The 144,179-nt window shown below is 35.9% G+C and overlaps 1 long non-coding RNA gene and 1 other non-coding gene across 3 annotated transcripts; both read left to right on the top strand.

Moving 5' to 3' along the window:
- Positions 1 to 21,557: 21,557 nt before the first annotated feature.
- On the top strand, positions 21,558 to 68,465 carry LOC112654554 (uncharacterized). Of its 2 annotated transcripts, none has more exons than XR_003133110.3 (3): positions 21,558 to 21,619; positions 21,790 to 21,832; positions 22,349 to 22,769. It is a non-coding gene; the product is annotated as an uncharacterized LOC112654554 (long non-coding RNA). The 2 variants fall into 2 exon arrangements; XR_003133104.3 differs by lacking the exons at positions 21,558 to 21,619; positions 22,349 to 22,769 and adding exons at positions 63,567 to 63,628; positions 68,194 to 68,465 and having other exon boundaries at positions 21,686 to 21,832.
- On the top strand, positions 22,337 to 22,440 carry LOC112656095 (small nucleolar RNA U13). The gene has a single exon (XR_003134111.1). It is a non-coding gene; the product is annotated as a small nucleolar RNA U13 (small nucleolar RNA).
- Positions 68,466 to 144,179: the final 75,714 nt, after the last annotated feature.

The raw sequence follows: 144,179 nt of genomic DNA on the forward strand, positions 1-144,179 counted from the left end.
TTGCTTTGTCAACTCTCAGATAATTGATAAAAGCAGCATAAGTGAGTAGGTATGAAAAATGGATTGCTGAATGTTGAAGATAAATAAGAATTTGAGGATGTTTAAATAGGGATAGAGAGAGGCCTTTTTAAAACTTTGCTCTTAATAAGAGCAGAGACATAAAGCAATAGCTGGATGGGACATGTGGATCAGTGTGACTATGTCAGGGAAAACATTATGTGTCCACAACATTTCCTCTTCCTGAGTGTTGGAAGAGTACATTTCTCAGTCTCCCTTGCATTTTGGTTTCTACCATGAAACTACATCTGGACAGTGAGATGTTGGTAGAAATTATGTATGCCATCTCCTGGCATTGATCTTTAAAAACATCTCATCAGTCTTCCACTTAGTTTTCCCCTTCATTGTCAAGCTCAAAAGTCCTGTGCTCCAGATGGAGCAACAAGAGAGTAGAAGCAACCTAGTTTTCTGTGTTAGTCTTGAGGAGAGCCTGCAAGAAGAGCCAAACTACTCATCTTGGACTCCAATATGTTTTTTTGTTTTGTGTTGTTTTTTAAAAGGTTTTATTTATTTATTCATGAGAGAGAGACAGAGACAGAGACAGAGACACAGGCAGAGGGAGGAGAAGCAAGCTCCATGCAAGGAGCCCGATGCAGGACTTGATCCCAGGAATCTGGAATCAGTCCCTGAGCCAAAGGCTTGCGCTCAACTGCTGAGCCACCCAGGCATCCCTTGGACTCCAATATGAAGAAAAGAACTCTTTATTGTGTTTGGGCACTGAGTTATATAAGTAACCTCAGCAGAGCTAAGCTTATCCTATTATCCCAGCAATGTTTTTAAGATGATTGATAAAATATCATTTTGCTTTTTTTAAAAAAACTGCACTAGTAGGTAGATAGATTGATATTGCAGGAGAGACTATATAACTGCAAGAATATTATGTCTGAGAAGATAAGAAAATCTGAGTTCAAGAGTAGCAATTATTGAGGTTGGCTTTAGAAGCAGAGTTACTACAACAAAAGAAAGGCAGGGTATGGTACGTGAGTACAAAAGAAATCTCAATGATAAACTTGAGCTAAGGAAGTTTCTTCATTACTGCTTCCATTTGGTCAGGAGAAAGCGAGATAAGAAAAGAATATCAATTGACAAAGTGGGAGTAGATGGGAAAATACTGGTTCTTTGAGAAGAGAGGACAACTTATAAAAAATAATTTGAAGAATAGGAAATCAGTTATTAAGAAAGTAAAAGATTGTCTGGCAATATTGTGTATATTTTAAATGTGTAATCATGAAAATAAATATCTAAGTAGAATATTCATGTGTATTTTTATGCTGACTTCAGCTTCCTGGCTGAAGGCACAAAGTATTTGGATGGATATCTTTAACCAGCCATGTATAATGGAGAAAGAGGGGAGCAATAATATTGCAGGTAATTGCAAAGGAGTGACTTTATTGATGGATCAAGGAATGTTACCCAGGTAAAAGGTGAATACAGACATCCACAGGCAATGGACAGTGGATAATCTATAGATGAGAAGCCTCCAAAAAAGACAAATAGTTGCTGAACTAAGAGTACTGGTATAAATGATCTACAAGGATAAAACATGGTAGTCAGAATGTAGAATGCTTCAAACTGAGATTTTAAAATTAGTTTACTTATTTATTGATAATTAAGAAGTCACATGTATTGCACAATAAAGGACAAAAAGACATTTTCCTTATGAGATCTCTTGGGGAAAATCTCATTCTAACAGTCAGAAAAACTGACTTCTGAAGCAACACATTTGCTTTTGTTTTATTGATGGTGGGAAATGTGTTACACACATGCCAGAAACATGAAAGTTATTTCTGCTAAATGTGGTACAGGTGACAATAAATCTTAGAAAGAGACCAAGAAATAACTTGCAGCTTATCTTATAGAGTATGGATCTGTGGAAATTAAAAAGAGAAGCTAAAAGCAAGAAAGAGGGCAAAAGGAAAAAGCAGGGTGTTAGACGGAGAAGGCACCATTCAATGCCTTTACTATATTTGATTAGCAACACTTGGGTTATATAAATGTTAGACCCAGGATATAGGCTGCAATAGGAAACAGAAAAATCATCTACAGGTATAGCAAGGATAATTCACCTCAAATAATACGTTTCTTACCCGATTAAGAGAGCAACATTTAGAAGGAGTCCAGGCAAGTCACACCACAGATCAAATACAGAGAAGGGACAGATAAAAGTGCTCCCTGATTAGATATGCTACTAATAAACCTCGCAGATACTATCTTCCCCATAACTGCTGCATAAATGAATTGCCAAGCCACTCTAGAGCGTAGTAAATCATAAGAAGCTAGTAACGGCAATAAAGTAGAAAGCAAAAGGATGAAAGTAGTCCCTCCCTATTTACCATACTGGAGAAACAAATACCACACCTGTGATACCCATTGTTCAAATAAGCAGAAATCAAAAGACATGTAGAGCTTGTAAAATAAGTTTTATATAATAAAAATATAGGAAACACGAAGAAACAAATATTTGCAAAATATGCAAATAAAGAGTGATCAATATATGTTGTCATGTCATCTAATTCATGAAAATATGGATTCTTAAAAAAGATTTTATTTATTTATTCATGAGAGACACACACAGAGAGAGAGAGGCAGAGACATAGGCAGAGAAGAAGTAGGCTCCATGCAGGGACCCCAATGTGGGACTCGATCTTGGGACTCCAGGATCACACCCTGGGCTGAAGGCAGGCGCTCAACCACTAAGCCACCTAGGCGTCCCAAAAATATGGATTTTTGAAGCAAGATTAGACCATGAGATAGTGACAAAACAGTTACCCAGAAAGGCGCTGAATAAGGTACAGAAGTAAAGATTAGGTAGCTGTGGTTCATAAGGAAAGTAATGAAAATATAATTCTGATGATAAAAAGTAAATAATGTAAGAATCAGAAAAGGTCAAAATCAGAATTCCAAAATTATGGAAATAATATGGAAGACAAATCTAAGATTTGCTCTAAAAATGAACAGAGAAAGAATGAGAATATACAAAGAAAGAGAAAGTAATAAATGTATAAGAAAGAAAATTAAAATTGAATATACATAAGATTTGTGACCAAGGAAAGAACTAAAAGTATTAGAAAAAATGCTACAAAGATGTGATAGTAAACCCAGTTCTGAATAAAGACACAAAACTACAGGTGTAAAGTCAGGGATCTTGAGTCCCAGACCAAGTTGTCAAAGAGGAGATACCTCTAGATATAGGCTTGAAATGTACAGCTATTATCAATATAATGAAATTAAATACAACAATCCAGGGGAAAGAGAGGAAAAACAATCACCTCATACCTATTTGGATGGTTATCATAAAAAATATAAGAGATAAGCACTAGAGAACAGGGAACCCTTGTGTACTTTCGGGGGAAATGTAAATTGGTGCAACCACTATGGAAAACAGTATGAAAGTTCCTCAAAAAATAAAAATAAAACTACCAAATGATCTGGCAATCCCACTTCTAGAAGAAAAGAAATCTGGATCTCAAGGAGATATTGCACTCCCATATTCATTGCAACATGTTTACATGTTTTTTTAATTTCAAATAGAATATTTTATTAACATGGTAGTTGTCTCTGTAACATGTGCACACACTCGCACACTCAGAATGATCTGCCTGGGGGGAAAAAAGACTAAGTATGCCTAAGGGGAAAATGAAAAATAAAAAAATTCCTGTAAGTTTTCATTATCGTAGGCAATTGTGTCCACATCACTTACAAAGCTATTGCCAAATATGTCCAAGGAAGCAGAATTTGGGAGGGGAAGGAAAAAATTCTGGGGGAAAATTCAACAGTGGCATAGCAGAGCTCTCAATATGAGAAATCTGACATAATGTGGACTTCTGCTGTAGATTTTTGTCTTTGCAAAATATGGGGAGAAGTTTGTCAATGGGCAGAAAATAAGAGAAGGAAGTGTGAAGTATATGGAAACAACCTAAGTGTCAACAGACAAATAAATAAAGAAAATATGGTGTATAGCATGCACTGGAATATTATTCAGCCATAAATAAGAAGGAAATCTTGTCACTTGCAACAACATGGTTGATCTTGGAGATAATACTAAGTAAAATAAGACAGACACAGAAAGACAAATCCTGCATAATATCATTTATCTGTGAAATCTAAAATAGTCAGACTCATTGAACCTGAGAGTAGAAAGGTGGTTGCCAGGAGCAAGACAGAGGAAGAAATAGGGAAATGTTGGTCAGAGGGTACAAAGTTTCAGTTAGTCAAGATAAATAAGTTCTGGATATCTGATGTACAGCATTGTGTGGTGACTGTAGTTAACAATACTGTATTGTATACTTGAAATTTGCTAAGAGGGTAGATGTTAAGTTTTCTCAACACAATCATACACAAAGAAAAAGAAGGAAAATAGTAACCACATGTGGTGACAGATAACTAAATAGCTTGACTGTTGTGATCATTTCACAGTGTATAAATGTATCAAGACATCATGTTTTATACCTTAAGTATATGTAATTTCTATTTGTCAGTTATATCTCTATAAAGCTGAACAAATTTTAAAATAACTTAAAGAAAGAAAAATCTAACTGATTTGTCTGCTGTTTTAAATTCAAGGGCAGAAATCAATGAAACAATAGGTATGGTTTGGGGTGAAAAAGAATCCTAACCTTAGAAGAGGTTTTGTTTACATATGAAGTGTCACATGTGCAGGATTTAGAAAATAGATCAGTCAACCTTGAAGGAATATTTGAAGAATAATCAAAAAACTCTCAAGAACAGGGAGACATGAACTGGAAGAAATTATTAAAACCAATTAGTGAAAATTTAATTTTAAATAATTGTTATAAATGTTATCACAAAGAGAAATCCAAAAAATCTTAAGTCTCAAGTTAGTGAGAAAAACAGAAACCAAAATAATGTTTAAAATTAAGATAAAATACTGAGTTTGAAACTCTGGATTATACCAACATCTAGAGACAAAGTGTCAATTTCTTTTCATATGTGGGCACGGAAAATATCAGAAGGTCTAATTTAACTCTTAACACTGTCAAATAAGAAAATACTAATTAAATATTTGTTGAAGTTTATCTGTTACTACCAGTATATTTTTCTTATTTGAGGAATTACTTAAATTACAAAAGGAAATCTTAATTTCTATGGATTTTTACAAATATTCACATATGTAACCACCACCATAAGTTATAGAACATCTCCAGGATCCCAGAAGTCTTTCTTGTGTCTCTGTCCAGCCAGTAGTGTCCACCCTACAGTGATAAATGCTATTTTGATCTATATCGCTGGAGATTAATTTTGTGTTTTTAACTTCATATGAATGGAATCACATTCTGTGTACTCTTTCGTGTCTGATTTCTTCCTCTTAACATTATGTCTTTGCAATTAAGCCATGTTGTTGCACCTATTAGTGTTCTCTTTTTCATTGCTATGAAGTGTTCCATTGCATATAGCACATTTTGTTTACCTATTCAACTTCTGATGGACATTTACATTGCTTCCAGCTATTTTGAATAAAAGTTCTATGATCATTCTCATACAGGCCTTGTACCTGGATAAACACTTATTTCTGCTGGGTATTATATACCCAGGAGCAAAATAAGTTACTTAAGTTGCTGTGTAGCTGAAGTTAATATAATACTTTAACATATGTCCCCAAAACAGCTATGCAAAGTTAATTCATCACAAGCAGTGCAAGTGTTCTAAAATTCCATATCCTTGATAATACTTGATAACGTCAAACATTTCAGTTATCCTATCTCCAACAGAATTTTTAAAGAATTTGCCTTCTATGAGACAAAGATAAACATGTAAAGTAACTTAGTCTAGAAAAATAATAAAAAGGAAAAATAAAAATAACAAAGTAAACTACATAAAAATATTAAGCATAGCATTTATTTCAATTATTATAATACCTTGTTAAAACCTGTGTTGGGGTGCCTGGGTGGTGCAGTTGGTCAAGCGTCTGACTCTTGATTTTGGCTCAGGTATGATCTCAGGGTTGTGATACTGAGCCCCACATCAAGCTCCAAGCTCAGTGGGAAGCCTGCTCAATATTCTCTCTCTCCCTCTCTCTCTGCCTCTCCTCTTTCTCTCTCTCTCTAAAATAAATAAGTAAATCTTATTAAAAAAAAACCTGTATTGAATACATCAGACACCTCAACTCCTGTTTTAGAATGCCTCTAAAAAATATGTATGGATAGCTCATCTATCTTTATACAGTTAACTACCCATTAGGTATGACCTTATTGTCTAAACTTCTAAGAAACATACTTTTAATTGCCACACTAGTAAAGAAACAAACCAGAAACTAGCAAAAGGAGATTCTCTGAAAGTGGACTTTGGAGTAAAGCATAAATACCCAAAAACAGGAGTAGTTAGGGAGACCAAACCCTGCTGCTGCATGCACACAGCCAAAGTAGAACAGCTGCTGCATGAAACCATACAGTACCCACTGGGAATTCTGGAGCTCTTGATTTTAGTTGTTCTTTCTGCTTGGTGTCATCAATTGTGGCAACTGATTAATGTTATAGAAAGTCACTCACTTTCTCCTCAGTTAGCAAATTGTTAAGTTACCATAAACTCAAAGCCTTTAATATTTGTATAGGTATAGCTAAGATAATGTAACAGTGTAATAGAAAAACTGGGTAGCTGCATGCTGGGGTTATGAATAGGAGATTACAATTCCAAATCCAAATTTAAATGAAATCACTATTCCCTTGGTTCCTGTCCCTTATTGAATATTTGAACATTTATATCCAGTAATGTAAATAGTATTTCTGTATGTCATCTGTTTCAAACTTAAATAACGTTAAAATCAGATTTTAAAACATCATAGAAAGTCATCCCAATTTATAGAACTTAGACAAAATCACATACATCTCTATTCTCTGCTAAAAACACAATATTTGTTTTTGCTTCTTCTAATACTAAAAATATTTTAAAGTATTTGTGCTTCCATTTAGATTTTGTTTTTTGGAAAAACAGGTCATGTACCCAACAATATGGCCATATGATTAAGCATATTTTTACAACACTGGAGATGGTTCAGAAAGATTTCATCTGCTTAGTTACTTCCCCTAATGCATTTAATATCAGTGATTTCATGCTTGTTGCTTTTTTCTATAAAAAGAAACTTCCGAAACAGGAAAACACTTACCAATTGCATGAATATGTAAGTCATGTTCAATGCCAAAATCTTCATTACTTTGGATAATGCCATGAACTCTTTCGTTTCCTATTGTGGCATCTTATAAATAACGCAGCTAATTTGTAATGTATTCCTTTTGTATCTACAATGCATTACCTTTATTTAATCTTCAGCAGTAATATCTAATATACACACAGTAAAACTGAATGTGATTTCCTCTTGTCACTGACAGTAACAAATAGTTCTTGATAATTATGATCCATGTGCAGCTCCTTCTTTCATTAGAGGAGAAGCGCATACAATGCCAGATCAACTGCTGGAGCAGTTCTGTGTCATCAATCTCAAACCACTTGCCAATATTGGGAACGCACATATCTCCACAGAGTAATATATCTGTGTCATCTCATTGTCATATATCCTGAATTGTTTAGAAAAGCAAACTAGAAAGGAAAAAACAAATATGAGCATTTTTCTGCTCTGTATAAAATGTGAGATAAATGGATATTTACTGAGTCTGTGTTTTCCTGTGTGTATATTAGTGTGTATATAGGCACGTATTATGGATGGGAGGGGAGGTATATTTTCTAGTGTGTACTTTTAATGTGTTTATTATATGCCCTAATATTCCATCCATAATTTAACCACCAAAAGCTGTATGGGGAAAATAATAGCAGAATTTATTTTTCTTCTTCCCTTAGTCTATGCTAAAAGAGCCACTTTTCCTGAAAATTAGCAAATGGTCACAGTGACATTTTTTAAGATGTAGAGTCAAGCTGATGAAATATAGGCCTCATTGCTATAGCTATGATCCTGAGATCTTGTCATCACTGGACTCCATTTTTCCTAGTTAAATTCTGTAAGAGGGACTATTTGGGATTCAAACCATCTTTTTTTTGATGGACATAACAAATAACTGTATGGAACACACTGTAAAATTATAGGCAACCTCCCTATATTATTTGAATATAAGAAATTAACACCATTAAAAATGGATGAACTAAAGAATTTCTAAGGATTCAAATACATCAAACCATACTTCGTTCTTCCTTTTGTCATAAGATTTATTATGATTTGGATATTTCACATGACAAACAAGAGTATATTTATAAACACTAGTAAAAGCAAGAAAAATCATTTATACTCCATCTTTTTCTAAGCACTGGACAAAGTCACTTAAATTCTCTATGCCTCAGTTTCCTAAGTCAAATTTTATAAAGACTGAGAATCAAGTGGCATAATATCTTTGGAATCATTTTATGAAACTGTAATCAGTGATATATATGGAATGTCATTGTTAGCTACTTAGTTTTAAATCTTACCAGACATTCAAAATAGAGCAAGAATACCAAATGGCCAAAACTATTTTAAAACAAAAGCTGATGGAATTATATATCTTATAATATGTGTTAAACAGGATAGACTAGTTAGTTGTTACACACAACCTCCAATATCAGCTGCTTAACACAACATGCAAATTTCTTTGTAGGTCTGTGCAACTCTTCAGGTAAGCAATATTCCATGTACTAACATACCAGTCCAGGCTAATAAAAGCTCTACCATCCTCTTCTCGTACTGTCTGGAACATACAGTTGCCTACGTTAAGAATGGAAGAAAAGCACTAAAGAGTTTTCCTGTAGGAATTATACACTTCAGTCTAGAAGTGGACCAAGACCTAATTAACTTTCACTCACAATCCATCAGCAAGAACTAGTCACAACAGTCCCACATAACTGCAGAAGAGTAAGGGAGCATGGTTCTCTTGTGTTTCTTGAAGGAAGAGAATTGAAGATAGGAGAGCACCAGAAGTCTACTACAAGCTTCATTAATTATGGTAAGGATTTAAATAGCCCGTAAATTCAATAGGCTATTAGACGATTTGATATAACCTTTTGTATCTTTCTATTCTGTACAGGTGATTCAATCAGAAAAAATGAACTACCTGTAAAAATAAATATACTTGTAAAATAAAGGGTACATATTAACTTAGAAGTATATGTCAAGGTTTTATATTTGTTCTCTACCAAGTTATTCTATATCTTAGTCTAGGCATGGGAATCCCAGGTACCTCAGGCAATTTTATTGCCATAAGTAACAACACAAAACCTTTCCATTTCCTTCTTTTTTAAAAATTTGTTTACCACAATTTTTTTTTGTTTACCGCAATTTTTAAAAAGATTTTATTTACTTATTCATGAGAGAGAGAGAGAGAGAGAGAGGCAGAGACACAGGCAGAGGGAGAAGCAGGCTCCCTGTAGGGAGCCCCATGTGGGACGCGATCCCGGAACTCCAGGTTCACATCCTGGGCAGAAGGCAGACGCTAAGCCACTGAGCCACCCAGGGATCCCCCAACCCTTCCATTTCCCAAAATGCCAAAATCAACCCTCATGCATGCCCATACACACATGCACACAGTTTCAGACAACACGCATGTCCATTTTAATGGAATAATGCAAAACGTCTTCTGAAGACACTAGGATGCCATTACAGAGAGAACTGAGAGACTAGCAACAGTGGGAGAGCATGTCCATGCTATAAATTTAAAGCAACTTTCCAACATTTCTTTCCCAATGTGGATAGGCAGAATACCAGAGGGATGTGAAGATGAAGTCATACCTTGGATGAAGAAGATTATTATCACTACTAAATAGTATATATAATAGTGTGGATAGATTGATAGATGATAGATAAATAGAATATATATATATATATATATAATGTGTTTGCTTAGCAGGATCTGTGAATGAGAACTAGCAGGGCCAGTTTCAAAATTATATAAATAATACTTCACAACATAGGAAATTCTATATGGCTCATTTTTGATGTCTTGGTATAAAGGCAGAATGTGATTGCTGTAGATCCTTGATGCTAGCAGTCAAGATCTTAAGTTAATGTTAATCTTAAAATCACATAATTTTAGAGAGGAAATCTGAAGGAAGCCTTTCCAAGGGCCCAGGCAAAACTGAGGACCTTATTTGTTTCTGCTTCCCAGCAAATATTATTCATAGTGCCTCTAATACCTCCCTGATGGTGTATTTTAATAGTTGACTTCCCCTAATACCAAACTGCATTTCTAAAGTCTTAAATAATCCCTCAAATGTAGTGGATTCTCAGTAAACATTTGTTGAATAACTTAATGTGCTGAGAAACTAAAGGTATGTGACAGACTACAAGGAAAACAATAATTTAGGCTAGATATTCTGCTCCCAGATTTAATTTGAGCTCCACTCAATACTAAAGATTTCCGGATTGGACAAAGTCGACTTATGAAGGACTACCCATTTCCTTACAGTTATGAGGCATATAAATCATAAAAACAGGGACTCTAGAGTCAGACTGCCTGGGTTTAAATCTTGTCACCACCAATTCATTCTTATGTGACACTAGGTAAGATACTTAACTTTTTTTTTTTTTGTCCCAATTACCTCATCCTTTAAATGACAATAATACAATCCACATCAGAGATTTATTGAGAATATCAACAGTTAACATATGTAGAGTACTTAGAAAAGTGCATGGCAAACCGAAGCACTTAGTGTTTGCTTTTATTGTTTTCTGTTCACACTGAGGGGGGCACTTGATGGGATGAGCACTGGGTGTAATGCTATATGTTGGCAAATTGAACTCCAATTAAAAAAAAAGTGATTCCTCTGACATACCTACAGCATTTTTAGTTCTCAGGTTTGGAATTGTCAAGATAAGACACAGTGGGAACAATGCTACTACTGGAAGACAAGGTATTTTCTATTGTTAAGAAGAGATTGGGAAGGGAGATCCCAAATTAATTACAATTACCCACTGCAATTTCAAAGAGTTAACTATTTAGGGAACCGTTTTTCCTTAAGCAGGCTCAGCCTCCTATTTCACATTAGTTCCTTCATAAAGGTGTCTATACTTTGGAAGAGGAAAGAAGTTGAGGACCACAGTCTAGTGATAAAACAACATAGTATCTCTACCAAAATTTTATACATTTGTTAGGTAATAATCTCTTGATAATTGGAGAATCAGTTTAGACCTTTATTTAAAAAACACTTAAAACTCTGGAAAACAAAATAAGTTCAAACATATCTCCTCAATGACTTAGAATTACCAAAGGTAGGTTGTATCATTTTCCTTTACTCTATGAAAGCAAAGTGTACTCACTTACTTAATATTAGACATGTTCAATCTAAAATGTTGGCATATTTTATCTAAAAAGGCCAAAGAATTATTGTCCTTTTAATTATCAGCTAAGAACAACTGAAAATTCCTTAGCAGTATTTGCTGAACTGTATTAAGTTCTAATTAATTTGATCTGATGAATAAAGACCAACTAAAAATGAAATCATCAAGTTGATGTAAATGATAATAAATAAGACTTCTAGGAGGTGTCTGGGTGCTTCAGTCGGTTAAGTGATTTTGGCTCAGGTCATGATCTCAGGGTCATGAGAATGAGCCCTGCTTTGGACTCCACGCTGGGCATGGAGTCTGCTTGAGATTTTTCTCTTTCTTCTTCTCCCTCTGCCCCTCCCCTCTGCTCACTCTCACTTTCTCTAAAAACAAATAAATAAATAAGGCTGCCATTTTTAAAGTACTAAGTAAATCTAGACTTATTTATATAACTATCTAACATGAAGTTTTTTTAAAAAGATTTTATTTATTTATTCATGAGAGACAGAGAGAGAGAGAGAGGCAGAGACACAGGCAGAGGGAGAAGCAGGCTCCATGCAGGGAGCCTGACGTGGGACTCAATCCCGGGACTCCAGGATCATGCCCTGAGTTGAAGGCAGATGCTCAACCACTGAGCAACCCAGGGGTCCCTAACATGAAGTTTAAAGTTAAAGTATACATATTTGTTTTTTCTCTTTGTATATGAATTTTCATGGCAAAAAAGTCATAATTTAGACTGAAACATCATTTTTATTTATAAAGAAGTGAAGTGGTACAGAAACAGGCTTACTTTTGGCTTCTTTCAACATTTCTGGATTATAAAAAGAGTTATGTAATTTCATGAGGTTTTTCTGAAATTTTTAAGATATACCCAAAGGAAATTACTTTCTCTGTACTATACCTCATATCTAATCTATATCTTTCATGTCAATAAGGATTTTTCATTGTTATTATATATATTTATTAACGTGTTCCAGAGCTTAAACAAAATACTGTTTAGTTCATCTTTTTTGTGTGCACCTAAATTTTTCAAGGTTGAATATAGGAACTGACATATAGCTTAGTCATGAAAATTAATAACAATTTAGCCCTAAAAGTTGTATTTAGTCAAATGAGAAAAGTTTAAGACCAGTAGATCTCTCCTTATGTGAGCTTCTACCTATGCAGAGTTCCCAAACTGGAAATGAACTTAAGGATAAGAAATAGGAAAACACATACAGTATTTATCAAGCATTAATTTATGCATATTGCATGTGCCCACTCATTTAATTGTTCCAAAAATCCTTAGACCTATGCAATTTTATCCTAAACTAAGGTTGTGAGATTTAGTAGAGTTGCCCAGTTAAATGTAGGTAGTTGCCCAGTTAGAATTTAAGATAAACAACAAACCAATGTTTCTATGTACATCTTTAAATTAGGTCCAAGCCTTGAAGGTTAGCTTTTAGATATTAGATGAGAAAATCCTGTGTATAAGTGCATGCACAAACACAGATGCTCTGAGGTGGAGGGGGATGGTGAGGAAGGCCAAACGCCTGAAATCATGGCACAGATGGACCTGCCTGCTCTGTTTCTGTTGAGGCTGGCCTGGGTTTAGGCTATTTACAAAAGTTAATAGTCTTCCCTAACTTTTTTTTAAGATTTTATTTATTTATTCATGAGAGACACACACACACAGAGGCAGAGACACAGGGAGAGGGAGAAGCAGGCTCCGTGCAGAGAGCCTGACGTGGGACTCGATCCCAGGTCATGCCCTGGGCTAAAGGCAGGGCTAAACCGCTGAGCCACCCCGGCTGCCCAGTCTTCCATAACTTTTGAAGAAAATGTTCTTCTCTATCTAATCTGGTAGGCATCAGCCATATGTAGCTATCAACCATTTGAATGTGGTTAGTGTGATTGGAGAACTGAATTTTGAATTTTACTTAATTTTAATTAATAGCCACATGTACCTTAATGTTTACTGTACTAGACAGTGAACATCTAGTTCCAAAGGTCAGCTAAAAAATAAGCTGGAGATGCAGCCTTTTAAAGATAGTTATGTTTACATATTTACAATATTTTCTTGAATACAAAGGATTCTAAGTGATTGTAGATGATCAATTAAGAATCTGTATTTGCAAATCCAAAATCTTACATATATCTTAGACCAATGATTCTTGAAATGTGGTCCCCAGACCACATCAGCATCACCTAGGAACTTGTTAGAAATGTGAATTATCAAGCCCTGCCCTAAACTTAAGTCACCAGACTTGAAGGTTGGGGTCCAGCAATATGCTTTTAATAAGCTCCCCCCACTCAGGTGAATCTAATGCACTTTTGAAAACCTCTGTTGTAGAGCAATAATAGTACTAAATAATTGATAAAATAATTACTTAACACAAATTACTTTCTTTACTAAATAGTTAAGTAAATAATCACATAATACCTTTAAAAATTCTTTCAGATGTCAATGGCAGTGACACACATTTATTTTATGATTTTGCTTAAAATAAAATGAAAAGGCCAAGGTAGCACATCTTCCTAGGGCTGATGGATCACTTATCCTATTGGCATATTTCCTGGGCTTCTAATGGCTGTCCCAGTGAAAGGAGTTTCTGTCAGATATTTTGTCATATAAAACGCTGCAGCAGCTTTGAGACTCCTGCCAACAAGGGTTTCTTAAGGTGCATTGCTGCTTTGGGGATAGAAAAAAGGTCTCAAAGGAATCATTTGGTTTTAGGCCAAATGTGTCTAAGACTGTTCAGTATCAAAGCAACTATGTGAAAAGTGAAAATTTTCTATTAATCAGCCATTTTGATGCCTAGCACATTATTAGATAAAAACAGTATTCCTTGTATTCTTTCTTTTCATTTTTAATCTTTGTTTCCTTCAGTAAACTGAAATGAACCATGATTTAAAGATCAACAGCTTCTAATTTGTAAAGGGCTAGGGCTAGCATTTCATTAAAAAGCAAAGTTCCAAATCCATTTTGCCACTAAGAATAATCCTTTCTCATTTTTCACTGAAAGTTGGTCTTGGCTATTCCAGTTTTTTTTATATTTTAATGAATCACTAAATGCCAGAGTAAGGTTAAGGTCTAAAAAGTATGGGATTAAAATCAAGCTGATATGGGTGTGAAATCCAAGAAGCTTAATGCCTCTGTGCCCTTAAGCAAGTAATTTAATTTCTCTGAGCCTCAGTTTCCTCATCTACAAAAACAGAAACAATAACACTGAACTCAGAGAATAATTATGTGAATTAAAGTAAATAAATGGAAAGTCCCTAGGTTATATTCATCAAAAAAGTTACCAAAGAAGATCCACAAGAAAGGAAAGATTCTTATCACTAAAATGGATATTTCCTATTTAAAAAGCCAACATATTTTAATATTATTATTAGCTGGAATATATTATTTTATTCTCTTGATACTTTTTTCATTAAAAAACAATTAAACTAATATACCCCACTTCTCTATTTAACTGAAGGTTTTTATTACTCTCAAACATTTCTTCTCAGATAATTATATTTCTAATGAAGATACTTAGTTTCAATTTCATTTGATCCTTAGTGCCTGCTTTAGAGCTTGATGGTTTATGAATCTGTATTCCTTTAAGCTTATGAATTAAATACTTGATATTTCCTTCTATTCCATTCTTTTAGTGTGTTTCATTTTTCTTGTATTTTTCAACTTTACCAAATCATAACTGACAAATAGGAACTATGTGTATTTAGGGTGCACAACTTGATGCTTTTGAAATGATCACCACAATCAAGCTAATTAACATAACCATAACCACACATAAATTCCATTTTCTTTCTTTTTTTCCTTTTGTGGTGAGAATGCTCACGATCTACTCTCTTAACAAATTTCAAGGATACAATATAGTATTGTTAACTATAGCTGCTGTTCTGTACATTAGATTCCCAGAACTCACTCATCTTACATAACTGAAACTTTGTACTCTGACCAACATTTCCCAATTTCCCTCCCCACTGTCCCTAGTAACCACAATTCTACTCTGATTCGGAGTCTTAATATGTTAGATTCCATATATAAATGAGATCATGCAACATTTGTCTTTCTGCGTCTGGCTTATTTCACTTCACATAATGTCCTCTATGATTTCAAACTTAAAACTTGCAAAAAAAAAAAAAAGCTTTCTTACAGCCTTACTGCATTAATTGTTAATATTTGCATTTCATCCCACTTTCTTTATTGTTATCTCCTTTCATATACCTACATACACACAAACACACACACACACAGAGCAAACACACACAAATGGTTCTTAAAATAAAGGTGATCAGGAAGGACTGTGCCATAGTTTAGCTAGGAGAATTCATCTTCTTCCTTGACACTACACAAAATAATACATCTTACAATAGATGACATCTTAGATTTGGTGAAATGCAGTAAATCTTTCTACGTTGAGGCAATGAGCTTGTGGGGGTTTTGTTATAGCATGGAGCATTAATTACTCTATTAAAAGTGGAGTGTGATTCCCAGATAAAAAGAACAGTATCAGCAAGTACCTAAGACTTAAAATTGTTTGTTTTAGAAGCTGCAAGCAGTTAGGTCTGAGTGGAGTGTAAATTATGGAATGGCAAATGGCAGTAACTACTACCCAGTAGAATGTGAGTGGAACTAGCAAAACCTTTGATATTTAATAATGCATTTCCTCTTGGTGGTAAACTGCATAATCAGGAATATTTATTTGACTGATGTTTGTGGCTTTTTTACTATGGTTTTAATAATGGAAGCATATTTTAAGAAATATTCTGAGGGAGATAAGCCAAACAATTAACATCAATGGGCTGTTATTTTACTTGATCACTTATTAAGACTAGTTATACATATGATATAAAAGTATTGTACTAAAATTAAGCTTATGACATATACATATTTTATGTTAACATAGTTGTTTTTTTTTATTTATTTATTTGTGATAGTCACACACACACAGAGAGAGAGAGAGAGGCAGAGACATAGGCAGAAGGTGAAGCAGGCTCCATGTACCGGGAGCCCGACGTGGGATTTGATCCCGGGTCTCCAGAATCACGCCCTGGGCCAAAGGCAGGCGCTAAACCTCTGCGCCATCCAGGGATCCCAACATAGTTGTTTTCATGTAACATATTTTCACATTGTAAAGAGTCTTTGTTAACTATATTTTTATCCTTAGCTTTGCCTGGAAGAAATGCAATCTTAACAGATTTGTTGATCATCCCTATAAAACAGTGTAGAACCTTAGTTATATGCAAACTTCAATATATAAACATCAGTGATCACATATGCAATTCAAACTTTATCCCTCCAGGCCTTAAAAGAACTTCTCAGTGAAAGAAACGGCATATTTACACTTTTTTTTAACGTGAGGCAAATAACCCTAACATGGGGTTCATAATAATGTGGTAGAAATATTGATTTTCTTTCAGCATTCTCTGAAAAATTTTTTTTTCAATGGAATTAACCTGTACCTAACAGTTTGAGGAGTCATGCTTGTTTTATCACATCTGCATTTCCCAAATGATTTTTTGTATAAATAAAAACATGGTAAAGTGAAACTTAGAGAAGCCACTGAAACAAGAAGCTAAAATATTCCCAGGTTGTTGGATTTGGGATTGATTCTATCAGTATCTCCCAGACTTTCAAACAATGACTTCCTTTTGTTCTATCTAGTTTTGGTCCACAAAATGATATTTTACTTTTTGTACTCTGATTATATACATACATATTTTGGTGATGTTATCAAGTGAACAAAATGAAGCTTATCTGGACTCTAATAATTATGCCAATCTCCAGGATAATCTAATCTAGAGGGCTTCAAGCTATTTCTAGGAATGGAGAATAAGGCATATGGGACTGATGGAGTGTAATGTCAAATTCTGTGCTTCCTCAAATCAAACCAAACACATCCACTTTTATTTTTTTTTATGTATTGGAATATACACGAGATTTCATTTAAAAGATTATCGTGTAAAAAGTTCAAAAGCCTTTTATATACCAAATGTCAAAATAGCACAGTAATTAAACTGGAGGAAAAAAGAGTCAGTCTGCCTTGAAAATCCTCAACTAGAACTTGCTAACTGCAAACATTTCAGTGAACTGCACTAATTCTGGATCTCAATTCCTTGTAAAATGAGGTTAATTATTGCTCACAGCACAGATTTAAGGATTAAATTAAATGATACCTGCAAAACCATGCTACACCAAGTTCATGACTGCCTGTCCATGCCCAGGCTACAACGAGGTAAGGAGCTTATGCCAAAGTGTAAATCAACTATATCACTAAGAACATGGTTTTATTTGGCTAACTTCTCATTTTTCACAGTATAACTTTCTTAAAGAAGTAGCATATTGAGCTTTGTTCTAGCACAAGTCCTTATCTAATTGAAGACTGGCCTTTTGGGAAGCAAAGAATTTTAGTCATTTGTTTTCCAGCATTACTGAGATATCATTAACATATAACATGGTGTAAGTTTAAGATGTACAATGTGATGATTTGATACTTATGTACTTCAAAATGATTACCACAGTAGGGTTGGTTAACACCTCCATCACAGAACCACCATTTAATTTTCTGGTGAACACATTTAAAATCTAGTCTTATGGCAACTTCCAAGAACATAATACAGTATTGCTAACTAAGTCACAATGTTGTACATTAGATACCCCAAATTTATTAATCTTATAGCTGGAAGTTTGTATCCTTTGATTAACATCTCCCTACTTCTTCCATCCCCCAACCCCCAGCAATATCCATTCTACTCTGTTTCTTTGACTTCAGCTTTTTTAGATTCCACACATAAGTGAGATCATATAGTACTTGTCTTTCCCTAACTTATTTTTTTAAAGATGTTATTTATCTATTCATGAGAGACACAGAGAGAGAGAGAGAGAGGCAGAGACATAGGCAGAGGGAGAAGCAGGCTCCATGCAGGGAGCCCGACATAGGACTCGATCCCAGGCCTCAGGGATCATGCCCTGAGCCAAAGGCAGATGCTCAACCACTGAGCCACCCAGGCATCCAATGTCTTTCTCTAACTTATTTAGCATAATGCCCTAAAGGTCTATCCATATTGTTACAAATAGCAAGATTTCCTTTTTCTCATGGCTAAATACACTACTTCTTTATCATTTCATCTATAGATGAATAGTTAGGTTGTTTCCATATCTTGGCTATTGTGAATAATACTTAAATAGACATTCATTTAAGGAGGTACATATATCTTTTTGAGGTCCTTATTTCATTTCTTTTGGATATAAACCAGAAGTGAGACTACTGGGTCATATGGTAATTCTATTTTCAATTTTTTGAGGAACTAAAATTGAGTGGGTGGCTGAGCAGTGGAGAGTCTTCCTTCAGCTCAGGGTGTGGTCCCGGGGTCCCAGAATTGAGTCCCATATCGGGCTCTCTGCATGGTGCCTGCTTCTCCCTCTGCCTATGTCTCTGCCTCTCTCTCTCAGTGTCTTTCATAAATAAATAAATAAAATTAAAAAAAATTTTTTTTGAGGAACTTAGGTATTGTTTTCAATAGTGGCTACACCAATTTACATTCCCACCAACTAATGCGTAAGTGTTCACTTTCCTTTATATCCTTTCCAACACTTGTTATCTTTTATATTTTTGATAATAGCCATTCTAGCAGATGTGAGGTGATACTTCTTTGTGATTTTGATTCACATTTCCCTGATGATTAAACGATGTTGAGCACCTTTTCACATATCTGTTGGTGGCCATTTGTATGTCTTCTTAGAAAAAAATCTATTCAGGGCAGCCCTGGTGGCTGAGCGGTTTAGTGCTGCCTTTGGCCTGGAGACTTGGAATCGAGTCTCACGTCAGGCTCCCTGCATGGAGCCTGCTTCTCCCTCCGCCTATGTCTCTGCCTCTCTCTCATAAATAAATAAATAAACAAATAAATAAATAAATAAATAACTTAAAAAAACCTCATAAGGGAACTTGGCCTTTAATAAAAAAAAAAATATTCAGGTGCTTTGCCTCCCCTCCCCCCCTCCCGTTTTTAGAATGTTTGTTTTGGTTATTGAGTTGTTAAGCCCCTTACATATTTTAGACATTAACCCTTTACTCGGTAGATGTTTTGGAAATATTTTCCTCTCATTCCAAAAGCCACTTTTACATTTTGTTAATTGTTTCTTTTGCTATTCAGAAGCTTTTAGTTTGATGTAGTTCTACTTATTTATTTTTTCTTGCTTGTGCTTTTGGTTCATATCCAAAGATTCATTGCCAAAATAGTTGTCAATGTGCTTTTCCTCTGTGTTTTCTTCTAGGAGTTTTACAGTTCCAGGTATTATGTTTAAGTCCTTAATCCAATTTGAGTTAGTTTTTGTGAGAGGTGTAAAAGAGAGGTCTAATTTCACTATTATGCAGGTGATTGTCCAGTTTTCCCAGCACTGTTTATTGAAGAAACTATCATTTCCCCATTGGGTATCCTTGCCTCCCTTGTCAAATATTTGTTGACTATAGTTTATTTTGGGGCTCTCAATTCTGTTCCATTGGAATGTGTGTCTTTTTTTTAATGCCAGTACCATACTGTTTTGATTATTATACATTTGTAATATAGTTTGAGATCAGAAATTGTGATGTCAAAAAAAAATTGTGATGTCTCCAGCTTTGTTTTTTGCAGGATTACTTTGGTCATTTACAGTCTTTTGTTGTTCCATACGAATTAAAAAAAAAAAAAAACCTTTCCATTTTGGACAAAAATGCCATTGGAATCAAATTGTAAGGAAATCTTTCTACTGTGAAAAATGCCATTGAAATTTTGATAGGAACTGCAACTGAATCTATAGATGACTTTGTGTAGAATAGCCATTTTAACAATATCAATTCTTCTGATCCATGAACATGAGATATCTTCCCATTTACTTGTGTCTTCTTTAATTGTTTTCATCAAAGTGTTACTTCTACAAATCTCTCACTTTCTTGGTTAAATTTATTCCTAAGTATTTTATTGTTTTGGATGCTATTGTGAAAAGGATTGTTTTATTTCTTTTCTAGATATTTTGTTGTTGGTACTTTGAAATAACAGCTGATTTCTGCTTGTGATTTTATATCCTGCAACTTTACTGAACTCATTGATTAGTTTTAATTCTTTTTGGTGAATTCTTTATGATTTTCTATATGTAAGATCATATCATCTACAAACAGATAATTTTACTTCTTCCTTTGATTTGGATGCCTTTTATTTATTTTTCCTGTCTAATGCTTCAGCTAGGACTACCAGTAAGAGTGATGAGAGTGGGCACCCTGTTATGATCATAGCAGGAAAGCTTTCAACCTTTCACCACTGGATATTATGTTAGTGTGGGCTTCTCACATATGGCCCATATTATGCTGAAGTTTATTCCCTCTATACCCAATTTGTTGAGAGTTTTATCATGAAAGGATACTGAATTTTGTCAAATGCTTTAATCTACATTTATTGAGGTGATCATATAATTTTATCTTACATTCCATTAATGTGATGTATTTGATTTATGTATGTGGAACCAACCTAGTGTTTAGCAGAAACAATTAATTACCATTCAGCTCAGTTTGAGTTTCTTGGTATGTTAGCTGGTAATGTCCTTGGGCAGGTAAAGCTTGCTATCAGAGTCTACTTTGGGGTGAAGCCATTGCTCAAACTCTGGGGTAAGGAGGCGCCACTGGCTTGGAACAGTTGGACAGGACTACTGGCTTGGTTCCCTGCCCAAGTGAGACAATAGGATGGGCTCCATGGTTGCCTGGATTCTCTGGTCAGGCTTCCTAAATGATAGGCCTGGATACCATACTCAGATTTAGGTGGGGCTGTGAATTAGCTTCCTGCCTCTAGCAGGAAAACAGGCCCCCAAGGCTAGCACAGCTCATTGTTTGGGGACCTGAATCAGGCAAGACTATATACTGAATTCCCTGGCAAAACAGGGCCACTGCTTTTGGGCTGCTGATAGAGAAAACCACCAGCCGTGCTCTCTGTTCAACTGCCACTATAAGCAGGACTGTTGGATGGCATACTCTGCTTCTTGTGTGTTGTGGTTAGGTTCTCTGGTCATACATGGCTAAAGGCTGTGTACAGCAAAGGGTGGGGCTATGAATTAGTTTCCCTGTCTGGACAGTGGGAGAACAAGCTCCAAGGACAGCAAGAGTATTTGTGGTTTTGATTCAAACCAACTCAAACCCTAAGTTCTCTGGCTCAACAAGGCCACTGGCTTTGCTCTATGGATAATCAGCTCTGCCTGCCAGGCTCTCTGCTCAAGTGTTGCTAGGCTACAGAGCTTCCAGGTGTTCTGCATGCACTTTGTTGTGGGGCATGGCCAAGGAACTATACTCAGTAGTAGGTGGACTTATAACTAAACTGCTCTGCCTGGGTGGGTGGTGCGGGTGGGAGTCCTGGGGACCAGCCTCCAAGGCTTTCAAGCTGCTTTTCCTCGGGACCAGAATCAGGCAGATTTGTATTCCACTAAGTTCCCCAGTCAAACTGTACCACTATCTTGGCTCCTGCAGGTGAACAAAGGCACTGGCTGAGACTACTACTTGTGTGTGGCAGGTAGGAACTTGGCTGGCTCAAATCCAAGTACTGATTGTTTCAAGCTCCTCCCCCTTCTCTATCACAATCAGATTCTCAATGGTCAATCCCTGTAGATTCCCTTTTGATCCCCATGAGGTGAGACCAGAGTAGGGACTCCCAACAAGTGACTCACAATGATGGGGAAGCTAGATGTCCACCCTAGGCCCTCTTTTTTCACTGTAGGAATTGTCAGGGGCGATCTCGCAGTATGGTGCTGCATCAGCCTGGGGGAGGGGCAATGTGTTTACTGAATAGCTGCTTTTCTTACCCTTCTAATTCAGTCTGCCTTGGTTTCTGTGGTACAGAGGTTTGCTCTGACCTCACAAAAGGATTTTATCAGTGTTGCCTTGTCCATGAATAGTTCTTAGTCGTTGTTCTAAGGGGTGGGGGGAGCATAATTGGGAACAACCTATGTCACTCCAAGAATTCTTGTTTAAAATTAAACTTGTTTAAAATTAAACTTATTAACTTAAAATTAAACTTATCCCTTTGTAGTTCGTAAGTGTGATGACTGGATGTTCAGGCCACGGTGTGACATGTATCTCCCTCAAACCTTGTTACGACCTCAGCACATTACCCGTTTGACAGAAAAATAAATAAATGATTCATCTTATTATGGCAGCCAAGTCTCAAAGAAATAAATTCTAATTTAACTCTAAAATATCTTGAAGACACACTGACAAAAGATTTTGAAGAAAAGATCATATCACGATCAGAGGCTAAAACTGTCTGAAAACCTGGTCCCATAACCTGGGGGAAATTTCTAGTAATTCATTGTGATGAAGTTGGGATCTCTGATCCCATGACCTAGAGGCTGATGCTGTTCTCTTCTACCACTAAACTGCTAAGAATAACACTTTTGGAAGCATTCTAAAATAGCCAACCCCGACATGCTTCATATTATTGAAATCCTTCATCACAGGCCAAAATAAAAGCTATTCCTGTTATCTGTCTGCTTCAAAATTTGTATGCCGATGATACATTGTGCATTTTTTCAGTTGGGTCTCCTTTTCACTTTCTCTGTACCTTCAAGGCTCTTTTCTGAGCCCTTGGTTATTGAGGTATGTCCCTAGATCATCACTCCCTTCACTGAATATTCCAAGTACTTCACCCACACAAATGAACTACTTCAAAATCCCAGCTATTCTCCACCATCTTCTCATGGTGTACTGCTTATGCTCCTCTATCTGGTTCATCTAAGAAAACAAAGTTTATTTGTTTGAAGACTGCCTAATGTGTACATATAACATTCTATCTTGTGATATTTCTGATTTATTCTATTTTGGATACTAGCATTGGATAGTTAGGTAACTTCTCATTTTAAACAGTTCACCTGTGCTTCTAAATCAAAATAAGTGAATTATGTAGTAAGAAATTATATTTCATATGATACATAAGAATACTTATTAGATGTTCATGAAAATTCTAGATCTACTTATCCATCTATCCAGATTAAATATAAATGTTAATAATTAAATGAAATCCATGCAATTAACCTACTTATAAAATTATATAAAAAATTAAAAGGTCTAGAACTTAATATAACAATTGTCGCCTACAGCATATGCTGAAGTAAAATCTTCATGGCATTAAAAATGTCAAAATATCTTGAATAAACTATAAATTATAGCAAAGTTCACTCATACCAAAGTTCTAAATAAAATATCTCATGGGATTTAGATTAAAAAAAGATTGGGGTTAAAGTCTTATTTCACTTTATAGTGGAGATGTAAATTAAAAAGCTTATGCACTCCATTTTGACATCAGTTTCTTCACAGTAACTGAAAATGACACAAAATTTACCAAGTTATTACAAAAATTAAGTGATACGAAATATGCAAGACATCTTGTAGGTTCTCTGACCAAAATATAGTGGAGCAAATTCCAGTAGAAAAACAGCACAGTTGAATTGTAACAAAAAGGAAGAGTAGAACTTTTGAGATCTCTTCGAAATATGAAAGACAATATGTTTCATAATAACATATACTGTTAAATACTTACAGATGATTTGGTGATTATGGTAGACACTAAAGTGCCACCCAGATCTCCTCAGAAAGGATGGGTTGATTATTACCCCAGGTAATAATATACTGCTGCTGGTTGACAGCTCCCAACTGTCTGTCAGGCCTACTTTAGTAATTACCTCAGTTTAAGAGAATAGCCCTGGGCAAGGTTATTCCTCAATTCCAGAAGGCCTCCATCTAATGACTGATCTAGGAAGGTATATAAAGACCCATTCCTCTCATCCAAAATCAAGACTCTCCTGAAGATTCATCCTATCCACAGAACTCTCCATGGATTGGCTAAGGTTTCCATTGATAGGCTTATTGGCTAAGGCTGCATTTCTGCTCAACTTCCTCTGAATAATCACAATTTTGTGAATTCCCTTCCATACTGTTTATCCTACGAATACTCCCTAATGAACTTAATCTTCAAATCAGAGTTAGCTTCCTGGGGAACCCAATCTGCTAGAGCAACACACACAATTTATAGCTATTATCTCATCAAATCATGAAAAGCACCATTACCACCATCTCCAGAAGTAAACTGACATGTGAACAAGTTATTTGCCTGCTGTCATGAAATTACTACCCAGGATTTAAACCTTACATTTCACAACAAATGTAATGAATTTTGCCAGTATCAAATTCATTCTGTATTTCCACGTGAAAAACTGCCATAGAAAAATTATTGGATTGAGTCCTCTGTTTGGCATAAACTAAATCAAAAAACAAAAAAAAATAATCTTTCTGTAAGAAGAAATTATTATTGGATGTGTTACTCAGTTTATGAACTCGATCAATATCTGTATTCTACTGTACTAGACCCTTCCCAGTTAGTATCAAAGTGGATCTTCAACATTTTGAAGTTGAATTTGTTTTTAATAAACCCTTTCTCCAACTATGGGTTCCAGCCAAAACAAAATCCTTGAATGTTAGACTATTACAATACAAGTTGGATTTATAGTAATTACCAGAGGCATTAACAGCTGGGTAAAAAAATTTTTGTCCTCATGAGTTTTGTGAGGACAGGGTTCAACTTATTTTTTAAGTCTAAACTTCTGAGCTATTTGTAAAGTGACACATAAACTGTGCAACTTATTTTCTCAGATGTTTTCTATATTCATTCTCCATTAGGCATTACAATGGTCTGACCTGCTCATAATATTTTTTAAAGTAGTGTAGTAATTTTAAGCTGTTCTCCTAAGTGATATAGCTAGGAGTAGTCCTGGAAGGTTTATTAGCAAAAGATAATCAAGTCAAAATGTTAGTTAATATTGTAACATGTGCTTAATCAAAGAGAGAGATGTATAGTGGTTGAACCTAAAGAGGAATAGGTCCTGGCCACACAAACATGGTGAATTTAGCTCTTTAAATATTTGAGGTCAATGCCCACCATCAAAGCTTTCCTCAGTGACCTTATGGCAGGAGTATGCATTTGGGAAATAGAATTCTCAGTCCAGAAAGTTTTACTATTTCTAGTCATTATATTAAAAAATGAGTAGGTTAACAGGCACTTACCCCTTTTTCCCTTTAAAGATTTCTGTTCTGAGAGAGCTTATAATCTCATTGGGAGTAAAATCTGTGTTTTGTGTTTAACATTCCTTACTGCAGTTAACTCCCTGATGTGCACAAAGTAGCTCCAATGTGCTGAGTGCTTAGTGTGACTTACAGAAAAATAACCTCTCAGATACAACCCTATAAGTAGGTATTATTTTTTTTAAGATGAGAAATCTGAGGCTCGAAAAGGTTAGATAACTTATATGGCCTATACTGTAAGAAACATTTGATGATGCTTGCTAACTTGAATTTAATACACTTTATCTTTATTTACCAAAAAAATGATGATACAGGGACACTTGGGTGGCTCAGTGGTTGAACATCTGCCTTCAGCTCAGGTTGTGATTCCGGGGTCCCACATTGGGCTTCCCATGGGGAGCCTGCTTCTCCCTCTGCCTATGTCTCTGCCTCTCTTTCTGTGTCTCTCATGAATAAATAAAATCTTTTAAAAATATGATGATATATGCATTATATAATGCATATATATAATGCATATATTATTTATGAAATACATATATTATCACACCTACTTACATAAACATAAACACAGGTATACTCTGTAGCACATGGGCAAACACAGGCTAATCTTTGTATCCACTCCTGATATGTCTCTATGCCACATTCATAAAGAACCATTTTTCTTTTCCTGAATTTTCCATCTATTCTTACACTTCCATGTTTTTGCAAATACAACCTGCTAAGGCCTAAGATGAGAAAAGACTTTTGTAGAAAAGGAATTTTCAGAGGATATGAAGGAAGATAATAAGGCTGACATAAAAGAAAAGCAGGAGAATAAGATTTAGGACCACATTTAAAACATTAGATTTTATTCCAAGGGTAACTAGAAATAATTGAAGAGTTTAAGCAAAAAATGAAATAATCTGATTTCAATTTTAAAATATCACTTTACTGGATAGAGAATGGATTGATGACATTTGGATCAAAATTAAAAGTGGGGGTATGAAAGACTTTTATGGTACATACAAAGGTTCTCTAATGGTATCAATCAATAGTAGGCAGTAAGAAAGAATCACTACTGGACTACTCACAACTGTCAAGTTATAATAATACCATGAAGGGATGAGGCCTGAATAAGAGAAAACTATATTTTAAAAAATAATGGTTTAGGTCAATTTTTAAGTAAACCATGCAAATACCAGAGATATGTAGAAAAAAATCTTATGCAAGTTCTGCTTTTTCCATTGAGGTATACCACTCAACATACTAAAACTTTTTTCATAACTTAACAAGTAACTAAATTTTCAAATCTTCTTTTACAAGATGACGGCAGGATTCATCTGAATAAAGAGAGAAGGAGTAAACTAATGTTTAATTTACAGTTTTGATTGAATTGATTCCCTTTGTAACTGATGTATGTTTATAGAGATTAAAGAGAGTTTGGACATGCCCTCACAATGTGTCCAATTTTCTGTTAAGCTATACAAGTAGTGAAAGAGCATGTCTGAAAGGATCGAAATAAAGATGAATATACTTTAATTTTATCTCATACACTTTTTAAAAGCTCCAATGATTCTTTTCCTGAGCACAATACAAAATAGTAACAGGGAACTAAAGAAGAAAATATTAAGACTAAGGACCAGAGATTTGAATAGACAATCCTAGACAAAAAAAATGCAGTTTGTATAAATCACCAAGAGAAGATTCAAGAAAACCAGAGCAAAACAGACAAGTAAAACATCCTTCACTGATCATTTGTTTTGCTTAAAAGATTATTTGTAACAGGATATGGATTAAAAACAATCGATACAACTAAAAAATAAAACTTTAAGGAAGAGACTTGATATACTTCAAGAGAAAACATGGTGCGCCTGGATGGCTCAGTTGGCTAAGTGTCTGACTCTTGATTTTGGCTCAGGTCATTATCTCAGGATCATGAGATCCAGACCCGAGTTGGGCTCCATGCTGGGCATGGAGCCTGCTTAAGATTCTCTTCCTCACCCTCTGCCCCTTCCCACTGCTTCTCCCTCTCAACAAAAAAAATGAGAAAACATAATTTTTGATTCTTTAGTTGGGCCCAGAAAATGCATAAAGACCTTAGTAGAGTTATGTCTACACTGTATTCCCTTCAACAAGGGAATTTTTCTTCACGCCTCAGGTGAAGGGAAAGCAACTTGAGAAATTGTGAAGTAGGCAAAACTGGTTTTCAGTATGCCCTAATGTATCAATTACCTATTGCTATAGCATACTGTATAACAAACACAAAATCTTGGTTATATACAACACCATGCATCTATTTTTTAATACATCGATGGGTAAGTTAGAGATAACCTGATTTAAGCTAGACTTGCCTGGAACAGCTCTGCTCCATGTATCTCTCTTCCTACTTGTTGAAATGACAGGCTAGCTCAAAAATATCCTCATGACAATGGCAAAAGCACAAGACTGCAAGCAAAAACAAACAAAACCCACAAAGCCCTCTAAGACCAAGACTCAGACCAAGTAAGATGTTACTTTCACTACATTCTGCTGGCCAAGGCAAGTCACATCAACAAACCCAAAAATCAAAGGATAGGAAAAGATACTCCACCTCTCTACTAGGGAGAGGCAAAGGTAAGTAAATATTTCTGAACAATAATATAATCTACCATGCCCCCTTTCATTTCTTCTTTGCTTCTCTTCTGTCAGCCCTTTTCTTTCCCCGACCTCTGGAGGAAAAGCCAATTAATAAGAAATTAAATCACAGTATAAGAGACTTGACATACTATTCACTGGAGAAATATTTTTGTTTTGAAAAAACAAACATAGGACAAGTGTAATCACTAATGGTGTCATTTCAAACATCTTGGAGCTCTACTTCTGGAGAAGGACTTTATATATGAGATCATATTGGACCACAGAGAGATGAGCCCTGAATACCAGGAAAGTTTTTTTTTTAAATTTACCTCCCTATTTCAATTCTGAATTATATTATTTAAATAAGCCTTCTTTACTCCGTTTCTGCTTCAGAAACACTCCATCTCTTCTGCAACCATAGGAGCAAATCAAATGATGTACTCACCATAGCTGGCAAGCCACCAACTTATTAGGCTTTACTGGCCTAGTGAATTGTTAGTATTTTAATAAGAGAAAACCATAACATCATAATTACAAAACAATCCAAAACCTAGTCTACTGAAACTGCAATATTATCATTTTCATTTTTGTTCTTTATTAGCTATGAGGATTCAAATTTCCAAAGACCTTTGGGCTCACACACATGCCATACTCACAACGAGCTGCAAACTGCCATGGATACTGTTTAACATGTCTTACTGAGATATGAGACAATGTCTTATTTTATTTTTCACTTGGGCAATTTATTTTCTATGTTATACCTACAAAATTTCCTGAAGTACTACCAAATACACAAATATACACAAAATTAAATTATTTCCTTAAGAACCATACAGGATTCTGAATTCCCTGTTCAATCCACCCCTCCCCTCAGCCTGCTCACATTTTCCATTAGGCTTACTTTCACATCACCACTTGACAGAAACACACAACCTCTTTCTTTTCTTTTCTTTTCTTTTCTTTTCTTTTCTTTTCTTTTCTTTCTTTCTTTCTTTCTTTCTTTCTTTCTTTCTTTCTTTCCTTCCTTCCTTCTTTCTTTCTTTCTCTCTCACTGACCATCAGCTCTCATTACATTTTGAAAAAAAATTCTCAGATACAATCCCCATTTTACAGATGAAAACTACTAGGGCTCTCAACGAGTGAATAAATTATCCAGAATTTATATACCTACTAGTTTGTACAGTTGATATTTTAAATGCATATAAGTTTAAGTCAAAAACCCATCCTTTCTCCACACAGCAGATTTCAATAAATTCTTTAAAAGAGGGAAATAGATGGTGGTGGCAATTATTATATGGAGAGTGGAAAGCCCTCACACTAATAGGAACAATCATAATCACATTTTATCAAGCACTATTCTTTGTCAGGCACAATTCTAAACTCTTCAAATAAATTCCTATTTTGTTCTCCTAACAATTCTATAACTTATGGTTTATTCTTATCTCCTTTGGCTGATAAGAAAACAAGCATAGAGCTCTCAAGCTACTCCCTCAAGAGCATACTGCTAGCTTTGAACTCAGAGCTTGAACTCTTAACAACTCATGTGCCATCCCAGAACCATGTATGATGATGGATCAGAAATAAGGTGGAGGACCAAAATGTCATCTTTTACCTGCAATCTACACAGCTGGGCCACACTACCCTTTGGGAATACATTATATATGAATGTTCAGTGACAGAAATTAGAGCAGGAGGTTATCAGATATGAAAAGTCAGTCCAAGGCATCAACAGTTAAAAACATCACTAGGCAGGGATGGATCCTAAGCATGGAAATCCCATAGCAAGTGATAATATCAGGATGCAGGAGGACAAAAGAGAAGGTCCTGCCATCTGGCCTTCACCCGTTCCTCTCAGGACTCATAAAACCTTGACATCCTGGACTCAGTTATAGCAGCTGGGAATTATCTGGGAAACAAAATATGCATGCTTGGTTGATTAATATTGCTTCCTACTAAGCAATGAAGAGAAAAATCTCATAAAATATACAAGAATAAAAGGGAAAGCTGAATATTGTAATCAATATAGTAGGAGAGAAAACCAAGGACAGAGTGTCATAAAATTAAATTCCAGCCCTGAGATGGGCTAAGAAAAACTTTTTCCCTTGTCATTTATCCTTCCAGAGCCTCAGTTTCTAGATCTTTAAAATGGAGAAGGAGGAGGTGGAAGGTAGTCAAATGTCATTCAATTTTCTTTCCACCATTCCATTTTCTAAGTTTTTGGAAATTTTCAGAATTTCTGTTAAAAAAAGACATTATCCTCTCATACTTACTTAAAAATAGACATGAAAATGAACCACTCTATCCTTGTAGGTATGCAGCTCCATGTTTCATCATATTTGTCAAGTCACGCAATGACTTAATTAGCTACTTTCAGCAGTTTTATGCAAGGACTTTTGACTCTACCCATGTATATACACTGAGACTTATTGTAGTGATAGAGGTACTTAGAATTTCTTCAAGTAAATTCTGTTGCTTCAAAAGGTCCAAATTCAGATTTTTAAGACATGTAATTGTGTGATAATAAAAATAAGCCTCTTTTGTGTTTTTGTTATTTGCATTATTTATTTTAAGCATGGATAGTCAACTATATTTTCAACCTACATTTTTTTTTCTCCCCCGTTACCTAGGATTTCCCTGTCTTCTAAGATGAGCAAACACTATAATCAGTTTCCCTCAGGCTTGAAATTATCAGTGCTATAACTTGAGTTCAGATGGCACCTTCCTTCCAAATCCTTGCTTCAGTTATTTGTCGTGAAAAATTACTTTTGGGAGCTGAAATCTCATGCTTGCTCTTAGCCCAGAAGTGAATTATTTTAAGGAATTTAACTAAAACACATCCAGATAAAGGTTTATGGGCCTGCCAATGTCATTTTAAATAAACAGAACAATTTCCCCCCAATTTCTTTTGCAATGCATAGATGAGCAAAAAGAAAATTTCAAATTATTAGTCACTTATTATTTTCATTAAAATAACAAGTTTCCCTTTTTCCCTTAATTTTCTATAAATATCTTCTTCCATCATATGTGTAACTTTCTGAAACTAGCACAACACTATATTTGCGTTGACTGACTGAGGAGCAGATAATACTGGTCTCTCTTACCATGCAACATGAGATAAAACTCAGAGGAGTGGTTCCATAGAATCTGTGCTTCAGGAAATTTAATAGGTTGTTTTTTTTGTTTTTTGTGTTTTTTGCCATTAAAAAAATAAGGGATGGGTACTGTCGAACTTCAATTTGGATTTTCTGTATTATACATACTGATAATACATGAGCATAATATTCTTCATAGCAATCAGTCATGAACATGAACTTGCAGAATGCTTTAAAAACACTTCTCAATCCTTGGAGAACCATAACAGACACTGAATTTAGAAACAGAAATTCCTCTTATTGTTATAACTTCCAAGGCTCCTACATGAAGTCATTTTACACCCATTAAAAAATTCATTGTCACGTTTTAATTTTCCTTGTATAGTTACACGAAAAATAAAATTAATTCTAAGAAAATATGTATTCATTCTGGAAGATAGAGGGAAAAATGAACTACAAAAGTCATATCAAATAAATTTTTATTATATACTATTGTTACTGTGAACTAAGTGTATGCTCTCCCATTTATAGCCATAAAACCCAGGTTATCTAATGAACCTGTTTTATTTAAATAAAACTCAAAATCAGAATTTCAGAATGCCAGAATTGGAAGGAATATCCAACCCAAATTCTTGATCTTATTCCTGAGGAAACCAAGTAGACTGATTAAATGAATTGTCCCAGAGTCTACTGGTATTTTATATTTACATTCAAATGACAAACCTGCTTGCTCAAGTGGAGCTATGATGAAAGTTTTCCATAAAAGAATATGCACATTTCATAATGTATTAATCCTACTAAACCTTTCGCAGGAAACACAAAGCAATGCATTGCTCATGGTTGGGGGAATCAATTTGTTCTTAACTTAAATAATTTTACTATTTGTGATTTTCCTTCTCCTTTAGAACCCAATACAAAGTTCATTCATCTAATATTTATTAAGCATTTACTCTATATCAGGTTATATTCTAGACAACAGAGATGAACAAGATTCATGGTGTCCATTATATTCAGATATGTAAACGGATGTTTGAATTACTGATTTCCATTTTTTTGGAAAATCATTCATATTCCTTTCCCATTTCGCCTTCTGAAAATTTTAAATTTCCTTTGTTAGGCTCAAGCTGCTCACTACAAAATGTAGGAGATCATTGTCTTAACGGGTATACCAATGCTATGTTTAAGGAAAAAATAAAAATTAATTTAACCACTGTAGACAAAGTAAACCTTTCAAGCCTCTGTTTTAATATCCCCAGTAATTTGGACTGATTTTATTAACCAAAATCTTTTCCTTAAACAAACTGGATAATTATCCATTAGTAATCCTAAGGGATAATAATTATCATTTCTATTTTTTAAAGATTTTATTTATTCATTCATGAGAGACACAGAGAGAGGCAGAGACATAGGCAGAGGGAGATATTTCTATAGAGATTTACAACTCACAATTATCTGTAAATACAATAAATACAATAAAAATCACTTGCAAGTACAGTTTAAATATGGATGACAATGGGTGATTTTGGGGTTCTGGACTTTAATCCCTCCCCTTATCCTTTGAGAATCAGATCATATACTAATTTGCATTATCCTTGGGCTTTTACTGTATTTATCTCACTATGTGAAATGTGAGAAACAAATGTGAAAAATAGGCATGCTATTTGACGCTACTTTTTAGTGACGGAAACCAAGACTCAGATAATTTGCCTAATTTGGGAAGTGACAGTACTCTGATTCCATATATTTCTAGAGGTAAATAATATTTTCATTCAAGTTAGTCTCTACCAATATTTCCCTAAGTTTAAAAATTACTAATTTAATGTAAATTTCTCTAGCTTTTTAAAGGGCCTTTTAGCTTTGTTTGAGTCTTTAACCATTTTATCGCCTTTGCTGAATGCTGTAAACCCTATAGTATTTTCCTCAATTCTGTATTATGATTTATAAGGCAATAAATGAACACATACATATATAATATATGGTTATCTACTTTTCTAATCCTTCTTTTTCCTTGATGCTTACTCTTTTTATGCCTAAACAATCAATTAAAAAAGAAATCTATATCCATATAAAAACTTTGTCTCGTTCTCATACATGTATTTTCTTACAAATGAAACTTCTATTTCTTAAATCATTCTGAACATTAAGTCTTTCTGAAGACAGAATTGACCATAAATTGTCATTGCATTGATTAATGGATAGCCTTCATTCAAGGCAGAAAAGTCTACTCTGTTCATTAGAAAGCATCTATGCCCTTTCTTATGACTCAGCCATTAAAAACTTCATTGCACATGATATAAAAAAGAATTAAAGCATGTAAGGTTATTTCTTCCCTGTGAAATAAAGAAAGTACATCTATCATTTAACATATATTCAGTGATTACCACTGCATTCTGTATTTAGATATCTGGAAATTTAAGTCTATGTCGATATCTGTTATCTCTATTCATACTAATTCACAAATAAATATATATATATATTTCATGTACTTTATTATTTATTTCTAAATATTAAATTTTGTGTTATGTGCTACACAAGTTTTTGCTATTTGAGAAAACAAAGAAGAGATGCATGATGAGAATTTGAGGAGTCAGGGAAACTCAGGAAACACTTTCTGGGCTGTCAGATACAGCACCAACAGGATGATAGATGCTATTATACACAGTTGCAAATGAATCAAAAGAGCCTAGAATTGGATTGGGTAGGAATGGGGTGAAGTTTACAGAAGTGGTGCTTTCTAAGTTGGCTGTTAAGGATGTGTAAAAATCAATCAGAAAGAGAAACGGAGAAAGGATATTCAAGACAGAAATTAAAATATTAATTTAGGTAAGGAGGTCTAGAAGAACAAGAAATAATCTAGGATTGAAAGCTATTGAGTAGTATTTGATGAGCTGAAGATAGAGAGTGGGTGATGATGAGGCTGGAGAGAGGAGAGCAGATGTCATGGAGGTCCTTGTTTATCTGAGAAGGCTGATTTCCAGCTTTAATGTTAATTTGGGAAGGAACAAACTGTCATAAAGGAAGAGCATGGAGGAGCAAGACTTGTTGAAAAGAATAATACACAGATACAAAAGTTAGAGAAACTCCTAACTTAAAACTGGATCTGGCTAGAAAATGCCAACATACCTTCTCTTGTATTCTTAGCAAATATTATCTGCTGAGCCAAAGACAAAGGAAAATAACAAAACAAAAATCTTCAACATACCTCGAATTAAATTAACTGAAACTAACTGGTAGAACCTATAAAGAATCTCATTAGTTAAAAAGGATAATGAAGCTTGACTAAGAAATCATTTGTAGCCTGAACCTAAATCTGTCAATATGAGGTGATTATTTAAAAATAATGAGGTAGCTCTACATGTGTTATCATGGAAGGCTAATGTATAGTATATTATTAAGAAAAAAACAAACAAAATTTTAAAATAGTTAATTAATATGTATAGAATAATCATATCTTTGTAAACACATTGATGAGGGGGAATAACCCTGCATTTTTGTATATTCGAATATATCTACAGAAGCACAAAGGATATTAAAGAAACTTGTAACACTGGTAATCTGGGGTAGAGAAGATATCAAATTTCTTTATAAATCTTTGTATTGCTTGATTTGTTATAGCAAGCATGCATTATTCTTTATGTTTAAAATATATAAATTACAAAAATCTAAGAAAATGTAATTGTAGATAATACATAAAATAGTGAGATTACTTATTATAACAAAAAAGTTGGTAAAAGCACTACTCATTGAAAAAAGGTTAATGGGTTTAAATACATTCCTTAGAGAAAAAATAATTTAAATTAAATAAATGTTTGATTTTTGAAAGAAAAAAACTGGAGAAAAGCATAAAGAAGTCCAGAGCATTTAAAGTAAAAATTAACAAATTAGAATATGAAAAATCAATTACAATACAACATATAGAATACTTGTTTTCTTAAAATATTTCATGCATAATGTATTGGCAAATTAAATAATGATAGATAACTTTGATAAAATTTGAAACAAAAAAGAAAACACTACAGAGCTGTTTAAAATATAGAGACAGAATACATATATTCTATAATCTGAAAAATAAATACTTATGGAAATACAAGTTATCCAAATGGACATAAGTAGACAAAAACTCAACCAACAAGTTAGCATAAAATAAATAAACAAATACATCAAAGTTTTCAAATAGGTTCTTCTATGCAAAGCTGATGTGTTGTTTTCTGTTATGATAATTACTATGCTAAATAAAACATTTAGTCTGTTTGTTTCAAGTTTTTATTTAAATTCTATTTAGCTAACATACAGTGTAATATTTGTTTTGAGAGTAGAATTTAGTGATCCATCACTTACAAATAACACCCAGTGCTCATCACAAGTGCCCTCCTTAATACCCATCACTCATTTAGCAAAACCTTACCACCTCCCCTCCAGGAACCCTCAGTTTGTTCTCTATAGTTAAGAGTCTTAAACCATTTATTTTTATGGAAAATGATGGAAAGCTAAGCAATTTATTTTTATTTTTTTATAAATTTATTTTTTATTGGTGTTCAATTTGCCAACATATAGAATAACACCCAGTGCTCATCCCATCAAGTGCCCCCCTCAGTGTCCGTCACCCAGTCACCCCCATCCCCCGCCCATCTCCCCTTACACCACCCCTAGTTCGTTTCCCAGAGTTTGGAGTCTCTCATGTTCTGTCTCCCTCTCGGATATTTCCCACTCATTTTTTTCTCCTTTCCCCTTTATTCCCTTTCACTATTTTTTATATTCCCCAAATGAATGAGACCATATAATGTTTGTCCTTCTCTGACTGACTTATTTCACTCAGCATAATACCCTCCAGTTCCATCCACGTCGAAGCAAATGGTGGGTATTTGTCATTTCTAATGGTTGAGTAATATTCCATTGTATACATAGACCACATCTTCTTTATCCATTCATCTTTTGATGGACACCAAGGCTCCTTCCACAGTTTGGCTATCGTGGCCATTGCTGCTAGAAACATCGGGGTGCAGGTGTCCCGGCGTTTCACTGCATCTGTATCTTTGGGGTAAATCCCCAGCAGTGCAATTGCTGGGTCAGAAGGCAGATCTATTTTTAACTCTTTGAGGAAACTCCACATAGTTTTCCAGAGTGGCTGTACCAGTTCACATTCACACCAACAATGAAGGAGGGTTCTCCTTTCTCCACATCCTCTCCAACATTTGTGGTTTCCTGCCTTGTTAATTTTCCCCATTCTCACTTGTGTGAGGTGGTATCTCATTGTGGTTTTGATTTGTATTTCCCTGATGGCAAGTGATGCGGAGCCTTTTCTCATGTGCTTGTTGGCCATGTCTATGTCTTCCCCTGTGAAATTTCTGTTCATGTCTTTTGCCCATTTCATGCTTGGATTATTTGTTTCTTTGCTGTTGAATTTAATAAGTTCACAATGCCAGATTTCAGGTTGTACTACAAAGCTGTGGTCATCAAGATAGTGTGGCACTGGCACAAAAACAGACACATAGATCAATGGAACAGAAGAGAGAATCCAGAAGTGGACCCTCAACCTTATGGTCAACTAATATTCGACAAAGCAGGAAAGACTATCCATTGGAAAAAAGACAGTCTCTCCAATAAATGGTGCTGGGAAAACTGGACATCCACATGCAGAAGAATGAAACTAGACCACTCTCTTATACCATACACAAAGATAAACTTAAAATGGATGAAAGATCTAAATGTGAGACAAGATTCCATCAAAATCCTAGAGGAGAACACAGGCAACACCCTTTTTGATCTTGGCCACAGTAACTTCTTGCAAGATACATCCACGAAGGCAAGAGAAACAAAAGCAAAAATGAACTATTGGGACTTCATCAAGATAAGAAGCTTTTGCACAGCAAAAGATACAGTCAACAAAACTAAAAGACAACCTACAGAATGGGAGAAGATATTTGCAAATGACGTATCAGATAAAGGGCTAGTTTCCAAGATCAATTTATTTTTTCAAAGATTTATTTATTTATTTGAGAGAGAGAGAGTGCACATGAGCAGAGGGAAGGGCAAAGGGAGAGGGTGAGAAATCTCAAACAGACTCCCTGCTGAGCACAGAGGACAACATGGGGCTTGATGCCAGGACCCTGAGATCATGACCTGAGCAGAAACCAAGAGTCAGATGCTAAATGACTGAGCCACTCAGGTGCCCCTCAAGCAATGTATTTTTGGATGTAGCACAGCTAGTCTATCAATAATTGACAAAGGTAATAGACATTCATAAATTCATATGCACACACATACACACATCTACATAAAACCATGGTTCCACAACAGTCCAATTTCAAGTAAATTCAAATAAGAATACCTGATTTCATGAAAACAAACCCAATGGTTCATTATTTGCTATCTCAGGAATGAAAGAATAGCTTAGTGTTAAGAATTCTATGAAAATAAAATAAGGACACCTCTGTGTCATGATAAATATTCTTGAACTACTGGCTAATAACACTTTAAAATTTGAAAGGGGGAAATGAGCAAAAGTATCCAAATGTGATCCTGGGAGCTCACTTCAGTTTGTTAGGCAATGAGTTGCCTGGGGCCCGAGGTCCTTACGCTCTTCTCTCAGGAGGAGGAGGTGCATTTTCACTCAACTTCTCCAAGATGAGTTCCTACTACTGAAAGGAGGGGCAACACACCTGTTGTGAACCTCAGTGTCTCCAGAGGTAGGGAACCTACCTTTTCCAGACAACCCTGATGCTCTTGGTACTGCAACATTCTGTTCCCACACTGATGAGTTTGTGAATCATTCATATGATTCACTCATATGAATCCCCTAACAAGGAAAAGCAAGAAGCAGGCAATGTTCTTTCACTTGACTCTGGCATACCTCTTTGTGGAAAGATGAGAGTATCAGGGTGTTTATGCCCTCTCTTGCTACCCCTGCCTTGTAATTTTCTCCAATAAAACCTGTTTCTGAACCTATTCCTTGTGATATTTTGCCCTGACCAATCATACAACACACGGCAAATATGTGGAATACTGGCCATTAAAATCTGAAACAAGAAAGCAAAAAAAAGGTAGCATGCTTGCTAATGCAAAGAAAATAATAAGAGAAAAAATGCATAGATTACTTTGGGTCATTTGAGAAGCAGATGCCAAAATAGGATTTGACGTTCAGGAGATTTACTGGGGAAAACACCTATGAAGGAAAAATCTGGAAGGAACTACAGGGAACTAAAAGAGTGGTCACAGTATGAGGAAGGTCTAAATCCCATGAAAGAGAAAGAAAAGAAGATAAATTTGGGCAAGAAATACCTTAGATTGTGATTCTAAGAAAGTTTTGACAAAGCTGATGGGGAGTCCCTAAGCCTAAATCAGCTGTCAGAGGAACCCTGTGTTTCCCAACTGTTTTGGTATCCTCCATATTCAGTGATTGGCTGGGAACAGCTCATGAGAAGCGTGGCCTTGGTGCCATCATGGTGAAATCCATCAATTCCATGATGGATTTCAGAGGGCAATAACTGGGGATTATTATTACCCCTGTCAATTATTACCCCTGCAGTCAGAGATCTAAGAAGCTTATTCTAATGGCTGCCATAGTGTAGTTTTTATTTTTTTAAGATTTTATTTATTCATTGGGGCGGGGGGGGAGAGGCAAAGACACACGCAGAGGGAGAAGTGAGCTCCATGCAGGGAGCCTGACGTGGGACTCGATCCTGGGACTCCAGGATCATGCCCTGGGTCAAAGACAGGCGCTAAACTGCTGAGCCACCCAGGGATCCCCATGTAGCTTTTAATAAGAGAAAACCATGATAACGTGTAGATATGGTTGGAAACCCCAAAAAGATTAACAGCAAAACATTTATTATTTAAAAGATGGTTTAAAACTCATCTGCAGGGCTGGTGATGTTTTGGAATTAGGATGAAATTGCTTTGCAAGTAAGAATACTCTATGTGCTATAATGTGTGAGACAGCAAGAAATATATTTATTCATGTTAGCATATACTCAAGAATAGTGATAATAAACCAAGCACCACATGTAAGCTTCCAAAAATCTCATGGAAATCTGTCCAGCTAAGCTAATAAATATAAAACAGGAAGAATGTGTTTTATTTTTTAAAAAAAATTTTAAACATTTTATTTATTTATTCATGAGAGATACAGAGAGAGGGGCACAGATAGGAGAAGCAGGCTCCATGCAAGGAGCCTGATGTGGGACTCGATCCCAGGACTCCGGGATCATGCCCTGAGTCGAAGGCAGATGCTCAACCACTGAGCCACCCAGGCATCCCAAGAATGTGTTTTAAATAGATTATATCATAGCAGTTTTAAAATAACAGAATATTAAAAATAATATCAAACAGAAAAATATAAATGACTTGTCTTTGCATATATGTAATGAAATGTTATAGTTACTTAGTAAATCATTTCAAAGAATTTGTGCTAAAATGGTAAAATTTTTATAGTAAGTTAAATTTAGGAGTATATAAATCTGTTTCTGAAGTGTGATCCAGTTACACATATGCATACACATACACACACATAGAAAAGCAAATGCAAGGAAATAAACATAAACACTCATGTATAATTTCTGAGAGTTGAATTAGGAATAATTTGTTGTTTATCTTTTATGTGATTTGCTCTTTCCAGATTTTCCCATTATGCATGGAGTGTAAAATCAGAAAAGAATTTTGTGAAATAATTCAAAATTTATAAAGTATTATAGTGGGAATATGGTCATCATTGATGTTGTTTTTCAAATATTTCTGGATTCCCCCTTCCAAGCACATGGTAGGGATGCACTTCTTGGTAACCTCATGGTTAGGCCAAAATAGTGGGCTGAGAGCAATAGCACGATGAGTCATTTCCAGGCTGGGACATTTAATTGCTGATGTAACATACTCTGCCGGGATGACCAGAAACATTGAAACTGATGGCTGCTTCATTAGCCTGAATTCCTGAGACACTATATGAGCAAAGCTTCTCTTCCAACCTGTGATTGCCATGTAGCATGGGTGAGAGCTGAGCCTCTATTTCTTTAAGCACTGAGGTACACAAGTTGTAGTTAATATAACCTAGTACATTATGATGAACATAAAATTGATTCCTAGGAAAGAGGTTATGCTATAATGAAAGCCTCAAATATGAGGTGTTAGCTTTAGGACTAGGTGGCAGACAGAAAGAAAACTGTTACAATGAGGTACCTACAATTAGGCTAGAGAGAGAAACCGAAAAAGAGATCTCAAAAATAACTATGGATCATATTTCTGTGATAATCTTGCCAAAAATAAATAACCTAATCATGACATCAGACAAGTTAGGAAACATTCTACAGACTACCCGGCCAATACTCTTTAAAGGTGTCAAGGTCATGAAAGAAAAAGGAAGAATGAAAAACTGTCATAGATTAAAGGAGATTAAGGAGATATGACCTTAATATAAAATGAGATCCTGGATTGGATTCTGGAATAGAAGAAAGATGTTAGTGGGAAAACTGAAGAAATCTGAATTAGGTCTGTAATCTAGTTAATTTAGTTAATTTCCTGGTTTTGATAATTGTACTACTGTTATGTAAGATGTTAATATTAGGGAGAGCTGGATGAAAGATATATATATTGTTTTACAACTTTTCTATAAATTTAAATTATTTCAAAATAAAAAGTCAAAGAAAAAGATGTAGTGGGAGGAAGGCTTGGTAGCTTTGTCAAAAGTGTTATACAAAGGTGAGTAAAGAAATTTTTTTAAGATTTTATTTATTTATTCATGAGAGAGAGAGATAGGCAGAGACACAGGCAGAGGGAGAAGCAGGCCTCATGCAGGGAACCCGACGCGGGACTTGATCCCACGTCTCCAGGATCATGCCCTGGGCTGAAGGTGGCGCTAAACCACTGGGCCACCCGGGTGCCCAAGTAAAGAATTCTTTTTTTTTTTTTTTTAAGATTTTATTTATTCATGAGAGACACAGAGAGAGAGAGAGAGAGAGTGGCAGAGACACAGGCAGAGGGAGAAGCAGGTTCCATGGAGGGAGCCTGACGCGGGACTCGATCCCAAGTCCCCAAGATCACGCCCCGGGCGGAAGGCGGCGCTAAACTGCTAAGCCACCAGCACTGCCCCCAAGTAAAGAATTCTTGATGCAATTCTTTGTGTGCGTATGTGTTTACACAGGTAAGAGCTGGAATAGAATAGAAAGAAACTACAAACTTGTAATAAAATTTTTTATGATTCTTTGAGACACAAAGCAATACTAAAGATTCCAAACTTTGAAATAGACAAAGCAGGATTCGAAAGCTGTACAGCCCTCAAGAAGGGCTTAGCCTCAAATCCTATTTCAAATATGGACAAAGATAGTTATAAAAAGTAAAATCCTACCATAGGACACAGAAAAGGGTTTTAAATATCAATGGCCAGAGAGTACCTACTAGGAAAAAAACTGAAGTCTAATCAAGGAATATTCCCTGCATTCAGTTTGCCCAGTAACATTTCAGTATTGCTAACCATTTTACACATCCGTATTGTTTCTTTTCCCAAATATACTGAGTTATATTGAACTTGCTCCTTCATTGTATACAGTGGGGGTAATAGGGGCGATGATACCTTGTTTTGTTTTCGTTTGTAGATTCTGCCACAACAGAAACTACGGAAGACAACCACACATCAGTCTCTGTGGCAGAGGCAATTGTGTGATCATGGACATTGAAATTGATGCTTTGACTAAAAGACGCCTTTGGTTTAGTTCATCAAGGAGGACACACAGGTGTATTCTGTATGAAAGAAAAGGTTGGGCAGCCCGGGTGGCTCAGCGGTTGAGTGCCGCCTTCAGCCCAGGGCCTGATCCTGGAGACCCGGGATCAAAACCCGAGACCCACGTCGGGCTCCCTGTATGGAGCCTGCTTCTCCCTCTGCCTGTGTCTCGGCCTCAATCTCTCTCTCTCTCTCATGAATAAACCAATTTTAAAAATCTAAAAAAAAAAAAAAAAGAAAAGAAAAGGTTGAGCCAAATATTCACCAATCAGTAGGTAGAGATTGTCAAATACTGCTGGTTCTTCGATTATTAGTGCTGTTTAACAAATACTTCTGGGTATTTTCCCATTTGTATACATGGTAGGACTGAACTTTCTCGTCTCTGTATGGTTGAATAGAAGTTGTGTCATTAGATTTAGCTGTTCACTTGTGAGCAGAAGTACTATTTGTCACTACAGCTGGCTCTATTGCAGATGTGCTACCATCCATAGATCCCTTTCATCTCTTTGCTTATGACCAACAATATTCCACATGGTGGCTGCTTTGTCCACTTGACTCCATGCACAACAGACACAAACAAAAAACAATGCCCCTATCCTTCCCCAATGACCCATTATAGATATGTAGAATAAACAAGAAATCAACTTTATCGTCATCATTCACTTTGGAGAATCAGGGATATTTTGTTACTGCCGAACAGCCTAGTCTATCTGAGACAAAGTAAGCCTCAAAGTGCCATAATATGTTTGTTATTTAAATCTCTAACACTTCAGAATATTAACTTACACTTTATACTGAGAGGAACACAAAGTATTCAGGAGTTGAAATATTCTAAGTTTCTGGATATCCATTACAAGACGGTGATGTTTGTCCATAACAGCAAAGTATCCAGCACAAGAAAGATATTCAACACATATTTTAAATGAATTTATGTATTAAAGCATATACATATGAATTAATATATAGAAGAATGAAACAAAAACAAAAATAAAATGTATTGAATGTGGAATATTCTGGATATAGTAGTGAATAGCCCAAGAGAGAGATCCATGTTGAGGTTAATACCAATGTAAAAATCTAACAGTGAACAATTGCACATAAAGAAAATATAAGCAACAGTGGCTAAGATTCAGGCTCCAGATCTTTCTCTGAAAATTTTATAAGAAACAGTAAATTTATGCCATCCTCATAATGAGTCCAGTTAAGGGAAGACACATGTTCAAATGCAGGTTTAAACTGTTAAATTAAGGAGTGCCTGGGTGGCTCAGCCGATTAAGCATCCTACTCTTGATTTTGGCTCAGGTCATAATCTCAGGGTCTTGAGACTGAGCCCTTGTAGGGCTCTGCACTCAGCAGGGAGTCTGCTTAAAGATTCTTTCTATCTCTCCCTCTCCCTCTGCTCCTCCCTTCCCCATTCTCTCTCTCAAACAAACAAATTATCATTAAAAATGTTAAATTAAGATGTGAAAACAAAGTCAAAATGAGTGTGTGTGTGTGTGTGTGTGTGTGTGTGTGTGTTTTCAAACTAGGCTTGCCTTTCTGTCATATATCACGGTTAAATTTCAAATCTACACAAAATTGGCTCTAAAAAGGTATATTTACCCCAACATTGTATAAGGGAAAATAAGTAAGAGTGACTGCTAAATATCATACATCATTTCAACTACATTATTTCCTCTTATAATACATACATCACCTTTCACTTTTGTGAGTTAGTTTACAAAACTAGTAGAATTGAGGAAAGTAGGTCATTGCTCATGTCCAGATGGGCAAAGAAGTTTAGCTTGTGGAAAAGTAGGCCAATTACATCACAATTAAGACATCTGCCCACTTATTTAGTGCTGCATTAAAAAGATAACCTTCAAGTTTTCCTTTAGCTCTACTCCCACTACTAAGTTTTACTATTACAGAGTCTGTTAACCCAGAGAGTTAAAATTTTAACATGTATTTCTTGATAATTGTCATTTTTTTTCTATTTTACATGTTCAATAAGTAAGAATCCCATGTAAAAATTAAATCATCACGCTATTGCCTCTTTGCTGAGAACTATTTCAATGGAAGATACAAGCTGTAACTGACTCAATTTAACTCAGTCAGCTACTGTATTTTAAGAACAATTTGCTTCCTTCAGCTTGTCTTTTCCATTTTTTTCCCTTTTCATGTTTGTAAGTAAAGAGTTATTTGGTCATCAGGAAACATTCTTTAGAATCAAATATTTAAAACAATGGAGTTGCTAATTTGAAATGGTATCCATGGTAGGCTTCTGAAAAGAACAGAGAATTTGTCATGAGGTAAATTTCTGTGGTTTGCTACAGTGCATTAACAACAAAAAAATGAGAAAGAAATAAGTTTTGAAATTTGTGAGGTGTGTATATTAAGTATTACCACACAAGTCCTCTTTTTATAACCAATATTTCTTCTGAAAAATGCTATGAAACTAGTACTTTAAAAATACTTAGAAAGAAAAATAGCAAAGAAAAATAACAGAGCATGTATGTTATTCTACTCCCTAAAAAATCCAGGAACACACAAACAAGTAAGACATGAGGAAACCAGTAGCATATTCTGTAGCAAAGCAACATTAAAAAAAATAAAGTTAAATTTGAAATGTTAATATATTTTTCTCACCATTATGTATCATATTGCTTTGACATTTTATTTGCTTCTTTTTAATAAGCATAGCATCTAGCTTTGTATGATCTATATAGTAGATATGGAATAAACAATTACTGATTTAAGTTAATTTTTACTTTAAATTTTGGTAAACACATATAAACTTATCTTTCATCAATGTTTGTTCTTATTCATTAAGTAATATTTTGAAATGATCTTTTAGTAAAATATGTTTCCCTAGGGGAAAAATATCTTAAGGAAGTGCTTAGACTTTAGCAGAGATTAATACAAGTACTCTCTCATTCTATAAAAAAAGAATCCTCAAAAACTAAATAATGTATCTTCCCTCACCACTTAGCTCTACATACAAATGCTGATATATCCAGTGTTCTTAGTATTTTATATGTCTAATTCAGCTCATGACATAAATTTCTCTCAAAATGAAACATCTTTATTAAAGTATATTCCAGGAATTGTTCTCCATGGGAATTTTGAGCTTTTAATTTTAACTTGGTTTGTGTGGCTGTGGCCTGGACTAAGAGCCCAAGCCATGAGCATCCTTTCAAAACAAAGTGAGGAGTAATAATCCCACAAACCTCCCCAACCTTCACAGTGGAATATAGTTGCACATTTCAATCAATCAATAAGAATTCACTCCATCTTTTACATGTGAGATGTTGCTAGGTGCTAAGAAAATGAAATCATGAAAAGGTATATTTTTTGCTCTTGAGAAACTTCTAAAATCTACTTAAAAAGCTGGGAAACTGGAATATTCCTCCCTTATAAGTTAAATAATGTTTATAGAAACCACTGTGATGTTACTGACTGACCATGGAGTCTCATGGTGCTTTGTTCCTCATTTTTGGTACACACTTCATCTAGTTATCTTACTATTTTACTTATATCATGCCAAATCCTTCTTATTAGAGTGCAAACTTCTTGCAGGCACACACTGTAAGACACTTGTTTGCAAGATTTATGTGGCTGGTCCCATATAGGACTTTTTAAACTATGGTGAGCCTTCAAGAAATAAAGTGAACCTTCCGTGAAATTCTCTGTGGCAACATGGAATTTTCTTCCTAGTTCACCTTCTCTGTTGAACACCTTGTCTTTAATCTCTAGAGGTATATGCTATCCTTAGGGGAAAAAATCATGAAGAGGCTGACGTAAAATAAAATAATGTTTTGCAGTTATGTTATGAATAGTTGTCAGTATTAGCAAAAGAAAGATGGGTTTGTCTGCTTTGAAAAACTTAAAGGATCTAAAACCTCCTGAGAAATATAGAGTTAGAATCTATTTTTCCCTTTTAGGAAAGAGCCAGGACTGTAATCCAGTACTAGAGAGCCTCGTAACACTTAAGAAGAACCTTGATCCTGATGGGTTAGGAAAGATAAGACTGGGGGAACCAGAGATAGAAAAGGGAGAGGGAAGCCCAGCTGGATGTACTGAAACATGAAAGGAAAAAGGGGACATTTACCTTGTCCTTTGGATGACATATTCACCACTCTTTATGTTTTGTATCAGATTTTCTAATAGATTTCTTCCTTCTGTTATACCTTTGTAGATTTTGTAGACATAAACAAAGGATTACAAGGAGTATCTTATCATTTTAGACCTGGAAAAAGCTTAACATTGAATTTTAAGAGGACTTCTCTAATTAATATATGAATTAAAGAAACTGAGACCAGGAAAAATTAAGTTTCTTGCAGATTATAAAGAATTTACATTGACAACAGACTAAGAACAAAGGGTCAACAACCATATTTACCTTATTAAGTGTTGGTGATTTTTTTCCCATGGGGGTGTCCTATTATCATAGCGTTATTCTCTTTTATAAAACACACATGGAAAGAATATATGTTTCTTCATATATTCATTGTCTCTGAAATTAAAGTTAATATTTAGCAGTACAGGAAAAGCACAAATAAAGAAGGCAAGATATAATTTCCTTCTTTTTCTACAAATGTTCTCTCCCTCATGTCTATTATTCATAAGTTATTAATAGTAAAGTTATTAATGGTCAGATCTGCCTGTCTCATAATTGATGTTCTCAATAACTTTTCCTTGTTTTCATTGATGGAGATCTACTTTATGTTTTTGCAGATAATTGATACTTTTAACCAAGGGCCTAATATTTCATCTTCCATAATGTAATTTTACCATAGCAATGTGTTGAAATTGCATATATGTATTAGCTGAAGTGTTGGCTTATAAACACATGATCATATATTATCTGTAGCCATAAACATAAATCTCTTCACAGTAGGGGTCATTCCCTTTTTCTTTTGAAGAATTGAGTACTGCACCTCTGCAGAACAACCTGATATAAAAGAATGAGTAAATTAAATGCATGTCATCATCCCAAGGAAAGGCATATATTAATATTTACTGTTTCCCCTAATCACTATACTAAGGACTAGTTTAAAAGGATCCCCCTTACCTTTTTGTTTTTTGTTTTTTGTTTTTTGTTTTTTTTTGTTTTGTTTTTTTTTTACTGAGGTGGCTTGTTTCAATGATCACGCCAATAGAGGATGGAAATATGTTCCTTGCATTTATATTAGAGTTACAATTCATCATCTTTTCTACTCATTGTTAGCTTTTCCTCTTAAATTTGTCATTTTTAAATTTAGCAATCACTCAAATCCAAAAGAACATAAAAAATATTCCCATAAACTTCTATACCTAATCAGACTAAAATTCCTGCTATAAAATATTTTACACATTACTTCAGGCAAAATCTAGATCTATTCCAACTGTGGTAATTGCTAGAAATGTTATTAAACAGTAAAGAGCTAGAATTAAATCTAAGCTCAACGCAAATATTATTCAACCCTGCATTTAAACAAAAATCTTCTGTGTTCATCATGTTTCTTAAACATGCATATGGCATTTCATTTTTAGCTGATAGCAAGACAAAGAAAATAGTGAAAGAAGTAGGGAGAGTGAACCATGGCAATCTAATGGCCTACAACTGATTTTTAAAATGAATAATAAAATTCTTTGCAGGCAAATAATTGTCCTCAGATTCATTAAAAGCTCAATGTTTTGTGATGTTGTCCTAAGTAGAAAATATTCCTATGTTCATCAAATTTTCAGTGAATGAGAAATTATGTATATTCATTAGGATCTCAACCTTCAGGAAAAAAAATCCTCTAAAGTGTATTCACAATAGTTCAGTGAATGAGAAATGTATATTCATTAGGATCTCAACCTTCAGGAAAAAAAATCCTCTAAAGTGTATTCACAATAGCTATTTACCATGAAAAGTTTCAATTTGCCATGGATTTACCTCTTCAAGAAACAAACTGTCAAACAGCATACTAAGGTACACCCATATTTTATAACCGTTCCTTTGTTTCAAAAGTATTTTAAAAATGTATAATTTCACAAAAGTAACCTTTATTTTAATGTCTTTTAAGTTATTTTCATACAAAAAAACCCAATGACAAAACCTTAAATAAACCAAGTTGAAATACAAACCTACACTACTGTTCCTCACAGAAAGCTGTTATTATTTCTTGTGAACCACCTAGAAATATCCTATGCATACACTCTTATCTTTCAAAACACTTTTATTTAATGAGCATTATACACACTTTTTATATGTGTGTGTGTGTATGTAGTTTTACATTTTCTTAGAATAGGTTTTATGTGTTTCACTTATCACCATGTAAGAACAGGAATACAATTTAACAACTAATATTACAGTTGTAGCTATTACAATTTTTAAGCCAGACTATGACTACCAAACCTTTAGGCCCATTCCAGGATTTTACCACTAATTAATAATACAGAAATGACAAACATTTTACATATTTTTACATGGCAAGTTTCAATCATGGTTATAAATGTATGCATAGGTTACATAAATGAAATGACCACATTAAAAATATGTGTATTTTTAAAAATCTGATATTGACAAATTGCACTCAAAATGTTTCCTTCTTTCACTTTTTCCATCAAAATATGTACTGTGAATTATAAACCTTCAGACTTGTGCCAATATAAATGAAAAACTGCCTCCAATTTTTATTCTTCATTCTTTTATTTAGGATTTGATTTTTCAAAAAGACCTGTTCAAATGCTTTCTATTCTCTCTGTAAATTGCATTGGTCTATTTTTGTTGTTGTTTCAAGTTTTTTATTAGTATGAAAAAATCCATTGAATGCCAATAAAATAAGCCCTTCACCATATTTCTAACTAATGCTTTTTGTATTTTTTGTTTGTTTTTGCTTTTTGTTTTATTTGTATTATGATATTGTGAATGTTCTATTTTGCCCTAAAGAAAATTTAACCCCTCTACTAGCTGATCTCTTTGTTCCAGATCCCTATCTATAAAATGGGGGTAGCACTAATATCATAAATTCTTCAGAAGCATTAAGGAGCTCATCCATTTAAATGTCTAGAAAAATGCCTAGCACAAAATAAGTACCTGGCAGCTGTCAGTTATCATCATCATCATCATCATCATCATCATCATTATCATCATAGTGTTTTGGTTGTTTAATCAGGCTTGGCAACTGTTTTAGAGCTTCTAGTTTTCACCATTAAAATGTTCCTGCTCAATATACAGTTATAAAATAGATATTTTAAAAATATGTTTTGTTTTTGATCTGTTTATTCTCAAATCTTTTTTGGATTATTTACTTGACATGAAATACTACATTTAATACATGCTAAATTTTCATATTTTGGAAATCTTTCTGGACTCACTATTTTGTTATTTTGATCTGTCTATCCTTTCATTTATTGATACAAATATAGCTTAATATCTACAATTTATGGAGCATTATTGTTTTCTTTTTTACATGAAGTTAAATATATGCAGATAATTATGTTATTTTTTAGGGTCGTATAAATTTCTAGATTAACTTGGGAAGAAATGGTAAATTTACACGAGTAAGTCTTTAAGGCTAAAAGTAATCTTAGGCTTCTAATAGTCTTACTTCAATTGAGTTTTAAAATTTTTTCATATAAATCTTTCACATAACTATAATTTGCTCTTTTTTCTTATTATAAGTGGTATTGCTTTATTTCATTACATATTCTAACTGGACACTATGCAAATATAAGAGAATTTTTAATTGTTATCCATTAAGTCACAGGTCAACAAACTAAGGCCCTTATGCTATATCCAGTCCTCTCTCTGTTTTTGTAACTAAGGTTTTATTAGAAAACATCCTTGCCCATTTGTTTACATATTGTCGATGTGCTTTCATGCTAAAAGACAAAGTTAAATGTTGAATGGTTTATATGGCCCAGAAAGCCAAAAATATTTACTTTATGGTCCTTTAGAAAAAGAAATTTACTGAACTATATTTTGACTAACTAGAATTTAAATAGCAAATTTGAAAATAAAATTTGTTGATCTCTGACTTCATTAGTTTAATAACCATTTTATAATTGAGATTATTCTAATAGCCATTAAGCCAATTTTCTTTTGTCTTCAGGCATATGAACACATTACTAAATAATAAAACATTTCCTACTCTTTGTTAGTTTATGTATCTCTTATTTCTTTTGCTTGCTTTATTCCATTGGCTAATACCACAATAACAATGCAAAATAATGGTGATGATAATAGAGGAATTTTTCATGTTCCTAAATTAAATTTCATGTAGTATTTAATAAGTAATAATAAGTTGGCTTTTTATATGCACAGTAAAGTATCCCTATGCTCCTATTCTATAAAAATATATTATCCTTATCAAAATTAGGATTGGTTTTGAATTTTCTGAAATCCATTTGTACACCTACAGTGAGAATTATATGTTTCATCTCATCACTAATTAATATCAGAAACATGTTCATAAATATCTTAATTACTTTGCAGTGCAATATTAGTACTAGCCAATGTAATTAAGCAAGAGTAATGAATAATAGGTATATAAATTTTGCAAGTTTGGTAAAAAGAATTTGGAACTGTCACTGTTCTCTATGTTCTCTACAGTGTAAAATCATTGGGTTCATACTCCTTGAAAGTTTGCTAGCAATTTTCTGTGAAATTGCTAAGGATTAGTACTTTTTCAGAGTAATTCTTCAAAAGTATTCTCAATTTACTCAATGGAACTGTAATGTTTAGATTGTCTATTTCTGAGATAAAGGTTATTATAATTAATATCCTAAAATATACAATTAATAAATACTTTCTGTATCTTTACAAAGACTTGAGGAAGACAGCCTTTTATTTTTTCCTCAACTGCCATTTCCCCCATCTTCATTTTTAAATGCATGTATTTGCATTTTCTTATTTTATAAATTAAACTATTATTTTTTGCTCCATTCTCCTCAAATAACCAATTTTCTATTTGTTTTTTACATCTCTTTCTTTTAAGGTTTACTAAACATTAAGTTATGCTGCTCTTTTTCTGTTCCCTCCATTTCCTTTCCTTATATTTATTTTATTGCTCTCTAACTTTTAAACTGAATGCTTAATTCATTTATTTTCATTCTTGCTTGTAGTATCACTTTCTGTTGAAAGAGAATATCCTTATAAACATGGTAAAAACAATAAGGACATTTATTATCTCCTATAACAAGAAGCCTGCAGGCAGGGTGATTCCACAGCTGGTGTAGCAGTTCAACGATATCTTTAAGGGCCACCCTGTATTTTCTATCTTTCAATTCAACCATTCTTACCATATCAGAGTTGTCACCACTCAGGCTTTATAGGTAGCTAGAACAGTTCCCAGCTTCACATGCAAATTCAACTGTATCCAACAAAGCATTTGATATTTTAAGCCTAAAGCGTGGAAAGTAATTTCTGCCAGCAAGTAATTAGGGGGTAAGTAACTGTTGGTTAGAAAATAACAATATCTGCCACATTTCTTAAGATTTAGAATATTTTAAATTATTAGAACATGGAACATTGTTTTAGCCATATCCTACCAATACTGATATATATAGTGTTTGCTTATGGTTATGTTAGATATTTATAACTTCTAATTTTTATTTCCTTATTCACACAATTAGAAGTGTTTAAAAGTTATGCACCTGTGTTTATTTCCTAAGTCATGTGGGTTTTTCCTTATTATTAATTTGTGGTTTCATTATATTATGAAAGGAGATTATGATATACTTATTTTTAAATATTTAGAAAATTATTAGCAATTCTTATTGACAGTTGATTTTATAGAATTGCCATGTGGGCATTTCAAATGAAGATATATTTTCTGATTTTATGGCAGAGATTTTGATATATGTCTACTAGAGCCATTCAAATTGGTGTTTACTTGAATGGACATGAATTGACAGATGTCAATTAAAGATGCTCACTGGTGTTTCATTTTTTCATTTCTTTCTATTTTTGCTGATTCAAACTTGACTTTCTTTTAATGACTTTTTTCCTTTTATTTTCTGCATTCTGCTAGTTTGTCTTTCTCTTTTATTCTAATTTCCCTTCTTTGAAATCTTATACCACATTTCCTAAGCTCTGTTTCAGAGAAGGCATATTTACTTTAATATCCCGGATTAAATGTAGAAATTTTTTAAATGTGTTTTTATTGTATGCAACTTTTTTCTAAAAGATTTTCCTTTTTTTAATGTTTTGACTCTCTTATTTATTTGCATTACATTTTGTATTTGTCATACCTTAGATATGTTATGATTCATCTTTGAATAGGTAAACTTCCTTTTGGGACAAGTTTCAAGCAGATTCCAGTTATATGGAACATAAATTATTTATTTTAAGAACGGATTTAAAACAAATTAGAACATATTAAGGAGTGGGATGACAGACATTCTATAATGAGCAACATAGAACAAATTCACCTGTTGAAGTAGCTACATCTTTTATTATCAAGACTGTAGCTATCAAAAAGATGTCACTGAAACTAATGACTGCAAGAACACACCACTGTAGCTTCAATCCAGTGATCATTAAGTGGCTCCAGTTCTTGGCTCCAGAGCCATGTCATTCTTTATAGATCCCCACTAGCCCAAAATATATATCCCACATTCTGCTTCTTGACACTCTGGATGCTAGCATCTTCTGGATGCTAGCAATTAACATTCAGTGTTGTAGGGGTGGGAACGGGGGAACATGGCCTTCTTGACAGCAGAAAAAAATAGGAACAACACTTCATTCCAAAATTCACATAAATGCATCTAACTTACAGATTCTACCTAAGTTTCAGGTCTCTAGGTAAAGAGAGCTAGAAAATATTTTTTTTAGCTTTCCAGACTTTGAAATACAAAGACAAACAAATAAACAAAAATGTGGTTGAAATGAATACTAAGTGCCAACTGAAGATATCTTCTACACTCAAGCTTTCATTAAATAGTGTGAGGGAGAAAGACCCAGGGGATGTGTTGAGGAAGTAAGTATCTTGGATTTAGATCAATAGAATTAAAACTCTTTCTCCTTGTCATTCAACACTGAGAATACTTTCCATTTACCAATTGGTAGAAGGCCTGACTCTCAGTGATTCATTCCAGTACCTTAGGGATCCTTTATATGGTGATTTAGCTTCCACTAATCTTCAGCTAAACAAGATCAGCAACTATAGATCTTTATTCTCACCTGCAAGTCATCCATGCTCAGCCATAATTAAAATCTGATTCCCCTGAGGATGGTATGTCTAATTCTTTGATCTCTACTTTCCTCCTAAACTTCTTGTTATCACATGAGTTTTGCCATACTTCTCCAGCCTGTCCATGGTAAATGGCCTTATGGTTCAACAGATGGATGGCCAATTTAGTGGGCTAATATTAGCTTATGAACAGTTTTGTGAGACTGATGCCTGAGAACTTAAAAGGCATGTAATTTCTTTGGGGCTACTATCTTGATCTGGTCCAAAGTTTACTCTAATTCATTGGGGACTTGATTTGGAATTTTTTGTGTTTTTTTTTTCACTAAGTTTTTGAATTTTTACTTATTTATTTTTCCATGTTGTTTCTCCTCAACTGTTTACAGGAAAGAAGGTGATCTCATTTTATGCATCTATCCCTAATCTCATTTAATAATCAAACAAGCTCGGGGTGCCCGAGTGGCTCAGTCGGTTAAGCATCTGCCTGTGGTTCAGGTCATGATCCCAGGGTCCTGGTTTCCCAGCCCCACAAAGGGCTCCTTGCTCAGCAGAAAGCCTGCTTCTGACTCTCCCTCTGTCACTCCCCCTGTTTTGTGCTCTCTCATTCCTACTCTCTCTCTTAAATAAATAAATAAAATTTTCAAAAAACCAAAATAACCAAACAAGCTCATTATAGATAAATTGGAATATGAAGAAAGTAAAGAAGAAATAAAAGGTATCAAAATTTTTTTCAATTATACCATCAAGAAATATGAGAGCCTAGAAAGCTAAAACCATAGAACATGACTCAAAAAAATCTTAAAAACCAAGTAGTTCCCAACTTCCTTACTTCATAAATTAGGAAACTTATAGAAACACATTTGTTTGTTCTAGATTTTGTCAATTTTCAGGAGTAGACAGGAAAAAACTAAAATCATAAACACAGTACTTTTAAGTTCAAAGAAAAACTATTTCCAATATATGTACTGAATAGGACACTGGACACAGAATTAGTTGAGTCTGTTCATTCAGAAGCACAATGGTTCCAACAACTTTGTGATGTATTGTCTCTCAGTAAGGCTTGTTCAATCCTAATAGATTCTGATGGTTAAACCCTCATAAGTATCAGTCACTCATTCAAAATATGGTCCTTTGTAAAGGGAACTTGCACAAAAAAACAGCTGCTCTGATCTTCAGTCTTTTTAATTTCTTTAAACAAATCTAAGCACGTTCTCCAGGATGATATCAATTTTTTTGAATATAGCTGGACGAAAAATAGAAAAGTAAGTAACAGCAAAAAAGAGTGGGAATGCATAGAAACAGATATTGTGGGCATAGGACTTCTAAAAAAGGTAAATTTTCAACCATGTGTTTTCTTAATAACCTGGAATAATCACAAAGGAATGATTGAAGGGGCCACACTTGATCCTAAAAGCATAACATATCCATGTTTATTTTTAATTATATGAGCAAGAGTATCCCACGAAGAAATGAGAATGAAACATATAAAGGCAAGGTTGATAAGATGGCCACTTAATAGGAAAGCTCTAGATAGAGATTTTAGCTTAGTTCAGAAGATGTACAGAAACTGATTTCCCTCAATACTGCAAGTACGTGTTAAAATCTCCCATGCCAGTCAATTACAGTGTTCATTTTCCAGCCATTTTCAGTCTATGGGCAGTAAAGGTGGAATTAAAGAGCAATCACCTTATAAAAAGAGCTTAATGTAGTTTACAACTCTTATTTATATCATCTTCTTAAATGCTGAAATGCTTCATTCAATATAGTATAGCATAGACTATTTTTATAAGTCTCGCTTTTAAAACTGCAATCACTGTGCAATTAAAATACCACTGCAATTAAAATGTGTGTAATGGAACATTCAGAAATGTACACATGACTTTCCTTTATAATCATCAAGGGAGACATTTTATATTCAAGTCTCCCAACTTATAAGATTCATTCAGCTAACAAGGGAACTTCTTTATTCACACAATAGCTTCACACACACACACACACACACACACACACACACACACCTCTATCCACTCTGGAGTGTCATATGTTTATAAACACCCAAAATAAAATTTTAAAAGTTTATACTTTCAAAGTTTGAATTGCTATATGCAGATAAAATTTATTTTGTGTTGTTTATAGATTATTCTTTTACATTTCAAGTTTTTTCTACTGAGAAGAGAAAGTGAGCAACATCATGGCACCAGACATTATACTAATTGCTTTATGTAAGTTATCTTCATTGATTCCCAAAACAGGGTGGCAAGACAGTATCTTTTTTTCAGTTTCACAGAGACTGATGCTCAAAGTGGCCATGTCACTTACAGCTAGTAAGTTTTAGGGCTGTAATGCAAACCTAACTTGCAAAATCCTTGCCTACATATGAATTCTCTTCACTTAACATTATTCCTACTATAGTTAATGTATTTAGACATTTTTTGGTTATAGGTACACTCAGTGTGAAAAATTCCCCACATTTTAAATGTGCTTTACTTAAATACAGGTATATTCTTACAGATAATATGGCTTCAAACCCTTATTTTAAAGGAAAGGTTTTGGGGATCTAAGTAGTTGAGGTGATTGCCTCAAGTTCTCAGCAAGTAAAAAAATAAAACAAAAAAGCAGGCTCAAGTTTAGAGATTTCAAACACCTAACAACCAGCTTGCTCTTTGTTGTTTACAACTCTCCAAAAACCTTTGGTTTAATAACTATATAAGTATTGTAGACTCTAAATGTTAATCATAAATATTGCAAAGTATGCAACAAATCTAGATTAAACAACTATACATATGCCACATTAAATACTGAGGGCACAAATATTACTATACATTACTATGTAGATCTTCCAAAAGATCTACATTTTTCCTTTTATATGTTAATAGTACCTACCTCATAGGGTTGTTGTGAGGATTAAATGAAACAATTCATGAGGAATAGTTAGAATAATTTATGGCACATAATGAATTGCTAAGTATTATTACTGGTAATATCACCATTCTAATACTCATACTATATCCATCCATTCCATGAAGCACTGCCTATTTCCCTGGAAAAATACAGCTCTATTTCCTAAAGCAGCTTACAAAACAAAAATAACTGTGATTAAGAAATTAAGGAAATGGCATAGTATCTTTGATTTAAAAAAAAAAAAAGATCAACTGAGTTTTTTTTTTTTTTAAAGGATCTTCTCTTTGATTGCTTTTGATTCCTGTGGTGCCCTCCATATTTCCCACCCACTTGTATTTCATGCCCTGCATAATACCTTTCCCTTAAATGTGGATAGGACCTGTGACTTGATTCTAGCCATAGACAAGGCCAAGTTAAAGGGGCTCTGCAGATACAATTAAGATACCAAATCAGTCCAAACTGAATTAATCAAAAGGGAGATTATCTAGGTTGGGCCTGATTTAATCAAATGAAAGCCATTAGAAAAGGGACTGGGCCCCTCCCTGAGCAGCTTGATGAAATGGCTATATTGGAAAAGCCTACGTGGCAAGGAACTATGGGTAGTCTCTGGACCTGAGGATAGCTTCTAGACGACAGTCAGCGGAAATCCAGGGCTCTCAGTGATACAAATACAAAGAAATTAGTTCTGCCAATGACTTGAATGAGGTTGACAGCAGATTCTTTCCTACTCAGGCCTCCAGATTAGAACACAATCCAGCCAACACCATGATTAAAATTTGTGAGATGGTGAACAGACCACACAGCTAAACCAAGCCTGGACTCTTGATCCACCCACAGAAACTATGAGAAAACATATATGCATTGTTTCAAACTGCTAAATTGGTGGTAATTTGTTACACAACATAGAAAACAAATATGGTCTTATGTTTTATTTCATTTGTCCCTCTCTACAGTATACTGGTATTGCAAACTAGAAGGAAAGAATAAGACACTTTATTTATTTTTATTTTTTTAATAAGATACTTCAATATGGACAGAAAGGAAAGCATAGTTTTTTGGTTTACATGTTAATGAATCAAACTATGGAGAAAACAATCCTTCAGTTTAGGCAGCAATTACTTTGTAATGAACTTAAAAATCACCAAGCAAGTTATCTCTGACTAAAGATTTCTCCATTCTTAGCCAATTTCTTTCCCTGAAATACCCACTCTTACCTTTTCCTATGGTTGAACACAATGAACTATTTCACATACTATCATTCTAATGATAACACATAAGTGTCCAAATTCTTTCATATTACTGGTCTAATTTGAATTTCAAAACAATTATGTAAGGTAACAACACAAGAACTGTGACATTCTCAAATGTAGGGGCATAGTTGTAAATCCAGTGGTTATCCATGGGCCTGAACACATCAAAGGCACTCAGGAAGTGCTAAAATGAATGAAGATTACTTTTTCAAATAAAGAAATAATAGTTCAGAAAAAATAAATAACTTGCCTGGCAAAGCCTGTACACTAAAGTCTGAGAATTAAAACTCAGACCATCTGCAACAGAGGCCAAAAGTTATTTTCTATAATAGCATTTTGCCCCGAAAGGGAAACACATTTAGCTATTAACAGCCATTAACCTTTTGGCTCAAATTTGCATCTCTCTTTAGCAAAGAACCCCGAAGGAAGGGGTGCAAGGAGAGAAGAAAGGAAACATCATGGGTATGGAACATTGTCCAGCCTGTGGAACACCTTGAATATCTGAGACACAACAGGATCACAGTAGATGCCTCTAGGTAGAGCTGCCTTTTGACAAAGGGAAAATGAGGTGGAAAATGAAATGTTAAGATTTTAAAGGAAAACTGCCTATTTATTTCCTTTTTTAGCATGGCCTTTGAAAATGTAAATCAAACACGAGGAGGTTAAGAACCATCCTGCTAAAAGATGAAAGGGTCAACCAGGAAATTAGAGAAGAATTCAAAAGATTCATGGAAACTAATGAGAATGAAAATACAACCATTCAAAATCTTTGGGATACAGCAAAAACAGTCCTGAGGGGTAAATACATCACAATACAAGCATCCATCCAAAAACTGGAAATAACTCAAATACAAAAGCTAACCTTGCACCTAAAGGAGCTGTAGAAAAAACAGCAAATAGGTCCTACACCCAGCAGAAGAGAGTTAATAAAGATTTGAGCAGAACTCAATGAAATAAAGACCAGAAGAACTGTGGAACAGATCAACAAAACCAGGAGTTGGTTCTTTGAAAACATTAATGAGAAAGATAAACCATTAGCCAGCCTTATTAAAAAGAAGAGAGAAAAGACTCAAATTAATAAAATCATGAATGAAAAAGGAGAGATCACTACCAACACCAAGGAAATACAAATGATTTTAAAAACATATTATGAGCAGCTATATGCCAATAAATTAGGCAATCTAGAAGAAATGGATGCATTTCTGGAAAACCACAAACTACCAAAACTGAAAATGTAAATCAACAATTGTCTTTTTAGAAAATGAATTTCCAAAAGCTTTTTTAAAAATAATTTTGCTACTAACACTTTCTCGTATTCTAATGTAACCTCAAACAATAGCTCATCATATAAGTCCCTGTCTCAATGAGAATACTGGATTGATTTGGAAACCACACCATCAGATGTTGAAGAAAATACCAACTGAAGCTGAATACCAGTAGCATCTTCAACCTGTCACGAATATCAAATCATCAGTATTCTGTTACCCTATGTCTTCTCATTCTTGTTCATTTTAAATATATGATTTTCTAGTTTTTTTTTCCATACACAAAAGCAGCGGTCATTGAAAAGCTACTAAGATTCCCTAAGCAGTAGTTTTATGGTATTGATGCTTACCAGCCAAAGACCACCAGGAAAGATACCTAGGTTTATTACTTGCTGCAGCAAAGAAGCCTGCACATCATGGTGACATGTCAACAAAAGGCTGTTGGGGAGGGCTTATTTTAGGATTTGGGTTTGTGGTGCCTTTGGCAAATTTTCAAAGAAGTGGAGGTTTGGTTTGGATTAGGTGCCATCAGAAAGCAGAGGCAATTTAGTGACAGGATATCTTAATAACTTTTATCCAAGAGGTGTGAGAAATAAAATAGGGTTGGAATTGGTAAAGAAAGAGTGGCCATCTTATAAGCTAGAAGAGAGGAAAGTGTGGACAATTTTGTGATTTTCAGCATTCTTGTTTTTGGCTGAGCTCAGACATGATTATGAAATGGCCATGTTTTTGTTTCATTCCATCAGGGACACAGATGGACCTCATCTGATGTTGGTATTCTGTGCAGTCTCGTTTGTGTTCAGTGAGAGATCCCTACCAGAATACAGCTGTCAGGAATGCTTTGTTCTTTCTCAGTGTACATTCAGGTTGTCAGTAGAGAACCACTTCTCTCTATTCACAGACTATTTGGTTCTGATGAGACTGACTCTGTCCTTCTAAGGATGGGCACATGATGTAGGTCTGGTGAACGAAACTTCTGTATCTCTCAATATACAGTGAATGTTTCAGAAATGACATTTGACTCAAGGAGGGCTAATGACAGCCAGTACCCATAGAAATTTTGCTGAAGCTACCTGGAAAGAGGTGTATTTCTTTAATGAGACCATTTAGGCCCAGAGGTTATAATGGGTTAAGATGTTTTTACTATCTCTACATCAGGAGTTGTAAGCCCCTACTCTAAAGCATCTGGATTTCCTGCTAAACACAAAACCATGGTTTCTTAAACTATCCATTTTCCTTGTTAAATTTGAACTGGAGTATGTACTTTCCCAGAATTGCTTATTCATAAAACATCTACTTCGGAAAACTGACAATTATCTACTTGCTTTGCCTCATACATTATATTTTTTGTTTTTCTGTTCCTTTTTCTTTAACCACCTGAGTGCCTGTGACACATAAAACCTCCACTAACTGCCAGAAGGCTAAACAATCTCTTTTCAGACTGTAATACTGTGCTTTATAAGAAATATATACATTTGGTCACTCAGATGACCAAAATCTATTTTTCATATTAATTGGTCTTTGTTGCCCATTTCTGGCACAGAGCTTCTAAAACCTTTGGAATTTCCTGTCATAAAAGCAATAAAGTATCTTTTGCTATGTTAATGAGGGGACTTTTGGAAAACCCTTAGGAAATATAAAGATAAGGGGTCTGGTCACCAGGAAAACCAACCAAGTGGAGGAGAAAGGCCTATCTAATGAAGCCTGAATAAAAATCAAAAAGGATGGAGTTCAGAGAGCTTCTGGGTTGGTGAGCACTTAGAGATGTATGGAGAATGGTGTACCTGGACAGGGCATGGAAGCTCTGAGTCCTTTCCCCATGCCTTGCCCAATGCCTTTCTTCCATATGACTGTTCCTAAGTTATACTCTTCTATAAAAAAAAAATGTGTAACCTGATAAGTAAAATGTTTTCCAAATTTTGTGAGCTGCACTAGCAAATTAATCAAACCTAAGGAAGGAGTAGTGGGAACCTCTGATTTATATCTAGTTGGTCAGAAGCACAAGTGATAACCTAGGCTTGTGATTGGTATCTGAAGTGGGGGGTCAGTCTTCTAGAACTGAACCCTTAATCTGTGGGATCTGACACTATATCCAGGTAGATAGTGTCAAAATTGAGTTGGTTTGTAGGACACCCAGCTGGTGTCTAGAGAATTGCCTGTTGGTGGTGCAGGAAAACGCCCCCTCCACACGTTGGAAATTGGGTCCAGGAACCCAAAAGACAGACCAACCCTCCTACTAGCAGCTGATGGGGAGCAGAATTTGTCACCCCAAAATATACCTCTTGGGCGTAAGGATTATTTTAGGCTGATTATTTTTAAAAAACAGCAGACATGAAGGAAGTTCTGAAAACCAAGTAGAAGTTACCCTTTTGTAAGAGACATTTACATTTTCTAAAGGAAACATATTTGAATAGATTTCTCCCTCTCAGTACCAAACGAATGACTCAATCTCTAGAACCTCTTATCAATGGAGAAGGAACGGACTTAACTCTGCATAACAACCTTTCCCTTGATTTCTCTGCTTTGCCTTGTAACCTCTCAGACTGGCTCCCCACCCCCAATACAGTTTACCTTTAGCTGGAGATGTTAATTCAATGTGGTGGCTTGGGGAGTTATGCACTTTTCCTGGGTATCTCCTGTGCATATAGGAGGTATACATGCTATTAAAATAATTATTGATTTTCTCTTATTAATCTTTTTATTACAAAGGGCTCTCAGCCAAAAACCTTAGAAGAGTAGATAAAAAGTTATTTTTCCTCCTCCCCACATGGCCAATAAAGGCTTTCTTGTTCCATTGTGCAGGCCTTTATTTCAGGATCCTTTTGAGAAGGTTATGGTGGCCATTTTTGTCTCTATGTTGGAAGAGCTTTCTTAAGAAATAAATAACACAAAAAAAGCAGAGCCAAAATATCGAGAAAGACTGTATCATGTTGTCATTTAGTCTTGTGAATATTTCCTCTATTTGAAGTAAAAAAACACTCATGAAATTCTTAGTTACCAATAAATTACCTTTTGGTTTCAAGTATTCTCTGGTTGGGCTTCTGTTTTCTCCAACAGAAATACAGTTCTCCTACTCCCTCACATTAACGTTTTAGTACATGAAGTATATCAAATAAAAAGAAATCCATACTAAGATAGGAGACATTTTAATTAGAAAAAAAAAAAAGACAAGTGCAGTTGTGAAAACACTCCACTCTCAGAAATCTGTGTCTCAAAATCAAATGGAAAAACGTTTTCTCCCATTACATAAAGAAGAGGAGCAAAGACAGGCTTAATCTTTTAAGGGGTGCTGGACAGGCAAGGGCAAACAACCGGTGCCGGCTGACAAGAGAAGTTTTCCTGTGGTCAGCTGATTACCCAGGAGAAACCAAGAAGGGGGACAATTTCCACTTTTCGGTATTTGCCAAGGCTTTGGGGTAAGCCGAGTTTAGGGACCTAATCAGAAGGAGAGAAGCCTAACTAGAGTTTGGTCAAGACAAAGTAGAGGGTAAGTGAGAAATGGGCAATGCTGAACACTTGGTCAAGTATAATCAGGCAGTTTGTGGTTCTGAAGATCCACAAGCATCTTGATGAGAAGGATAATGACCATTCCTTTATATCTAATGCTTTGTTACTTTAGGCTGCCAATTAAGAGATTCAAGGTTTAATCTCCATTTCCTTAAATTTAGCATATGTATCTGTTCCTACAGACTACCCTGTTTTTAGACATTATCTTTTTCTTTAACATAGTATAAAATGGCTCAAATCCCAATTCCATGAGAAGTGGGAAACAGTCATCAGCAAAAATCTGTGAGGTTTTCCAGAGACAGAGAAGAACTTATTTTCCTTGATTCAGTCCACACTGCAGCCTACTTCACCACTATCTCACTCCCCACTGATAATCTGAGTTCCAGAGCTTCAGTCCTTCCATGAGAGGGTAGAGAAATGCCTTACAAATGCCCATGAAATTCTCTTTAATACCCCTGCTTCTGTGGCCTCCACTTGTTTTTACATTTAAGTTGGTGACCAAACTGGTATTTTTATGTCTCTTTTACATGCCCTGCATAGGTGATCTCCTAATTTGGGAATAGGAGGTTATTAGTACTTAATATCTTATGGCCTCAGACATAAATAAGACTAAATAGTTCCATTTAACATACTGTTTTTACATTCTTCATATTATGAATGGGTTATTCATAATAAAGTCAGAATAGCTAAGTAAACACACACTGGGAAAATTATAATCAAATTATCAGATATAATATTTTTAAAATTACATAGCTAATGAATATGTAGAATGCTAAGAACAGGAGAGTACAGTGGGAAAAGTTACAAAGAAAAAAGATAAGTTAGCACTTAATCTTTAATATTTCATTCACTGATTTTTAAAATGCATTTTTATATTATTAATTCTAAAACAAACAACATTCATACTGATAGGGTTCAGAATGACTCTCCCCAGAATGTGCCATCTTGGTAAATAGACTATTTTGAGCTGAAGACAATCAAGGCCCAAAAGACTCAGAAAGAGCTTTTACTTCCCCCTTAACTCCCTAAAAGAATATAGATAGAAGGCCTGGTCCGGGAAGAGTTCACCAGAGTTAATGACAAAGAATATGGGCTCGGTGTGGTAAGATGGCAGGAAGCCCTCACAGAACCTGTTTGTTCAAAGTCGTCTCTGTATCCCATTGTCTCTGATAAACATGTTTATCAAACATTTGCTCTTCTATCTTCCTGTAAAATATTTTCTTCCTTAGGGCAGTCCCAGACCCCTAACCTCTTCTTAGCTCAGGATGGCATATAAGCCTCAATTGCCTGACTGCCTGTGGTTCTCATATTCTTATGGGGCCCCAACTCATATGCAATTAAACTTTATTTTCTTCTGTTAATCTCTCATGTGAATTTATTTATTAGACCAGGCAGAGGAGGGGATCCCTGGGTGGCGCAGCGGTTTGGCGCCTGCCTTTGGCCCAGGGCGCGATCCTGGAGACCTGGGATCGAGTCCCACATTGGGCTCCCGGTGCATGGAGCCTGCTTCTCCCTCTGCCTGTGTCTCTGCCTCTTTCTCTCTCTCTCTCTGTGACTATCATAAATAAATTAAAAAAAAATTAAAAAAAAAAAGACCAGGCAGAGGAATCTGGAAGGGTAGACAAAAATTTTTCCTTCTCTAAAATAGCAAGGATGATTTTATTGAATTACACATCAGGGAGAGTTACTCAGGCTGATACCAGTGTGTTTCCTTTCAGATCTATACCCACTGCAAGAATGCTTTTCAGATGTGTTATTGTTCTCAACCATCAACTTAAAGGTATCTTTATGGGCAAACTATTGAAAGATTTATCAATATTTTATTTATTTTACTCATATATGGTGGCCAGCATTTCAGAAATTTAACAGGGCAAGGAAACATTTAGTTTCTTCATAAGAAATCTAGCTTAAAGTGTAAATTCAACAAAATTTAAAACATTTACTTTTAAAAAGATTGGTTTATTTATTTTAGAGAGAGAGTGTGTGAGCTAGGGGAGGGGCAGAGGGATAGGAAGAGAGAAAATTTCAAGCAGACTCTGCACTGAGCATTAAGCCCAATGCAGGGTTTATCTTATAACTCCGAGATCATGCCCTGAGCAGAAATCAAGAGTCAGACACTCAACAGACTGAGCCACCAGGTGCCCCTGAAAGCCTTATTTAAAATAAAAATTAAAAATTAGCAAAAAAATACATTTAACAAATATTCAATATTCCCTATAGAAATATAAATTGTTGAATCAGAGCCACTAAAATATTTTTATTTCAATAAAATATCCCTTAAACATTTTCTTTTTGAATAAGGAATATGTTGCTATTGCCCAAATGATAGAGAATCTGTGCTTATACCGCTATTCCATGATTTAGGCCAGAAATGGAGGTGGGTCTTTGTTGATATATGGATTGTTTATTTTACAGTTTTCCTCTGGGAAGAAGAGAAATTAGAATTTAGGTAGTAGGCTCTATACCATACCTGTGCATATTTTGTATTATGCATTTCATAATTATCTCATATATATTTTAACATGTTTAATTAATTAAAACTATAGAGTTAATGGTACAAATAAAAATTAAGTCATAGAAGTAATAATTTTCCTATATTTTTGAGGCTATCTTCATTTGATATAGCTACACAGTGAATTAGGAAAGGCTACAATATATTTTTGCTCCTCACCTCTGGAAAGACAGGCTTAAACATCTATGTAAGTTAAAAACCCATTTGGGCTGCCTTCATTGCATCATTAAGAACTCATTCTGGAGTTTTCATGTCAATTAGGCAAAATTATTCTTCAATGGACTCAGAGATTAAGCACTGTACTAGGTTGTATAAGGAGATATGCCTGCCTTCAAAATTCTAATGATCATTTGAGGTAGAGAACATACATGGTGAAGAGGTATAATCCAAATATATTAGCAAGCTTATAAGAACAAACCATAGATGAACTAATATTACTAATATTACTGATGACCATAACTCTGAAGTCGAGCAAACATTATACTTTTGATCTCTTTTTGGCTGAAGGTAGCATATCATAAAAACAAACAAACAAATCAAACAAAAATATACAGATTTAAAAACCCTACCAGCTTTAAACAAACAAACCTGAGATAAAAATCTTGGTCAGTAGTTCTACAAGTGCGATAATTTTTTAATCCCTCTGAGCCTGTTTTTTCCTCTGAAAAATGTGAAAAGTTATTTGTCTCCTAAAACAGAATTATGCAAAGATCTGTGCCTGACAAACTGTAAGCATTCTATAAATGTAATGCTCATTACAATGCATATAATAATTGCTAAGAAATACCTAACTGGGGAAAATGGTAGTACATATGACCATATAAAACAGCTTTTTCGGGACGTCTGGGTGGCTCAGCGGTTGAGCGTCTGCCTCTGGCCCAGGGCAGGATCCCAGGATCCGGGATCGAGTCCCACATCAGGCTCCTTGCAGGGAGCCTGCTTCTCCCTCAGCCTGTATCTCTGCCTCTCTGCCTCTCTCAATCTCTCTCTCTCTCATAAATAAATAAAAAATATTAAAAAATAAATATCCATATACTGACTAATAGATAAGTAGGGGAAAAATAAAACTGGGAACTATTAAACTTTTAAAGGAAAAAAGAATGAGAAAAAATGCAGGAGAAAGAAGAAAAAGGAAGATGGAGAAGAAGAAGAGGAGGACGCTCTAGAGAGAAGCAAAAAGAAGGCAGAAGGGAAGGAGAAATCAGGCAAAAGAGAGAGGAGTGTAGCACACCTTAGAAGTATTCTTTTTAAAAAATGAAGGAAAAGGAAAGAAATCTTTCATAGTTTCAAGGCAATTCAAATGAAACTTGCCTCTATTAAAACGAAGTTATGAGTTATAAGCTGATATAAAAACAGAATGAGATTAACAGAGAAATTCAGAATTAAGGAACTCAATTTGAGAATAAAACACAGAATTTTAAAATGCACACAGAGTAGCAAAGTGCACAAACAATGCTGCCAGAAAGTAAGTGGTCTAGAAGCAAGTATTGGTAAATGTTCCAGGGAGAATAAAGAGAGAATAGTGGGTAACCTAAAAAAATACAATATTTGGAATGGAAAATAAATTTTTAAGAATATGATGCAAGGAAAGTTTTCTATAATAAAAGAAGACCAGGTATTCAACCTGAAAGTGCTCACTGTGTACCAAGACAATTCATAATGAATGTTAATGCTAACACATATCCTTGTGAAATGACTAAACCACAAAGGTACATTCCTAAAGGCCTTCAGTCAGAAAATCAAGCCATTAAGTTAGGGGAAAATATTAACATTAACTACTATTTATTTTCAAGAACATTAGACATAAGAAGTATAAATTATAATACCTACTGGGTTTTAAAAAAATAATTATTTCTCCCCAACTTTTAAACATTTAGAAACTAGATGTTCCATTATAGGAAAATGAAAAACCCAACAAGAAAAGGACACAAAAAAACACTAATTATCATGAGCAGTTTTGTTTGATTTAAACTTCTAGTTCTGTGTATGTGTGTGTATGTGCACGTGTGTACATTTATACAAGTAAGCACTCATTTTGTGGTTGAGATCTGATAGTACACATCATTCTCTTTCACATGTAAAGATATTTAACAATTTATATTGGTCATAGATCAAAGTATATGACTACTTTGATAACCAAGAATACAATACACCAACTCAATCAGGATAGAAATGTAACCTTACTTTTCCCAAGGTCAAATATTGCTTAAATGACAAAAATGACAAGCCTTTGATAAAAAAAAAATGGGGGCAGAATTACAAGTAAAGTACTACATTCCCTGGGGCATCTGGCTGGCTCAGTAGGCAGGGCATGTGACTCTTAATCTCAGGGCCCTGAGTTCAAGCCCCATGTTGGATGTAGAGCTTATTTTTTAAAAAATATTACATTCCCTTAATGTTCAATTTAAAGTGAGACACAAAGCAGGCATGCAATAAGAATAATGCTTTTAAGAGAATCCATTATCAGGTCTGTAGCATTAAAATAATAGGGTATGGTGTTTCTATTCAATTGTTTTACAATGTACTCAGAGAATGGCCAAAAGTAAGCACACATACACCAATCTTCTCCTCCCTTTTTGACCCAGTATAATAACTATAGTGGGTACTACTCAAAGAGGTTTAGCCATTCCCTTACCTCAACACAAAATTTCATATGAATTTTAACCAAAAAATTTACAAAAGGTGTTATGGTAGGGTTGCCTGGGTGGCTCAGTTGGTTGTGCACTCCACTCCTGATTTTGGCTGGAGTTGTGGTTTCAGGGTCATGGGATCGAGCCCACCTTGGGCTTTGCACTCAGCATGGGTCTGCTTATCCCTCTCCCTCTGCTCAGGCAGGCACAAGTATGCTCTCTCCGTCTCTCTTTCAAATAAATAAATAAAATATTTTTAAAAATGTGTTACATCAGTAGCTCTACTTTTAATATACTTGGTGCATCTCAGAACATGTAAAAAGACAAGATTTTTTTTAAAAAAGGACATAACATAAACTAGTAGGGAGGAATGTCATCCTTCCATATTTCTCCCTTCCAACCTCCTTCAATTCAACTCCTGATACTATACTGCACACAAAAGTAGTCTACCAATTATATTTCCAAAGAAAATACTTCCCATTAATATTTTCAAAGCTATCCAAAACTCTTATTTTTCTACCACTACTTAAATACACTGGGCATTCCTACATATTCAGAAAATTTAGCTATCTGAAGAATTTGTTTATTCACTTTATACATAGTACCATTAAACAAAACTACATACATGTAAGGATGATTACCATCCAAGGTAACTTCTAATTTGGCTATCCTAGCCATCAACGTGTCCTTCTCACTTCCTTCTCTACAACAATCCAGTAGACAAATATAAATATACTATTCAGAAGTGGTTGAACAATTCAAATTAATTTCCAAAAATATTGTACAGAAGACAAGCTTTCCTATGTGTTTCAACACAAAGTGTACAAATGGGCTAATTTTATTCATACAGTTCTTAAACATCTAGAAACTAGATGTTGCAATATTGGGATTTATTTGTCCTTTATGTACTATAAACAGAGCAAAACAAAATATGGCTCAAAGAAGAGGTTTAACCATGTCATTCCCAAATGATAAGATTCATACAAATTTTAATAAAATACTAACAAAACATGTTCTTTTAGTACCCCTACTTTTAACTCATTTTGTGCATCTCAGCAAATTTGGAACATGAAAGATTAGATATTTCAAAAAAGGACACAGCTTTATCAACTATGTATGCAAAAGTGGAATATAATGCATATATAGATCAGTGGTTATGACATGAAAATATCCTCTAAATTTGAACTCTTTCTTTCTTCTCAGAGTTTTTTGTTCTACCTCCAACCCACTGAACAAATGTGGTCCTGTGTTATCCTTGGTGTCCTTCCTAACGGTGGTCTAAAGATTCCATTTCCAAAAGGCCTACCAGAAGACATTTATTTGTTCTTTAAGAATTTTTTTAATATACAAAAAGTTACTTAATAAAACCTGTGATTTCGAACTATACTTTTTAATCAAATATCAACAACCCCTTCAGATCTAGGCTTCGAAGTCTAGATGTAGCACAATAAGAATCTGAAGTTGATTTCCAAAAGGCTGAGGGAAAAACTGAAAGAAAGAAAGAAGAAGTCTTTTTTTTTTGAGAGAAGTCTTTTTTATGCCATATGTGTTAAGAGTTTTATAAATGACCAGTGCATCTTTCCGAATGTGGGGCCTGCCCCACTGGTCAAGATCGTAAGTTGTTCTCTTTTCTCTCACCCACTCACTCTCCAGGGCTGGCAGCAGGCCTACCGCCCACCTGCTGGCTGCTGACCTCTCCCCTGGCCTTGTCTGGGGCTCCACCCACCTGCCGGGGCAGAAAGGCCTTGCTCTGTCCTGGTCAGCATAAGCGGCATCTACTTCAACGGGGACCCAGCAGTTCAGCCCGGTCACAGAATGTGCACGTCTCCTGTCAGGACAAGCTCACCTCCAAGAAGGCCCCTTCCCATGCCTTGGGCATTCTGGCATCCTCCAGCTTCTGGGCCCTCTGCAGGAGTCAAACAGCAAACAGTAGTCTGGAAGCCGGAGAGCTCCACCAGTGCAATTAGGGCACCGACACGGGTCGTCGCAGCCTTTGGTCCGGCAGGCTCTGAGTGCAGGAGCAGATGCGCGGGAGCAGATGCGCGGGAGCAGATGCGCAGGAGCAGACGCGCGCGAGTCCCCAGTCGCTAGAGCCTACTGAGGCTGCCCGCTGCAAGGGCTTCCGGAACCCTAGTGGGGAGGCACGCGTGTGATCGGAAGAGCCCCTAGGGGCACCAGCTCAAAGGCCGGAAGTGGCTGGAAAATCAACAGCGCGCGATCCAACAGTGACTGGAAGGTCCTTTGTTACCACAGCACTGGAGCAGGTAGATGGCCAGAAGGGCCTGGGTTCCACCGCAGTCGGGCTGGATTGTGGCGTGAAGAGCCCCACAGGTCCTCACCACAGCAGCCATACTGTGTTTGAAAGGGCAACGGGGTAAGGAGCTCAAGGGCGGTGACTGGAAGGTACCTCAGGGCATCAGTGTGTGCCTGGGATGGTTGCAGGTGAGAGTCCTAGATTCTGTCCACACCACGAAGGCGGGTTGGTGACTGAAAGGAACCTCCTGACACCAGCATGTGGGAAGAATGATGGCCGAAAGGAAAAGCCTCCAATTCTCTAGAACACTGACAGGCCATTGGCTGGTAACCAGAAGAGCCCTAGTGCTCCAGGAGATGGCATGCAAGGTGACTAGAAAGACCCTTGTTTTCCCAGCAGGCAGGCACACTAGTCACTGTTAAGCCTTGTCTAGGAAAAAGTGCATGTCTGGAAATTAGTAAGGAAAGGCCCTTAATAAAAAGTGACTATTGCAATAGAGAGACAGGGACAATTACACTAAGCAGATGTCTAAAACCTAATCCACAAACAATTTAGGGAAGAGGTGGGTAAGCAAAGCTTTTATATGCAGAAACCATGGGATAGGTGGCTGTGGAAGGAGAAAAGAGAATGCAGAAAGCTATTAGCAGGAGGGCTTACAACTTAACAACTGTATTAAATATTGCAATAAAGGAAAGGTTGAGGCAGAAAATGTTTATCTGTGCCCAATCACCTGAGTCACAAGCTGGGCTTGAGGTGAGAAAACAAGTTACAGTGCAGGAGGTTCAGGTAAAGTTTAGGGCTTAGCTGTCCTAGTCAAGCTTGTCTACAGCTACGTCAAGCACAACGTTTCATCAATCTTGTTAGTCCCTTCTCTTGTTCAAGACAGGTTCCATGATACAGTCTTTGAACAATGTAGGGGTAAGGAGAATCTGAATTAGTGATGGCTAAGTGAAATAGTTCTCAGGATCAGTTTTTTTCTTATTTTTGTCTCTATGGGACCAGTTAACCCATCTGTTAGACCCACTGGCAGAAGTCACTTGTTTCAGGGTCCTACAGATCAGGCATCTGAAAAGAGTGAGGCCTAAAATACAAAATGATAAATATTATTATCATTTCATGTAAAGAGCCGGGAATTGAACACTAAAGGTATCCAGTCCAGTGACTTCCAAGAGGTCAGTGGTTAAAAATCTTACAATTACACAACATTGCTCATTGGGTTTTTGATGCTTTTGGTGACATTACCTATAAGCCTCTGTTAGCTCTCTTATAAGGGAATGCCGGTCTGAACAATTTATCCGATTTTACCAGTGGTCCAGACACTTGTCCTGGAAGAAATCAGCCAGTGTATAGTCTGCTGCAGTAATGAATCCTTCAAGATATAATCAGATTGGTCTGGCTTTAGTTCAACAGTGCTTCTTCAGATCCTGGAGAAAAAGCCACCTATGAGGCCACCTGTAATCCCTAGAAGAATCTGGTAGTCAGATTTTAGTTCTTGGTGATACCAAGGTAGGAGAGAGGTAGAAAAATTGGAAATGTTAGTTTGGAGGGATATAACCAGGTATTAAAAGCAACGGGAAGAATGAAAAACCTGGTACAGTTTCACAGTTTGGGCAAGGTAATTGGATCCATTCTAATTTACAAGTAGAGAACAAAAATGTTTTTTCCACCATGGGAGAGAAATCCAGTTTAATCTCTACCATAAAAGACAGAATTTGCATACTACCAGTTACTTCCAATTTATAAAAAGGTATGAAATAGCTCAAAGATGATGAACAAGACCAGAATTTGATAACCCAGAAGGATGTACTATAGTTTTTGTTTGTTTATTTGTTTGTTTAGTTTCAAGTGTATAACATACTGATCTGACAGTTCTATGATATGCAATACTCACCATGATAAGTGTAATTACCATCTGTCACCATACAACATCATTACAATGTTATTGACGATGTTCCCTGTGCTGTATTTTTCATTTCTGTGACTTAATTTATTATATTAACTAAAATTTTGTACCTCTTAATCCCATCACCTATTTCACGCACCTCCCACCCCCCCTCTCCTCTGGCAACCACCAATTTGTTCTCTGTATTTATGAGTCTTTCTTGTTTGTTTGTTCATCTGTTTTGTTTTTAGATTCTACATATAATTGAGATCATATGGTATTTATCTTTCTCTGTCTGACTTATTTCATTTAGCATTATACCCTCTAGGTCCATCCATGTTGTCACAAATGGCAAGATCTCATTCTTTTTTATGGCTGAGTAATATTCCTCGTGTGTGTGTGTGTGTGTGTGTGTGTGTGTGTGTGTGTGCTTGTATACACACCACATCTTCCTTATCCATTCATCTATCTATGGACATCTAGGCTGTTTCCATGTCTTGGCTATTCTACATAAAGCTGCCATAACAATAAGGGTGCATGTAACTGTTAGACTTAGTGTTTTTGTATTCTTTGGGTGAATATCCAGTAGTGGAATTACTGGATCATATGGTAGTTCTATTTTCAATTTTTTGAAGAAACTCCATGCTCTTTTCCACAGTGACTGTAGCAGTCACCAACAGTGCACTAGGGTTTCCTTTTCTCCACATCCTTACCAACAGTTGTTATTTCTTATCTTTTTGATACTAGCTATTCTGACAGGTGTGAGGTGGTAGCTCATTGTGCTTTTGATTTGCATTTCCCTGATAATTGGTGATGCAGAGCATCTTTTCATGTGTCTATTAGTCATCTGTATGTCTTCTTTGGAAAAATGTCTATTCAGTTCCTCTGCCCACTTTTTAATAAAAAAAATGTTTTGGTGTTGAGTTGTAGGAGTTCCTTATATATTTTAGATATTAAGCTTTTTATCAGATATATAATTTGCAAATACCTTCTCCCATTCAGCTGGTTGCTTTTTTTCTCTTGTTGATGGTTTCCTTTGCTGTACAACAGCTTTTTGTTTGGTAGTCCCAATTGCTTATTTTTGCTTTTCTTTCCTTTGCCTGAGGAGATATATCCAGGAAAATGTTGCTAAGGGTGATGTCCAGGAGATTATTATCTATGTTTTCTTTTAGAAGTTTTATGGGTTCATATCTCACATTTTCAGGTCTTTAATCCATTTTGAGTTTATTTGTAGGAAAGTGATCCAGTTTCATCCTTTTGTATGTAGCTGTCCAGTTTTGCCAACACCAATTTTTGAAGAGACCATCCTTTCCTTGTTTTATATTCTTGTCTTCTTCATTATAGATTAATTGACCATATAAGTCTGGGCTTATTTATGTGCTCTCTATCCGGTTCCATTTATCCATGTGTGCTATAGGTTTTTATTGCAACATAATATTTTTAACCTCATTTATTTTTTCTTTCAGTTTTATTGAGATATAATTGACATACAGAAAATAATGTTTTTTTTCTTGTGATAAGAACTTTTAGGATCTACTCTCTTGCAACTTTAGAATGTACCATAATGTACTGTTAACTATAGTCATCATGTTGTACATTATATCCTTAGTACTTACTTATCTTATAACTGGAAGTTTGTACCTTTTGACCCCTTCATTCAATTTATCCCACTCCCATCCCCTCTTCTGGTAGCTATAAATCTGATCTATTTTTCTATGAGTTTGGTGTTTTAGTTTCCACATAGAAGTAAGATCATAAAGTATTTGTCTTTTTCTGACTTATTTCACTTAGCATAATGCCCCGAAGGTCCATCCATGTTGTTGCAAATGGCAGGATTTTCTTATTTTTATAGCTGAATGGTATTCCATAGGGTATATACGTCACATTTTCTTTGAACATTTATCTATTAATGGATATTTAGGTTATTCCATGTCTTGGCTCTGTAGATAATGCTCCAGTAAACATGGGGGTACAGATATTTCTTTGACATAATGTTTTGTTTCCTTCAAATGTATACCCAGAAGTAGAATTGCTGGATTATATGTTAGTTCTATTTTTAATATTTTTAGAAAACTCTCTGCTGTTTTAACATAGTAGCTGACCATGCATTTTTCTCCACATCCTTGTCAGCATCTGTTCTCTCTTATCTTTTTGATAATAGCCATTCTGAAAGGTGTGAGGTAATATCTCATTGTGCCTTTGATTTGCATTTCCCTAATGATTAGTGATGTTGAGCACCTTTTCAGAAACATATATTTTTTTTACAGTAACTCTTCCCTCTTTTGAGCAACAATAATTTCAAAGAAATATTATTCGGGATGATACAATAAGGCTGGTCTCATTAGAGTTTGCCTGATTATTTATATAGATGTAGTAAGAATGATTCTCTACATAAGCCTTTTTAAGTTTACTGGAAGTTGTCATAAGGAATTTCAGATTGGAATTTTAAAAGCCTCTTGAGGCTAGGACGCTAAGTTAAGAATTTGCCATCACATTTTACCTACGATATCTATATATTTGAGTGAATCCTTCTTTTCTTGAGGTCACCAAAGTATCCTAAGATTCCTTGGCCTATCAGGAAGTGATTTTCCTTATTTATCTGTAAGTCTAGAAGTCTTGTGATCCAGGTACCAGGCCAGTTTTCCCAAGAAGGCTATTTAAGGATTTGCTCCATAAAGTTAACCCTAGCTCCTTAAAAGTGTCTAGTTGTAGCTCATTAAATAAACTTCATTCTCAAATATGAAATTCTAGACAAAGCCTCAGTTGCATAACCAATGCTTCCAAATACATTTTATTAACAAGAAAGATGGACTCATTCAATCTGTGCAAATAACTAATATTACCACGAAAATAAGAATACTCAGTAAGAGTTTCTGAATCAATAGAGGGATCAAACAGGGATAGAAAGATAAATGTTTCATTCTTTTTACAAAAGTGTAGTCTACTAAATTGTCATGAGTTAGAGATAGCTTATATGCAGAAGTAGAACATTAAAGTACAAGCAGTATTCCTAACAAACCCTATAATCATCCTTCATCAGTTCATTCAGTCCTGTGTAATTAATTATTGTTCCATTTGATCTGGGTTAGCAGTCTCATGAACTCATCTGTTTTTCCACTAGAGTTCCAGAAACTGAGTTCTGACTTTAGCCACTGATATGGTTTTAAAGTTGTTATAGTGATGTCATCAAAAGACTGTACCCAAGGATACCCAGTCTTTTTCCATGCATCTCTGAGACAGTCCTTCTTTGTTGAAGACAAACATTCTGGCATGTAGCTGATGGCAGGCACTTTCAGGGAAGCCTCAGAATAAACAGAAACTATGTTGTATATGACAAAAGATAAAATAGATATGGTTAACTTATTACTGATAATTTTCAAAATGGATGATCTGATATGAGCTCATTATGAAAATAATGTGATTAACCAGGAAGTTTGCTTGTTTTATGGCCTGCAAAATGAAAAATTCAATCCAAAATGTTTTGGACAGAAAATTATAAACATAATGATTAGCCCTATTTTGAAAGAAAAGTGGATATCTAACTTATAAAAATGGATGAATATAATGTTGACAGAGAAAAAAATCTTCGAATGTAACATGTAATACTCCTGAGATATAATATACCATGAATACATCAGTTAATTACTTAGATTATACTCAAGAATATATCAAGAATATCAAGTAAAGCATATCAAATCTCTAGCAGGTCCTGAACATCTTTGTATTAACAAAATTCCATTGTTAGTGATGTGAATTCTCAGTTGAAAACCATTGGTCTAGAACATGCTGGATTCACTTTTGAGAAGTAAAATTTGACCAAGTTCACATTTAAAATAATAACTGAAATTATCATTAGTAACATTATACTACTGTTGTCTAATATCTAGAAAAGCAGCACCAGGACTCTGATAAGTAGAAGTATCATTGGTATCAAAGGCATGATAAGTATCTAGAAATTTCATTTAATTTATTAATTTATTATTAAATACTTATATTAATAATATTTTTACCTGTACATATTTATCTAGGAAAGGCTAAGTGTCTCTTCTGACTTACAGTGCTTTCCATGTAGCTCAAAACATCAAATAAATTTAACTATTGGTAGCAACTTTCTTTTTACAAGGTGAAGGAACAAATCTTTTGTGATTTTTCATGGACCTAGGAAATGCAGACAGTTTTAGGTACAAAAGATAACATTTAGGATTCAGTTTTAGAAAAATAGAATGTCAAAAGTCGTCAGGGCATTTAAAAACTTAATTAAATAGGATCATGGGTAAGTGAAAAATAATACTTGGCTACCCAAGTGACAATGGAAATTTTAAGAGAAAAATATAGGAACTAACATGATTATAAAAACTCTTAGGTCTTTTAAAAGTGAGAATATTTTGTTTTCTTACATAATCAGAAGCATTATAGAGTCAACATAAGGCATAGGAAATTATTCTAATAAGACATAGCCTAATTGCTTAAAAAGCAGATTACTCAGAAGATAAGGAAAAACCTTTTATAACCTCTTATTAAGAGCAGACCAATTCTCTAAGAAAATTGTTCAATTTAACAGAAGGAAAAACCAAATTCTAATTTTGCATGAGTATAACATTTGATACTAAAGTTCTTTTAGAAATCATATAAATGAATTTATCAACCTTAGCTAACTTGGACCACAACAAAATTCCCTGTACAACAAAATTCCCTGTACAACAAAATTGCCCACCAATGAATCTTTTATAACTTTTCAAGTTTGTCCTACACTTTTTTCTTTCTCATTCTGGAATACCAAGTTCTTTTGCTTTAGACTAAAACTATTCTCTTTTTATTAATAAAAACATACTCTGCATACCTTGTATACAATATATTAATTATAAAGTTTAACAATTAGTAACTTCTGTTATATAGAGGAAGCTTGGAAGTGGATAATTATGAAATATGATACACTAGCATTTAATAGCAGACTAGCAAAACTTACAAACATCTCACAACTTTTTATAGTTATATGAAGGATATTATAATATATCCTTGTAGTACAGTTTCTGAACTTGGCAAAACTAAACATTCATTAATAAATCCAAATATATATACCCTTAAAATTATGCCTAGCATTCAATATTTTAGTATTTTATCTCATTTACAATGATCTGGGTATTTAACGAATATCTATTAACATAATTTAGTATAAATGTAAGGCTTTCAGTTACCTAAATATCTTTAAATGCATCTTTTTTTTTTTTTAAGTAGGCTCCATGCCCAGTGTGGAGCCCAATGTGGGGCTTGAACTCACAACCCTGAGATCAAGACCTTAGCTAAAATCAAGAGTCAGATACTTAACCAACTGAGCTAACCAGGTGCCCCCGAAGCATCTTTTTAAAGACAGCTTTATTGAGGAGCACCTGGCTGGCTCAGTCAGTAGAGCATGAGACTTTTGATCTTAGGGTCATAAGTTTAAGCCTCATGTTGTGCATAGAGATTATTTTTTAAAAATAGTTTTATTGAGATGTAATTCTCATACCATACAATTCAGTGAGTTTTGATAGAATACATTATTTTAAAAAATTGTGTTAAAATATATATAACATAAAACTTCCCTTGTAACCATTTTTAAGTATACATTTCAGTGGCATTAAGTACATTCCCAGTGTTGTACAACCATCACCACTATCCATTTCCAGAACTTGTTCATAATCTCAAACAAAAATTCTGTATCCCCAAAAAAATTCTGTATCCCTTAACCTGTGTCATACTTTCTATGTCTATGATTTTGTCTATTACAGATATCTCTTATAAGAGGACTCATATAATATGTGTACTTTTTATGTCTGGTTTATTCCACCTAGCGTAATGTTTTCTCGATTTGTCCATGTTTTTGTCCATGTTGTAGCATACATTGAAACTTCATTCCCTTTCATGGCTGAATATTTCATTGTATCTCTGTACCATATTTTGTTTATTTGTCTATTGATGGACAGTGGGATTTTTCCACCTTTTGTCTATTTTGAATAATAATGCAAAGAATATTAGCATATAAGTATTTCTTTGAGTATCTGCTTTTCTTTGGGTGTACACCTTGGAGTGAATTGACTAGGTCATTTATTAATTCTATGTGTAGTTGTTTGAAATACCACCAAACTGTTTTCCACAGTGGCTGCATTATTTTCATTCCTACCAGCAATGTATGAGGGCTCCAATTTCTCCACATACTCTCCAATACTTATTTTCTGGTTTTGTTTTTAAATTATAGTTCTCTTAGTAAGTGTAAAGTGGTGTGCTTTTAGCCATTTGTATTTTTTTTTTTTCATTTGTATATTTTCTTTGGAGAAATGTCTATTCCATTCTTCACTCGTTTTTAATTGGTTAATTGCCTTTTATTGTGAAATTATAGATGTTCCTTGTATGTTATAAATATTAAACCCTTATCAGATACATAATTTCTAAATATTTTCTTCTATTCTGCAAGTTGTCTTTTCATGCTATTGATAATATACTTTGATGCACCAAAATTCTTAATTTTGGTAAAGTTTACTTTCTTTTTCTGTTATTGTTCATGCTTTTGGTGTCATATATAAGAATCTATTGCCAAATACAAGGTCATGAAGATTTAGCAGTGATTTCTTCTAAGAGTTTTATGGTTTCATAGCATTTACATTTAAGTTGTTGCTCCATTTTGGGTTGATTTTTATAGATGGTATAAAGTAGGAGTCCGGCATCTTTTGAATGTGGAAAGCCAGTTGTCTTAGTTACCATGTGTTAAAGAGATTGTTCTTTCCCCATTAAACGGACTTGCCACCCTTGTCAAAAAGCAATTAGTCATAAATGTATGGGTTTATTTTTGAACTCTTAATTCTATTCCAGTGATCAATAGGTCTTTCCCTATGCTGATACCATACTGTTTTGATTAGTGTAGCTTTGTAGTAATTTTTGATATTGGGAAGTATGTGTCTTACAACTTTATCTTTTTAAAGATTGTTTTGTTTGTCCTGGGCCTCTTGAAGTTCCATATGAGTTTAAGGTTTGACTTTTCCACTTCTGCAAAATAATGTTGGAATGTTGATTGGGGTTGCATTGAATGTATAAATTGCTTTGGGTAGTATTGACCTTTTGACAATATTAAGTTTTCCTACCCATGAACAGGATTATCTTTCCATTTATTTAGATCTGTAATTTTTTCAGCAGTGTTTTATATTTTCAGTGTATAAATTTTTGCCTCCTTGGTTAAATTTATTCCCAGGTGTTTTATTCTTTTAGATGCTATTACAAATGGAATTGCTTTCTCAATTCCTTTTCTGATTTTTCATTCCTGATATATTGAAATACAAGTGATTTTTTTGTGTGTTGATATTGTACCCTGTAACTTTGCTTATTTTTTAAAAAATAACTGAAACAGTTTTCTTGTGGATTATTTGGGATTTTCTATAGCATCGTGTGATCTGTAAATTGAGATAGTTCTACTTCTTCATTTACAACGTGAATGTCTTTTATTTATTTTTATTGTCTAATTTCTCTAGCTAGAAATTCTAGTACAGTACTCAATAGCAATGGTGAAAGTAGAGATCCTTGTCTTGTTCTTGATCATAGGGGAAAAGCTTTCAGGTTTTCACTGTTGAGTCTGATGTTAACTGTGGGTTTTTCACGCATGACCCTTATTGTGTTGAAGAAATCCTATTCTTAGAGCTCTCTGAGAGTTGTTGCTATTAAAGGGTGTCATATTTTGTCAAATGCCTTTTCAGTGTCAAATGAGATGATCATGTGTTCCCCTCCCCCTTGGTTCTGTTAGTGTGATCTATTATGTTGACACTTGCATTCCTGGGTAAAATCCTACTTGACCATGGCATATAAGCCATTTAATGTACTGTTTAATCTGGCTTGTTAGTGTTTTGTTGAGGATTTCTGCATATGTAGTCATAAGGGATATTGGTCTATAATTTTCCTTTCCTGTGATGGTTATATCTGACTTTGGTATCGAGGTAATGCTGGTCCCAAAGAACGAGTTAGGAAGTGTCCCCTCTTCTATTTTGGAGGGAAGAGTTTAAGTAGGATTGGTATTAATTGTTTAAATATTTTGTTGAATTCACCATTGAAGCCACCTGCTCCTGGACTTCACTTTCTTGGTAAGTTTTTCATGACTAATTCAATCTCTTAATGCATTAGAATTATGTCAAGATTTCTTTTTTTTTTTTTTTTTTTTTTTTTTTTTTTTTAGTTAGTTTGGTCAATTTAGGCTGGAGTGGAGGCAGGGCAGCTAGGAGTGGGTGCCAGAATCCACTGCTCTGGGGCTATCTTGGCAGGATGGCTAGATCCAACACAGTCAAGGCCACCTTGTCCAGATGGGATGCCACATCATGATTACCTTAGAGGCATGGCCAGGGCTGGTATGTGCTCTGAGTGTACTGGGGTGACCCTAGAAGGCTATCTAGTGCTTCCAGACCCTGTTCCCACCTGTGCTATCAAGGTAGAGGGGAGAACATACAAAATGGCACTCATTGGAGCCTTCATCTTCCTGGAAGGAGTTCTATCAGTTCCCTACCAAGGACATGCTATGGTTAGTAAATGGATTTCTTTCATTTATAGTCTATTTTCCCTGTAACATTCTTTCCCGCCCCCCCACTGTGGCCCAGGGCAGGCAAGTGTGCAGGCCACTCAGTGATATCCATTCCTATCGAAGGTCACTGTGTCAGCAATGGGGTTCCCATCATTACCTATCTCCTCTCCTACCCTTCTCTATGTAGTCCCTCTATGGTTTATTGTGCAGAAGCTCTTCAGTCAGCCCTCAGTTCCTTTTGGAGAGGAATTGTTCTATATGTAGGTATGGATTCAGTGTCTCCATGGGAGGAGGTGAGTTCAGGGTCTTCCAACACCACATCTTAGATTGCCCTCCTCTATCCTCTTTGGTAAGGTGTCTTTTTATAACCTTTACCCATTTAAAAATGTTTTTTGTTAATTTTGAATTCTAAGTGTTCTTTCTGTATTTTGGATAATAATCCTAATCAGATATGTCTTTTATAAAGATTTTTTCCCAGTCTATGGCTTATCTTTTCATTCTCTTAATAGTTTCTTTTTCGTAGCAGTTTTTATTTTTAATTAATTCCAATTTATTTTTTTCTTTCATGGCTCACTCATACTTTTGATACTGTATCTAAAAAGTCATTACCCATCAGAATTACCTACTTTGTTTTCTATGTTATCTTCTAGTAATTTATATTTTTGTGTTTTACCTTTAGCTCCTTGATCCATTTCAAGTTAAATATTGTGAAGGATGTAGGTCCGTATCTAGATTTAAATGCCTTTCTTTGCATTTAGATGTCTACTTGTTTCTGTATCATTTGTTAAAAAGACTATTCATTCTCCATTGAATTGCCTTTGGTCCTTTATCAATGATAAGTTGATTTTGAATGGGTCTATTTCTGGGCTCTTTTCTGTTCCATTAGTCTATTTGTCTTTTCTTTCACAATTACCATACTATCTTGATAACTGTAGCTTTGTACTAAGTCCTAAAGTTGAGTAGTGTCACTCTTCTGATTTTGTTCTTCTTCAGTACTGTGTTGGCTATTCTGGATCTTTTATCTCTCCATATAAACTTAAGAATCAGTTCTGTCAATACAGTTGTCCATTGAACAACATGGGTTTGAACTGCATGGGTTCAGTTATACATGAATTTTTTATAGTACGGTTATGTAAATGTATTTTCTCTTTCTTACGATTTGTTTAATAACATTTTCTTTTCTAGCTTATTTTATTGTAAGAATATAATATGTAATACATATAACATATAAAATGTGTGTTAATTGACTATTTTATCATTAAGGCTTCTGGTCAACAGTAGGCTATTAGTAATTAAATTTGGGGAGAGTTAAAAACTATACATGGATTATTGACTGCATGGGGGTTACACCCCCAACTGCTGCATTGTTCACAGGTCACTTGTGAATAATATTGATAATGATAATTTGCTATGATATTGATAGTTAAAGTTGGGAAGAACTGACATCTTAATATTCTTATATCATATATCTTAATATCTAATATCTTCCTACTCATTTAAATATAGTATCTCTCTATTAATCTAGTTCTTTTTTATTTCTTCCATCAGAATTTTCTAGTATTGTCACATAGATCTTGGATATATTTTATTCAATTTATACCTAAGTATTTTTTTTTTTTTGGTGCTGGTATAAATGGTATTGCATTTTAAATTTCAGATTCCAGTTGTCCATTGCTTTTACATAAGAAATCAATTGACTTTTGTATATTAACACTATTCTGCAACTTTGCTATGATTGCTTATTATTAGTCTCAGGTTTTATTGTTGTTGCTAATTTAGATGATATTTATCTTCTTGTGTAATCTTAGCAAATTGTGTCTTTCAAGGAATTGGTCCATTTCATCTAGGTTATCAAATTTGTGGGCATAGAGCTATTCATAATAGTCTTTTATTTTCATTTTAATGGTTATGGGATTAGTAGTAATTGGCCCTTTCATTTCTGATATTAGTAATTTCTTCTTATTTTTTCTTAGTTTAGAGACCTGTCAATTTTATTAATTTTTTCAAAGAACCACCTTTTGGTTATGTTAATTTTATTGTTTCAATTTCATTGATTCTCTAATTTTTATTATTTCTTCTGATTATTTTGGATTTAATTTTCTTTACCTAACTTTCTAAGGAAGAAACAGATGATTGATTTTGATTTTCTTTTCTAATTTTATAGCATAAATTAAGCACCACTTTTGCTGCATCATACAATTCTGATAAGTTGTATTCTCATTTTCATTTCAAATTCTTTTAAGTTCAAAATAGTTCATTTCTATTGAGACTGATTAACCTATGTGTTATTTAGAAATGTCCTATTTGGGGATCCCTGGGTGGCTCGGTGGTTTGGTGCCTGCCTTTGGCCCAGGGCATGGACCTGGAGTCCCAGGATCTAGTCGCACATCAGGCTTCCTGCATGGAGCCTGCTTCTCCTTCTGCTTGTGTCTCTGCCTCTCTCTCTCTCTCTGTGTCTCTCATGAATAAATAAATAAAATCTTAAAAAAAAGAAATGTGCTATTTAATTTCAAAGGGTTTGGGGATTTTCCGGCTGCCTTTCTCTTATTGATACCTACTTTATTATGATTTGAGAGCATAATATATATTAGCTTATAATTCTAAGTTATATTAATATGTGTATGATACATAATATATGAATTTTATAATTATATATTATAATTATTTATATTAATATAAACTTATTACTTTGTGCTTTGTAGCCCAGAATGTGGCATTGTTTTTGTGAATATTTGGTATCAGCCTGATGAAAATGTATTCTGCTGAGTTATGTGAGTTATTTTTTAAGGTCAATTAGATCTATTTGAATGCTGCTATTTAGTTGAATTCTGTCCTTAGATTTTCTGCCTGTTGAGTCTATTAATTACAGATTGAGGAGTGTTGAAGTCTCCATTTATTTGTAAGAGTGGATTCATTTGTCTCCCTGAAATTCTGTCAGCTTATGCCTTATGTAGTTCGGTGCTGTGTTATAGTTGTACACACATTAGGGATTGTTATGACTCCTTGGAAGATTGACTCTTTCATCATTATTTAATGACCCTCTTTATCTCTAATAAATTTCCTTACTTTTATGTCTATTTTGTCAGAAATGAATATAGTTACTCCACCTTTCTTTTTATTATTCTTAGTGTGTAATATCTATCTTGATTCCTTCATTTTAAACCTGTGTCTTTATATTAAAAGTGAGTTTTTTGTAGAAGATATATAGTTGACTTTACTTAACTATTCTGCCAATTTCTTTGTTTTAATTGGTATATCTAGACTATTGATATCTAAAGTGAGCATTCCTTCTCTAACAGTCTTTCTTTGTTATGTATATCTAAGTTTCTTACCTATATAATTTTTTTTCTCTCTGAAGAATTTCTTACAACATTTCTAGACAGGCAAGTATACTTACTACAAATTACCTGTTTCTGTTACTCTGAGAAAATATGTATTTCTCTTTCACTTCAAAAGGATAATTTTTCTGAATACAGAATTCTAGATTGGTGTGTTTTTTTTGAACACTGTAAATATTTCATTTCACTCTCTTCTTGCTTTCATGCTTTTAAAGAGAAGACTGGTGTCAATTCTTATTCTTGCTCCTCTATATGTAAGGTGTCTTCCCCCTTCTGACTTCTTTCAATATTTTCTTTGTCTTTCTGAAGTTTGTTTATGCTATGCCTAGTAGCAGACTTTATGGTATTTATCCTGTTTGGTCTCCTTTTAGCTCCTTGTATCAGTGGTTTGGTGTCTATTATTAGTACTGAAATCTTTGCCATACTATATCTGGTTTTGATACTTTCTATATCTCATTAAGTTGTGTTTCTTGTCTTTTGGTATGACTTGTAATTATTTTGTTGAAAACCAGACATGATGTGATGGATAAAAGGAGCTGATACTGGCTCCAGTGGTTGTTTCTGCTCCTGGGCTTCTGTAAAGTGTCTGTTTCTGCCTGTTTGTCACTAAAATTTGAGGGGAATCAGTTTTCCGTTACCCCCTCTCCAATGGGTTTTGAGTTGTTTTGTGGCCTACCATATGGTCTATTCTGGTAAATGTTTTATGTGCACTGGGAAAAAAATGCATATTCTGCTATTATTTAGTTGTCGGTTCTATATATGCATGTTAGCTCTAGTTGGCTCATAGTGTTTTTCAAGCTCACTATATCCTTACTGCTCTTGTCTAGAGATTCTATTCATTATTAAAAGTGGGGTATTGAAGTCTTCAACTATTCTTGTTAACTGTTTTATTTCTCCATTAAATTTTTAGCCAGAAAGGCCCTCCTAACACTAATATAATGGAAATAACAGGGGCAAAAAAAGTCCCAGTGTGCTGGAATTATGGTTTTCAAAAGTGTATAATCTATGGAATGTGATTTGCCTGTGGGCATTCTGGTCATCAGAAGGGCTCACAGGAGGGCGCCTGCATGGCTCAGTTGGTTAAGCATCTGCCTTCGGCTCAGCTCATGATTCCAGGGTCGAGATCAAGTCCTGCATCAGGCTCCCTGTTCACGGGGAGTCTGCTTCCCCCTCTCCCTCTACCCCTCCTCCCTTCTCATGATCTCTCTCTCTCAAATAAATAAATCAAATATTTGAAAATGGAAGTGGTTCACAGGGAAGATGGTACCCAGAAGTTCTACCTGCAGCACCAGCAAACTGGCAGGTAAGTGTCAGGAAGAGTCCTAGAACTTGAGAGGGCACAACTGAACTGAGGCGGAAAGGCCTTGTCTTGCTGATGGCCTAGTAGGAGGATCCTGCAAGTCCATCACTTTAAGACAATCTGGGAGCTTGAAGGATCCCCAGAACCCTAGGGAGTAGAGGGGCAGAGTTTCCTTTGGGCACTTACATGAAGGATAGACAAAGGATGAGAGGGAAATAAACACCTGTGGAACTAGCATGGTAGCAAGCACACATTAAGAAAAGTCCCAAGGCCTGAGAGATTGAAATGGATACAGACCTAAAGGGCTCATCAGGTTGATGGCCTATAACTAAGAGCCCATGTTTCCATTACATAAGGGTGGTTTGAATGATTCCCAGAATCTAGGGAAGGAGGAAATTTGCTAGCAATAAGGTTTCCTGAGGCACCCATGAGAATAGACTGTTGCTAAGAGGGCTCATTACTTCCTAGCTTGCAAGCTGACTGAAGTCCTGAAAGGCTCACAGTTCTTGTTGGGAGTGATTAGTCCTGTGAGGGGAAAAAACTCTCTTTTCACTGCTGATGGCAGACTGGTTGCTCAAGAACCCTCAGTTCTCCAGAAGAAATACAGGCTGGGGGTCAGTAGGTTTTCCAGAACTCTAGCTGTCAGGAAGTCTGGAGGCCCGAAGGTTTCTGTATACACTGTCCAGATGGAGGTGTGGTGGCAGAAGGAGCCCTCCTGCACCAGAGTTCTGGATGATTGCTTGTAGGATACTATGTTCCATATCACTAGTATCCTTAAAGGATCCCCTAGAACCAGTGTATAAATAGTCTGATCTTAGGAAGGACCCCTAAGACATCAGCTCCAGGACAGAATGTATCTGGAAGTGCTTCCAATGTCCCAGTATTAGGATATCTTATGCCTGGAAACTACACCCCATCCCCTACCCTAGAAGTCAGGATGGAAATAATCCATAGTGGACTCTTGCTTGTACAGCCTGCGTGGCAGGTGGTGGTCAGAAGGTATATGATTCACCATCTCATAGGCTAGGGCTCATAAGGACATGGGGAAGCCCACAGTCCAGTCCAGATGGTGATAGGAAGGTCCCTACTTACGCTCCCTTGTAGGAGGCCCTTGACCAAAAAGATTTTAGGTTCCATTGCAAGCAGAGTAGCTGAGGACCAAAAAGGCCATGTGTTACTCAGTTCCAGGCCTGTGCAGTGACTCTAAGACTTCTGGGGCCTTCACCAGGCAGCTGGGGTAGTATGTAAATAATATTTCATTCTTAGCACGGGTGATAACTCAAGGCCAGAAGAAACCCTGGAAGCTTAGCAAAGCACCACACTGATGTTTAGAATATTTCCCTGGAACACTAAGTGGGAACGTGGAGGAAGGGAGGAATGTGGAAAGAGGAGGTTGGATGGTGTCTGAGAAGCTCAGAATATGGATCCAAAAGGGTCAAGTTATCCCAGCAGGAGCACTGAACTGTGACCAATGGTGATTCAGTTTCAATTAGGAGACAGTTATATTGATGGTCAGAAACCCCAGTTCCCCAACATGTCCATGTACTGCAGGAAAGACTCCCGAAATTTATAGTGACGTAAGGGCCCTCATGATACTAACACAATGAGAGTATAAGTATGGTTTCCTCAACATGAATTCTTATTTTGGCCTATAGTATTCCATTATGCAGGCAGTCTGAGTACAAAAGGGACCCCAGGACTGCAATGCCAGGGAAGATGGTACTTGGAAGTATGGGCATCACTATAGTGGTAAGCACACATGTGGAAAAGTCCTGGGCACTGAGAAAGTGAGAATGACCCACACCAAAAGAGCTAGTCTTTGTGAAAGCCAAATAGGAGGGGCCCGTGACTGCACTGCATAAAGACAATATGGGGGCTTGAATAATCTCTGGAACCTGACTGAGTTGTGAGGTTGTTGGGAAGAAGATTCTTTGGTTCCCCCATGATAGAATAATATGATGGCAATGAAGGCTCCAGAATCCTGAGCTTGAGGACTGACTGATGGCCTAAAGTGCTCAGGATTCTGCTGCAGGATAGCAGCATTGTGACTGAAAATTCTTTTCTACTCAGCCAGTCAGGCAGGTCACGAAAGAACCCTGAGTTCCCCAGAGCATGTATATTGTGTGAGCCTGTAGAAAACCAAGAACTCTAAATGGAAGCACCCTTGATTGCCAGAAGGTTTCCTAGGTCAACACTCAGATATAGTTTTGTTGGCAAAAAGAAGCCCTAGAGTTCTAGATAGGTGGTGGCTAATAGATATCTTTCACACAGCAAGGATACAGGGTAGTGCACAAAAGGGCACAGGAAGTCCGGTCTTAGAAAGGACCCACAGGGCAGCCCTAGTGGCCCAGCGGTTCAGCCTAGGGCCTGATCCTGGAGACCCAGGATCGAGTCCCATGTCAGGCTCCCTGCATGGAGCCTGCTTCTCCCTCTGCCTCTCTCTCTTTCTCTCTCTGTCTCCGTGTGTATGTGTGTGTGTTTCTCATGAATAAATAAATTAAAAAAAAAAAAGAAAGGACCCACAGGTCAACAACACAAGGGCAAAATGTGTCCAGAAGTCCTTTGTGAGTTCCATCTCCAAAACCAGTGTGATTTCAGAAGAACCCTTTGGTTTCTACTCATCGAAATGGACCAAGTGTACAGAAAGCCCTGAGTTCCACAGTCTATTGAGAGGGTGATGGTTATAAAGGTATGCAGTGCCCCCAAATCACTAGGTGGGACTAGGGGCCATACAAGATTAGGAACCTTAGGTGCTCAGCCTGTTAGTGTTGATAATGATTCTAGAGCTACTAATTTATGAGCAACCTTGTGACTGAAACAGTTCTAAGTTCCATTGGACATGAGCTAGCTAAAGACTGGAAGGGCTATAGACTCACCACTGCTAGGAGTATCTAATGCCATCATTTAACTTCACTCGGGCAGGATGGTTGCCAAAGAACCTTTGATTTCCAGCCATGTGAACAGCACAGGGCTGCCAGAAGGAGCAGTGGAATCCTAGAACAAGGGAACTGTTGGTGGTCTGAGGTTCACCAGAGCAGTGGCACCTGGGAAAGGAGGTTGGTCAAAAGGGCTCAAATTCCTTAGTGAAAGGAACCTGTGGTACCTCAGAGAAAGGCCTGTACTTTGACACAATGTACTTCAGTTTCAACATCAGGTGGTCAGACTGATTGTGGAGAAATCCCTGAATTCCCATATGGACTATGGGCAGGAAGGACATGGAAACTTTTAGGGCTGGAACGGCCCTCATGACACCCTAACACGTCATGCTAAAGTGGACTCCAAGCACCATGAAGCTGTTGCTATGGTTTCCAGCAGTGCAGTATATTCCACAGCAAGGATTAATTCTGGTCACGGGACCGCAGGACACTGGCAGTTTGGTTGCCCAAAGGGCCATCAGGATAGCAGTGTCAGGGAACATGATGTCCAGATGTGCTCCACCACAGGCAACAATGAAGGGTCAGGAATGTACATGCTAGAGTCCGGGGCTGCGAGAGGGAGCGATAGCTTAATGGATCCGGGGTAAAAGGGCTTCTTGCTGTTGATACGGTGGTAGGAGTCCATGGTTCCACCAATAAGAACCCTCCTGGGCAGGGACTAAAGAATCCCGGAACTTTATTGAGGGGTTATGTTATCTGCAGGAACGTTACCATAGGGCACCAGCTGGATGGGCGGATGGTGGCCGAGGAGGATCTCACTTCATCAGTTTGCCAGCTGACTAAAATGTGGTTGAGGCCCACCCTTCCTCTGCAAGCGGCCTGTGCCATAACCAAGGGTGCTTTTCTTAACATCACAGGCAGGTAGGCTATCTGGTCACTAAAGAACTTTAGACTCAATAGCATGCATATAGGCTGAGGGGCGGCAGGAATTCCAGAACCCTAGCTGGCTGGAAGTCTGGTGGCGGAAGGTCCCTCAGCACACTGCAGAGATGAAGGTAGGGTAGTGAAAAGGAGCCCCTTGCACCAGTGTTCTAGATGGATGGTCTCTTATAAGGCCACGTATTCCACAGCAAGCTAGTGCCCATAAGGGTTCCCCTGAAATCCAGTACATGGACTCGGTTCATGGTCTCATCAAGGACCCACAAGTCACCCGTGCCAGGGCGGAAGGCTTCCGGAAGTGCCCCTGGACCAGCGCCTTGGACCAAACGTGTCTGGAAGAACTCCAGGTGCCCAAAGTTGTTTTTGGGTTCCAAAGCCTCAAGGGAGGAACATAGTCTGAAGAATACATCCTTGATTACGGGCCAGAAAGAGTTCTGGAGTTCTAGAGAGGTGGCTGAATTGGTGGTAGGAAGCTTCCTCAGGGGATCCCTGAGTGGTGCAGCGGTTTGGCGCCTGCCTTTGGCCCAGGGCGCGATCCTGGAGACCCGGGATCGAATCCCACGTCGGGCTCCCGGTGCATGGAGCCTGCTTCTCCCTCTGCCTGGGTCTCTGCCTCTCTCACTTCTCTGTGTCTCTCATGAATAAATAAATAAATTAATAAATAAATAAATTAATTAATTAATTTAAAAAAATAAAGGAATCTTCCTCAGGATACTCAGGCAGGTAAGGCGGGAGGGGGGGTATGGTAGCTGAAAGGGCTCAGATTAATGAACCGATAGGAATCACGAGCAGTCGGGTAAATGGCCAGAAAATTACCGGGTCCCCCACTTCAACCACAGGCAAAAAGAACGCTCTGGGCTGTTTAGGGAGGAAGGGCTTTTGTGATGCTAATGATATGTTAGTTTGTCGGACGAAAGGGGAGGGGCCCCAGCTCCAGGGAACTGGAAATTTAGTTCTGAAAAGAACCATATATATTCCACAGCAAGGGATTTGGGAGCGATGTCTCATTTCCAAAGAGCTGCCAGGGCAGGTGTCCAGAAGTCCCCATCTCACCCTCTGCTTCTACCCTGTGACACCAGCAAAGTGGTGAAGAAGTTCTAGAATAGCTAAGCTGCCTAAGCAGAGATGTCTGCAGACCAAAGGGCTTGTTGACAGCTTAGTAAGAGTTGCCCGAGTTTCCACCACATAAGAAGGACCCGCGGGGAACTGAAGGACCCGCGGAACCCTGAAAAGCGGACAGGTTCCTGGCAGGAAGATTCTGAGGCACTTGAGCTAGAGAGAGACAGTAGCCGGGAAGGCTCATGATTCCTGAGCTTATGAGCTGGCCGAGGGTCGAAAGACTCATGCTGCTTCTACTGGATGCCAATGCTGTAACCGAAAATGCTCTCCTTTTCACAGAGTGATCCCCTAAGAGCATTCAGTTCCTCAGCATTCGTACAAGCTGAGGTTGAAGGAATTCGGGAACCCTAGCTGGCAGGAAGTCTTGTGGCTGGAAGATTTCTGTGGCACTAGCATGTTGTAATTAAGGTGACAAAGGACGCATGAGTCTCCGCTGTCCGAGAACAAGGATTGTATTCTACAGCAAGGGTATCCATAAAGGATACCCTGGAGGATACCCTGGAATACAGTTTGTGTACAGTTTCATCTAAGGCCCTTAGGGCACCATCCCCAGGGCAGAAAGTGTCCGGAAGTGCTCCTAGTACCACCAAGGTGGCGGGTAGGTTTCCAGAACACTCCTGGGCTCAAAGGATGGGCTGTATTGAGGCTTGATGGCCTAGGAGGAACTGTGGATTTTACATCAATTGGGTTTCTAAAAGGATCCCAAGGCACTAGCATGTGGGAGGAATGATTGCTGATAGGGCTAGAGGTTCCTTTGCCATTGGGTAGCCTAGATCTTCAAAGGCTCTTGGGCTACCAGTTCTTGGACAGACTAGTAGCCATGAGGGTCTTTGAGCTCACATCTGGAGGTCTGTAAAGTGGTGGAAAGGACACCCCCTGCCTCCGAGTGTATGGTCACACTAATGCTGCAAGGGTGGTGCTTCCCACCAGAATTTTTGGCCTATAGTCTTCTGGGTTCACTGTCAAAAATTTAGAAATAGCAGAAGTGAAACCAGTGAATCACTGAAATGGTAATTAGTAAAGTTTACACACACCAAAAGACCTATCACCAACTAGGACTACTCAAACCAAAACATGGAGGTTCAGCAGTATATTGTTATAAAGAAGCTTGTATAGTAAGAAAGCAGTGACCATTCTTCATAGTGATTGGTTATAGTATTAGAATTTTCTTAAACAATGGGGAATTGGTCATTGGTTACCTCATATCAACCTAAGGAAACAGTTTAAGTTTTGCTTAAGATTTTCTAAGGCCTAAGCAAGAAATGACCCAGGTTAGTTAGTTTTGCAAAATAAGCTAAATTAAGCTTTGTTTGTATGACTAAACTGGCTTTGCCTGCTCAGGAAATTTTCAAGGCTGGTCTCCATTTGTTTTTGATTTTAACAATCCCCACCTCAGCCTCTCCTCTTGATTATTAAGTAGGTTAAGTGTCACCTAAGAGTATAGCATTATTTCAGTTACCACCGTGATGAAATCAAATCAAAGAAATATATTTGCTGTTTTCACTAGTCGAGTCATCAGGCCAGAGGGTCATGTAGTCACTGTTTTCATCCTATATGTGATTATTGTTGGTTGCATTCTATTATTTGATCCTAATGGCTACCATTTGGTGTGTGAGTGCTTTTGACAGGCATTTAAAACCTTTGAGAGTATATAACACATTAGAGAGGTTAATATGATTACTATTAGGAGAAAAATAGCCAAGGACTTGAAAATTCCCCAGATCAGAGCTTCCCAGGAGCCAAGATGTAACCAATAAAATAACTAAAGTGGGTTATAATTTTTTTAAGTTTTTATTTGAATTTCAGTTAGAGTGCAATATTAGTTACAGGTGCACAGTATAATGATGCAGCACTTCCATACATCACCCAGTGCTTATCACAAGTGCATACCTTAATCCCCATCACCTATTTAACCTATGCCCCCATCCACCTCCCCTCTGGTAACCGGCAATTTATTCTCTAGAGTTAAGCATGTTTCTTGGTTTGCACCCTCTCTTCTTTTTCTCTTTTCTTGTTTCTTAAATTCCCCATATGAGTGAAATCATGTGGCATTTCTCTTTCTCACACTGACTTATTTCACTTAGCATTATACTCTCTAGCTCTATCCATGTTGCAAATGTAAAGATTTCATTCCTTTCTATGGCTGAGTAATATACCATTGTATGTATATGTGTGTCTGTGTGTGTGTGTGTGTGTGTGTGTGTAACGTATTCTTTATTCATCAGTTAATGTACACTTGGGCTGTTTCTATAATTTGGTTGTTGTAAATAATGAAACTATAAACATAGGGGTGCATGGGTCCCTTTGAATTAGTAATTTTGTGTCCTCTGGGTAAATACCCAGTAGTGGGATTACTGGATTATAAAGTAGTTCTGTTTTTAACTTTTTGAGGAAACTCCATACTGTTTTCCACAGTGGCTGCACCAGTTTGCATTCCTACCAACAGTACAAGAGGGTTCCTCTTTCTCCACATCCTTGCCAACACCGGTTGTTTCTTGTGTTGTGGATTTTAGCCATTCTGACAGGTGTGAGGTGATAGCTCACTGTAGTTTTAATTTGCCTTTTCCTAACGATTAGTGATGTTGAGCATCGTTTCATACATTTGTCTTCTTTGGAAAAATGTTCATGTGTTCTATTTATTGGTTAATTGGATTATTTGGTTTTGGGGTGTTGAGTTTTATAAGTTCCTTGTAGATTTTGGATACTATTTATCAGGTATGTTATTTGCAAATATCTCCCATTCTGTAGATTGCCTTTTAGTTTTGTTGATTGTTTCCTATGCTGTGCAGAAGCTTTTTATTTTGCTGTAGTCCCAATGTCTTATTTTTGCTTTTGTTCCCCTTGCCTCAGAAGACACATCTAGAAAAAAGTTGTTATGGCCCGTGTCAGAGAAATTACTGCATGTGCTTTCTTCAAGGACTTTTGTGGTTTCAGATCTCACATTTTGGTCTTTAATTCATTTTGAGTTTATTTTTGTGTATGGTAAGAGATAATTATCTGGTTTCCTTCTTTTGCATGTAACTGTCCAATTTCCCCCAATACTGTTTGTTGAAGAGACTTTTTTTTTCCCCATTGAATGCTCTTTCCTTTTTTGTGGAGGATTAATTGACCATATAGTTGTGGGTTCATTTCTGGGTTTTTTATTCCATTGATCTTTTTTTGTGCCAGTACCATATTGTCTTGATCACTACAAGTTTATAACTTAAAGTCCAGAATTATGATGCTACCAGTTATGCTTTTCTTTTTTTAATTTTTTTTAAAGATTTTATTTATTTATTCATGAGAGAGACAGAGAGAAGCAGAGGCACAGGCAGAGGCAGAAGCAGGCTCCATGCAGGGAACCCAATGCGGGACTCAACCCCGGGTCTCCGGGATCACACCCCGGGCCAAAGGCAGGCGCTAAACCGCTGAGCCACCCAGGAATCCCATATGCTTTTCTTTTAAAAGGTTGCTTTGGCTATTATTGGTCTTTGTGGTTCCATACAAATTTTAGGATTGTTCTAGCTCCGTGAAAAATGCTGTTGGTATTTTGACAGGTATGAATTAAATGTGTTGGTTTCTTTGGGTGGTATAGACTTTTTAACAAGGTTTTTCTTCCAATCCATGAGTGTGGAATGTCTTTCCATTTCTTTGTGTTGTCTTCAATTTCTTTTATCAGTGTTTTATACTTTTCAGAGTACAGATCTTTCACCACTTTGGCTTGGTTTCTTCCTAGGTATCTTACAGCTTTTCGTGCACTTGTAAATGGGACTGATTCCTTAATTACTCTTTTTGTTGCCTCACTATTGTAAAATAGTGTAAAGTGTAAAAATGGTTCTGATTTCTGTATGTTGATTTTGTATCCTGCATCTTTACTGAATTCATGCATCAGCTCTGGTAGTTTTTTGGTGGAGTCTTTGGGGTTTTGCATATATAGTAATAGGTTATCTGCAAGTAGTAAAAGTTTGACTTCTTCCTTGCTGATTTGGATGCTTTTATTTCTTTTTGTTGTCTGATTGCGGAGTCTGGGACTTCCATTACTATGTTAAATAACAGTGGTGAGAGTGGACATCCAGAGCTCAGTTTTTCCCTGTTTAGAAGGATGTTAGCTGTGGGTTTTTCATATTTGGCCTTTATTATGTTGAAATATGTTCTTTCTAAGCCTACTTTGTTGAGGGTTTTTAATCATGAATGGATGTTGTACATTTTCATATGCTTTTTCTGCATCTGTTGAAAGTATCCTTTGGTTCTAATCCTTTCTTATATTAATGTATATCACATTGATTGATTTGTGAGTATTGAACCAACCTGGCAACCCAGGAATAAATCCCACTTGATTGTGATGAATGATTTTTTTTAATGTGTTAGATTTGGTGTGCTATTATTTTGTTGGGGACTTCTGCATCTATGTTCTCTTCTTTGGTGACATCTTGAGCTTGTTTTGATATCAGAATAATGTTAGCCTCATAGAATAAATTTGGAAGTTTTCCTTCCTTTTCTATTTCTTTTAATAGTTTGAGAAGAATAGGTATTAACTCTTCTTTAAATGTTTGGTATAAGTCACCTGTGAAGCCCTCTGGTCCTGGACTTCTGTTTGTTGGGAGTTTTTTGATTGCTGATTCAATATCTTTGCTAGTTATCAGTCTGTTCAGGTTTTCTAGTTTTTTCTGTTTCAGTTTTGGAAATGTATATGCTTGTAGGAATTCGTCCATTTCTTCTAGGTTGTCCAACCTCTTGACATACAGTTTTGCATAATATTCGCTTATAATTGTTTCTGTTTCTGTGGTGTTTGCTGCTATTTCCCTTTTTCATTTGTGATTTTATTTATTTGGGTCTTTTCTCTCTTTTTGATAAGTCTGACCAGAGGTTTATCATTTTTATTGCTATTTTCCAAAGAACCAGTTCCTGGTTTCATTGATCTGTTCCATTGTTTGTTTATAGTTTTTATCATTTATTTCTGCTCTCATCTTAATTATTTCCTTCCTTCCTTCTTCTGGTTTTAGGCTTTATTATTCTTTTTCTAGTTCCTTTTGGTGTAAAGTTAGGTTTTTTTATTTGAGATTTTTCATGCTCCTTGAGGTAGGCCTGTATTGCTATATACTTAAGTTATAATTTTTTAAAGTTATGTGTAGGACAACATGATATATTAGCAAACACATATCCCAATGATTACTTTGGACAGGATGAACATGAAGTTGTTTTATTTCAAGATATGATGTTACAGGTGAGCTTCTAGTCTAAATTAGGCCTCTATATTACGTGAATAATCAGGTAATTTAATGAGAGGCTTTTCCATGGAAGCAAAAACAAAGGTTAATAGTTCAAAAAATTATAAGTTCACTTTTTGAGTTTGGAGAGCAGCCAGTTGAGAAAATTTCCAAAGCTGCATTTGAATCATATTTAGACAATAAATCGAGGATGGTATTTGAGTCTGATAGATTTTACTAGTTTGCAGTTTGAATGTCTTTGATTATGTCATCAGGTATTCTGTTGAACTTTATTGAATGACCTATATAGCAACAGGCACAAAGATTGTCCACACATGAGCTGTTGTGGTGATTTTTCTGAAGGTTACATTAAGTTGTCCAGCTTTAGTTTGCACTACTTTGTGAAAACACAGTTTTAATTTCATAGTGATTCCAAGTCAAAACAGTGAGAACTGGAAATGTTAGTTTGGAGAGTTCTGGCAAAATATTGGAGGAAACCAGAAGAATTCAGAATCTAGTCCATTTATAGGGAGAAAACAAAACCTCAGTGTCATTAACAGTACTAGAATCTGATATCCACAAAGGTATATTACTGAAACATAATTTTTCTGCCTGTGATCATCTCCATTTTTATCAAAAATTACCACAGGACTAATTTATTTGCAAATTGTCTAATTCCAATAAACTTGGAGGCATTATTTACATAAGTGAAGTAAGAATAGTGATTTACCATAAAGGCTCTTTTAAATCTGCTTTGCTGGAACTTTTATTTTTAATTGCCATAAACCATTATATTAGTTTTAGCTGTATAACACAATGCTTCTATATTTGCATACATTGCAGAATGATCACCACAGTGAGTCTGGGTAACATTCATCACCATACATAGTTACAGAACTTAGCGCACGTGTGTGTGTGAGAGAGAGAGAGAGAGATGAGAATTTTTAAGATTTACTCCTAGTAACTTTCAGATAAACAATTCTGGTTTGTTTGTTTGTTTGTTTGTTTTACCATAGTCACCATGCTGTACATTACATCCCCATGACATTTATTTTAGAACTGGAAGTTTGTCTCTTTTGATTCCCTCCACCCATTTCACCCCACTCCCATCTCCCAACTCTGGCAACCACCATTCAGTTCTGTGTATCTCTGAGCTGAGCTTGATTTTTTTATTCACATTCCATATATAACTGAGATTGCATGGTATTTCTCCTTTTGTCACTTATTTCACTAAGTGTAATGCCCACCCATGTTATCCATGTTATCCAAGCTCCACCCATGTTATCACAAATGGCAGTATTTTATTATTTTTAAGAGCAGAATAATGTTCCATTGTGTGTATTTGTGTCTGTGCATCACATTTTCTTGATCCATTTATCCATCAATGGACATTTAGGTTGTTTCCATATCTTGGCTATTCTAAATAGTGCTACAATGAACGTGGGGGCTCATATATCTCTTCAAATTAAGTTTTTGTTTTCTTTGGATAAATACCTAGAAGTGGAATTGCTGGATAATGTGATAATCCTCTTCTTAATTTCTTGAGGAACCTCCATACTGTTTTTCATAGTGGTCACACCCATTTGCATTCCAACCAACAGTGTGAAAGAGTTCCCTTTTCTCTGTGTCCTTGCCAGCAACTATTATTTCTTCCCTTTTTGATACTAGCCATTCTAACACATGCGATGTGATATCTCATTGTGGTTTTGATTTGCATTTCCCTGATGATTAGTGATGTTGAGCACCTTTTCATGGGTCCATTGCCCACTGTATGTCATCTTTGGAAAAATGTTATTCGAGTCTTCTGCCCATTTTTAAATTGGATTGTTACTTTGTTACTGACTTGCATGAGTTTTTTAAATGTTTTGGATATTAACTTATCAGATACATGATTTGCTAATAATTTCTCCTATTCAGTAGGTTGCCCATAATTGCTTTATTGCCAAAGGGGGAAGGGAATATGTGCGTATTAGGGGACCCCCTTCCAAAGAGAAGAAAACTCAGAGAAGATCCATTGAGAATAATTTGTCAAATGATTGTTCATAAACCCAAAAGAAGGACAAAGCAATGTAAAGTGTAAAAAATGAATACCTGTGTACCCAAAGGTGTCACTGGAGGACATTATTTTGGTTAGTTTACCATTGTCCAGGCTTAGGTCTGTGGACTTTTTGGTTCAGGTAATGGATCTCAAGAGCATAACAATAATAGATTCATCACTCAAAATTATATTTATATTCACCAAGCTTAGAATTGTGTGAAAAATAATTTTAATTATAAAATTAAAATAAAAATATATCTATCTACTTATCTACATCTGTATACCAGAGTTCCTATGCAACAGAACATATGTTGACATGACTAGTGTGTGTGTATATGTATTTATATATATATATATATATATATTATATACACACATACACACATAAATAGGCAGGTGTATAGTGAGAAACTATACTAGAACCCAGCCACTGCTAAGGAAGCATGGAATCTGCTAAGAGAAGAGAGTCTTAGGAAGCGTCCTTGAACTATAAAGTAGTATTGGGCCAGGGAAATTTTCCCCCTCCCTCTCCTAATTCTTTTGGCAGATTAAATGATTAAAATGACAGAAGAAAAACTAATTTCATACATGGGGGGAATCTACATACCCATGAGATATTCCAAAGGCAGTCAGGCAAGATGAGGTATATCAGCCATCTAGAGCTAAGGAGAAGGGATAGGGGTCTGGAACTTCAAAGGGAAGGAAAGCAATTCATAGGAAGATGAACAAGTGTAAATATTTGGTAAACAAATGTTTGCTGGGCCATACAGAAATAATCATACATAGGAATTTTAACAAACAGCCTTTGCTAAATTCCTCCCTGTCTACCACACACAGTTCATATTATACTGTAGTTATCTATGTAGTACCTCTCTTCCCAGAGCAAGTCCTCTAAACTCTTTTAGGCATTTAAGGGGGAGGTAAAAAGAACTAACTGAGTCTTTTTCTTAAAAATAATCAACTTAAGGGGCGCCCGGGTGGCTCAGTTTTTTGAATGTCTGACTCTTGGTTTCAACTCAGGTCATGATCTCAGGGTCCTGAGATCCACAGGGAGTCTGCTTGAGATTCTTTTTCTCTACCTCTGCCCCTCCCCCACACTCTCTCATGCTCTCTCTCTTTCTCAAATCTTTAAAAAGATAATCTTAAATTAATCTTCGTGTCAAAGAGACAGTTTAGGGTGGCAAATTCTGCTCCCCTACAGTAGCTTAAGCATTCTTTGATGGGACCATAATAATACATATGATCAAGATTCAGTCTTCCCTAGGCAGTGCTTTGGTGAGTTCTATGTGCATTTCTTTCTTCAACTCATCTACTTCAATGCTAATCCACCTCAACCCAATCCATTTTTTAATTCATCTAACTTGAGACCTCCAGTCAAGTCCCTTAAAAATATATATGTAATACATTTAATCAAGACAAAGAGCTATAGTGATTTTTAAAGTAGTTTTATGTATCCCTGCTGAGATTAATTATGCACTTAATTTATAGATTAAGTTTCAGGACTACCTATCTCCTTTATTTTCAAGTTTCTCTTTTTTTCTACAATAAGCTGCTTAGCAACCCGTTTAAAACATATCTGGAATATGATGGCATATAAGAGTTCGTGACTTGACTCAGGTAGAAGACTTAATAACATAGTTGGAAATAAGGGCTTTCTTCCCTCAATCAGCTCTATTTTAAGAAAGGAGAGTAAGGCCCTCTGTATAAAGTGAGATAAGAATCAAAACTTCATTTTCTAGCATCTGTGACTTAAAAATGAGAATGTAGATGAAAATGTTTTTATTTTTATTAAAACCATTAATGTATCCTCCATTTTGAGCCTGAATTTGTCTTTAATAAGTGTTTAAATAATGATTGTTTCCTCTCCATAAGCATATGAGTGATAGAGGAAGAAACATGTAAGGTGTTATTCAGTTCATATCTTCGAAAAATAATAGCAATAAAGTTCTGATAGTATTACAGAGGTTATGCATTTTTTTGCATGTGACAGCAATCATATTTTAGCTGGTACTCATGGACATGAACTGAAAGAATGAATTGAAATGGATATAATACTTTCATCTATTCAGCAAGCTATCAAATGAGGTGTTATGACTTACACAGAGCAACTTCAACCTATCATTTTTGCCAATCTAAAAATCAGATTAAATGTCAAGCAAGTGCAATGTGAATGTGCCTTCCAGAAATGTTCTAAGTAAGTAGAAATGGCTGTTTCTTTAGCTTTTCTGATTTAAGCAATCCTTTTCTGAGACACCAACTTATTAGAACTAAGATGGGTACTGGTACCTGGAAGTGACAGTAACTGAATTTCAGCTCATAAGTCTACCTCACCATCCAGTTTCTCTTCCTACTCACCCTTTTTTCATTATGCTGCAATCATACTGACTATCTTTTGGCTTCTTCAACACACTTTATATGCCAAGGTTTGTTACCCTTTTGAAACTTTACATTTGTGCTTCCTCCGACTCAATATTTGCATCCAGATCTTTGATGACTCAGTTACCTGAAGGATTAGCATGGCAGGAATATCTGCTTCCAATGTGGCTCCCTTATATGGCTGCCAATTTGGTGCTAATTTAGTAGGGGAACTTATTTCCTTGCAATAAGGGCCTCTCCACAGCACTACTTGAGTATTCTCAAAACATGGAGGCTGGCTTCTCCCATAGTGAGCCACCCAAGAGAGAAAGAGCCACACAGAAGCTTTGCTGTTCATGACCTAGCCTTTGAAGTCACAGCATTACCTCTACTTTACTATTTTAAAGTTGACCCTTTAAGACCATCCCACATTAAAGGGGAGGGGAATTAGATTCCACTTTTTTTTATGGGAAGAAGGAGAAAGAATTTGCATCATATTTTAGAACCACCACCCTAAGCCTTGTGATTCTTCTTAATCTAAAGACTTCTTCGTTAAGAGGTACTATATTGCTTATAAAATTATTACAATAACAATAATGGTAGCAGTGAACAGATAATAATACTTATTTGAATGTTATGTTTCCTTTAAATATGTGGCTTTTCAGCAGGACAGTGGCCATGGAAATTGGAATCTGCCAAGGAGTTATGTAACAACTCACCTGCTGAATCAACTAGCACTGAAAATAGATGGCATTGGAAGGTCGAGCCCATACTGGTCATCACTGGCAGTCAGTGACATGTGTGAGAGGGATTGGAGGAGGTCAGGAGGAAGCATGTGGTGGTTCCCTCCCAGGGCCAAGGCCTCCCCCAACCCCCACCCCTTGGATACTAAGCTATGTGGAGTAGGTGTGCTGCTGAGGTAAGCCTTAAAGCCTAGGATGAAACTGAAGTGGAGCTGCCACAGGTGCAGATCTCGGTGGTGGTAGCAAATATTTAAAAAAGTAAATAACCATGTGGCTTTTATACCCTGAGTTTTTAAAGTTTTTTTAAATTTTTATTTATTTATGATAGTTACACAGAGATAGAGAGGCAGAAGCAGGCTCCATACACCGGGAGCCCGACGTGGGATTCGATCCCGGGTCTCCAGGATTGCGCCTTGGGCCAAAGGCGGGCGCTAAACCGCTGCACCACCCAGGGATCCCTATACCCTGAGTTTTTAAATTTAGTTTTATTGTATCTACTGCTTCAAGTCTTTTCAAGAGATATTTGTCTCCAATTTTATAAAGAAAGTATGTAGAAAACCATAATTCATCCACAAATTCATTTATAGCAAACAGTAATGGGACACATATTCTGTTAAGTTTTATAATGGTAAATGTAATATATATATGAATTTTATTTCACTTTACAGGTTGATTAGTAATAAAAAGTTAAACTGTATTATGTATAAGATTCGTGCAACTACATTTCATTTTATCCAATTAATTGAAGTAGAAATTAAATTCTAGAACCTACTTTAATTTTCAAAGATTTGTATAAAACAGTAAAAAGTAGAAGAGAGATGTTATAATATTAGAAGTGTGTATATTCTTGCTGTATTTAAGTAACTTAATAATGGTGATTCCAAATTAATGCCTTAACTGACTTGGTTGAATGTTATTCCACTTATTCTAAACTCCTAGTCTTTAAAACAACTAATTTGATATGAAATTTTTTAAAGAGCAGAAGGTAAAACTTATTCCTCATTGGCATCCTATGATCAAGTGAAATAAGTGTTTACCAGTGCCCCTATGTTCCCTAGTTACTGAAGTCTTAAAACATCAAAGTCCATTTTTAAAATAAATGTATCAAATTCTAGATTAAAGGCATCATTATCATCCAGTATACTTCGCATATTTGTACTATGAGTAGATGTATTTCCTGGAGAGCTATTCAATTACAGGCCAGAATGGGGCATTTAAAATTACTAAAGTTATTTCTGTTCTTCAGCTGAAAAAATTCAGTTATGTCACCAGCTGGAATTTAACACAATGCTTGTTGAGTGAAATTAACCTCTTAAAAGTGTTGGGATCCTTGGGTGGCGCAGAGATTTGGAGCAGGCCTTTGGCCCAGGGCACGATCCTGGAGACTCGGTATCAAATCCCACGACGGGCTCCCGGTGCATGGAGCCTGCTTCTCCCTCTGCCTAGGTCTCTGCCTCTCTCTCTCTGTGACTATCATAAATAAATAAAAAAAAAATTAACCTCTTAAAAGTGTCTTTTGATAGTACCTGTTAATTGTGATAATTTTATTAACCAAATCTTTTAGTGTTGTTTTAATTCTCTTTTTATAATTTTATTTCAAAATTCTGGAAGATGTTTGTGTTCAAGGTTAATTATTTTAACCAAGTAAATTTGCTTCGTACCTTTTGGGCAGCAGTATGTTATATTTGCAAAAAGACATGTTTTAGAGTCATTTAACACCATGTTTGAATTCCACTTAGGCCTTTCATTTGCTTGTGATCTTGACAAGTAGCTGATTTTTTTTTCTTGGTTTCAGTGCTTTCATATGTAAAAAGGGATTAACACCCAATATGCAGTGCTATTCTAATAATTCAATTAGACAGCATATATGCTTATAACATAACAGATGCTCAATAATATTAGTTCTTTACTCTTTTCTAAAAGAGCCTGCCTTCTGGGAGCATTTCTGTTAAATAAAAAATAAAAACAAAACCTTGCAAGCCATTTTCAAAAAGTGAATTAAATGTGGTTATAATCTGGTCTGATTCTGGCATAATGGTAAAACAACAGAAACAAACCTATGTTCTTCTGAATCTACTTTAAGAAACCCTCATCCTAAAAAAAAAGAAACCCTCATCCTTTATCCCCATCAACTGGTGAATGCCATCACTTACATGTTGTCACCTTGAACAGGTTACTTACCTGTTCTTCATCTGTAAATTGGAGATAATCATAGTGCCTACATTATATAGTTATTATGAAGGTCAGTTCAATTAACTCAGACATTTATAAGAGTTCCTATAAAATGATAAACAGTATTTATATTAGGTACCAATATTATTTGGAAAGGTATTAAAATTCTCTTTCTTAATGCTCAGGAATCACCTCCAAATCCCCATAGCCTGCTAGGCTTGAATTTAACTTTGAAATTTTCATATATATTCCCACCACTAACAACATCCAGTATAATTCTGCTTAACTCAAGTGCAGATGGTGTACTTAACTTCAGGAGGTTTCCACAGCCCTTGAAATCCATTCTTAGATCCTTTAACATACTTACAAAAAATTTAATTTGGGATATATGCAAAGGAATTTATAATAATTTTGAGTACAAAAGTATAGCAGAGTTCCAAATACAGAGCATAACATTTGGAATTTATATAAAATGCTTTGTATTTAAACATCTTTAATATGCATTTATTTCTGTATCTTCCAAGCTCAGTCTCTTAAACTTCCATGGATGCTTTATTTCTGGCTTTTGCATCCGAGTTCATAGCATATATTTTACTACAAAGGTATTCTAATGTATGTGTCCTCATTTTGCTGTTTCTAGCTTAGATGGAGAGTTTTCATTGTGTTGAACATGGCGATTATTCCACTAGCTTTTTTTAAAAAGCATTTGTTTTCCTCCCTTCAAAGACATGCAAAACAGAAATCTTTCATAATTCTATTTACACAATGGATTCCTATTGTGTGAGTCAGCATAAGCAAGACATATTCCTCAGTGAATCATTATTTCCTTCTTTAATTAAGGTTATCAACTCCTTGTTTTTTATTGATAGATTCAAATTTCATCTCCCAGGTAATTGATTAAGTACGAATCACCAGAAATTTGTCACAATTCCAAATAGACAAAGAATATAAATAATAGGCCTGCAGTATGAACTCCGATAAGAAAGGAAGGAGAATGGAAATAGCATCAAAGGAATAGATGTTTTCATTTTAAAATATTTTGTTCACTGTATTTCAGAATTGTGTACACTGTTAGGGATGATGAGTAAGCAAGAACATCATAAATGGGAAAGTCCAGTCCTCACACTTTGTTTCATAAGTTTTTTTAAGCAATCTCCAATTTTATTTATAGATTATGGTCTGGGCAGCACTTAAAACAGTAATTTTATATAGCAGTGATAAAATTCCCCTAATACACCCCTTATATGCATTTAACCTTTTCATTGCTATAGAAAAGGAAAGGGAAAGAGGGCTGGATCTTTTCTGGAAAAAGTAAGGAAATGGGTTCTGGTGAGGTAGGAAAACAACTCAATTTTAGTTTTCTATTAGTAAAAGTAATTGGAATCTAAGAAAAAGAGTAGATTGCTCCAGGGGGCATGCAATTCCAAATCAGGAAATGTAGTTGTTGTGATGCTCCAAACATGAAATGCCTGAACAAAATGTTTCTTTAATCATTTGAGTATTTTTCAAAATTAATAAAGTGACTGGCATTATATATCCTTCCTAATGCCCACTCTAACCTTAATAGTGGCAGGAGCCATATCTGATTTATCTGAATATTTTCAGTAAGTGGTATTGTCTGGCATATAACAAACACTTGATGATACTTTTATAAATGAAAGAGCCAATAAATGAAATATACTGAATAGTATGTAAACTTGAATTCACTGATACATTTTATTTGAATATATATGTGGGAACTGTGGGTATGAGTGAATGAATTAATACTTTTATAAATATTATAGTTATATATGAATATATTGCATCTATGTATTTATATAAGTAGAGAGGGAGAGTCAATATATCATTTGTCTTGTTATTATATTGTTATATCCTAGAAGCCAGAGCTTCTATTTTGTACTTTCTATGAAGAACTCTCCTTCATATAACTTTTGTTAAGATTTTATATAGGTGAGAGAACTGTTTATGTAGATTGAATGAAATATAGTTTCCTATAAGATTTTACCTTTTAAAATTTTCTTTATCTTAGTTTTGATTAGCAACAAAATAAAGATAAGTAAATATCTTTATTTACTAGATAAAAAGATAGTAAATATCTTTATTTATAATAAAGTAGCAATTTTCCCATTGTTGTATATGCATAATGTTCATTTCTCTAAAAAAAATCACTATCATCCTCATTTCTAAGTTTATGTGACATATATTTTTCATTTGGAAGTAAACTATACTAATTTACACATTGAGAGTTTTGGCTCCCGCTTTACCTTGTATCTCCCTATTTGATTATCATTATTTTATAGTTAATGCAAAATTGCTTTTATCCTCCTAGAGGGCTTTTAATATGGTCAGGAGGAAAGTTCAGTACCATATTTTAGAAACATTTATTTTATATAGATAACTTGAAGTGAAGTTAAGTATTCAGGTGTTAAAGCAAAGCATACATACATAGTCTATGCACATACAGGATTTATGTACTATTTCCCCTCAGTTTCACATTAAGTTGTTGCTGTTTTGATTGGAAAGAAAACTTTTGAGTTTCATGAAACATAAATATAAATCCAAGGTATCATTCAGAGATAGAATATTTTGTAGTGCTTGTGATGATTAAAAATAATATATAAACTTTTTAATTGTGGTTTTAAGTTTTGAAACAGAGATGATTGGTGTTAAGGCATAAGATGGTTGTCAGCCTGTGGCAGGAAGGAAGATGGTGAATATTGCTGGCATTCTGCAGGTCAACAAATTTCATGCAACACTACATGTAAGTCTCTGTTACTGTAATCAGGGCTGTTGTCAGTTGTTGTGGCTGACTGCCAACTGGTGAAGTCAATGGTTTTATTTTATCTTCCTAAGGAAAACTCATTCACCAAGCTATAGAACATAACTGCTGGCCTGTGACTTGTTTATTTTTTAAATAAACATGCATTCCAGGGAGGGAATCACCATTCTGTGCTTATTATTTACTTTTGAGTCAGAGAGACATAATCTTTCAGTTGCAGTATATTTGAAAAGAGAATATTGGGGAGGCATAACAGCAGCTGTATCTAGCTTGTATAATATTTATGGCTTTCTTTCTCTACAATGGGACCAAGTTCTATATTTTTGTGAGTTTTGAATTTTGAACATAAAAAGGTAGAGTATCCTTGGTACTGAATTTTAAGGAGAAATTACAACTAAATGGAACAGAATACAAAAAGGACCTTCAAGCATTCCACTTCTTGGTCTTCAACATCATCAGTTAACGGTGGAGTTATGTTTGCTAACAATACATAAAGTATTGAGCAATTAAAACTATTGGACATCTCTGAAAAATATGAAAGCCATAAAATTATTGTATTGGGTTCAATTCAAGTGTGAAGAGATGCCTGACAAATGTGGTGATCATTGGAGTGTACTTTGAAGGATGTTAAATATCCTTTATTCCAACTCTTAACGATCTTAAACTTGAGCATGTAAGCTGAAGATTTGCCAAGTTAAAAGTGAATATATAAGAGAAACATAGCATGTTAATTGATTGCGCCCTAGAAGAAATAGTGATTTGACCAGCATTCCTTTCTCAAATGGCAACTAAGAGCAGAGGTTTAGTCTTTTTGGCTTGGTGTCCGAACTTTGAGAAGTGATAAGCCATCCTCGTCCTCAGAATCTCCATAAATTTCTGTGACACTTTCATGGTACTGTACTGCAGTGGTTGAATCTGGTCCATTACTCAAATGAAAAATCCCAAATGAATTTAATGTTCTTTCTTTTATCCGTGTTTCTTTCATTGATTCTGGCTTATGATTCTGGACAGAAGATTTAAGGTAGCAAATATGCCAAAATACTGCATCTGTTGGCATCCAAGAAAGGACAGGAGGAAAATAGAAATAGCTTGTGACCTTTAGCCGGTAAGTGTTGCAGCCAAGAAGGAAACAGGCTCAAGAAACAGTAACACTCAATGGGTTAAATCTAAATTTCTATGAAATACCAAACTAACACTTGTAGTTCTTCATCAAAATGGCATTCGTTATTTGTTCTTTTGGCATTTATTGAGTGCCAGATATGTGCCAATCATAAGTAGTTCACCATCTTGTAGAGCATGTGCTTTGCGGAAATTTTCTGAGAGGTGGCAGATTTACCTAACTCAGCTATGCCATCTTGCTGGCCTATATTGTTACTAAAGGCATATACTATGAAATAGCTAATCAGAGTAGAGGCATTGGAATATAGTAAAACTTGTCAGCAAAATTTTTATAGAACATGATTTTAGATTCACCAACACTGCTTTAATGTTGTGACCTCCCACTTTCTCAGCAACCTTATCATGTTCTCTGTATAGTATTAAAGCTTTTACTGGATCCTTTCTCTTGGCTAGTAAAATGTTTTTGTTTTGTTTTGCTTTTCTTTCCTTGATGACTTTAGTTCCTCACCTACGATTTGTATTTTAAAAACTTTCCTGTCCCAACAACTTTAATGAAATTATCCTAATTAAAGTCAATGAAAATCTCCATTTGGGTCCATCCAATAGAAACATGTCGGTCCCCATCTTAGATTTCCTCTCAGTAGCATTAGACAGTGAAAGTTTCAGGATCAGAAAAAATAGCAATCTAAATTATGAATGAGTGACTTGGGGACCATCAAATGTGTGTAGTGAAGGAAAGTAACAGAGATTACTCAAGGATTCTAGGTTTGGTGACTGAGAGCATAATGATGCCTTAAATAAAGCTAAAACAAATAGAAAAAAGCAGACATTTTTAAAAAGAATAATAAGTTTGTTTTCAGGTACGTTGAGTGAATTGGAATCATAGCAAGATACAAATACCTACTTGAGAATGGAGTATAAGGAATAAATGAAAGAAAATGAGAGCTGAGGCCAAGGATAAAATGAAAGGAAGGGTAAATGACAACCCTGGGAGGATAATGAGGTAGAAAGGAAGAGGAAGCAGTGAAAAGAATTGGGAGAGTGATAAGAGAATTACAAAAATCAGGAAAAATAGGTGCCTTAAGTCAAAGGAATAGAACTCCAAACAATGACAAAATGTGAAAATACCAGATTATTTGAAGACTGGGGACTTTTGGATGCAGTGATTAGGGCTTGATTGTAAGCTATATGAGAGCAGTTTCTTTAGAATTTAGAGAGTAAGTCAGTGAATACATGTAAGCACAATATATGGATGTTCCCTTTAAGAATATTTGAAAGTGAGGTACATGGGAATTGGATGAAGCTATGGATTTGGGGGAAATAAGGATGAAGGGAAGGTTGTTGTGTTTGGTTATGATTTTTATCTGAGTTATACAAACACTTGGTAACAATCAAATAAGAATCCCTTGAGGTCCTATTAGTCTTTCTTTCATACTATTTGTCTTTTGTTTATTTTTTTAAAGAGTGTATGTATGTATGTATGTATTTATTTTGAGAGAGAGCACGAGCAGAAGTGGCAGAGGGAGAGGGAGAGGCAGGCTCTTCACGGAGCAGGGAGCCTAATGCAGGGCTCTATTCCAGGATCCTGGTATCATGACCTGAGCTAAAGGCAGATGTTTGACTGAGCCACCCAGGTGCTCCTATATTACTTGTCTTTTAAATTTTTATTGAATATTAATCGTATTTCAAAATATTTATAAAATTTAAATATTAAATGAAAATTAAACTTCATGTTTAAAGTTGTATATTTCTGATTGTGCATTTTACATGTCATGAAACATTTTCTAAATTTCTATATAATTTATAGCAAACTTGTTTATAGTTATTAATATTATAACTGAAGTTAAATATAAATACTAAAGATTTTATAAACATTTAATATCTATAAAATATTGTTGGATGTATCTTAAATACAGTGTATAAGTTTTGAAGATTTGCAACAATGTAAATATTCATTCATCCACCCACTATTTAAAAAGGTAAAACACTACCATTTACATTATAATTCCCTTTGGGGACTTCCCCACCACTATCCCCTTGCCTCCAGCTTCAAAGAAACCACTAATATAAATTTAATATTTATCATCCCTTGCCTTTTTGTAGAGGTTTAACATATATGTATCTAAATCACCAAAATGGACTTTAATTTTTGCATGTTTGGGATCTTTATATAAATTGAATATTAACTCTATGAAATTTTTGAAAACTTTTACATTCAAAATGTTGTTTCTGAAATACAATCATGTTTTGTTTTTTTGCTGGAAATCATCCTGCATATTGTTATATAGTATTCCATGAACTGATACCAATATTCTGTTTATAGATGGGCAGACAGTTGCTGATTGTTTTTGTTTTTTTATGAATTTTATTGCTCATTTTTCTGGCACATATTTACAAGAGTGTAGTGGTATATACCCAGAACAAGGATTACTAGATCATAAAGTATGCATATCATTACTTTTTCTAGATAGACCCAAAATGCTTTCTAAATTAATTGTATTAATGTATACTCGTATCATCGGTATGTGTTTCTGTTGCACCAGACCCCTGAAAAAATAATGGTCTATTCAGGTCCTCTGCCCATTTTTTAATTGGATTGTTTGAATTTTTGGCTATTGAGTTATATGAGTTCTTTGTATATTTTAGATGTTAACCCCTTATCAGATACATGATTAGCAAATATTTTCTCCCATTCTGTAGGTTACCTTTTCATTTTATTGATGGTTTCCTTTGCTGTGCAGAAGCTTTTTAGGTAGATGTAGTCCCATTGTCTATTTTTGCTTCTGAAGTCAGATCCATAAATCATTGCCAACCCTTATCTTAAGAAATGTACTGCCTGGGGATCCCTGGGTGGTGCAGTGGTTTAGCGCCTGCCTTTGGCCCAGGGCGCGATCCTGGAGACCCGGGATCGAGTCCCACGTCAGGCTCCCGGTGCATGGAGCGTGATTCTCCCTCTGCCTGTGTCTCTGCCTCTCTCTCTCTCTGTGTGACTGTCAAAAATAAATAAAAATAAAAAAGAAATGTACTGCCTATGTTTTCTTCTAGGAGCTTTATGAGTTTTGGTCTTATATTCAAGCCCTTAATCCACTTCCAGTTAAATTTTATGTATGATGTAAGATAGTAATCTAGTTTGATTCTTTTGCATGTGGTTGTCCAGTTTTCCCAACACCATTCATTGAAGAAACTGTCCTTTCCCCAATATATATTCTTGCCTCATTTGTCATAAGCTAATTAACCTGCAAATAGAGTTTATTTCTGGTTTCTCTGTTCCATTGATTGATCTGTGTGTCTATTTTTATGCCAATACCATATGGTTTTGATTATTATATCTTTATAATATAGTTGAAATTCAGGGCATGTGATGCCTCCAGCTTTGTTCTTTCTCAAGACTGATTTAGTTATTTTGGGTCTTTTATGGTTCTATATAAATTTTAAGATTTTTCTGTTTCTATGAAGAATGACATTGGAGTTTTGATAGGGACTGCATTGAATCTGTAGATTACTTTGAGTAGTATGGACATTTTATCAATATTAATTCTTCCAGTCCATAAACATGGAATATCTTTCTACATATTTATGTCATCTTCCAGTTTCTTTGGTTAGTGTCTTATAGTTTTCAATATATAGGTCCTTTACCTCCTTGGTTTAATATAGTCATGTTTTGTTCTTTTTGATGCAATTGTAAACGAGATTTTTTTCTCAATTCATTTTCTGCTAATTTGTTATTAGTGTATAGAAATACAACAGTTTTCTTTATATTGATCTTGTATCTTATAACTTGACTGAATGCATTTATTCTAATAGTTTTTTCATGGAGTTTTTAGGATTTTCTACATATAGTATCATGTCCTCTGCAAATACTAATAGTTTTACTTCTTTCATTACAATTTGGATGCTTTCTCTTTGTTTTTCTTGCCTTTTTGCTATGGCTAAGACTTCCAGTACTACTACGTTGAATAAAAGTGCGAGAATAGGCATCCTTGTCTTGTTCCTGATCTTACAGAAACAGTTTTCAGCTTTTCTTCACAGAACTCATTTCTGGGTTCTCTGTTCCATTGATCTATGTGTCTGTAGTTGTGGCAGCACCACACTGTCTTGATGATCACAGCTTTGTAGTACAACTTGAAATTCGGCATTGTGATGCCCCTGCCTCTGGTTTTCTTTTTCATTATTCCCCTGGATATTTGGGGTCTTTTCTGATTCCACACAAATCTTAAGATGATTTGTTCCAACTCTCTGAAGAAAGTCCATGGTATTTTGATAGGGATTGGACTAAATGTGTAAATTGCCCTGGGTAGCATGGACATTTTCACAATATTAATTCTTCCAATCCATGAGCATGGAATATTTTTCAATCCCTTTGTGTCTTCCTCAATTTCTATCAGAAGTGTTCTGTAATTTTTAGGGTATAGATCCTTTACCTCTTTGGTTGGGTTTATTCCTAGGTATCTTATGCTTTGGGGTGCAATTGTCAATGGGATTGACTCCTTAATTTCTCTTTCTTCAGTCTCATTGTTCGTGTATAGAAATGTCACTGATTTCTGTGCATTGATTTTGTATCCTGCCACACTGACGAATTGCTGTATGAGTTCTTGGAATCTTGGGGTGAAGTCTTTTGGGTTTTCTAAGTACAGTATCATGTCATCTGCAAAGAGGGAGAGTTTGACTTCTTCTTTGCCAATTTGAATGCTTTTTATTTCTTTTTGTTGCCTGATTGCTTGAGGCTAGGACTTCTAGTACTATGTTGATAGCAGTGGTGAGAGTGGACATCCCTGTCTTGTTCCTGAATTTAGGGGAAAGCCTCCCAGTATTTCCCTATCGAGAATGATATTTGCTGTGGGCTTTTCATAGATGGCTTTTAAGATGCTGAGGAATGTTCCCTCTATCCCTACACTCTGAAGAGTTTTGATCAGGAATGGATACTGTATTTTGTCAAATGCTTTCTCTGCATCTATTGAGAGGATCACATGGTTCTTGTTTTTTCTCTTGTTGATATGATCATCATGTTGATTGTTTTACAAGTGTTGAACCAACCTTGTATCAGGGGGATAAATCCCACTTGGTCATGGTGAATAATCTTCTTAATGTATTGTTGGATCCTATTGGCTAGTACCTTGTTGAGAACTTTTGCATCTGTGTTCATCAGGGATATTGGTCTATAATTCTCCTTTTTTTGGTGAGGTCTTTGTCTGGTTTTGGAATTAAGGTGATGCTGGCCTCATGAAACGAATTTGGAAGTATTCCATCCCTTTCTATCCCTTGGACTACTTTAGTAGAATAGGTATTATTTCTTCTTTAAACGTTTGATAGAATTCCCCTGGGAAGCCATCTGGCCCTGGACTTTTGCGTCTTGGGAGTTTTTGATGACTGCTTCAATTTCCTCCCTGGTTTTTGGCCTGTTCAGGTTTTCTATTTCTTCCTGTTCTAGTTTTGGTAATTTGTGGTTTTCCAGAAATGCATCCATTTCTTCTAGAGTGTCTAATTTACTGGCATATAGCTGTTCATAATACATTTTTAAAGTCGTTTGTATTTCCTTGGTTTGGTTGTGATCTCCTCTTTCATTCATGATTTTATTAATTTGAGTCTTTTTTCTTTTCCTTTTAATAAGCCCGGCTAATAGTAAATCTATCTTATTGTTTCATTTGAAGATCAACTCCTAGTTTTGTTGATATCTTCTATATTTCTTCTGTTCTCTATTTCATTGAGTTCTGCTCGAATCTTTATTATCTCTCTTCTTCTGCTTGGAGTAGGTTTTATTTGCTGTTCTTTCTCCAATTCCTTTAGGTGCAAGGTTAGCTTGTGTATTTCAGTTTTTTTTCAATTTTTTGAGGGATTGCTCGTATTGCAATGTATTTCCCTCTTAGGACTGCTTTTGCTGTATCCCAAAGATTTTCAACAATGGTATCTTCATTTTCATTAGTTTCCATGAATCTTTTTAATTCTTCTCTAATTCCCCAGTTGACCCATTCATCTTTTAGTAGGATGCTCTTTAACCTCCATGTGTTTGAATTTCTTCCAAATTTCTTCTTGTGATTAAGTTCTAGTTTCAAAGCATTGTGGTCTGAAAATATGCAGGGCACAATCCCAATCTTTTGATATCGGTTGAGACCTGATTTGTGACCCAGTATATGGTCTATTCTGGAGAAAGTTCCATATGCACTTGAGAAGAATGTGTATTCCGTCGCGTTCAGATGAAAAGTTCTGTATATATCTGTTCTGTATATATTTGTGAAATCTATTTGGCCCAGTGTATCATTTAAGGCCCTTTTTCTTTGGTGATTTTTTGCTTAGAAAATCTGTCATTTGCTGAAAGTGCTGTGTTGAAGTCCCCTACTCTTAGTGTATTATTATCTAAGTATCTCTTCACTCTGGTTAATAATTGATATACTTGGCAGTTCCCACATTAGGGGCATAAATATTGATGATTGTTAGGTCTTCTTGTTGGTTAGACCCTTTAAGTATGATGTAGTGTCCCTCTTCAGCTCTTACTACAGTCTTTGGTATGAACTTTATCTAATATGAGGATTGCTACATCAGCTTTCTTTTGAGGACCATTTGAATGGTAAATGTTCTCCACCCCTTCATTTTCAGGCTGGAGGTGTCCTTAGGTCTAAAATGAGTCTCTTGTAGACAACAAATAGATGGGTCTTGCTTTTTTATCCAGTCCAAAACCATGCATCTTTTTATGGAATCATTTAGCCCATTCATGTTCAGAGTAACTACTGAAAGATGAATTTAGTGTCATTGTAATACCTATTCAGTCTCTGTTGTTGTGGATTATTTCTTTGGGCTTCCTCTTTCTTTTACAGGGTCCCCCTTAATATTTCTTGCAGAGCTGATTTGGTGGTCACATATTCTTTCAGTTTCTGCCCATCCGGGAAGCTCTTTATCTTTCCTTCTATTCTGAATGAGAGCCTTGCTGGTTATAGTATTCTTGGCTGGATGTTCTTCTCATTTAGGACCGTGAATATATCCTGCCAGCCCTTTCTGGCCTTCCAGGTCTCTGTGCAGAGGTCTGCTGTAAATCTAATATTTCTCCCCATATAAGTTAAGAATCTCTTTTCTCTCGCTGCTTTAAGGATTTTCTATTTATCTTTGGAATTTGGAAGTTTCACTATTAAATGTCAAAGTGTTTAATGTTTTTTTATTGATTTTTTTTTGGGGGGGGAACCTCTCTATCTCCTGGATCTGAATGCCTGCTTCCTTCCTCAAATTAGGGAAGTTCTCAGCTATGATTTGTTCAAATATGCTTTCTGGCCCCCTTCCCTCTCGGTGCTTTCTGAAACCCCAATTATATGTAGATTCTTCCTTCTGAGGCTATCATTTATTTCCCTTAACGTTTCCTCATGGTCTTTTAATTGTTTTTCTCTTTTTTCCTCAGCTCCTTCCTTGCCATCAGCTTGTCTTCTATGTCACGCACTCTTTCTTCCACCTCATTAACTCTCGTTAGGACCTCCAGTTTGGATTGCATCTCATTTAATTTATCTTTAATTTTAGCCTGATTAGATCTAAATTCTGCAGTCATGAAGTCTCTTGAATTCTTTATGCTTTTTTCCAGAGCCACTAGTAGCTTTAAAATTGTGCTACTGAAGTGGCTGACTGACATTGAATTGTAATCCATAATCTGTAACTCTGTGGCAGGGAGTACCGTTTTTGATTCTTTCTTTTGTTGTGAGTTCTTCCTTCTAGTCTTTTTATTCAGTGCAGAGTGGCTGTATAAGCGGGTTGAGTCAAGAATATCAACCACAACCTAAGTAAATTTCACCCTAGATGATTCTGATGAGGTCAGAGACCAGAAAATGAAAACAAAGATTGGAATGAAATAAAACAAAAGGACCACTAAAGTGAAAAACAAATTTTAAAACAAAGAAGTAAAAAATAAAAGGCCAAGAATCCCAAAGAAGAAGAAAAAGAGCAAAAGTAAAGAAAAAAAAAAAGAAGGAAAAAAGGAGGGGGACTGGGGAGATGGTGGTAGTAAAGAAGTTGTAGTGGAGGGAGAATGTAGTCTACCTGAGGGGTCCTAGAGGGTGATCCTCTTGGTTCTGAGTGTATTAAGTTCTGTATGTTAGAAGATGCTCAGTCCCAAATTTATATAAACCAGAAATACTTGTAGAAGGCTCCAACATTGACTACCAAAACATAAACAAGGTAAAAGAGGGGGGCAGAATGGGAATGAAGAGAGAATGTAATCTCACAGAATGAACCAGCACGGTATACCATGCTGGTCATGTTTTAGAAGGTATTCCACCATTGTAGAACAAAATGAGGCAGAGAAAACAAAAAACACAAAACAAAAAAAACATATCTTGTATATCTCCCAAAATTAAATTATGTCGAGGGGAATCTACAAGTGGAAAATATATCTAATACCTGTAATTGTAGAAATACTAAAGTCAAAATGGAAGAAACTTAAAAATGAAGAGATTGTAAAATATTGTAGTTACGGTGGGAAAAGAGAAATATTGGACATTTTTAGTCTGATATAAAAATGAGTTGTACTAGAAAAAGGGGGAAAAAAGGAGGGGTCCCCTCTAGTACTATATACTGTAAATCCTTCGACCTCCCCTGGAGCTTTCCAGAGCTGTTCAGCCAAGAACTTGCTCTTCCCCTGTCCTTCCAGCTGGTCTTCTGGGGGAAAGGCCTGCTGTGCTGATTCTCAAGTGTGTGCACCTGGGGGAGCTGCCCCCCCCCCCACAGGGTGCTGGGCTCAGTGGGAGCTGTTTATCCCGTGAGGCCTCTGTTCCCTGCCTCTCCCAGGCATAGGGTGACCCAAGGGGTAACAACCCCACGGGTGTCGGCCAGCTCTCCAGCCCTGGAGTCAGCTCCCAGAGTAACTACCACAGCCCCCAGTCTGCGCTGGCCTGAATGTTCCGGGGGCGGGGGGCACTGATCTGCATAGCTCCGGGCGCCCAGCGGCAGGAGAGTCCTCGCTGTTCTGTGCCCTCCCCGCCTCCGCCTGTCCCCGGGGGGGAGCACAGGATCCTGGGCTCTGTCCCCTGGCGCCCTGGGCTCCGGGGCCTGCACCTCTGGAATTGCGCTCCTGGGGCCACGGCTCCCGAAGGCAGCCCTGACCCGGCTTTTCCGCGAGGCCCCACCGGGTGCACTCCAGCCCTTTACTGAGCTCTACCCACGGTGTGCGGTGTGCTGCCGCCCAGGCGCATTTCTTCTATTAGTGACTTGGGGAGACTGTAGGCTCCACTGCCCCTCCTGCGATTCTGCTTGATTTCCTTGCTGAGCGCCTTCCCCTCCAGGAAGAATCCGGTGTGGAGTTTTAAAGTTCCTGCTTCTCCGGGGCTGGGCTTTCCTGTCCCAGAGGCTCTCGCAGCCCCCCAACCCCGCCTTAGCCTGGCTCCTCGCGGGGCTCCTCCCTCACTTGATTCTTTTTTATTTTATTTTATTTTTTTCTGCCTTCCTACCTTGCTAGAAGCGAAAACCCTTCTCTCTGTAGTGTTCTGGCTGTTCTCTCTTTAAATCTCAGGTTGAATTCGTAGGTTTTCAGGATGATTTGAAAGTTATCTAGGTAAGTTAGTGGGGACAGGTGACTTGGGGACCCTGCTCCTCTGTCATCTTGCCCCCCTCTTGATTTGTGGCTACTGAACCATTCTTGAATCCCTGGAATAAATGCCACTTGATTGTGGTGTATGCTTTTGCTATTGAGTTTGGTTTGCTAATATTTCTTTGAGGATTTTTGCATCTGTGTTTACCATGGATATTAGCCTGTAATTTGCTTGCTTGCTTTTTTTCTTTTTTTCTCTTTCTTTTTCTTTCTTTCTTTCTTTCTTTCTTTCTTTCTTTCTTTCTTTCTTTCTTTCTTTCTTTCTTTCTTTCCTCTTTCTTCTTTCTTTCTTGGTGTCTTTGGTTTTGGTATTGCATAAGTCTGGCTTTGAATGAGTTTTTCATTTATTTGGTATTAGTTATTATGTTTCCTTTTTTATTTATTATTCTGTTGACTTGGGTCCTCTTTTTTCCCAAGTTAGATTAGCTAAGCATTTATCAATTGTGTTTATCTTTTTTGAAGAACCAACTCTTAGTTTGGTTAATCTTTCCTATTGTTTTTCTGTTCTCTATTTTACTTATTTCTGATCTCATCTTTATTATTTCCTTCTGCTAACTTTGGGTTCTGTGTTTCTTTCCTCATTTTATAAGGTGTAGAGCTGGGATTGTTTATTTGGATCTTTCTTGTTTCTTTTTTTTTAAGATTTTATTTATTTATTCATGAGAGATACAGAGAGACAGAGGCACAGGGAGAGGGAGAAGCAGGCTCCCTGCAGAAAGCCCAAGATGGGACTCCATCCCAGGACTCCAGGACCGTAACCTAAGCCAAAGGTAGATGCTCAACCACTGAGCCCCACAGGTGCCCTCTTGTTTCTTAATATAGAAATTGATTTATGAAGTTTCTTCTTAAAACTGCTTTTGCTGCATTTCATAAGTTGTGGAATATTGTGTTTCCATTTTTTTTCCCATTTTCATTTGTTTCAAGACACTCTTTAGTTTCTCCTTTAACTTTTTTGACTTACTGATTGTTTGGGAATGTTAATTTTCCTTGTATTTGTGAATTTTCCAGTTTTCCTTTTGTTATTAATTTCTAGTTTCATGCAGCTGTATTCAGAGAAGGTACTTGGTATCATTTCAGTCTTGAATTTGCTGAGACTTTTTCTGTGGTGTAACTTATGGTATATCTTAGAAAATATTTCTTGGGTGCTTCTTCTGCGTGGTCAAGTCTGCATTTGAAACCTCTCATTGAATTCTTCAGGTCAGTTATTGCATTTTTCATGTCTTGGATTTCTGTTTTGGTTTGGGTGGGGTTTTTATGATTTTCATTTCTTTGTCAAACTTCTCATTTTGTTCATGAACTATTTTCCTATTTTTAGTTTTCTGTCTCTATGCTCTTGTAGTTTGTTGGAGGATTATTCTGAATTCTTTGACAGTTCATAGATCTCCATTTCTTTGGAGTCAGTTATTGGAGCTTTATTAGTTTCCTTGCTGGTATATTATTTACTTGATTTTTTCATTATTTTTGATTCCGTATGTTGGCTTCTGTGCATTTGAGTAATCAGGTTCCTCTTCCAGACTTTACAGACATACTTTGATTGAGACAGATCTTTGCCAGTCAACTAATTTTGAGTTACTGGGTGTATGATGGTAATATTCTTGGGCAGGTAGAGCATGCTATTATGGTTTATTTTGGAGCAAGGCAACTATTTGAACTTTGAAATCAGGGATAGGCATTGTGCCATGACTAAGAACGCTTGGATAGGACTCCTGGTTTAGTTGCCTACCCAACTGAGGGTACAGGATGGGCTACACAGTTGTCTGGATTCTCTAGTAAGGCTCACTAGATGGTCAGGAATGGGTACTTTTTAGTAAAAGGTAGGGCTGTGAATTAGCTTTCTTCCCTTGGCAAGGCAGCAAGGTGGGACCCAGCACCTGTACATCTCGTTGTCAAGCAAAACTATGTACTGATTTCCTGGTGGACTGGTATATTGGTTTTACTCTGCAGATAAGATATGCCACAGGCCATGCCTTCTGTTCAGGTGCCACTGGAAGCAGGGCTTTTGGTTGGGATATGCTGCTTACTATGTACTCTGGTTAGGTTCCCTATTTTGTTTTGTTTTACAGATTTTATTTATTTATTCATGAGAGACACAGACAGGCAGAGATATAGGCAGAGGGAGAAGCAGGCTCCCTGTGGGGAGCCCAATGCGGGACTCAGTCCCAGGACCCTGGAATCATGACCTGAGCCAAAGGCAGGCGCTCAACCACTGAACCACCCAGGTTCCCTGGTTTTGCAGGCTGATGGCTGTGTTTATGAATGGGCAGGTCTATGAATTAGTGTCTCTGCCTGAGCACTTCAGGGAACAGCAATTCTGAAGCTGGTTAAGTCTCTTTGTTGTCTTATCTCAAGCCCAATGGTACCCCCAAGTTCCTAGGCTGAACAGGTTATTGACTTTGCTTTGTGGGTGCTGAACTCTTCTTGCCTACCTTTCTGCTTCCTATGTTGCTTGTATAACTTCCGAGTGTTCTTGCCAGCCCTTCTGGTTGGTTTCAGCCCAGGAGCACAGGAGCAGGGCTATGTTTCACATCACTTGGCTGGGCCTGACAGGTAGTGGTCACTCCAGGCATCTCCCAGAATTTTTCCTTGTAGGTTTTGCAGTTGGCTGGGGCCAGAAGCTACCCTCAGCCATGGCTATAAATTAATCCCCCTGCCTGTGTGTACCAGGGGAAACCTCCATGCATGTACTGGCTTTGCTCTGGGCAGTGATCAGCTGTACCAGTCCACATCTCAGCTTGAGCATTACTGGGCTGAACAGCTTCCAGGTGCTCTCACCAGCCACCCTGGTCATATTGGGCTGGGAAACGCTCTCCCTCATAGGTTGGGCTGTGACTCAGCTGCTTGCCGGGTTATAGACAAACCAGGTTCAAGGACTGCCAAACTCCTCAACAGAGGACTTGAATCAGGCAATCTGCACCATGAGTTTCCTGGTCAGAGTGCACTACTGACTTGGTTTTGCTAATGAGCAAAGCTGCTATTTGGGATTACTACTTGCAAACATGAACTGGATCTACCAAGATCCATGTGCTAGTTGTTGCAAGCCCAGCCCTTCTTTTTCATCACAGATTCCCAGTGGTTGAGCTGTGCAGATTGCCCTGCAATCCCTGTTGTGCAAGACCAGAGTAGAGGCCTCTACAAAGCAACTCACAATGATAGGGGTGCTGGTTGTCACTTCTAGGCTCTCCTTTCCCACCGGATGACCTGGAGGCTCAGGGAAGACCTCTCCTCATGGTGCTACCCTACTCTGGGGAGGGGCAATGCAGTTATCGTGGACCCACTCCACAAGTGAGTACCTGTCTAGTGCCATATTGTAGTCTCTGTGGTGCCAGGATGTGCTGTAGCCTCACTTCCATGTGCTAGGATTCTCTCATTTGTGTTTTGTTCATGAATAGCTGTTAGTTGTTCTTGTGAGATGGAGTGAAGAAATGACCTATGTTGCCACCTTGGTAACATCACTTCCCCATTACTTTTTTTAACAGCACATCCTCCAGTAGGATGCTAAGAAAGAATGAATCTTTCATGAAGATTCTTTCAACTCAGTACCTGAGACACTATTTCTTACCATTTTATATGGCTAACACCTGCTCATCCTTTATATCTTAGCTTAAATTCATACTTTGTCTTTCCAGACTAAGTAAGTTTACCCTTGCTATATGCTTTTATGGTACTAAGTGCCTTGTCTGGATATCATTAAGTTGTATGTATATCAATTTAATTGTTTTTTCATTATCTTTCTTCCCCACCAGACCACCATGATGGCAGGGATCATTTCAGCTTTATTATATGCCATATCTAACCCAGGATCTAGTAGGTAGTTAATACGCAGTAGATATTGTTGATTGAATTAATGAGTAATTTATTTGGTATTATGGTAATAATTCCAGAAGCTTTCCAAAGAAAAATTTGCAAATTTTAAATATCTAGTTTGCTAATAGTACTTTACATTTATTTCAAATGTGCTATTACGGTCTCATAAAACTGCAACTATGCCTTTACCAGTAGTCAGATGCTTGCCATTATTAACAAAGTTTATGAATATTTTATGTAATAATACAATTCCCCAAATTGACATTTGGTTTGTAAAGGACATTTATATATAAATGAATTTGTATGACTGAATATGAATTTGTATGATAAGAGTTTAACACACTGTTGATTGGGTTCTCCTGAAACAAATGCTTAGAGATCGGGAGTGGGGAGACATTTATTTGGAATCACTAACTTATAAAAGGAAGAGGGAGAAAGCAGGACTGGACAGAGGAAGAAGCTGATCTGGATGAAGCCTGACGAAGTCTTGGTCCTAGCCAACGTAAGGGGGGACTCTGGACTAAGTAGTGTCCATCAGAGTGTACCACTCTGGGCTGAAAAGGCATGACCTTTACACCTCTGCTTCACTCAGTTATTGGGCATAGGCTGCCCCTGGGAAGAGAATGGCCTCCTATAAGGCTGCTTACAGCAGCTGAGGCTGACCCTGCAGGGGCTGCCAGCTGGATATTACCTGCTGACCACATTTCTCAAGCTGGGCAGCAAGCCCTTCCTATACTTACTATGTAAATTCAGAATTCTGAGTGCTAGAAACTTCTTATACTTTTGGCCCACAAGCAGCCATAAGAATTACTAGCAGAGCTGAGATTCAAACTCAGTTTGACTTCAGAGTTCTTGCTCTTGACCACTCTCCTATCCTGTCTCCCTCCTTTGTTCAGTACAGAACTGTGTGCACAGTATGGAGTTGACTACCCATCTCCGCACTTATGTATAAACAATATGGAGGTTGAGCTTTGTTATTATATAACTGTGGAACTGTTAATTCTTAAGAGAATAGCAGTAAGGTGCTCAGTCAAGAAAGGTGAAATTATCATTTTTGCACAGATTGGGGTTTTTTAAATTGTCCATGGTAGATACTATTCTTTGACTCAAGTGGTTTGCTTCTATTTTCCAAGCCAGTCTATTCTAACCTTGTCACTTCTTCATATAACCCAGGTTTCACTGGCTTTGGGCCAACCTATTGAAGTAGACATTCTGTCCACTTGTACTTAATCCCCCAGAATTTGTTGGAGTCCAGAGGGAATGCATCACACATTCTCATTAAAATGTTTGGTCTTCTACAATGTTGTATCCATGGTGCATTTCTGCTCCCTCTGTTCTTGTCTTTTCTTCTGCTGTGCATAGGTGTATCCATGAGTAATGACCGTGTCTCAGGCTGTTTAGCCTCTAAAATGGTACTGTTGCCATGTTTCCCACTTCTGATGAAGGCATAAGAGAGTAAATGATACCACAGAGTATTTAGAGTTGCTGCTCTTCCCTGACCCTTATGGAGTGATTACTGGATCAAGCTGCCTCTCTGGTTGCCTCTAACCTCCCACTGAATTCTCTCTTAAGGCCTCAGATCATCATCCACGTAGATGTCTGTTGATGCATGGCCACCAGTTCACCAGACATGGCTTAACATTGATGGCTATAGGCCTGTTTTAAGGCACATGTGTTAGGTTATATATCCTGGAAATTGATTCTGAAATGAAGTTTTGCTGGTAGGAGGTTGATTGAGAAAAGCCCTCAGAATCAACATCTAAGGGGGAATGAAGGTAGCCCAAAGGGGCAAAGGAAGAAGTTAAGTTACAGTGCATGCATTCAGTAAAGAAGCCTCATCACCCTTGGGGAGCTCTGGAGCTGGGATGGCCCTCCACTGTTGTCCTAACAATGCATAGATCAGTCATTGGATGCCACAGCTATAACTTTAAGGAGAATTCCTGAGGAAGGTCTCTGCTGTAAACTGCCATCAGGTAATAGTCCAAGAGTAGGGGGAATGAGTACCTCAGTTCTGAAGGGTAGATCTGAATGTCACTTTATACCATCCAGTGCAACATCCATATTATTTATGCCACTGACCAATATATAGTCTTTTAAGTTACCAGATTGTCTCAGAAATACTCCCTATTATATTTGTTTGGATTTGGATAGGTTATTTTTTTCTATTTATAATTATAGCATACACATACATAGCATTTACTGTTAGGACTATAATGCACTTAGCCCTTCTACTCTGTCTATTGTGAATATATATTCTTTTCATTTGCAAAGGATTACAAAACACTACTGCTTCATGCAAGTAAAAATAGTATCTTCTAAAATGAATGTTGTCTGGAAGATTCTCTGTGTAACTCACGTGTGCTTTCCTACATGCTTGGTTCCCTTTTTAATTTTTTTTATTTGGATATAGTCAATACACAATGTTAAATTGGTTTCAGATGTATAGCATAGTGATTCAACAAGTTTATACATTATGCTTTGCTCACCACAAGTGTAGCTACCATCTGTCACCATACATAGAGTCTATATTGACTATTGAATATCATTGACTATATTCTTTAGTGATGTCTTTTGTTCCCATGATTTATTCACTCCATAACTATAAGTCTTTATCTCCCACTCCCATTCATCCTTTTTGCCCATCTTCCTCCCGCCCCACCCCCACCTCTGGCAACCATCAGTTTGTTCTCTGTATTTATTGGTATGACTCTGCTTTTTGTGTTTGATTTCACTCTAAAGAAACAAATGAATAGACATGGTATTTGTCTTTTTCATTCTAACTTATTTTACTTAGCATAATATCCTCTGGGTCCATCCACATTGTCACAAATGGCATGATAACATCCTTTTTATGGCTATATAATATTACTGTGTGTGTGTGTGCTGTGTGCATGTGTGTATATGTACATATATGCCACATCTTCCTTATGCATTCATCTATCTAGACATTTATTTCCATATCTTTCAAAAGTGCTGTTTCCTTGGATCACAATGATTTTAACAAAATGTGGCTTCACTGAGGCCAGTGAATGTGAGTAACAAAACTCCCAAAAGAGTTTTAAGTAAGCTTTTTTAGTGATTACTTCCAATAATTCAAAAGAATATGTATATATCCTGCTCAAATATAAAATAAGCAATATACAGTGATACTATAGATATTGTAGAGACTCTGTAAGTATCTGTAGTATATTTACAGTATTAGACAAAATCCATTCTGTTTAATTTGTTGTAAGTGTGTGTGGGTCTCCTCCTACAAATGTCTTAGAAATATGTAAATGAACAGTTATTTGCTTCCAAGGATGTCACCTGGGTGACTTTGTAGTATAGTTTCTTTCTCACCCTCATGTAATTCTTTTTTAAAAAAATATTTATTTATTCATGAGAGACAGAGAGAGAGAGAGAGAAGCAGAGACGTAGGCAGAGAGAGAAGCAGGCTCCATGCAGGGAGCCTTAAGTGGGACTCGATCCTGGGACTCCAGCATCACACCCTGGACCAAAGGTGGGTACTCAATAGCTGAGCCACCCAGGTGTCCCACCTCATGTAATTCTTGGTTCACCCTCTTCCCATGACGTCTATTGGTCTGCCAAAATCAAGATGACCACTCACCTGCTCCCCATTGTTCTGTCTCTGTTATTTGTCTCTTCTCTCCTCAGAGCTGTAAATTTCTGCCAAGTGTTAAGGTAGTAATAAGATCAGATATGTTGATTTTAAGGTGGGCACAGTTGAATTAATTCTTCTGAATATTTGTATACAAAAACATGAAACCTATTGGCGAAATTTAGGAATATGAGGGAGTCGGTAATGAATTAAGCATTTCTGAAAGTTTGGTTGTGAAAAGGAGGAGGCCATTCCCTATGCCCCTTAAAGGGTGTGAATTATGGTAATTTCTACTCTTTATATACAACTGGCCTGCTAATTTGCGATGAAGAGCAGGCTTAGTGTGTGCTCTAGCACACTGGACATGTAGAAATGCTGACTATTGGGATGCAGCAAAAGGAAAATTTCTACTTAGCTCTGTGCAATATCATAAAATGATACCAGCACATTGGAGATTAACCATTGATTGATCTTATTATTTGGTTCAGTATGTAAGATTTGGGTTTTAAACTGTAAATCAAATTAAAATAGTAACATATACTTATTTTGTGAGCTGAGATAGCGATCTAGATATTCAACTACTTCCTAAGGAATTCATCTCCATCCAACTGTATGTTTTGCTCTCTGAAGTTTTTATGGTTCTAGGAAAAGCATGAGAAAGAGGCCCATTTAATTTTTTTGTTGATCATAGAAGAAGAAGTATGTTGACCTTGTTTTGGTTGATGAATGATGGAGCTGTTTGTTGCCATGTAAGTGTTTTGCATATCCGTTTTAAATTATTTAATAAACATATAATTTCCTTTAGCATAACTAAATAAATATGTTACATGTGCTTGGAGATAGCCTGAGATTGCTCTTTATAACTTTTGGCAAATTGTAACCAACTGCAATTTAATGGTTAATATATTGAAGTCACACTTGTTTACTTATCTTGGAACTATAGGTTATGTCAGGCAATTTAATCCCATAGCATTCAAATTTTTAGAAATTTCATACATAGTAATTTTCTCTTGATTAAAACAATGAGAAGCACTTAAGTCATCACTAATAATGACAATGATTCAGTGCAGGGCAGGCTTTCTTTGTGAATCTAGGTCAAAGTAAAATAGTGGCTCTTACCTTTAAAAATAGGCTACGATCATTAGAATAATATTTGTAGAAACGTTATTCGATAGCACTTAAGGTCTTTAGTGGAAGTTACACAGATGAAATGACTATATTTGTTTGTGTGTGTATGACACAGCAATGACTATTACAAGTGACATAGAAGATTAAGACAGTATCCCTAGAGGTCAACTAGCTTCCCAGCTTTGGGCAATAAGCAAATAAGCATTAGCTATTTTATATGTACATACTACACATACACATAATATATATGTTTTTAATATATTATACATATATATGTATTGCTTAAATATATATATCCATGTGTTTATGCATATATACCTGTGTTTTAAGTTTTATTTAATACAACCTAAATGATATAGATTATATATAATAAAATTTAAAAATATTTTTATTTAAGTTACTCAGATTATTTTATTTGGTTATATCTTAACCAATGAATGAAGTATATGCACTGGATTTGCTAATGTTGTGATATATTTCTTATGGCACAGCTTTTAGAGCTTTGATAAATGATATTATACACTTCCAACCACTTTTAATTATCCCTAATAACCCCAAAAGGTTTAAAAGTGTTTTCAACCCTATTCAAAGTGGCTTGCTGGCTATTAAAGGCTGAGTGCCTCTGGCTGAGAGGCATCTTGGCTGCTAACACGGGTAATTATAGACATTCCTAAAGCTATTAAATTTGTAAGGCTATTAAAACATCTAATGTTTCTTAGCTTTGATTATAAGATATCTGAAATTGCCTGTCTGGATTAAGAGTTTCTTGTATTAAGTATTTAGGTCATAAGATTTCTAGACCAAGTCTTATCTATGTTCTATGATGTAAAATTACATTTCAGCTACTCCATAAACATGAACTAGTACCTAATTTTTGAAGACTTAATGTGTCTTCCCATGCTATAGTTGAGTTCCTTATTTATGCAGCATTTCTATAGACATTGAAAAATTAAATCTTGTACTTAAATTGCATTACATGTAGAATTCTATACTGTGGGTAAAATTGAACCACACACAGGGCATTGTTATTTGTATATCACACTGACATATGCAAATATACATATGTAATACAAGAGATAATTTCTTAAACTGTAAGTGACCTTAGAGATAATTTTAACCAAATCTCTAATTTTTTAGGTGACAAAGCTCAAGCAGATTGAGTTTGTATGATTTATACTGTCACATACCAAGTTATTGGCAATATTAAGCTATATGGAACAAACATTGCCAATTCTCAATAGAAAGTTATAGGCCAATATGTTAATATAATCCACTCTTTGTAAAATAGGAAGCTTTCCTGGTTTTATTTTCTCCTAAGTAAATTTATTACAGTAGATGATTCAGTTATTTGTGTGAATAAACCTGATGGTTGTTATTCAGATAGAATACAAATAAAAATTAATAATAATTAGTTTCTGACAGTTCCATCCTGCCAAATTGCCTGAATCTATTTTAGAGTACATGTACTTTTTAAAGCATTCAAATCATCTCTCCCTAAAATACCTATACATGGAATGCTTCAGGAAGAGAATAATTTAGTATAAAATAGAGATGCATCCTCCATTACTTTCATTAGGTAAGGGCTTGAAAATGCCTGGGCCCTTAACCTAAATTTCAACAAGAGATATAATTGGCAAGAAATTAGATTTTATATACTAGAAAATTCTAAAATCAGACAGCTTTTTCAAATATTAGTTTTTTTCCATTTTATCACTTGAGGATAGCTGTTTATCTCACCAGATCTCAGTTTCTTCACCAGTGAAATGGGGATAAGTTATCTATTTTGTGAGTACTAAATGAAATAATGATTATAAAGCATGTGTCACATACTGAGTATGTGTCATACTCAGTATGTTAAGATGGTGTAGCCTTTATTTATTTACCACAGACCTCCATAAGTAGTCCTCAGATCCTATAAGAAATAATCCTTGACTTTTTGAGACCCAGAACTAAATGGACATTAAATACTAAGGATTACCAGAAGTGTGGATCACTCAAAAGTTTCTGGAAAAAAAAGAGTAGTTTAATTAAAATTAGTATCAATCTGTGGTCATTCACAAGATAAGATGAAGTAAAACTATATTATAATGAGCAGATAACCCAATCAGGAATTCAGGAGAAATAGAGTAAGGAAAATTAAGAACAAGACTGCTATCTATATAAGAAAGAATGATTCATAGGGCTTTACCCTAGAGAGGATATGATTCAAACCAAAGATCTCTAGTTGTTCAAATCTGTATCTTGTATAACCGCACAGCATTTCATTATTTCTGAAAAACCCTTGTTTGGAAAGAAGTAGTTATATTTCCTACTTGGTTTTGTCACCTCTTGTGCAAAACACCTCCCACTGACTTTGGCTTTGACATCAATGCCTTGAATGCTCCTCTAAGTGTTTCCCAGTTTGTTTTTGTCTTTAATCATGGTTCATCCTTTACTGCATTTTTCAAGACATTTCTAACAAGTCTGATGCTCAATTATTCCTGTTAACAAAGCTGTATTGAAGGATGATACTAGAAAAGAATAAAGGTTATAGAGACCATAATAGGAAAAAAATTAAAAGTGTCAGAACTTCCTCTTCCAACTGTGACAGAGTATCGGCAGTTAGATAACATAGACACACAATGATATAAGGCATCAGAGTATAATAATTGTGGCTAGTAATTAAAGGACAGTGATCTTGAAGAGAAGGAAGGTGTGTTTAAGTGAGTCCTGCATTCCTCACTTCTTTCCCCTAGGAAAGTTAAAGACTCTGAGTGTAAACTTTGAGACTCAAAAAGAAGTAGCAGCTTAGAGCTTCTGGCTGTCTCATTGAAAATAATTGGAGCTCAGGACTACCAAAAAGTCAGAACCTGAGAATATAAGATGCTGGAAAGGAGAAAACTGCTGAAAATTGAGCTCTGTTTTCTGTGAACATTTTCCCTTTTTGAGGCATTTGCCAAACTCCAAGCTCCTGAATACTTAGGCAAGACATACCAAAAAGAACATTACATACAGTGTTCATGGGTTGAATGACATTCTGTTGCTAAGATATCACTTCTCCCAAAATCTATCTGTAAATGCAGTGCAATTCCAATAACTAGATTTTGCTTGTGGAAATTTGACAAGCTGATTTTTAAAATGTATGAAAATACAAAGGGCCCAGAAGAATCAAGGCTAGGTTGAAGAAAAACAATGTTAAATATCTTACACTACCAGATATGAAGATTTACAATAAAGCTTCAGTGATTTAAAAGTGTACTATAAGCTCAGAGATAAACAGACTAGGTGAACAGAATGAAGAGTTCAGAAGCAGACCCACACTTACACTGCATTGCAATACAATGAAGAAAAGATGATCTTTTCAATAAATGATTGCACCAATTGGGTGTACAGATGGAGAAAAAAATGAAACTTAACCCCTACCTCCCATCATTCACAAAATCAATCCTAGGCATATCATAATCATAAAAGCCAATTTAAACCAACAGAGTTTCTAAAAAATAATGTTAGAGAATATAATCATGATTTTGGAGTAGGCAGTGGTTTCATAAAAACCATTACAAATACTAATCAAAAAGAAAAAAGACTGATAAATCGCTTTATTAAAATTGAGAACTTCCATTCATAAAATGGCATTTTAGTATATGCGCTCTCAAAGTAAGCACCAAAAAGACATTTTAAAAGAATGAAAAAATAGTGAAAGGGAATAAAGGGGAAAGGAGAGAAAATGAGTGGGAAATATCAGTGAGGGCGACAGAACATGAGAGACTCCTAACTGGGAAACGAACAAGGGGTAGTGGAAGGGGAGGCGGGCGGGGAGATAAGGTGACTGGGTGATGGACACTGAGGGGGGCACTTGACGGGATGAGCACTGGGTGTTATGCTGTATGTTGGCAAATCAAACTCCAATAAAAAATATAACAAAAAAAAAAGAGGAGAAGGATGAAACAAGTCTTGGGGGTGGGGAATACTAGAGGTGGAGATAATGAAATTGCTTTTAGGTAAGTGAGCAAAAAATCCTTGGTACCAGAAATTAAGCAGTGGCAGCCAACTCTGACTTAACCAGGGGTCAGCCAACTATGGCTTGTGGGCCAAACCTGGGCCACTGCTCGTTTTTGTATGGACCCAAGCTAAGAATGGTTTTTACATTGTTATGTATATGAGGGGGAAAAATCAAAAGAATATTTTGTGACCTGTGAAAATTATATGAAATTCAAATTTCACTGCCAATAAAGTTTTTTTGGAATACAAAAAAAAAAAAAATGAAAAAGCAAGCCACAGAGTGGGAGAAGGTATTTGCAATATGTCAATCCAATATAGAACTGATATCCAGACATAAAGAATGTTTTCATATCAACAGGGAAAGAATTGACAATGCAAATTGAAATTTAGATAAAATAAGTAAAGTAAACAAGGACTTCACAAAAAAGAATGCAATAGACTAAATGTTTATGTGTCCCTCATAATCTATATATTGAAGCCCAAACCCTCAACGTGACTGTATTTGAAGATAAGGCATATAGGGAGGTAATTAAGGTTAAGTGAAGTCATAAGTGGGACTTTAATCCTTTAGGATTAGTGTCCTCATAAGAAGCAGCACCGTAGAGAACTCTTTCTTTACAATGTGAGGACATAGTGAGAAGGCTGATATCTGCAAGCCAGGAAGAGTTTCTCACCAGAAACTGACTATCAGGCACCATGATTTTGGGCTTCCAGCCTCCAGAACTGTAAGAAAACAAATTTCTATGTTTAAGCCACCCAGTCTGTGGTATTTTGTTATGGCCGACCAAGTTAATACAGAGGATGTCTAAATGGTCAATAAGATGGTGTAGAAAGTTTCTGGAAGGCATTAGTCATGAGTGAAATGCAAATTAAAAGCACAATGAAATATTGTGTACTGACCAAAATGTAGAGGAAAAAATTAAAATACAAAATATTAGAAAAGGGTGTGAAGAAATTTTAGTTCTCAACCACTGCTGGTAGGATTGTAAATTGGTTCAATCACTTCATAAAAAGTGTTTTCCAGTGTCTATTAAAGCTGAGAATGGGTACCCAAGATAAATGAGTATATATGACCATTAAAATACATGAAACCCAAATGTAACATATTTTAAGAAAAGAGTAATTTATTTTTTTTCCTTTTTTTATTTATTTATGATAGTCACACACATACAGAGAGAGAGAGAGAGAGAGGCAGAGGGAGAAGTAGGCTCCATGCACCAGGAGCCCAACGTGGGACTCGATCCCGGGTCTCCAGGATCGTGCCCTGGGCCAAAGGCAGGCGCCAAACCGCTGCGCCACCCAGGGATCCCCAAGAGTAATTTATTTTTGATACTATTATGAAAATAGTGAATCCAGTAAGAGGCAACTATAATCCATTTGTCAGATTCCTGGCTGTTCTTAATGCCTTAGTATTAGGCTATCAAATTACTGACATAACTCAGATTTTACTAAATTTTATTCATTTGCCAATTAACATATTTCTGGACCTTCATACTTATGATCCTAATTTCTGCAACTTACAGAATCATCTTCAAAACTGATGAATTTGAGCAACTCATATGCAAACAATGGGAAGAAAAGAGATGAATAACACCCATCAAAGCAAAAATTGGATGAGGCTGGAGATAGGTTGTCACCAAGATAAGAATTTTTAAGCTTGTGAAGTAAGATGCATAAGCTGGGTCAGAGAGGTCCATGTCACTGGTCAAAGAAGCTAGGAAGTATTAGAAGAGGCTTCATCTCTTTGATAGCCCTAACACTATTAAGAGGCCAGTTGTAGGTTAAGAAACCTAAGAATCCTAAATTTTTAAGAACCCAGGAACATATATTCACAGTGGTTATAAGACTGATACATAAAATTAGAATTCTTATATGGGCTTAACAATAAATTATCATAGAAACTGAAATGCTCAAACATGGCAAAGGAAACCAAATTATTGGCTAGACTGATTGAAATTAAACAAAGGAATTTCATATGTGTGATGTTTAATGACCTAGGTTAAGATATATCCAGATGCTTAAAATTTAGAATTGTGTAAACCTTGTTAGTGGAAGGGAATTCTTAATCTCAATTGGTGTTTATTTCTTTCACCTGTATGGTGCCTGAAAGTGTACTACCCATAAATGCCTCAGTATCTATTTATCCTTATCTCCTCCTCTCTACTCTCGTTTTATACTATCATATCTAACTGAATTCCCTTTGGATATACTCTCTTTAAATACGTTAATATATTAAAACACGTTAAAGTCAAGTTTAACAAGCTAGATGTCTGTCTCTTTGAAATGACCGGTGTGACCCATTTTATGTTTATATTGAAAATAATGTTTGTCTATTTTTCAAATTTTAAAGGAAAGCCTACCCCCCAAGTATTGACTACATTATGTAAATATATAAATAAGGACCACTACAATTTGAAGGAGTTATTTTCCTCTCTGAACAAGGTCTGCAAAATTCTTCCTACAGGAGAGGTGGAGAAAAAGGTATTTTGAAGCAGGTAGGCATTTCTTGAAGAATTCAAATTCATGCATGCATTAATACTTTGAATATTTTATCAATAAACATTCTTACAAGATTTTATGTACTAGGCACTAAAAACATCGAGATGCAGAGTTAAGACATGCTCTTTCTGAATTCTTACAGTCTATAGGGGAAACAGGAAAGTAATCACATGGCTCACTTCCAAAATTTTTGACTGTCTAGTAAGAAATAGATAAATTCAATTTTATGTAATAAATATTGTGATAGAGAAATGAACAGATATATACAGGCGCATAAGGAAGTTAGATTCCCTACTTTAGCCCAAGGATGGAAAATGGAAAGAGTGTCCAAATCAGTAATGATAGAAAACTCAAAGATACAGGAAAGAGAAAGAGGAAGAATATTTGATAATTTCTCTAAGCCTACCAAGCCAAAAGTTTATTTAGTAAATGACTGGGCTAGAGGTAGGGATGTAAATGATGGTGGATCTCTACACATAATTTGTAGAGTGGTGATAAAGATCTTAATGTGGGGCAGCCCCAGTGGCGCAGTGGTTTAGCGCCGCCTGCAGCCCAGGGCGTGATCCAGGAGACAGACCCTGGATCGAGTCCCACATCAGGCTCTCTGCATGGAGCCTGCTTCTCCCTCTGCCTGTGTCTCTGCCTCTCTCTCTCTCTGCATCTCTATGAATAAATAAATAAAATCTTAAAAAAAAGATCTTAATGTGGGGGAGAATTTTTCCCCTTGATAGCTTGTATTATGATTGTCAAATGGGAGGTAACTTGCTAGAAGTGAAAGGAAGATGTAATAGAGGAAAGCCCTGGTGATTTTGAAAATCAGGGATTTATGGCATAACCAATAAAATAACTGAATGTACTTCTCCAGCAGCCATCAGTAGTCCAAGTCAAGAGAGAGAAAGGTCCAATTATCCAGGGTTGGAATTGTACAAGTCATGTATGATGCAAGAATAAGGGGGAGGAGAGTGATGGTGGTGATGAATCATATGATAAAGAACAGATAGAAAAAAGAACACTGAAGGTTAGAAAGGAGCTAATAGATTAGGGAGGAAATCAGTAGAGAGAGTATGTGTATGTCTGTATGTATGTGTGGGGGTGGTGAGATGAAGAGTCTGGAGGGTAAGGCAGCCCTGGTGGCTCAGAGGTTTAGCGCCGCCTTCAGTCCAGGGCCTGACCCTGGAAACCCGGGATGGAGTCCTAGGTCGGGCTCTCCCTGCATGGAGCCTGCTTCTCCCTCTGCCTGTGTCTCTGCTTCTGTGTGTGTGTGTGTGTGTGTGTGTGTGTCTCATGAACAAATAAATAAAATCTTTTTAAAAAAAGATCCTGGAGGGCATAATGAGTTAGAAGAACCATGTCTGCATTTAAATGAATCTTAGCAGTTATAAATAAAAATAGAAATAGGTGGACCACTAGAAACATTGATGACATTCTGCAATTAAAAGATAACTTTGTAAAACTGCAGACATAGATACTGAAGACATTAAGAGTACATTGGTTCTGATACATTGAAGTCAGAGGTCCAATATGGCCCAGGACTTTAAAGCACAGGACTTTAAGCAGATCAATGGATCATGGCTGTTTGGAAAGACTTAAAGTAATATTAAGGATTTCAGCAGTTTAGAGAGAAGGATTGTGAATTACTGTGGGGTATTATAGCTGATTCCACCCTGGGATTCAGTCAGCCTGCCTGTAAAAATAGTGGGCCAGGAACCCCTCTCTGTGTCTGGTTTCTATTTGTTATAGTTGTTGTCCATGAGGATTTCATTTTCTTGCAAAAAGGGGAAAAGATAGATAGTCATCACACTTCTGGAAGAAAATAAAAGAACATGATGTGACCCCAATGATCATATTTAATACCTTTAAAATGTTGTAATTTTATGAGAGGATATAACTCTGGGAGGGAGGAAATGGACTTAGTAGAACCCTGCTTGGAAACCTAGATAACCTTAGTAGACCTAGAGTGGCAATAGTTGTATTCTTTGGCCCTGACTTAATTTTAGAAGATGTATGACATCCACTGGAGAGAAATAAAATACTTGTTGGAGGCTGGATTTTTGAGAGGGTTGATGTCCTGGTCATACATATTTGAGGGTCACTGTTGTCAAAGATCCAGAAATACTAAAATGAAAAGCACCAAATCATTAAATAATATTTAGTAAGAGTTTATTATGCCTATAAGAACAGTTTGTGAAGTGGGAGCTTCCAAATTCAAAGACTAATAGGAATCTCAGGGGCATGAAATTATAGGATGTCTTATAAAGTAAAAATGAGGAAGTTGTTAACCTTTATAGTAATTGGTTATTACAGTGGGGGTTTCCAGACAGCAGGGGATTGGTTAAAAGTGATTATCTAAGATCAGTTTTAGGAAGATGACTTGTTTCTTTTATTATTGTCAAAGGCATTTATAAGAAATAACCTAAGCTAAGTTTCTCTTAGGTTCATGAAATAAACTAGATTTAGTTTTGCTGACATGGCCTAAATGATTTTGTCTGCTCAGGGAATTCTTAGTCTGGTCTCCATTTTGTATTTAATTTTAACACTATCAAGTAAACTTTTGGTAGTAATATATTCACACTTGTGCCCACATAAAGCAGAGCCATACCACATTTATAGCTGTATATAATCCATATTTTACTTTACATTTGAATTCACAATTCAGCTAATTATTCAGGACATTATAGATGTTTAATATCTTGAATGTATTTTTAGTATATTAAATTTATGTTGTTATTATAGATTTCTGATTAAGAGAGATTTTTATATTATTTTTACCTGAGAATCCTAGGTTGACTCATCATTTTTATAACCAAGACCCTGAGACTCACCATAAGAATGCTCGTGGGTAGATCTATCTTAAGACATAGAGGAATGTTGTCTAAAAAGTGTCTTCTCCCATTTGGGGATATATTAGTTTCCTCTTGCTGCTGTAACAAATTGCCACAAATTTACTGGCATAATGTAACATAAATTTATTATCTCACAGTAAGGGTGGTGGTAAGTCATGATATCAGGATGTTGGCAAGGCCATGCTCCTTCTGGAACATATAGGGAAAAATCCATTTCCTTTCCTTTTTCAGCTTCTAGAAACTGACTGTATTCCTTGATTTATGACTTCTTCCTTCATCTTCAAAGCCTCTACCTTCAGAGCATATTTAAATCCTTCCCCTTTAATTTTTTTTCTAAAGGTTTCATTTTTAAGTAATTCTATACTCAGAAGGTGGCTCAAACTTACAATCATAAGTTTAAGAGTCCAAGCTCTGCTGACCGAGCCAGTCAGGTGCCCCAAATCTTTCCCCTTTTCTACATTTTCTTCTGTCTATCCCTCTCTCCAACCTTTGCCTCTATCCTAACATATTCTCTGACTCAGACCCTCTGCCATCCTCTAATAAGGACCCTTGTGGTTATATTAAGCCTACCTGGATGATTCAGAATATTCTCCTCATCTCCATGTGCTTGACTTAATCTCACCTTCAAAGTCTCTTTTGCCATGTAAGGTAATATAGTCACAAGTTTTGGGTATTAGGACATGGACTTCTTTGGTGGTGGGCACTATTCTGCCTATGATTGAGGGGTTATTTTCTAGTAAATTTATCAAGTTTGGAAAATTCTTTACCTGTTATTTATTTTTTCTTTCACACATATTTCCTGAGCTTGTACTACATACCTGGCTCCTAATGGAAGACACTAGGCAAATAGTGAAAGCACTGTCCCTCCAGTCAAGAAGCTGAAAGTCTCTTGGAAAAATAAGCGAACTTTGGGCTTCAGAATTTTTTTGATACTCTTTGGATTGCACAGTGATCTTGTTTATCTTTAAGTGCTATATGTCGGTAATATTTGATACCACATTTGTTTGTACTTATGGTACGCACATCAATGCCCTCCAGCCAAAGACCACCAGGAACATAACCATAGTGGAACAAATTGAGTTTATTACTTACTGCAATGAGGGAGAATATACATCATGGGGAATGTGTGGCATCTCAGAGGTTGTTACTAAAGACTTTTTTTTTTTTTTTACTAAAGACTTATTATGGGATTTGTGTTTGGTTAGGAAATGTTAGAAAAAAAAAGGAAATGTTAGGAAATGTCTAAGTAAGTGGAGACTCACTTTCAATTAGGTGCTCTTAGTAAGCCAGGGCAATTCTATGACTGGTTATCTTTACCTACTTGGGGTGGGGTGGGGGCAGAATAGAGTGGGGATAAAGCTGTCATAGGCAAAGAAGCAACAGTCACTTAGATCAGCTGAGAAAGAGGGATGTTGGTATTCTGTGGGTGACATAGTAATCTTATTTACATCCCAATTTATTCATGGCCTCAGAGTCATCTTGTGTAATGTTGGTGTTCTGTGAGATTGTTTATATCTAACAAGAGAACAACATGGCCTAGCAGTAAGCCTCAAGCCAGCTTATAATAAAATGGAGGCCTAGGTCATTCTAGTCCCTATTTTTTTAAAGATTTTATTTATTTATTCATGATAGACATAGAGACTGAGAGGCAGAGACACAGGCAGAGGGAGAAGCAGGCTCCATGCCGGGAGCCCGATGCGAGACTCGATCCTGGGACTCCAGGATCGCGCCCTGGGCCAAAGGCAGGCGCTAAACCACTGAGCCACCCAGGGATCCCCATTCTAGTGCCTATTATGTTGGATTCGTGGTGTTTCCCATCGCTGTCCTAATTGTGGCACTTGGTAAACATACAGAATTCTGGATCTACCCCACAGTCATTGCATCAGAATCTCTGAGAATTTATTTATATGCTAAAGATTCAAAATATCTCTTTTTAAAATATAAAATATTTATCAATGTTGAGTATTTTCTTGTTTGTGATTACTATCTTTAGTAATTATTTTCTCATATTTTTAATTTTTTACATTTTTAATTCATAAACTATGATTAAGCTTTTATTTGTGTATGACCCTTTGTTAGCTATTCCTTGAGGATAGCTGACCTATGCCTTAATGCTAAAGCAAAATAGAGATGCATTTTTGAAGAGTTTTGAATTAGGCACTAATGATGCTTGTATAGACTTAACATCTGTAGTTCAGTCTTTTATTTTCACCATTTACTCTTAAATTGACTGAGTATCACCTGATATGAGCACTGTAGGCCACAGCATGACTGAACAACTATTCCTATTTGGGTTTTGAATGCACCCTTTAGACATCATCTCTTTGCATTATCTTCCTGCTAACAAGCTTCCTCATGTGCTTTAAACCTGAAACCACGTCTTACAATCTCACTCTGATGAGCATGCCCTTTGAAAGCTAAGCTAAAGATATTTTCCTAGTCCCCACATGCCAACGTGAGGAGTGCTGGGCCTACCAGAGGAGTCTGTGCCTTCAAAATAGCATCCATGACACTTATGCATTAATTTCTGGTTGTTTTATTTTTGCAGCAGTATAAACATGCACAATAGGAAGACAAAAGCAAATAAACTCTCTTCGGTACAATCTCACATAATTATGAACACTCTATGGCTCTAGGTTCTCAAAATATATTTTTCTGAAACAGTAACAATTTTAATGTCATGCTTTAAGTATGATTGTGTTTATAAGTAATTTTAGAAAAATGTTCACAGAGAACATGCTAAAGTTCAACATAAATTAAGGAAGAGAAGATAGATCTATGAAGTGTATATTTAGCCATAATTTGTTGCAACTTGTAATTCCAGAAGAAAATTAGAATTTAATAGGCATTCTGGAAGAGTGGCAGTGTAAGAGTGGTAGTATAAGAATGCCACATTTTCAGTGTCAGTAAAGTGTCCATAGTGTACTTGTTAAACTATTCCCAGCAAAGTACCAAGATTTTTTGTATTTGTCCATTCACTCTTTTTTTTTTTTTGAGTGAAAGAGAGAGAGCAAGTGTGTGTGGGGGAGGGGCAGAAGGGTTGGGAGATAGAGAATCTTAAGCAGGCTCCACAAGAATGGAGCCTGATGTTGCGCTGGATCTCATGACCCTGAGATCATGACCTGAGCCAAAACGGATTTAGAAGCTCAACCAACTGAGTCACCCAGGTATCCCATTGTCCATTCACTTTTTAAACATCATTACCAATTTCTCATAGATGGATAATTTTTAATAGAGTGATACTTAATTTATAAAAATATTCTAAAATAAACAAACTAAAAATCTGTTCTTAAATTATTGGAATCAACAAGCATAAAATTACTCTTGTCAGATTGCTATAAACATTTCTAAAGGTTTAGATTCCATTTCCTCTACTTCATTGTAGACCAATAAAATTCATTCACAGGTCCCTACACTTTGAATGGTTCTGTCTGATGTCATATTTAAGCACTGAGTTTTTTGTTCTGTTTTTTTTTTTAATATTTTACTTATTTATTTGAGAGAGAGAATGGGGGAGGAACAAGGGGAGAAGAACAAGCAGACTCTGGGCTGAATCTGGAGCCTGATGCTGCAGTCCCACAACCCTGAGATCATGACCTGAACCAAAATCAGGAGTCGGGCACTCAATCAACTGAGTCACCCAGGCACCCAAAGCACTGGGTTTTTAATGTTTATAACATCTTAATTTGGTAGAGCTCTGAGGGAGCTAAGGAATTTAACCCTAGATTTTTTTCCAGTTTTATTGAGAAATAATTGACATTTATCACTATATAAGTTTAAGATGTACAGCATGATGGTTTGATTTATATACATTGTGAAATCATTACAATATGTTTATATAACAATATCCATTTATTCCATGTAGATACAATAAAGAGTTCTTGTGATCAGAACTCTTAGGATTTACTCTCTTAACGATTTTATTATACACCATACAACAGTGTTAACTATATTCATCATTTTGTACATTATATTCCAATACTTATTTATCTAATAACTGGAAGTTTGTACCTTTTGACCTCCTTCTTCCAGCTCCCCCTTCCCCACCTCTGGTAGCCACAAATCTGATGTCATTTTCTTTGAGTTTGGCTTTTTTTGTTGTTTTATATTACACATACACATATGAGAGAGATCATACAATATTTGTCTTTCTCTGTGTTACTTAGCATAATGCCCTCAGGGTCCATCTATGTTTTCATAAATGGTAGGATTTCATTGTTTTTTTTATGGCTGAATAGTAGTCTATTGGATATACATACCACAACTTCTTCATCTCTTCATCCATTGATGGACACTTAGATTGTTCCCATATCTTGACTATTCTAAATAATGCTTCTATGATATGGGGATGCATATATATTTTTAAGTTAGTGTTTTCCTTTGAGTGTATACCCAGAAGTGGAATTGCTGGATCATATGGTAGTTGTATTTTTAAGTTTTTGAGGAATCTCCATATGGTTTTCTATAATGGCTGTACCAAATTACAGTCCAACAATGCACAAGGGTTCAAGCTTTTTTTCAGATCTATACCAGCATTTGTTATCTCTTGTCTTTTGGTTGGTAGCTATACTAATAGGCATAAAGTAATGTCTCATTGTGGTTTTAGTTTGCATTTCCTTAATGACTAGTGTTGTTGAGGAGCTTTTCATGTACTTATTGGCATATAATATGTGTATATCTTCTTTGGAAGAGTGTTCAAGTCCTTTTCCCATTTTTAACTGGGTTATTTGGGTTGAAATTTTGCTTGTTCTCTTTCTTTCTTTTTTTCTTGCTATGGAGTTGTAGGAGCTCTTTATATATTTTGAATATCAACCCCTTTTCAGATATATGGTTTGCAAATATTTTTCCCATTCTGTAGATTGTTTTCTTTATTGATGGTTTCTTCTGCCGTGCAGAAGCTTTGTAATTTGAAGTAGTCCCATTTGGTATTTATTTTGTTGTTTGTGCTTTTGGTGTCATATCCAAAAAATCATTACCAAGACCCATGTCAAGGAGCTTGTGTAAAATGCTATTGGAATTTTGGTAGGAATTGCATTGAATCTATGGAAGGCTTTTGGTAGTATTGACATTTTAACAATTTTAATGTTCCTAATCCATAAACATGGATACTTTTCCATTTATTTGTGTCTTCTTAGATTTCTTTCATTAATATCTTGTACTTTCCTGAGTAGAGAGCTTTCACCTCTTTGATTAAATTTACTTCTTTATATTTTATTGTTTTTGATGCAATTACAAATGTGATCAATTTATTTCTTTTTCAGATAATTCATTAGTAGCATATACAAATGCTACTGGTTTTGTATGTTAAGTTTATGTACTGCAACTTTACTTTATTCATTGATTAGACATAACAGTTTTTTTTTTTTTTGGTTGAGTCTTTGGGACTTTGTATTTATAAAATCGTGTCTTCTGCAAATAAAGACAATATTACTTTTTCCTTTCTAGTTCTGATGGCTTTTGTTTCTTTTTGTTGTCTAATCACTGTGGTTATGACTTCCAGTACTGTGTTGAATAGGCGAGAGTGAGTACCCTTGTCTTGTTCCTGATCTTAGAGGAAAAGCTTTCAGCCTTTCACTTTGGGTATAATGTTAGGTGTGGGCTTGTCATATATGGCATTTATTATGTTGAGGTAAGTTCCTTCATTGCTTAATTTGGTAAGACTTTTTTATCATAAATGGATGTCAAATTTTGTCAGATGCTTTTTTGTGGGTACACTGAGATGGTCACACAACTCTTTTATTCTTGTTAATGGAATGTTTCACATTGATTGATTTCTGTATATTGAGCCATCTTTGTATCCTAGGAATAAATCCCACTTGATTATGCTGAATTATTATTTTAATGTGCTGCTTTATTTTGTTTGATAGCATTTTATTGAGAACTTTTGCATCTATGTTTATCAGGGATATTGGTCTGTAATTTTCTAGTACTTTCCTTTTTGGGTTTGGTATCAGAACAATATTGTAAAATTAGTTTGGGAGTGTTTCCTCTTTGATTTGTTTGGGAAAGTTTAAGACGGATTGGTATTAATTCTTCTTTAAATGTTTGGTAAAATTCATCTGTTAAGCCATCTGGTCCTGGGCTTTTCTTTGTTGGGATATTTTAATTACTGATCCAGTCTTTTTTTTTTAATAAAATAATTTTTATTGGTGTTCAATTTACCAACATACAGAATAACACCCAGTGCTCATCCTGTCAAATGTCCCCCTCAGTGCCCGTCACCCACTCACCCCCACCCCCCCGCCCTCCTCCCCTTCCACCACCCCCAGTTCGTTTCCCAGAGTTAGGAGTCTTTATGTTCCGTCTCCCTTTCTGATATTTCCCACACATTTCTTCTCCCTTCCCCTATATTCCCTTTCACTAACTGATCCAGTCTTAATCAGAGCATTGAAAGCAGTGAGAATGACATTGTTGGTCAAGTACTTGGCAGATCCAAAAGCAAAAACAGCCAGTTAATGAATGGAGTAAGAGAGGCTAATAGACAAGAAAGAATGAATATTATTTGCCTTATATTGTATATTTAGAAAAAAATGAAGATAAGACAGTGATGATATTTATAATTTTAAAATAATAGTAGGAATGAGTTAATTGCAGAAAAGATTAAATTTTTTGATATACAAAATGTAGAAGTTAGCAACAAAGCTAAATAGAATTGTGATCCATTTTTACTTAGGAAACTATTCTTGCTACTGTGACTGAGCTCATCCTTCATTTGTCTTTTCCCTCCCCTCCCACTTCCAGTGTGTCATCAGGCCCCACTGAGATAGCTACCTAATGATGCCTCAATTTTTTTTATAGTCTCTGCTTTATCCCTGAGACTCTAGTCATGCCCAACACATAGTAAATATTGAGTAGATATGTATAAAAAGATCAATTGAATGTGTGTTCCCCAATACATGCCACAATGCTATGTTTTTCCTTTGTGATTTTGAACATGGGTCTTGCTTTGCCTATAATGTTCTTTTATAAAAGAAGACAGGCTTCATCTATGTGGCACAACTTATCTAAACCATTATTTAAAATTCCCAGAAAAGGTCCTCCTTAACTCTACTCTGGGCCTAGATATATTGTTTCATTGCAATTATTTACTTATATATGTCTTCCACAGTAACCAAATGGTCTAAAATATAAAAATTATATCATTCTTCTAGTTATCTTCCTTTGTGCCCTAGCACCATGCCTGAAAATTCTAAGCAATCAATAAAAATTAATTCTCTGGATGAATAAGTGAGTGAATGAGATGAAAAGAAATTATAAAATGGCTTTAGATCTATTTATCACACATAGAAGTTTTATATTTTGAATCTCTAATTTGTGTAAGGCTTCTTACTCCTAAAGTCTAATAGTTATAGTTTTCAATTTCATTGATAAGTACACTAGAAATTTCTATTCCAATCTTTCTGTTTTATCCTTTATATATCTTTTTGCATCCTTTTTTGAATAAGGAAAAATTTAACCAAATCCACAAAACATGCTCTCATTAATATTCTAAAATATATAATCCTCTCTCCTGGAAGTAATTATGGAGGATGCACTATCTACTTTGATATTTTCTATGTTGTGGGATGCACTTCTAAATACCAAAGATTTCTTGCCTCAGTACTGACCCCAATTTTATCAAAAGAAGTTTATAATTGAGGGCACACTCAACTGATCCCTAATCTGTGTCAAGGTTACTTCCCTTAGGTTAATTACCCAGTACTTAACTCTTGCATTTGACCCTCATATAAGAGCATATTCAAAAGAATTCAATCCTTACTAAAGTAATGGATTACATCTTTTCGTAATTCTCTACTAGTTGGATAGTAAAGTAATTTACAACAAAATCTAATCTTTTCTGAACTTTATCTCATTCTTTGCAACATCACTAGATAAAGGTTCTTTGAAGATCACTTATATACTGTCACACATTTTATGGCAATCTCTTTCACTAAAAATAGTCTTAACTCCTATAGTCTTATTTTATCTTCTGAATAATTAGTAGAATAATATAATCACAGTCCTCTGATTTATTGCAGATTTTGACAAGTAGACTTTAGGGGAAAATATTCCTTTTTATTTGATAACACCTTGCTAGACCACCTGTATCATCAAGTTACACACTTGGAGTTCTCAGTTTTTCCTTATAGGACTATTCTAAATTAATGTTGAAGCAACTCAACCTATTTTAAGATATGGCCAAGACACAAAACAAAAATATCAATTTAACAATAGTTCTTACACTCATATTTTAATGTCCTTATTCAGCAAATATTTTTTTGAGGACTTAATATGAAACAGGCTCTGGTTTATTCTGAAGATTCCATGTGGAGAAAGACAAGTTTTCCACATTTAGCCTTATATTCTGGAGGTTAAAGGTAGATAACAAAAAAGTGAAAAACTGTATAAACAAGATAATGTCTTAGTGTTATGTACTGTGTAGCATATACAAGGAAATATGATAGTGACTGGACAGTTTCTTTACATAGTGTTTAGGGAAGGAATCTCGGAGGAGATGGGCTTCGATTTGAGGTTTGAGGGATAAGAAAAGACAGCTACAGACAAAGGAACATTTTTCCAAGTAGAGGAAACCAGCAAATTCAAAGGCTCTGTGGGATGCATCCCTTTGGCTTATTAAAAAAAGAAAAAAAAAAACATTAAGATCACTGTGACCAGGTGTAATACAAGCAGGGTTTTCAGTGAAAGAAGTATATGAATTGATGTCTAGGCTTATGCAAAAACCAGATCACATAGGGTTTTAGAGTGTAAAGGTAAGCCATGGGAAGATGTTAAGCAAGGAGATAACACAATTGGATTTTTGTTTTTTAAAAATTCCTCTTACTGCTGTAAGGAGAATGGATTTTACAGGGTGGAAGCAGGAATCCCAAATTAGAGATAATGGCAACAATCTAGGAATAAGATGGTGGTTACCTACCTACATTAGGAGAGAATTGGACTAATTTGAAATAAATGTAGGAAGTAGAATAGATGGCATTAGATTAATATTCTGGGTGAATAATACATAAGAATTAAAAACTGCCAATTTGTTTTTACTTGACCATTTAAAGAACTTTGCCTGTTGCACATGTACATTGGGGGAATATAGAGGATAGCTGTTATTTTTCTCCTGTTCGGCTTCCATTCCAACTTCTACATTTACCATTCTGATTTTTTATTGATGATTCTCCCTTTTCCTCCCTAGTTATGTTGTTTGTGTAGGACTTTCTCCACTTTCTAGGTCAGATATGGATATGAGATGCAAGTGTGGCAATGAGTATTTTCAAATCTTCTACCAAAACGATTTAGTGACCACACCTGGTCCAGTCGAATGCATTGCTGAGGTTTTGGATTCAACTAATGGAAATATGGTGCTCTTGAAAAAGCACCATATTTATTTATTTAGAAATAAAGTGAGTGATAAATTAGTAGGATTTCAGTTTGGAATACCTGGAGGTTACCACACTGGGAGAGCATGCCAGAGAACGAGGCCAATGCAGAGACAAGCCAGGGTAAATGGTAGATTGAGAAACCAAGTCCCACTCCTGAAGCCAGATTGATTCTGAGACCTTTCCGTTATCCATTCCAAAAGTTAGCTTTCACATGCTTGAGAAAGTTAGAGCTCATTTCTCTCCCATGTAACCAAGAGTTCTTATTGCTTTAGGTGAGAAATTTGTTTTAGGCATATTAAGATTGAGGTTTGCTAGATTAAGATACAGGATACCCAGTTAAATTGGAATTTCAAATAAATGACGAATAATTTTTTTATATAAGTCTACCCCAAATATTGCTAATTCTGGCAAGCCTATGCCTATTAGATATCCAAATGGAGATGCTAAGTGAGCCATTGCGTCTATAGGCCTGGTGCTCAGGAGAGAATTCAGGGATTTTGATGTGTATTTGGAAGTTGTCACAATAGTGATGTTGTTCACAGCCACGAGGCTAAAGCATTACATGTTGAGAAACAAGGCAGATAGGTTTAGCCCTGGATACTCTTTCAATTCTGAGGGCGACCCATTCCACTGAAGTTTAATAAAAGGTTGAGAAGAAACAGTCAGTGAAGGTGAAAATAGAGTGTCAAGGACAATAAGAAAGAAATGAGTTTCAAGACTAGAGTCATCAACATCAACAGAGATTAGCAAATTTACCTAATTTAGCCCTCTCAACCTTTCCATCATTTCCTGTAACTATTCAGATGTCATGGCCCCTCTGGCCACTGTTAGAGACTTCTAGAAATTTATTCCTTTCTTACTGGTGTAGCGATGTGCCTTCTCTGCTGCCTTTGATATTTTTGGACTTCAAAATCTCTTTTCTGTTTCTGTCAAACAGCTTGAGACTTTAAAGGTTTAAAGATAAAGAAGAGTTAGAACAGGTAGGTGCAATGACTAGTAAATCAAAGTACTCTGTTCAGGGGTGAGAACAGGGAAACATACAGCTCTAGTTAACAGTTGCTCATGACCCAACTGTTATCAACACTGCAGAACCTACTGGCCTTTTTCCTCAGCCTGAGTCTGACTTGTCTTCCACCTTCACTCTATCTAGGTATTGTTATAGGGCCACTAGTCACCCTCTTGTTTCTCTCCAGTACTTTGATTTTCTTCCTTTAACTTCTCCCTTAGTGAACTGTGGAATGGAAGTATCTTGTGGAGGAGTTTTTGTTTCGTGATTCTCTTTTTTATTTTTAACCAGATTGTTTATAATTATTACTGAAGAAGTGAGGGTATCAGAATTTATTTAATCTACATTTTATTCTGCATTTTTGGATAGACATTGAATTTTAAGTAGCAAGAAATTAAAAATCAAGTTTTCATTAAAAATCAAGTTTGCTAACAGCTTATCTGATATCTAGGACTGATTATTTTATCTGGGAGCTATCACAGGGACTGATGTTATTTAAACTGGGAGTCATCATTGCTTAAATTCTTACCTTTTAAGTGTAAATATAAAATGCTAATCACAATATATAAGCAAAGCAATTACTACTGTCTGCTGTATTTTTTTTAAATGCACTTCATTTTGCAGATGGTGAGAGCTCTACTAAGACATCTATTGTTAGCATGAAAGTCAAGCGATCATCTGTGTAGGTGGTTGTGTGGGAGCAATGCTAAGATTTACAAGGATTTTCTCCCACATTGGCAATCCACATTGAACAGAGAGCCATATGAAATAAT

Source organism: Canis lupus, chromosome X, assembly GCF_003254725.2.
Source record: "Canis lupus dingo isolate Sandy chromosome X, ASM325472v2, whole genome shotgun sequence".
NCBI classification, from domain to species: domain Eukaryota; kingdom Metazoa; phylum Chordata; class Mammalia; order Carnivora; family Canidae; genus Canis; species Canis lupus.